Below are 144,179 nucleotides of genomic sequence, written 5' to 3'. Positions count from 1 at the left end.
AAAAGCTGTTCATTTCCCAGCTGGGTTTTTGTTTTTTGTTTTTTTTTTTTTCCTTTTGGTGAAGTCTTTTTTCTCATTTGTGTTCATAGTTCCCCCTCTTGTGGCTCATGAGAAAATCACAAGTGCTCGGTGCCTTCCAGTGGATTTCACAACTGGTGAACAGTCGTGCCTGGCAGTTGTGGTAAAGGCAGGGGGGGTCAAGCCCAGGGAGGGAGGCCAGCCTGCACAGCAGCCACAGACATCACCTGCTCCTTAGCCAAGCGTCACATGAGGAGAAGGACCCGGCTCCTCTCTCACATCATTAGAGGAGGAAGAACTCCAGCAATAAGCACCAGTTCCTCTCGGGGATGCCCCCAAAAGGCGTTGGGGAGGGGGCGTGGACTCATCTGGAGACAGGCCAGTCGCAAGAAAAATGATCCCAGCAAATCCAAAGGAGAACTGAACCCCTCACTGTTCCTAGCACCCTGTTCCAAGCCATCCCCGTGCTTTTCTTGCACAGCGACCTACACCAAATGCTCGTCCTTCTAGAACTGGATAGATGGCCTCCCTTTCGTGATGATTTTACCAGCCTCTCCCCAGCCCCTTACCTCAGTGGAAGTGTTTTCTTCCCCCCCCCCCCCCACTGCATCTTATCTCAGACTCAAAAGTGGCACTGAGCAGGTCTGCTTCTATTGCAATCGTGTGTGTCCTTGTCATACCCCCCTGCCTCCCTGACCCCCAACAAAACAGCAAAGAGGAAAGGGAAGAGGCTGGGTTTTATTAATCTCCAAAGACCGAGCCTCCAGCCCAGGGCCTGCAGCAAAGGAGGTGCTTAAGAAACATCTGATAAATGTTCTTGGTCATGCACTTGGATGTCTCTGTTCCATGATAGAGGGGCCGGGTGAGGCTGAGTCTGAGGGTACACTAGTCCCAAAGTGCATGCATTCTTTTCCAGGAGGACTTCCCAGATAAAGATAGTTGTAGCTATCTATGTCCCCATCTCAAATGGACGGCCCACCTGCATTTAGAAAGTATTTAAATGATCTCTGCAACTTATTTTTGAATGATTCAGAGGAAAAGGATGGAAGAGAGGAGGGAAGGAAGAGAGGAGAGGAAGGAGGAAGAAGAAGAGAGGAAGACAGAGAAGAAGAGAAGGAGGGGGTGGAAGAGGCAGGGGAGGGGAGGGGAGGGGAGGCGGGGAAGGAGAAGGTTGCAAGTACCGTAGTTGGTGAATCTAGTTGTAGGATATACGGATAGCCATTGTATCATTCTTTCCCCTTTTCTGTAGTCTTGCAATATTTCAAAACATAAATTGGGGGAAAATGCAAAAAACAGAATTTAAAACTCATTGGCAACTTTGAAAATAAAGTAAATGGCAGGGTAAGAAATAAAATCAGAGTAAGACATAAAACAAAAAAATATTGTCAGCTTAGGAGCCATGAAGGGGCTTTCAGGGTTACAACCCTCGGGAAATGTTAGGAAATATACTGCTAGTACCTTCTCTAGGGAGGAAGTTTGTATCTCTCATCAGATTCTCAAGGGATTTGTAACATCCGCTGCACCTCAAAAATGTTAAAATAATAAGCTAAAGGGAACCCAGAGAGTCACTATTACCTGACACAGGAGAAACAGTTGAGCTGCAGGATGACCGAAGTCATCAAATTTCAGAGACAAGAAATGCCTCAGAGATCATGCAGACCAGACCTCTACGTCCAGATGGGGAAACTAAGTCCAAAGAAAGGTCAGTGAGCTTGACTCCAACAAATTTAGCACGTTTCACTGGCTCGTAAGTGACAACTGGGCTCACAATGCTGTCCTTAGGCCACAGGAAATTTTTTCTCCCCCAGAAAAGCCATCCTGAAAAACCTTGCCAGACAATGGCCATGTGTCGGCCCTCCTGGATAAGGACGTGCATCTTTGTTCTGAGCCGGATGACAGCACTCTTACAGAGCTGGCTGCAAAGGATGCTTTGTCGAGGGGGTTGCGGGCGTGTCAGTGAGATCAGGGACACTCTCAGCTGCAGGGTAGAAGTGGGCCACTAACTAAGATTGATGGATGGTTCGAGCCCTGGCAGGCCGAACACAATGCGGGGCCGGCCAAGTGGAGGAAAAAATTAGTTTGCAAGATTAGGACGTATTAACACAAGTCAGACAACTGTCATGTCACAGCTCTTCGCCGTAATGCTGATTGGCAGGCAAGCATTTCTGATTCCGATGGCCACGGACGCAGGGCGTCTGCAATCTGTCTCGCATGACATCCAACGGCTGGCAAATCCCCCCTGCTGGAGAAGTCAGCTTTTCTTAGAAAACTGCGTCCCCCTGGGTCTTGTTTGGCATGCCCCCAGGCCAAAGGTGCATGGCAAGGTGGGAGAAGGCAGGGAGGACGCAGCGGCTGTCAAGAATTTCAGCTGCAGTGGAAGGTAGGCTTCCTGAGCTCAAAGCAACAAGGACCTCTGGATGGCGCACGGGCCCGGAACCAGGATGGGGATGGCAGGAGTTGTAAGAGACACCATGATCCCTGACAAGGAATGTTCCACTTCACTGGGGAGCCCAGACCTACTCCTGTGGTCAAGTTCCACAACGATGTGAAGCAGGCCAGGGATGACAAGGCCACCCCGGGCCAACCCCCATCCAGCTGATTCTAATGAATGCCCGCTGATCTCTGCCCACTCCCTCTTCTCTGGAAATAACAAGAGGTCAGCGGTTCAGCGTATCAATTTTCATTACCCTTCAAACCTGAAGAATTTGGAAATAGTCATGACTGACTTACACCTGTCTTGAAAGGCACCTTTCTTTATGCGTTGCATTGTCTAGAATTTTTAATGCGGGCCTTCAAAGTTGACTTTATCAAATATTGAATGAAGACAAAAGAAGCTTTGTAAAAGTATGTATATTAGTCTACATAGGCGGGGCTATATGCAGTGACAAACTACCCTAAAAAGTGGGGTGACTTCACATCACAAATGTAGATTCCTTGCCTCGACCAAATCTGCTGCTGATCCAGACACCTCCTCAGGTAAGTTTCTTAGAAGAACAAAACTCAGCAGTCCGGGCGACTTTGATCTTGGGGCTTCTCCATCCCAAGATGAGGTCATGGAAGGGGGTGAGTAAGCTGGAGGTCACACACTGACTTGTTCATGCTTTGATTCAGAAATATCACACACACGCACACACACACACACACACACACACACACAGAGCAGTGGCCCACAGCCCATTGAACTCTTTATCCATTAATTAGACTGTTGGATGGACAGTTAGGTTGCCTTCAGTTTGGGATTTTATAGAGGGTGCTGCTGTATACATTCTTACATGTCTCCAGGTGGGCTTGGGCAAAAATTTAACGTTATCTAAGATGGGATGTCTGAAGATGTGAGTAGAAACGATAAGCATAGAAGTTGGCAATTAGCGTGAATCTAAACAAACTTTAAGTAAAACAATATAATAATGTCTTACAGGTTAAACAAAACAAGCAAGGATCAATACCCCCCAAACAATAACAATTTTCTGGCAAGGATATTTGAAGACAAAATCATGGACATACTGGATACAGTATCATTGTCTCCAAGGAGTGATGGATGGTTAATTGGGATATTTTATCATAAGCATTGCAGAGCCAAATGAATGGCTGAAGTTAAAATATCCCTGTAATGTTTGGGAGGATGATAAGTATATGTTTAATCTTTGACTTTGACATGTTAACTATTCATAACACATTTCCGAGTTAATCATTAAAAGAAGAGAAATAAGTAAAGATTTTAAAAAATAACACAGGGAAAGAACATTCAATTCCAAAAAAAAAAGGGGGGCAGGAAGAAAGAAAAAAAGAAGAGTAAGACACATAGAAAGCACACAAAATAATATGGTAGAATAAATAGTAACAATAATAGAAAGGGACTGGGTCTATCTAAAGACAAATAAGTCATAGTGATTTTTTTTAAATCAGCTTCTTTGACAAGGAGGTGCCCCCAACTCATGCACAAAGTCCCCACACAAGGCCCTCTGGGGCTGAGGGGTGACCCCACATGGAATATATACCCTTAGGCTGTGGGTTCAAGGCTCCGGGGACAGAGTTCGTATTAATGTTATATTGAGTTCTTGAAATAAATTGTGACCTTTCCGTGTTTGTTCCTGGACAGAAATAGTTTCAGCACCATTGGATTTCCTTTTGCTTTAAATGTTAGCCCCAACTCAGCTCTCAGGCCGTCTGTTTGGATGTGATTTATAAAGTTTCCTCATAGATGTAGTAAAGAAAAACCAGGCCCCAAAGAAGTAACGTCGATGTTTAAAGGGAAGTTGGAGATAAGCCAATGTGCTGTTCGACATGCTCTAGTCTATGAGAAAGGGAAGAATCTCGTATTGATCCAAGCCCTGCAGCCTGAGCACCTGCAACAGTGGTTTGTCACCATCTGAGATATGACAACTGTAGGCACACAGGACAAAACCCTCCTGGATATAGAAAAACAGCTAGACCATCTGATAAAAAGACTTTCATCTCATGAAAAGTATTCATATACATGTCTTCAGTGAAGGATTTTAGAATAACGAAAAAGCTAGCACTCTGAAAATGCAGAAGATCATCCCCCTTGAAGAAGAACTCAAGGTTAATTAATTTTACAAAAGAACCATAATGATTCTCAAGATTTCGTGCATACAGGTAATCCACAATTTGGCCCTGGGGAATCTGAGGATAATCTGGCCCAAGGATGTAGTATCAGATAACTCCAGGGCACCATTTACCTATGCTGCAATTGAATGGTGCCCCGGGGAATTGTACAACGCAGTGGCCCTAAGCTGACCAATCTAATTCTATTTGAAGAGTTGAGAAGAAAGAGGAGAGTGAACTTGTTCAGGTGGTACCTGCAATGCAAAACTTCCTTGGTGAAAAGTGAACTGTCGGGGCCCTGGGTGGCTCAAATGGTTAAGTGTCCAACTCTTGATTTTGGCTCAGGTCATGATCTCATAATTTGTGGGATGGAGCCCCACATCATGTTCTACTCTAAGAGCAAGGAGCCTGTTTGAGATTCTCTCTCTCCCTCTCTCTCTCTCTGCCCTCCCCCCACTCTCAAAATAAATAAATTTTTAAAAAAGAAAAGTGAACTCTCCTGGACTAGAACCTGTCACAGAATCAAGTTGGAGATTGGCTTATAAAGCCAATCTGACCTGTAATGTAGACAAGTTGGCAATATTGAGAAGTTGTTTGTGTGTGTGTGTGTGTGTGTGTGTGTGTGTGTTTATTCCTGGAAAACCACAAATCTTAGCAATGTGGGCAAGACTGTGACTCCCATAGAGCTGAACAATGAAGATGTCGTGCAGGATGCTTTTCAAAAAATGATTTGTTTCATCCATTGCAAATCACCTCCTTTCCACAGCAGGGTCTTCCTCACCACTGCTATTGAAGAAACTTCCACGAGAGTCTTTGGAAAAAAAAGAAGCAAAATCCAAAAGTTACCAGGAATTGCAATCAGCTATAGATGGAGAAAAGAAGCACCATATCACAGCTGAGGAAGGAACAATGACGTCCTGAAATGGAGAAGCTGATATCATTACACTGTGGGTGCCTAAAGATGGCTAGGAAGCCTTGGCCATTTTATTACAGGTTAGAAAAACAGACATTAGTTCCTGAATGGAGGCTCAGAACACGTAGAAAAAACCAAAAAGTCTCATAACTGTGGTTAATTGAATATTTAATAGGCTACTTTAATGTATAATAGGCAACGATTTAATCAGAATACCCATTCCAAAAGGATAACTGAGTATTCTAAATGTTTTGAGCACCTGGAGGGGAAAAAGTATTCCTGTATTGATATAATAATAACTGCTAATGAAATAGCTATACCTCTGAAGACAAAATTGTTGACATACTGAGTACAGTATCATTGTTCCACAAGCAGTGACTGATGGTTAATTGGGATATTTTATCACAAGGAATTCAGATTCAAATGAATGGAAAAATGTAAAAATTGCAGATTATCCTGTATTTCTCTACGAATAACAGATGGTACATTTCTGTGCCAATTAGAAGTTAGCAATGTAGGTATTTAGGGTAATTCTTATTTTCAAATGGCATTTTTTCAAGGAACTAAAACTGTAAGAAAAACTCCACCGTGCATAGGCTAACTGTATAGTCATATAAAAGTTCAGTTTTCATAACCACTGTTCAGAAGGGTTAGGTCGAGTTTACAGGGCTGTTCTAAAAATGCTGTGCCTGCAATATCAAATAGGCAGAGCCCGAGTAATCAGGAAACCTGCCCAATCTTGCTGTGAATGACAAATAGCTTGGTGCTTCAAGTACCCAATTTCTTTGCAACATTCTTTCTTCTGGATGGCTGAAAACATACTCCTTATAAGTTGATATCTCAAATCATTTGTTTCAAAATATTACCTGATATTTTAAAGATTACCATTTCTGTCACCTTGCTTTTCAGATTCTTGTATCCAATTGTTTCTGACATGGAAAAAATTAATAATCCTTCACTAAACAAGGACCCTACTTTTTTTTTAAATTTTCTTAATGTTTACTTATTATTGAGAGACAGAGGGAGACAGAGCATGAACATGGGCAGGACAGAGAGAAGAGGAGACACCAGAATCTGAAGCAGGCTCCAGGCTCCGGGCTGTCAGCACAGAGCCCGACGGGGTCTTGAATTCACAAACTGCGAGATCATGACCTGAGCCGAAGTCGGACGCGTAACCAACTGAGCCACCCAGGCGCCCCCGAGGACCCTATCTACTTAAGGGGAGCAGTCGGAATGCATTCCATGTCAACTATATTTTTATGATGTACTTAAAGATGACATAAATGCAAGAATGGATTTTCTGAACACACAAAGTCCTTTATAGTCAATGAATATCTGAATGTCATTATTGATGGGGAGGGAAATTCTGCTTTTGGTCAAGATATACTAACAGGCTCTAGACTTGATGTCCACTTGAAACAATTAAACAATTGAACAAAATATATAAACCAGCTGTTTTCAGACACTTGACCTCAATCAACGCAGTACAATAAATTCTCTGAGAGAGGAGAAACAAAAAGAGTGAGACCTTGGATTGTTCCGTGATCCTACCTGATAAGAGTTTCTAGTCCACAGGCAGGGAGGTGGCATGCAAGCAGAGCCTAGTAGTCTCCATAAATTGAGAAGTTGGAATTTGAGTACAAGGCAGCTAGAGTTCAGGGAAGATTGTCAGAGAGGAGGAGGAGGGAGAGAGAGAGAGAGAGAGGAGAGAGGAGAGAGGAGAGAGGAGAGAGAGGAGAGAGAGAAGAAAGAAAGAAAGAAAGAAAGAAAGAAAGAAAGAAAGAAAGAAAGAAAAGACATCTGTAGATAAGCAGGTCTCCCTTGAGTTTTGGGTTGGCTTGTGATCAATGTGGACATGTGAGAAAACTATCAAAGTCTAGGGGAAGAATCATTCAAAGGAATTAAACAATTTCCAGTACACACACAAAGCCAGGAATATTCTGTGTTCCCACCATCTAGAATGGAAAAATCTCATAATTAAATTACAAAATAACAGGTATCTATATCTGAGTGTGGAGTACTCACAGGAGCATTGCCTTAGTAGGGGCAAGAATTTATCCCCAAACTAGCGGCTACTCTTTCTCCCTAACAAAGATTATAAGCAAGCCTTGAAAGACCAAACTATTTCCAAATAACTCACTGTATTCTAGCACAAAGTTCAAGAATATTTATAGGAGTGCAAAAATATCTAGTACCCCCCAAAATAAAATTCCCAATGACTGGGATGCATTCGATCAATCATCAGGCATACGAAAAAAGATGAAACTAGGGCCCATAAAAAGAAAAAGCAATCAATAGAAACAGATCTAACAATGGCACAGATGATAGAAGTAGGAGAGAAGCTTATTAAAATAGTTACTATAAACATATTCTGTATGTTCAAGAAGCATGCTAAGTTAAGCAGTTAAAGGAAAGATGGAGCATGTTATAACATAGAAGATATAAAAAAGAGCCAAACTGAACAGATAGAGATAAAAACTACCAAGTCTGAGATGAGGAATATATTGGATGAAATTAACAGCAAGCTAGACATTGACATTGCAGTAGAAAACATTAGTGAACTCGAAGACATAGCAATCAAATAGAAACAATCCACAATGAAACACAGATTTTTTTTTTAACTAGAAGAAAATGTACAGGCCATGAGTGAGCTGTGGGAAAATTTCAAGCAGCCCAATATGCATGTAACTGAAGTCCTTGAAAGAAAGGAGAGGGAGTAGAACAGGAAATGTATTTGAAGAAATGATGGGCCAAACTTTTCCAAAGTTGATGAGAATAATAAACAGATCCAAGAAGCTGAAAGAACCCAAATCCTAATAATCATGAAAAAATTATATTAAGTCATATCATAGAATCTAATTGCTTACAGTAAATGATAAAAACAAAATCTTAAAAAACAGATAAAAGATGCATTATATGAAGAGGAACAAAGAGAAGGATGACAAACAATGCAAGCTAGAAGATGGTAGAGAAAAAACAGGGAAAAAACAAACAAAATCAAAAAAGTCTTGTTTTTCTTAGCCTGTCAATTAAGAATTATATATCTTGCAAGAAATACTTTCTCAGACATAACAAAACTTAAAAAAAAATCAGTATTGGCAGATTTTTGCTACAAGATATCTTAAAGGAAGTTCTTCAGGCAGAAGAAAAATGATAGTAGATAGAAATCTGAATTTACACACCAAAAAAAAAAAAAAATGGAAACTATAGAAAATGGCATCTATTTTCTACTTAATTAACAAAGACTTTGATGTAGCATAAAGCCCATCATCTCTGAGGGTCACCCCTCCCCCACTCTTGGACCCAAACATGAAATATTTTTTTTCTAAACTTGCTTGAAAAATGATATGAAGTGGTTGGGAAAGTGGATTGAATGTTACAAGTGGGACTTCTGGAATGTATGTGGAAAGATATAGCATTCTTCTGGGGCATTTTTCCAATTCATAATGACCATTGTTCAAACTGCCCAGTTGCTATGTGCACTAGAACATCCCATGGCTCACTAATCTTGTCAACTGTAACAGAGAACTCTTCTTTTTTTTATTATGTTTATTTTTGAGAGGCAGAGACAGACAGCGCATGAGTGGGGGAGGGGCAGAGAGAGTGGGGGACACAGAATCCAAAGCAGACTCCAGGCTCTGAGCTGTCAGCCCAGAGCCCGACGCGGGGCTCGAATCCACGAACCTCAAGATCATGACCTGAGTCAAAGTCGGACACTCAACCGACTGAGCCACCCAGGCGACCCAACAGAGTACTCTTTTACTAATAGATGTACATATTGAGATTACGTATCATCGAACATGGGATTTCATATAGTTCTGCAATAGCAACCAGGGTATATGGGGGAGAATACTGACTGGCCTTTCTTCTGGCCCCTAGTTCCTCCCATTTAAAAAATGGTCTATTGCCCTTCTTAGCTTACTCCCTGGAAAATTTAGTGATCCACTCCTCACAGATGATGGACAGAACCAGGAAGGTTCAACTTAATTAAATACATGTAACAATAAGTGATCTGAAAATTGTTAACAGACCCCTATAAAGGCCAGTGCAGTTCCCAAGACATCTGTAAAAGTTCCTATTCTAATGTGTGTCTATGACGTTCGAATCTTGAATAATGTATAAAGTGGCTCTTTAAAATCACATCGTGTCATCCATTGTTTGAATTTCATCCCTGACCAAGCAAAGATGAACACAAGTGTGACACATCCTTTAGATTTGTAATTTAAAATGTGGGTCAAGAGCTGATCTGTGGGATGCAGGATGCCTCCACTACTTCTGAAGAAACATCTGGAGTATATGAATCCACAGCTGCCTTTGTCTATTTCAGTGCTTCCTTGATAACTGTTATATACATTCCTTCTTTGGCACACTCCCCATGAATGAACGGGCATCTCTTATTGAAGCTGGATGCAACTCTAAACTTTCCTTCTAAAGCATATGTGCCCAAAATAGAGGATAGGAAGGGCTTCAACTGATTCCAATGGGGCCTTTAAACAATATGCTCCTTTTATCTGGGTCCTATTCAGTCTTCTCTTGGTGTAGTCTTATTTGTGAAGAAATGCTTACTACCCCTTTTTGTGGTACTGAGCCTACTGTATTCCAAAATTCCATATCATTGGTATAAAAACTGTGAAGTCTCATTCTTCTACTCTTTTTGGAAAAAAAAAATTCCAAGAAATTACCTAGACACATTATATGGATCTCCTCCTGGTCCTGGTACTTTGGATATCTCATAAAACATCTTACTTTGATGTGAGCCTTGATGATATCTCTTTGATGAACAGTTGGTAAGGTGCCGCTTTTGGCCTCAGTTCGGTGTGATATGTGTTTCTCTCTTCTTTTAATAGTGGGCTTGTGCCTGGAAATGCTCGTATACAGCCTTAATAACATCAGATTGAGCCTTAAAGAATATCAGATGATGTTTCATTGAAGAATAGTGGTCTTGCTATCTCTTTTATTCCTTCTATTAGTATTGGAGCATCTCATCCCATCACTGATGGTATACAGATGTACAACTCTCTTTTTCTGTAACTCAAAGGACCTTTCCTTATATTTACCATGAGATCGTGGATTGGACTCCACCTTTTCATAGGCAAACAACTTTATAACCTATACAACAAATTGCTCTGTTCTTGGTCTCATTCTAGAAAGGCCTTTATTTTAAACTATTTTATTCCCTTCTCCAAAAACACAAATAACCCACCTCTAAGAGTAAAACTAACTCCTGGGCAGATTCTTACATTTTCTCTACATCTAGGAAGCATTTGAAACTTCATCCCTATATTCTGGAAGAACATTTCCCTGTTCCTGGAAATCATGTCAGAACTGCAAATATCAAGTTTATTTGTCTGTGGTCTTAGAGCGAATGGACTTTGTTCCTGAGTACCTGCAGGAATTACTAGCCTGAGAGAACCACAAACCTATTGGAAAATTTTATGACAAAAGCTATGCACTTCGAAGTTTTAGATAAATTTTATTATGATGATTGGGGGAAAAAAAAACTATTGCCAAAATATAAGGATAAAAAAAGATTAAAAGTTAAAGGGAGGGGCGCCTGGGTGGCTCAGTTGGTTGAGCGTCCAACTGCGGCTCAGGTCATGATCTCGCGGTTCGTGAGTTTGAGCCCCGCGTCGGGCTCTGTGCTGACAGTTCAGAGCCTGGAGCCTGCTTTGGATTCTGTGTCCCCTCTCTCTCTGCCCCTCCCCTGTTCTCACTCTGTCTCTCTCTCTCAAAAATAAAATAAACATTGAAAAAAAAAGTTAAAGGGGAAAAAAAAAGAATAAATCCCTGAAAAATACCATACTAAAGGAATAATAAGGGTTTTTAGAAATAAAATAGAAAATAACATAAAATTGAAAAAATACATGAAACCATGAATTAGTTTTTTGAATATACTAATAAAATTTACAGGCTTCTGGAAAACTTGGTTACTATAAAAAATAAAAGCTCAAAAATGCTAGTAATGGAGAATGAGATGTAATTCAGATTCAGTAGAATTTTAAAAGATAAGGAGATACTCTGAAATTCATATGCCAATAAAAGAGACATGAATTATAAAATCCACCAAAAACTGACTATGGAAAAAATGTATCAAAATGGACTATAGAAAAAGAAAACGTGAATAGTCCAATAACCCTTAAATAAATGGAATTGAAATTAAAAAAAAAATCTTCCCACAAAGAATATTAAATGGTCTAGTTGATTAATTTTACTGATTACCCAAAATATCCCTATCTTAAAAAATTATTCTAGAAGGAAATGTATATAACTTTTATTAAGAGGACAGCATAACTGATTTCAAAACCTAACACAGATAAAACAAGAAAGAAATCAGTTGATGACAAAGAGACCCTGCAAGGATTTGCCTAAAGGACATCCTTTACAGTAAATCTGTTTGCATTCAGAGAACATATATAAAGACTTTAGCATACATTCATTCCACCCCACTTACACATTACTGTCATCAGATATTTTAGTGTAACCTTAGTTTTCTTGATTCTCAAAACCTTCTGTTATTTTATCCGGTGTTCACTAAGATTTACCCACATACTTGTTACTTTCTTTACTTCTCATTTTTTCACTCCCAGATTCTCCTTCCAGGATTACGTTTCTTCCACTTAAAATATATTCTTTAGGTTTCCCTTTAGTGAACTCTTTTTGATGACAAATTCTTTTAGTTATTTTCTTTTTATCTAAGAGTGCCATTCTGCCTTTATTCTTGAAAAAGGTTTCCAAACAAATAGTTATTTTCTCTCAATACATGGTAGGCGGAATAACACCGCCTCCAGAAATGTCCACGTCCTAATACCAGGAACTAGTGAATAGGTTACGTTACATGGCAAGAGGGAGTTTGCAAACGTAATTAAGGTTATTGATCTTAAAAAAGGGAGGGCGGGAGAGAGTATCTTGGAGTATCCAGGTAGTCCAATCTAACCACAAGAGCCTTTACAAGCAGAGAAAGTCAGAGATAATGCAGTAGAAGAGGGAGAGAGATGTAGCAAAGAGGAAGACGGAAAGATTTGTGCATGGAAAGAATTGGAGACTGTTGCTGGCTCTGGAATCTAGAGACCCAGGTTCAAGGAGCAGAGGCAGGTCTTCAGGATCTGAGGGCATCCCCCAGCTGATTGTCAGCAGAGAAACAGAACCCCACTCCTACAACTGCAAGGGACTGGATTGTTCCAACCACCACAGTGCACTTAGAAGTGGATGGATTCTTCCCGGTAAGAAGCCACCTGGCTGACAGTTTGGTTTTAGCCTTGTAAAACTCAGGGCAGAGAAATTGGCTGTCAGCCTACACCTCTGACCCACAGAATCGGGAGAGCGTACATTTATGTTATTCTAAGCTGCTAAAATGTGTGGTAATTTGTTGTGACAGCAGCAGTAGAAAACCAATACATTGATAGCAAGCAGCATTCCACTGATGCCTTTCATTTTTGCTATTGAAAAACAAGCTCTTGGGCTAATGATTTTTTAAGCCATCTCCCCCCCAACCCCCCCCCCACCCTTAGGTCTTGTCTTTGTCTTTGATATTCTGTGGTTTTATTTTTATATGTCTACATGTGAATTTCTTTTAATTTGTCCTGCTGGGAAATCGATCGTTTCTGAGTGAGAAAGTGATGACTTTCGTCAGTGTTGGAAAATTTTGAGCCCTGACATTTTTCAAATACAATCACTGCCCCCTCCTTTCCTTCCTCCTTTTCTGGAATTCCAATTTAGCATATGTTGTACCTATTGACTCTATTTCATTTTTCTTAACCTCTCTTTCACATTGTCCGTCAGGGACTTCTATGGACACTTTTTTTTTGGACATATCTTCCAATTCATCAGTTCGCTATGTAGCAGCTTCTAATGTGCTTTTAAAATCATCTATTGAGAGGCGACTGGCTGGCTCAGTCAGTAGAGCATGTGACTCTTGATCTTGGGATCCTGAGTTCAAGCCCCCCATTGCCTGTGACGCCTACTTAAAAAAAAAAAAAAATCATCTATGGCATTCTCATTTCAATTACTTTATTTTTTAACTTATTTTTAGGAGTTTTGTTGTTTCTTTTTTTAAATTTATTTATTTATTTTTGAGAGAGAGAGAAAGAGAGCGAACACGAGTGGGGGAGGGGGAGGGGGAGAGGGACGGGGGGGGGGGGGGGGGGGAGAGAATCCCCAGCAGGCTGTGTGCTTTCGGTGCGAAGCCCCACACAGGGCTCGATCCAACAAACCCTGAGATCATGACCTGAGTTGAAAACAATCAGTTGAAGACGCTTAACTGATTGAGCCATCCAGGCAGCCCAAAGTTTTATTGTTTCTATTTTAAATCCATTTGGTTACTTATAATAGCCTTGCTCTTTTCAAATATTGTGAATCCTCTTTTCATTTCTCTGAAAAAAAATTCTTATTTATATACTGTATTTGAAAAATCAAACATCTATATTAATGTAGGTCTGGCTCTTTTTGTTGTTGTTTTGGCCCTTTCTCAAAGGGTTTTATTTCCTTTTGTTCCACATGGGTTTTGTTTTTGTTTTGTTTTGTTGACTGTGTTCATACATCTTAGAACTTTATCTGTGGAAATGCTCTGAGGCCTTTGAAATTGTTTCTTCCACAGAGAATTTTACTTTTCTCTGAGTAAAGAGCCGCTTTGATCAAAATCCTTGACCTGGAGACTTTTTTTTTTTTTTTTTTTAATCCCCCAAATAGTGTGAATCCAGACTACAAGTTCGCGTGAGCGCCATCTTGTGGCGCACATTTTCCTGTATTGGGGCCAAAGACCAAGACAGGCGGTTTTCCTTCCAGCCTTCTGGGTTGCAAGTTTGGATTTATTTCGAGCCCATCCTTGTACCGCAGGTGTAATTCTTTAGAGCCCTAACTTTGCGCTGGCAGGCTTCTCTTCAGACCCTCCGCTTCGGGCACGTTCTGGACTTGGTTTTAATTCAGCAGTGCCATGCAAGGTTCTGAAAACCATAGCTCCTTTTCATCCGGTTTAGCAAATGCCCTCCTGGTAAAAGGCTTCCTCTTGGGTTTCTCCTTTCACTTGGTTTATAGCTTCTTATTCTCTTGCCAGCTCATTAGAGCCTTTAATAAGATGTTGTCTATAATTTATGCACTGTTTTCAGCTGTTTTCAGTGAGGGCCAATCAGGGTACCCCGTATCTGGCACACTGCTGGAAATGGAAGTTCCAAGCGCTCTTGCCCTTTTACAGGATTAATTTTCCAAGGGGAGCACAAGCTACCACCTGCCTTTTCCCCTCTCTCTCTTGGGGTATCTTGTAAGATAATAGGACCCAGCAAGATGGGAGTCTTGGCCCACACTCCAAAAATTAGGAGAGGCTTCTCTGCTTCAAGCTGCTGGTCCTGCCCGTCCCCTCCACTGAGCCCCAGTCCCACTGTTCCCTTTGTGCCTGACATTCCTACTGTGCCTCCCTGCAGCTCTGAATCTTCCCCCACCCCTCTGTTCCTCTGACCCCAGTCAGCCCAGCCTGAGTCTCATACTTGGCACACAAGTGGGTTCCTGACTGCACTTGGTCTATCATTGACTGTTTCTTTTCTGGGATCTCCTGCTAACTTCCCCGTCTCTCCCAATATTCCTCAGGACAAACATTGCCAACTTCTGTACCCTAACTTGTGCTAGAACCAAGTGCTGAGAACAGTAGGTTCCAGAATGCAGCATGTGGTAAGAAAGGAAGAAGCACAAACTTTGAGACCAAAAATATCAAAGTTTGTATCCCAGATCTTACCCCCTTAACTGAATTGCCACTTACATGCTCTAAGTCTCCATTTCCTCCTTTGTAAATACATCTTTGTCGGATTATTCTAAGTACCAGAGATGATGGGTATAAAGAATTGAATGCTGAGGCACCTGGGTTGGCTTAGTCAGTTAAGCATCTGACTATTGGTTTTGGCTTCGGGCATGATCTCATGGTTTTGTGAGTTCGAGCCCTATATCCAGCTCTGTGCTGACAGTGCGGAGTCAGCCTGGGATTTTCTCTCTCTCCCTCCCTCTCTCTGCCCCTCCTCCCCCCTCAAAATAAATAAACTTAAAAAAAAAGAATCTAATGCAAAATAGGTGGTTAATCAGGTACCAAATGGCTGGAAGAATACAAACAAAGTTTTCTGTGGTTGGGACTATGTCACTCTATACCTTGAAGACTGGACTTTGAGAAATTGCACAAAGAATGAAAATCTGCTGCTAGATGTTGGCTCTGGTATAGGAAAGTGGAATGGCCTCCGTGAGGCCAAAATGGAACGTGGACTAAAGCAGTGTGTACAAAGGGCTGACAATAAACTCAAAACTCAGAATGGGGCAGGAGAGAAGTTAGATGAGGTCTAGCAAACAATGTTACAGAAATTTCTTACATTACTCCTCCCTCCCCACTTGCAGGAATTACCAGTGATGATGAAAATAATAATAATAATAATAATAATAACTATGTTGCTGTTCTAAGCTCTTTCCTAAATTAACTCATTTATTTCTGACCACAATTCCATGATTCAGGTAATGCTATTGTTAGCATCTTACAGATGAAGGCATTAAAGCATGAAGGAATTAAGAAGCTTGTCCAGGATTAAACAAGGAACAGAGCAGCCTGGCTCCAGAATCCAAGCCCATAGCCACTTTGGTATAAGAAGCGTATGCTATCCCGTTCGTATCAGAATTCCCGCCAACAGAGCATCACAGGAAGCCACTATTAATTGTCAGAATTAATACATGAAACAGTATCTAATTTCCATCTTTGGCCCAGAGATTCCTGGCTTATAGTTTTGCTCTGGTGAAGTGCATTGATGGAAGCAATAGACCCCCGATGTCTTTAGGCCTTATATTATTTGTAGCTTTTTTTAAATATATTTACATTAACTAATAGTCATTAGTTATAACAGTTCTAATAATAACTAACTATATTAGTTATAATCATAATAGTAACTAACATTAACTCATAGTAAAGGATAAGAGGCACTCCTGGAGAACTTTGGCCTCACCTCAGTCATGGGACCTACCCCACCCTGTCACCCATATGAGTTTATGTCTCTGGTTCTCATACTGGATGTGCACTTCTCAAAGGCTCATAGCGACAGTTCCCTGTTCTTCAGGGGGTTTTTTTCTTTTGTTTGTTTTTGTCCCTGGGCCTCTCACAGGTTCTATCCCATCCATATAACACAAAATCATTTTATTTAATTTTTTTTAATTTTTTTTAACGTTTATTTATTTTTTGAGACAGAGAGAGACAGAGCATGAACAGGGGAGGAGCAGAGAGAGAGGGAGACATAGAATCCGAAACAGGCTCCAGGCTCCGACCTGTCAGCACAGAGCCCGACGCGGGGCTCGAACTCATGGACCGTGAGATCATGACCTGAGCCGAAGTCGGACGCCCAACCGACCAAGCCACCCAGGCGCCCCAACACAAAATCATTTTAAATGCGTCATTTTAAAAAGCAATAATAGCTAGCATTTTGTTCTTTACCTTCAATGTGCTGAGCTCCATACTAGATGCAACCCATATTTTTTTTTCTAACTCTTACAACAACCCCGTGTGCTGGCATTATTCTCATTTTATGGATATGGTGCCGGGATATGAAATAATAGTCCTAGATTAAATAGTAAGTGACTCGGCAAGGATTTATACCTAGATCTAGATGGCCCATATACCTGCATTCTGTCCTATGACATCAAGAAGAGGTGCTAGATAAACATTTATGAAATGAATAAATTTGGTCACCTGCTTCATTATACACATGCTTCTCAGCTGCGTTCTATGGTTGCCTTTTAAAGAACCTGGTCAAGACTGCAGTGGATGGAGTGACCCAGGTCACTCTGCATCCTGGGAGGGAAGACTGGGTTAGAAACTTGTCTCTGGCATCTAAGATTAGAGACTGAGAAGGACTCAGGGCCTTGGGAGTGTGAGCCAGGCCTCCCCCAGTCCCCAGTCAGGCTGGGCTGGGAAGAATCCTCTCCACCGCCCCATGCCTATTGGATTCATGCTGGCCTTGACCGTGAAACCAAAGCTCCACCTCTGCTGTTACCACTTTTTGCCTACTGATCACTATGCCATTTTCACCATCTGATTCTCTCCCACACTGGAGCACAGAAAAGGGATTTCAGTCTGAATGCTGGAAATACATACGTTTTCAATTGCTTAGGTACACAAAAGAGACCCAAGTAGAACTTGGTAAATTTTTGCATCCAGCGATTATAATCGAGTATAGACAATGTTATCGAAGGGAGAGAGCATGGGTTTTTGAGTCAGACAAAACTGGGTTCCTATCCTGGATTTCCTGCTTGCTAGTCATGAAACGGGTGGCAAACTATTGAACTTCTTTGAGACAAAGTGTCCCATCTGTAGAATGGGCATAATAGTACCTGTTAAAAATAAAACCCAAAGATGCGTGTAAAGTGTCAAGCATTTTCATAAATCTTATTTCTTTTCCTTCATCTTGTCTCCTAAACAGAAAGAATCTGAGAACTGACATTCATTCAAAAATATAAAAATAGGAGTCAAATTTGCTTGAAAATCTAATTTTAACTCAAATCATACAACTCTTAGATTGGGAGACTATGGGGTGGAAGAGATAAAAATTTAGTTACTTGTGTCTTGATCAATATTTCTTTTCAGGAGGAAAAAAAAGTAATTTCAATATTATCTACAGAAGTAGGTTTTAACATTCATACCACAAGGGACTTCTTTTCATTAATTTTCAAAGATAATCCCACTTTTAGATAAAAATCTCCCTGTCAAACCACAGTTATCAAGTAATAATTCACTTTCTTGTCTTTGTTAAGCAACAACAAAATCAAATGACTACTAGAGCTTTTAATTGGCATGTATCCCACATGACCCAAGCGAAGGTGCTGGGTGTTAGTTCTTTGAATTGCCTCTTCTTGGTTCTTGGACCTCTGTTTATACCTTTACTGACTCCCACAAGGATCCATAAAAACCAGTGGGATTGGAATTTGATTCGGGAGAGATGTTCAGGCAGTGAACTTCCATCTACAGATCAGGGGACCAAAATTGGACAAGATTTCCTTTCCTGTTACACAGAGCAATTGCTGGGTCTGGTCCTCGAAACAAAAAGGACTCTGTTTTGTATGGTTACCACATGGCCCCTTCGTCTCTCGTTGGAATTTGACAAGCAAATTGGCATTTGTGTTGCTGAGACTGTCGTAGAATAGTGATTGTTAATTATACCCTAGATGTCCTGCCTCATTCTGTCATGGATGCATTATGCTAAATGTGTACAGTGAGCAAAAGATCTTAAATTTGATTTCAAGTTGCATATCCAGAATGCTACCAGATCCGCCCCAGGGCAGAGAGCTCTGAAATCAGCCTGTGAGGAGCTGTGTTCCAGAATTCCTGGTTCTACCTTAGACAGGGAAGTATTCAAAAGGTCCAGCAGGTGTCAGTAAGAATTCTTTGATTGTCTCCAAGTCGAGTATGAACACAGCAAATTACCTCACCCCCTGCCCTGAAGAGCTGTCTCCAGACGGGGCATTGTGTGAGCTGTAACTACTTCAGAGACAGTATTTTCCATAAGGATCTACTCCTCTAATTGGTAAAATTCTGACCTTTCATCTCAACCCCAAAGCAGGATGAATGAAGCAGTCTCAGTTATAAAAAGCCTTCAAGGGACGAGCATGTGAATAGGTGGTTGCTTCTAAAAATAAATCTAATCTGTGTCAGCTCTGGTTTCCCCTGTGTTGCCCGCCTGGATTGCTTCTCAGCAACTTCAATCTCTTACCCTGCGGGCTTAATCCCGCTAAAGTCGGGACCAGGCACTAAGTTTACTGCGGCTTTAGAATCAGCAACCAGGGACAACATGCCATGATTGCTGTAAGTACGCTGATACACTCCTCTAAACATCTTTTTGATTAGTTTTGGGATACTTCGCGTATTAAGAAAAGTATAGAGGGGCGCCCGGGTGGCTCAGTCGGTTAAGTGTCCGACTTCAGCTCAGGTCATGATCTCGTGGTCCGTGAGTTCGAGTCCCTAGTCGGGCTCTGTGCTGACAGCTCAGAGCCTGGAGCCTGTTTCATATTCTCTCTCCCTCTCTCTGTGCCCCTCCCCTGTTCACACACTCTCTCTCTCTGTCTCCCTCAAAATAAATAAACATTAAAAAAAAAGTGTACAGAATAATAAACAAGCACCCACCTGTTCACTACCCAGATTTAACAATTAGTAAGATTTTACCATAAATACTGCAGGTCTCTTATTTTATTATGAATGAACTAAAGGTCTCATATATTCCTCCTCAACCCCATTCCCTTCCCTTCCTTCCCAGGACAAGCATTATCTCACAGTTCATGTGTATTCTTCCCACCTATATCGATTGCCGGGGGGGAGGAGGGGTGCCATTATAAAATGCCACAGATTGGTTAGCCTAAATGACAAAAAGTTATTGCCTCCCATTTCTGGAGTCTCGACATCAGAGACCAAGATGTCGACAGAGCCACGCTCCCTCTGAAGGCACAAGGGAAGGATTTGTTCCAGGCCTCACTTCTAGCTTCTGATAGTGTAACTCCAGGCTCATGTGGTGTTTGCCCCAGGTGCCTGTCTCTGTGCCCAAATTTCTAAGATCACCAGTCATAATAAATAAGGGGCCCACCCTACTCCAGTATGACCTCATCCTAACCAATTACGTCTACAATGACTCCATTTCCAAATAAGGTCATGTTGCAATACTAGGGTTAGGATTTCAACATATGAATTTGGAGGTGGGGGGGCAAAATTTAACTCATAACATTATCCATGAATTAATATTTAAACTATAATTTTTTCCACATTTATAGTATTTTGTGTACATCAACGTTTATATAAATGACATCGTAGGTATCTTGTGTAACTTGTTTTAATCCAACAGTATGTTTTTAAGATGCATCAACATGGCAAATTTGAGGTACTTTGTTTCTAGTACTTCCCTGTATGAATGTACCACTATCCTCTCTATACTAACATGTAAAATATCTACAAGGCTCCGGGCGCCTGGGTGGCTCAGTGAGTTGGGAGTCTGACTTTTGAATTAGGCTCAGGCCATGATCTCACAGTCATAGGATCAAGCCTCACATGGGGCTCCACGCTGACCTGAAGCCTGCTTGGGATTGTCTCCCTCTCTCTTTGCCCCTCCACTGCTTGAGCTTTCTTTCTCAAAATAAATAAATAATCATTTAAAAATATATATCTACAAGGTTCAAAATGTCATCTGATTAGTAAGTAATAACAGATACATGAGTCTTGGGCTTGAACTACATGAGCTCTCTGGTTCAAGTCCTTGCCAAGATTACGTGGATCTTGAATTGCATTTTGTGATCCTGCAATTTCACGATGTCAGGCCTGAGGAGTTTCCATCGTTTGGGAAGTTTCCGGCAGCAGGAGGAGAGCCAAATAACTGTTGGGGAATATCACTAAGCAACAAAGGAGAGAGGGAAGATATTTTAATTGATGAATAAGTATTTAAGGTCTGAGTTTGGTTTGAGAGAGTCCTGGGGTGACAGCTGGGGGTCCCCAGCCCACAGGACATGCCTGTAGGAGGAAGGCAGAGAGACTGAAGATGAGCTCTGTGTCCCAGGTCCTGACTCTTCTGAACCAGTCTTTGGGGCAGGAGATTGACCCCACCACCCTTTGATCAACAGTTATGGTGAGCATCCAACCCTACAAAAGGGAGTTAAATAGTAATGTGAAATCTGCAGAAAAGCTCCCAAGTCTCTTACAAGTGAGCAGTCCTGAGCCTCACCTACTTCTCTGGGGTCTCCCTTGCCAAGGGTTTTAACCATGACTCACTTGAGATTCAGCAAAGTGAAGGAAGCCTTGATCCTAAAGGTAGAAGATACAGCACAGCTGAGGGGCGTGTGTGTGGCCAACCATGGGCAGGAGAGGGAGGCCAACCAGCACGTGGACGTACTCCACAAGGCCATCAAACTCAGGTGCCAGGAGATAGACAAGGACATGGCCATCCTGGTCAAGTTCTTAGAGTAAGTGCAAATGTCCACTGGTCATTTGACGGAGAGCTGCCAGCATGGGTGGAGTCATAGGAACCTTCCTGAGGAGCAATTTCAGAGAAAGAGATGTTGACTGCCTTCACCCAGGACCATTTTCTTCCTGTTTGGTGACATATCATCTGACATTTGGGAGCACCTTCTGCTTTTGTGTACCTCCACCTTTATCACTGTCTGAAGGACCCAGATAAGAGAGCTCCATGTCACTCCCAAATACTGGATCCCTTGAGTAAAATGCTGGAAAATCAGATCGGACTTGTCTTCTGGAGGTGAGTAATGAGGTTGGATGCGAAAGACCTCCACTTTCCTTGCCTGCTATATGGGCCTTTAAAATGTCTTGTTCAAAACTAGAAATTCTCTCTAAAGACCTCCATGAGGAAAGTGCCAACCAGGTACAAGGCAATGAATGACCCCAGATGAGTCAAATGAACCACCCTTGGTCATAACCAACCATCTAAATGGAACTCCCCAGATGAACTTTTAACTTTAGAAGTACTTTAAACGTATAGGTAAGTTATTGCTACATTTTAATATGTTTGCAGGCTCAAGAACAAATTTTTCAAAGACCATTGAAAATTAGCCTCCCCCTCCCCGACCTTGCACCTCAAGGGACTAGTCGATTTAGCAGAAAGCACAGCACAGCTGGGGGGCAGCGGGGGCAGCCAAGATGGAGCTGAAAAACAGCCCTGAAAGCTTTTCCTCTCCCGGCCTTCCGTGAGGGCGGAAGCCAGAGGAGTCTCACTCACAAGTAGTCACTCCTACATCCCCGCTGTCAAAGTGGTCACCATGGCCTGCACCAAAATGAGAGATGACTGAAAGGTTGACGGTGGGACACAGCTGCAGTGGGGCTGATTCAGTCTCAGAGTGGGGAAGAGAGTGGCCATGGACTTTAAAGAAAACACCATGTAAATGACAAGAGTCATTTTTTATGTGATCCAAAATTTGAAAATATGCAAATAGCCCTTTATGGATTTTTCTATGGATTTCTATTTGGAATCCATGGTTTCTTTTGAGTGTCTTAAGTCTGAAACAATCTCCCTCCCTCTCTCTCTCTCTCTCTCTCTTTCACACACACACACACACACACACACACACACACACACACACACCTCTCTAATTTCTGCTTTCATCAGTCATGTATAGCCTCAAATGCTATAGAGAAATTACATATAAAAATCACAGGGAAGGAGACTGTAAGACTGCAGACATAAATAGGATCTCTACAAAGGGACCATCAGAAATCTCTAACAAAAAGGAATTTTAAAACAATTGTTTTCAAAGGTTGTCATTGCTTTTAAAATGGAATTGATAACACAGAGTGTCTACTTTGATTTGTCTTTGATGCTTTATTCTGAAACTAGATGAAGGAGTAGCTGTTTTAGAGGTGTTGGTGGTATTGATCAGGAACTGCCCAGGATTTCTATTTTGATTAAGTTATATTTCACTGTCTCATTCCTATTCTCTTTCTCCCTGAAATAATCTTCATATCTATTATTGTAATTTTAACAAATGAATAACTAAGCTCATGCATCTGTGCTTAACAATTATGTAATTAAAAATGAAAACTGTTTTTTTCAAGTAAAGAGAAAGTTCAGAATTTGCCAAAACATTGTATTTATATTTTTAAAATCAAGCTGGTGTTTGAGCTTACGTGTATGTGGATGCAATAAAACACACGTGCCCCAAAGTGGAATGATCATGGCTTGGGTGCCAGATAGTCTTTGCTTAGATCTTCTCTTCTGTAACCAGTTACATGGCATTGGGCAAGATGTAAAGTCTCTCTGAACCTCAGTCCTTATTCATAAAAAGGGATTAATAAAGGCTATTTAACACGGTTGTCTTAGAAATGCAGTGAAGTCGTGTATGTTACAGTGCCTGGCACAGAGCAGGTTCTCCAACAAAGGATAGTAGTTGTTATTTCGTGGACCCAAGTCCCAGCTCTTCCATTAATTTGCTCTGTAATTCTAGACCAGTCTTTTTACTCCTAAGTGTAGGATGTAGAGATGGGACTAGATTAGTCCCTACATCCTTTGCAGGATTAAAGTCTGTTTCTAACACACTATGGGTTTATACATGAGGCACTATCAAGAGGGACCAGGTAATCCGAATACATGCAAAGGTGGGATCTGGGACTTCAACTGTGGCCACATTTCTTAAACATCTGTCACTAGGCTTTATTCTAAGCCCTTTCCAGGTCTTAACACGTTTAATTCTGACAATTCTGTGATTAAGATGCTATCCTTCTCCCCTCTTACAGATGAGGACACTGAGGAACAGAGAGGTTATGTGCCTTGTCCAAAGTCACACAGTGAGGAAGCAGTAGAACCAGGATTCAAACTGAGATAGGTTGCGGAGCTCGTATTTGTTTTACACGGTGTGCTTTGCAGCTTTTCTAAGGGCTTTGGCTTATTGACAACCAAAATCACAAGTAATCCCAGCACTTACTCATTTTTACTTTCCTTTCCTGAGCCTGAGGCAGACCCTTATGGTATGTTCACTGGAGGATTATGGTTCTATGAAAGTCCGGAACTGTATCTACCTTCTCGTAGGTGCCTCGTGCTGACTGCCTGCTTTCCTCCTAATAAATGTCTGAAGTCAGACAGGTGTGGTTTCAGTCCCCACATCTGTATTAATTATTCGATTTTGGCAACATTACTTAACCTCTCCAAGCCTCATTTCCACATCTGTAATTGCAAATGCGAATATTAATACCAATAACTAACGCGCGAATGTGAGAATTGGGAGGGTTAATACACGTCATGTACTGCCTGCAGAAAGCACTCACTAAATCGGATCAGCACCAGCTCTGACCTTGGGGCAGACTTCAGGTGGAGCCACTGAGCTATGAAGAAAGTCTCCTTCCCCCCCACCCCCCTTGTTCTGAGTCTCAGAGTGGGATTCCCCGCCCCAGAGGCCCAGAAGCTGTCACAGATGCAGCCAAACACACAGTCTGTGCTGCAGGCTGCTGGAGAATCCAGGGGCTTTGAGGGTCTTATCAGCTGAGACTGCGTCCCGCCCTCCTGCCTCCACCCTTTACAGCCTAGAGAGGAAGGTCATGGAGCTCTCCTCCATCACCGGGTTCTAACTGTAAATTCCATCCACAGCCTGATGCCACCCTTTCATTCCGCTTGCAAACGTTCTTTTTCAAAAGTTCTGTCTGTCTGAATAACCTGATTTAAAAACAGACAACAAAAAAACAGACCCTCCCAGCCTTTGGCCTGAGTTTTCTACTTTGTGTCGAGCTTCTTTTTCTTCCTCCTCCTCTTTCGCTTATTAATAAAGTTTCCCTTCTGTGCAACAGCATGCATTTGTGGGTGTTACAAAAGATATTGTTAGAGGTACGGGAATTATTCCGAAGTTGAATATAGCCAGAGGAAAGACATGACTGAGCTGCAGTTCCCCCAAGGCAGAGCGCTCTCGCCCAGAATCTTACGTGGAAGCTTCCATTGTGCCATGAGTCCCAGCGCCTTTGAATAGGCTCTTGGTTCCCTCAGTCTTAGGTCTTCTTCCTATCCTTTATTATTCTTCTTTCTTCTTCTTCTTCTTCTTCTTCTTCTTCTTCTTCTTCTTCTTCTTCTTCTTCTTCTTCTTCTTCTCCATTCTTCCTATCCTTTATTATTAAGACTTCATTTGTTTCGCTTAAGGTTCACAGCAAAATGGAGGGGAAGGTACAGAGATTTCCCACATACACCATGTCCCCACACATAAGCAGCCTCCCCATTGTCAATATCCTCCACCAGAGTGGCACATTTGATAAGGCTACACTGACGCACCATCATCACCCAAGGTCCACAGTTTCCATTGGAGTTCACTCTTGGTGTTTTTCATTCCATGGGTTTGAACAAATGTATAATAACATGTATCCACCATATGGTATCATACAGAGTATCTTCACTGCCCCCCAAATCCCCTGCACTCTGCCTGTTCACCATCCTCACCCCAACTCCTGACAACTAGTGATCTTTTTACTGTCTCCATGGTTTTGTTTTTGCCAGAATGTCATATAATTGGGATCATACAATAGATAACCTTTTCAGATTGGCCTCTTTCACTTAGTAATATGCATTTAAAGTTCCTCCTGGTCTTTTCATGGGTTTATAGCTCATTTCTTTTTAGTGCTGAATAGCATCAATGGTCTGGATACACTAATTTATTGATCACCTTACCTACTGAAGGCCATGTTACTTCCAAGTTTTGGTAATTATGGGTAAAGCTGCTACAATCATCCATGTGCAAGTTTTTGTGTGGTCATGGTCTTAACTCCTTTGAGTAAACACTAAGGTGCATGAATGCTGGATTGTATGGTAAGAGTATGTTTAGTTTTGTAAGAAACCGCCACACTGCCTCGTGAGGTGACTGGTACCATTTGCATTCCCATCAGCAATGAACAAAAGTTCCTGCTCTCCACATCCTCGCCAGAATTGGTGTCAGTGTTCCAGATGTGGGCCATTCTGATAGGCGTGTAGTAGTATCTCACTGTCGTAATTTGAATTTCCTTATGACATGATATGGAGCATCTTTTAATTTGCTTACTTGTCATCTACACACCTTTTTGCTGAGGCATCTGTTCAGGTCTTCGGCTCATTTTCTAATAAGGCTGTTTATTTTGTTATTGTCAAATTCTAAGAGTTCTTTGTGCATTTTGGAGAACGGGCCTTTACCAAATGTGTCTTTCACAGAATTCTCTCCCAGTCTTGGCTTGTCTTCTCATTCTCTTGGCATTGTCTGTCGCAGAAGTTTTTGATTTCAATGAAGTCCAGCTTATCCATCATTTCTCTCGTGGATCATGACTTTGATGTTGTAACTAAAAAGCCATCATCATCACACCCAAAGCCATCTCAATTTTCTCCTATATTGTCTTCTAAGAGTTTTATACTTTTGTGTTTTACATTTAGCTGTGTGATCCATTTGGAATTCATTTTTGTGAAGGATATAATCTGTGTCTAGATTTCTTTGTTTCTTTTTGCATGTGGGTGTCCGGTTATTCCAGGACCATCTGTTGAAAAGAGTATCTTTGTTCCACTTTATTGTCTTTGCTCCTTCGTCAAAGATCAATTGACTATATTGGGGGGGGGGTGTATTTCTAGGCTTTTATTCTGTCCGCATCATCTATTTGTCTATTCTTGTACCAATACCACACTGTCTTGATTGCAGTAGCTTTGCAGAAAGCTTTGAAGTCAGGTAGTGTCAGTCTTCCAATTTTGTTCTTCTTCAGTATCGTGTGTTTACCTTTCGTCACTTGTTGATACTTGTACTAATTGTGCGAAAGCCATGGTAGGCAAAATTGTACCTTAGTACGATCAAGGTAGCACCAGGCCATTCTTATACTCATCGTATTCATTACTGCCTCCACTTTCAACTACCAATTTCAACTACCAATTTCACTTAGAAATATCCCTGATGAGGTAGTAAAAAATGGTGAACAGTTAAATACTGACCCTTTAGGAGGTGTCTTCTTTTCATGGTCTGAGTGCTGGCATGAGAATTTCACTTAAGGCACTTCCGCTGCGGGCTGAACTAGGATGGGTGTCAGTTTCAAGAAAAAAGCACTTGTGTGATTGTTTGAATTGCAAAGGGAACTCATTACTTCCCATGGAAGACTATTTTCACTTGAGAAAATAATTGACAGAAAAACTATGGTTACCGAGACTGAAGTATTTGGCAGACATCGTCACAAAAACAAACAAAGTGAGCTTGTTTCCTCAAGGGAAACAACTGACAGTATTTGTTGCCAATGATAAAATTTGAGCTTTCAAGCCGATGAAGACATCAGGAATGATATTAATCAAATTCGTTATCATATGATGAAAGGTGTCAACATTTGGATAATTTGCATAACTCAGTGAGATATATCAAAAATCTTGTTCCTGGGGCATCTGAGTGGCTCAGTTGGTTGAGCAACCGACTTTGGCTCAGGTCATGATCTCACGGTTTGTGAGTTCGAGCCCCACATCGGGCTGTGTGCTGACAATCAGAGCCTGGAGCCCGCTTTGGATTCTGTGTCTCCGTCTCTCTCTGCTCCTCCCCTGCTCAGAGACGCTCTGTCTCTCTGTCTCTCAAAAATAAGTGAACATTAAAAAAAAAATGTTTGTAATCGTATTCCTTCTTTTTCCTGAAAGTTGAAGCTTGGTATCAGCACTCAGAAGACCTTGGTCTGACTCCAGGGCCTGCCATTTACTTGCTACTTCAGCTCCATGGTCAACTGTGAAAAATGAGTTTCCTCTGTTTTCTCATCTGTAAGATGGGTATAATACCTACCTCATAGAGTTGCATAATGACTGAATAAATCATATATAGCAATAACTATTAATGTATACTGATAAGGATATATAAAATGATATAAAAAGTGCTTGGCACATGGTAAATATTGTACAAGTGTTTTCTATTACTATGATTATCACCATTTTCTTCATCATCATTTTAGGTAGAAAGCCCCTGACATCACCGTTCTCTAAGAGCATAAGATTTCAGACCAAAGGCTCTGGTAATAGATATTTCTGGGTTCAGATGCTGGCACCACTTACTAGTTAGTGATCTTGGACAGTAATTTAATAATATAGTGACGTCTTACGTGATTCTTATCAGAAATAAGTGAGATAATACATGTGAAATGCTTAGCTCAGGACATGATACATTAGGTTAACTCGTTTAGAATAGTAATATGAGTTCAAGAAATGTTTCTTGAATTGTATAAAATCATATCACAATACGATGATATTAAGCCTCTCAGAAGGATTTACAGATACTTTCAAGCAATGAGATGGATAAACCAGTTCTTAAAAACAAAAACAAAAAGCTCTGAATTATAACATCATCTAATTTCTGTGGTACGAATACTCCCACCATTACCAATTTCGAGCTACCAAAATGAGACCACTGAATGCAGAACTGGGGGCAAATTCTCACAATTGTCGCTTGCAAGCTGGTATGAGCAAGATGTAGCACACCACTACTTTAAAGTATACTTTTGAAAAGGTATCATTTACTAACACCTCCTCTGAGGATCCTACTCACCAGGAAGTTACACAAGAGCAAAAAAGCCTAAGGAAACTGAGTTTCTGGGGACTTTGGAAATCTCTTTGACTTCTCACTAAACCCCTTAGAATTTGACCCATTCGTGCGCTTATGAAAACAATACGACTCTCTATGGAGTTTTAATAGTTGGAAAAGATTTTGTGACATGAAACCGTAGGAATTAAGAACTTAAGTCTAAGATGTAATTTAATCTGAAAACACAAGACACATTTCGTATGATTTCATTTAGTATAGAATAAAGCTTTCCTTCTAGTGTGTTCTGTCCAACTATGAAATTTATTTAAAATCTTTTAGAAAGGAGCAAGCCAACTTAAAAAGAAAAAAAGCCAAAAGACTGCTGGGCAGTTAGCATACCCTGGTTCCAAAGTGGAGGAAAAGTGAGGCAAGGTTACATAGTGAAAATAGAGAAAGCAAGATGAAGGGAAATCGCCCATGACAGTCTGCCATATTAGTCACTATGCATTTCAACATCTGCAACTGAAAAGTCACAGAAGTCAAAAATAAAAACAAAAAAGACTCCTAGGACCACAGACTGCCTGATGTTACTAGAGTATTTAGCCCTTGTCCATTTCATGTAAAAAATAAATTAAGTATAAATAAAGAGGTGAGGGAGCTGACGGGTACTCAGGTTGATCGCAGGAATGTACTCAGAGGGGGCATGAGAAGGGGGCCAAATGGCTTTCCTCTCCCACCCTTCCTACACAAAGCTCTCCTCCATGTTGCTGCAGAGTAAGAAAGAGTCCACAAGCCGGGGCTGGACCAGTTGCTGGAAGTCGGAGTCCTGGAGGCCTTCCGGGCAAACTCCAGCCAGTCTACGCAGAGCAGCCTAGAGAGAAACAGAAGAAATGACGCAGGTCAGACCAGGCTCTGCTCAGGTGCATGTATTTCCTTCAACGGTCCTGGGAAGTACAAGTAGCTCATTTATTAGTCAATTTGAGCTAATCATCACCTTGGTCACCTGACACCTTAGTCATATAGTCCTTTTGGTTACCTGGTCACTACAGTAACCTTATCACTTGGTCATCCAGTGTCATTGGCATGTTGGTCATTATGGTGGATGTCATCTGAAAGCCTTCATGATCTTAATAATGGTCTTGCCACTTTGGTTTTTCAATCACCTTAGGAATCTGGTTATTCCAAAGATCTGCCATTTAAAAAACCTGCTCAACTTACTGACATATTGAAGCTCAAGATTTGTTCATGCTAGAGACCATATCTACCAGAAGCAGCAGTGGAATAACAGCCTTGCTTCCAGGTCCCGAGAGTAGCCTGAGAATAGCAAGGACTATTTATTTAGCCATAAATTCAGCAAAGTTCCGACAAAGCATCATGGGATGGGGAAGTGGGAGAAGAGAGAGGAAGGAAGGTCATAAAGCTGAAGGAGAAGGAGAGTCTGCCACCAAGATGGAGATGAGTAGGAGGAGTGGGGACAGAATGTACACCACGGCCCAGGCCCCCATACGCTGGGCATTTCACTCCTCCCTGAGCAAACTATCCTGTTTTATGCCCGTGTGACCTTGCTCAGCTCAAAGTCCCTCTCCACCCTTCCACTCTTTTCTAGCCAGCAGGTGCATTGATCCTGTGAGGTATGGCCCACCATCACCTCTTCTGTGAAACCTTCCCAGAGTCCTTGAAACAGAGACAGCCCCTCCTTCCTCTGTGCACCCATAGCCCCTGGGCTGACCTCAACCTTCTCACCCATGGCTGCAACTGGCTTGTAGGTGTTTGTCTCCCACACTAGACTCTGAGGTCCTCAAAGATAGAGACTCTTTTATTTTTCTCTGTATCTATAGCAGGTAGAACAAGGTTTGGTACAGGGCTCAATAAATACTTGTTAAAAAAAAAATGAAGGGGCGCCTGGGTGGTTCAGTCGGTTGAACATCCGACTTAGGCTCAGGTCATGATCCCACAGTTCGTAAGTTCGAGCCCTGCGTCGGGCTCTGTGCTGACAGCTCGAAGCCTGGATCCTGCTTCAGATCTGTGTCTCCCTCTCTCTCTGCCCCTAACACACTCACATTCTGTCTCTGTCTCTCTCAAAAGTAAATAAACATTAAAAAAATTAAAAACAAAACAAAATAAGTGCTTTAAAAAACGAATTCTAGGGGCGCCTGGGTGGCTCAGTCGGTTGAGCGTCCGACTTCGCTCAGGTCACGATCTCACGGTCCGTGAGTTCGAGCCCCGCATCAGGCTCTGTGCTGACAGCTCAGAGCCTGGAGCCTGCTTCCGATTCTGTGTCTCCCTCTCTCTCTGGCCCTCCCCCCATTCATGCTCTGTCTCTCTCTGTCTCAAAAATAAATAAATGTTAAAAAAAATTTAAAAAAAAAAAAAAAAAAAAAAAAAAAAAAAAAACAAATTCTATCACTAGAGCAACCTGAAGCTGTAAGTGTAGCCTGTGTACCTAGCTAGACCTCTTTACCGGTCAGCTGAGGCAGTGTGTACTAAGTGTTCAATGCATATTAATACCTTCCCTCTTCTTATACCTGTACACAACAAGGCGAGAGTGTAAGTTGGGAAACAAAGAGAGGAGAATACCTGGAATGGCAGAAGAGAATGAATGAATGAATGGATGAATGAATGAATGAATGAATAAATAAATGGAATAGCAAGGGAGTATCTACACATAGTATTTCATTTAATCCCTACAGGATACTACTACAAGGTAAGTATCATGATCTTCAGCTTGGAAATAAGGAGACAAAGGCTCAGTGAGGGAAAGGGGCCTTCCCAAGACTGCACGGCAGTCCCACTCCAGGACCCTCATACCCATACACACAGGCAGGATGCTACAAGCCCAGGACACTGGCTTATTACGTTGAGTCCAAGGCAGGCAGAGAGCTCGTTACCTATACCTATTGCTGAGAAACCACCAAGCTAGTGAAAAGAGAGGAAGGCTTAGGTTGGCTGTTGGACAAACAGGTGCTGCCAGGTCTAAGCTGGATCAAGAAAAAGGGACATGTGTCTCTATGCAAGTGAGAAGGGTCTGAAACCTAGTGACAAGAAGTAGACTACAGGAGTCTCTCACTAGTGTGTCCTGCCTCTCCTGGGGTGTGATTGCCCCTAACGACTAAAGAGGCTGAGGGGTGCTTGGGTGGCTCAGTCAGTTAAGCATCCGACTCTTTATTTCAGCTCACGTCATGATCTCACACTTTGTGGGTTTGAGCCCGGCATTGGTTCCAGGCTAACAGCGCAAAGCCTGCTTAGGATTCTCTCTCTACCCCTCCCCCACCCCTGCACACACTCTGTCGCTCTCTCTCTCAAAATAAATAAATAAACTTAAAAAAAAAAAAATAAAGAGGCTGAACTCCATAGCACTTTCTGATTCCTCTTGGCTCCAATTAGGAGAAATCACTCCATTAGTATAAAAAAGGCACAAAGATGGAAACAGAAATCTTCAGGAGAGGAGGCTACGAGGCCATTGATGTATTTTACATCATCAGGGGTAAAAATAAAGCAAGAGACAGGAAAGGACAAAGAAAGATGAAATGGGGAGAAAACAGACTCATAAGGAGAGAGAATGAGGTACAAGAAGAAAATAGAGAAAGAGAGACAACATAGAAGTGGAACAAGAAGGAATAGTTAGAGAGACAGGGGCACCTGGGTGGCTCAGTTGGTTAAGCATCCAACTTCAGCTCAGGTCATGATCTCACAGTTCGTGAGTTCAAGCCCCACATCGGGCTCTGTGCTGATAGCTCAGAGCCTGGAGCCTGCGTCAGATTCTGTGTCTCCCTCTCTCTCTGCCCCTCCCCACTCATGCTCTGTCTCTCTGTCTTAAAAATAAAACATTTAAAAAAATTTTTAAAAATAAATAAATAAAATAAAACAGAGAGACAGAGATGAACTTGTAAAGAAAAGAGATCAAGCATGAGAGGGAGATGGAGAGAGACAGAAATGGTGACAAAGAAAAAGAGAGAGAGCCCAGGGGGTGGGGGATAATAGGATGGAGGTAGGAGCAGGGGAGGAGCCGGCAAGGGAGGCAGAGGAGGGAGTTGGTGGAGAGGACTAAGGGGATAAAAGAAGGCGGGAAAAGGAAAGAAGGAGAGATAGAAAAGAAACCTGAGAAAGGAGGCAACATCTAGAGGAGAGAAAAGCAAAAAATAACATGAGAGAGAAGAGGGAAAATGGGAGAAGGGGGGGGGGGAGAGGAAAAGAAGGGGTGAACTAGAAATAGACCTGAGAAAACATAAAGGCAAATAAACACCCTCATCTTCCCAGGGTTCCCAGGAAGACTGCAGGACAAGAACCCAAACCAACCCTGAGCACCCCCTCCTCAGTGTCCCGGGGCTCAAAGGACCCTTCAGCCTTCTGAAGCCTTTCTTTGCATCTCTGCTTCCCTCAGAGGGTTAACAGCCAGTCATCCCAGGATCTCATTCCCAGACAGTCTGAAAACACCCAAGCATTAAACAAGCCCAGCAGCCCACTGACAGCCGTCTCATTAAGGAAAAATCAATTCTGTTTGCGAAAGGCAATCTGCACTGCCACTTTCCCAGATGTGGGACACGATAATTGAAATGTCCTCCTTCCACCTGAAGAGAGACTTTGAAGCTGAGAAGAAGGCCTTGGGGAGGGCAGGAGAGGTAGCCTCCAACTCCATCTGCCAGGCCAGGCTTCTGGCGGCCCCCATCTCAGCAGCCAGGGGACCACACTCCAATGTGGAGCCCCTTCTGGGAGCCAAACCAAGAACACCCTCCAATTCTGGGGCCCAAGGGTGGGCAGACAAGACTACCAGTCCCTCAGGCAGGCAAAAAACAGTGAACAAACCCAATGTCCTATGGAGATACTAAGACCTGGAAAAGGGCCCCATCCCTAGGAAGGTTCCAGACTAGAGGGAGAGAAATACAAATACCTGCCATGAGCCAAGGTGGCAAGACCAGGGCCATTAGACATGGGGGAGAAACATGACTGAAAACAAGATGGTCTGGCCAAGAAGTCAAGACCTTCAGCATTAGACAGGCCTGTATTTGAATTCCAAGAGCCTCCCCTTAGAACACCAGGTACACTGGATAACATAACCTTCTTCCTACTGAAGAAAAAAAAATCTAAGCCAGCAGGTCCAGGTGCATCCTGTCTTTGAGCCATAGATGCCTCCCAGGACACTCCATAGAGGAGAGGGATTTTGGTCCGAGATTGAGGAGGCTGCTGGCAAAGCTATAGAAAGGGCATCTGCTTAGGATGAGGGCCAAGGCACAGTGTCATAGTGGCTCACAGCACTCTGGTCTAGACAAGCTGGACAGGGCCTGTAGGCCCCCAGGGGTATGCTGGAGCCAGACAGTAGGCCATAGATAATGGAGAACCATGGAAGGGCTGATCGTGTTAGTGTCTTGATTGTAATATTAGGATTAGCCCAGCAACCACAAGGAGGGTGGATTAGGGAGGGAGGGGCTCTCTTCAGCATCCAATGACCCATCCTCGGTGAGAAATGTCATCCTTTTTCCACTGGAAAGTCCTTCAAGTGATTGATGATGGTAGCCAAGCCCTTCTGTGTATTTCACTTCAAACTAATAATAAAAATGGAAAAGGAATTGTGACAAGCCCACATATATGAATGGAGCTTTCTGGTTTCCCACCATTGCCTCAGGGCCTTGTAGTGCTGGGCACCTGTGGGCTTCCCGGGTTGTGGAGATAATGGTAGTTGGGGCCAATGATTGGGTTTGCCCGGCATTAACTCTCTCCACTTGACGCACTAAGCCAGACAGAATTCAGAAGGCCTGTGAACTTGGAGGAAAAAATTACATCATTACGCTTATTAACTTCCAACTGAAACTCAGCCTCTCCTTCAGTTGTGAATGCAGCAACCAACCACAAAGTCTCAGCAATTCCTATGACTTGTGGACCAATAAAAATCACAGATCCTTTCATATCCCCGTACACTTGTTGGAGGTACCTTCAAATATCATTTATGCTCCTTGCTAGTCAAGGTTACAATACTCATTAGACCCACTGCTATCTCTTATTTAATGTGTTAATTAAAAGTATGTATATTAATATACCATATATATAAAGACCCTAATAATTATTTTAATAGAATTGGTTTCCTTCTTAATTCTATATATTTTGGGTTATGCATTTGAAACATTATTCTTAGAAGGGAAACAGAAGCTTTACCAGATTGCCCAAGGCACAAAAAAGTTAAGGGTGTTCTGCATGTATCAGAATCAAAGCCCCATGAGAGCAGAGATGTTTGTCTTCTTTTTTCCCCCCACAGCCATATCTCCGTGGCTTAGAAGTGTGCATGGCACATAGAACCACTTGGTAAATATTTATTGACTAAGATTTATAACCACTTAGTGACCCACCCAATGTCACACAGCTCATTAATGGCAAAACCAAGATGGATGTGTCTGGCTGTAATGCCCTGCTGTCTCTATGACAATATGATGCTCCCAGAAATGAGAAGAGCTCAGTCTAAAAAATGATGGGGTGAGGAGGGGGTTTTACTGTGAAACAGCTTGAAGGGTCTTCAGATCCATCGCTTCCCCCTTGCATTCTCTGAGGACCAACCAAGAATCTGGCACTCCCTTCTGAAAGTCAAATGGCCTGTTTATACAATGGCTTCCCTGTTCCCTTTGGCTTCCAGCTGGAAGCTGCTCTGCTTTGGGATTCAGTGGAGCCCCAGAAGGGAGGAATATAGAGACTAGGCATGAATTCCCATCTGGTATGGTTTATTCTTTCATGGTGGACCCAAACAGCAAGGAGAAGTTGGGTGGGGACCTCCCAAGATGCCCTTTTTGGGTTCAGGTTGAAGATCCTGGTGAATCACACTTTCTGTTCTGTCCTACCACCTCCAGTCCTACTCCACAAAAGACAGGGGAGCTAGAAAGCTGGAAGAGTGCCAGCAAAGGGGCTCTGTCCAAGAGGAAGGAAGGCTTTCCTCACAATGCCCCTTTGGGAACAGGCAGGAAACATCCATCCCCTAGTTCCCATTCCAGTTCACACCATGGCATTACCAACACCACCTAGCCTTCTGCCCACCAGCCACTCTGGTATTGATCTGCTGTTAAGACTCCTCAAAAACTCTAAGGTTTATGATTACTAAAAGTATGAGTGGGGGGGTTCCCCAACTCCCCATCTTTCACATATATGACCTCATATAATTTTCTTACCAGTTTTATGAATGAAGTGAAACACCTTTATCGCCATTTTAAAGAGGAAAGTTGGGCACAGAGAAGTCTCATGGCTTACTTAAGCCAACCAAGGCATCACCAGTTCTCCTGGCCCTTGGTCTGCAATCCCAAAGCCCAGGGAGGGAGCGGAGGAATACTGAGAACTCACCAGGCAAGCCACAAGCACAGCATCGCTGCTGTTCCTCTCAGAGGGCGATCTGCAGAGCTCGATGAGCCGGGACATACCTGTGTGAGACGCATGAGAATGTCATGCCCAGGATGGGGACAGGCCTGGCCAGACCTGACCCAGAGGTGCCCCCCTCCCTCACACAGCCCTCTGCACGGGGCGCTATAGAGGCAGGTAGCTCCAGGACCCCACCAGCTCACCAACTGGCTGGGGAAAGGGGGCTGAACCCACCTGGAGGAGCTTGTAGTGGAAACTTTCTGTCCCCTTGAATGTGAATAGTCCCTGGTCAGGGACAGCCACAGACCCTGAGCTTAGTCAAAGTGCAACAGAACATAACTTCCTGTGTAAGTAATTCTGATTTTTCCAGAACTATATTTAATGTTTCCATTGTTATCAGTGGGACTTCCCAATGCCATTTTTTCCCCGATTGCCTATTTCAGTCAGAAAATACAATGCGGCTTAAATTACAGAAAACTACAGATTGGGGAGGTTAATGGTCCCTAGTCCTTTACAGAGGAAAGGTAAAAAATCAGACTTTGTTTTTCAATGTAAATTGCTTTTGATGTAAATTGACAAACTCTGAAAAACAAAAACAAAATGAAAAGCTAACTCAGAAGATATTAATAAAAAGTGTACAGATACATTCTGCAGGTTTATCTTCCACAAATGCTATTTCTGAGCTTTTATTACATGTGTGATGCTGCACTAAATGCCCAATAAATGCACGATCCCCTAATAGTCTCCCAATAGTTTCATGAACTAGGTACTAATATAATTCACTCTGAGGCCCAGAGAGAAGTGAAGTCTCTTTTCCAGGGTCCCACAGTTAGTAGTCGGGGGGCTGGTATCAGAACTCAGGTAACCTGATTATTCCCTCACTCTTTCACTTCTGGTGCAGCTGTATCTGAGATTGGTCCAGAGATGATGAGTCCTCCGTGGGACGTGACCCAAACCTGGGCTGGATAAGTCTTTCTGGAGCCAGAACCCAGGGCCACCTCTTGCCGTTCGCCAGGTATATCTACATGATAGGTGACAATGCCATGGCTAATCTCATGCCTCTGCCTGGAGCACCCTTTCTCAACCATCACATTGGAATAATGCCTCAACCTACAGCTGAAGACTCACCTTGCTAAAATATTCTTCAACCCACCCAGATAAATGTGAGCTACCTCCGCTGGGGGCCAAACGTGCCACGGACATGCTTTGAACACTGCTTTATGGCATTCAAGTGCATATTTTTCTTTCCGTATCTGCCACCCCACCAGGTTGTAAGCCCCTGTGGTCAGGTCAATGCGATATACCTAGCGCTCGGAACAGAGTCTGGCACAGAGTGGGCACTCTGAGAATATGAGTTGGGTAAATGTGACTAACTGAAGGAACACATGGCTTAAAAGTAAATAAATCAAGTAATGAGTGAGTTAATGAATGAACCAAAGGATGAATTAATGAGTGAACAGACTAATCGAAGGGTAAGTCAACAAATGAGGAGTGAATAACTGAATAAGCGAATGAATGAGAAAAGGAATGAGAGTAAAAGAATAGGGTCCTTGGCAGGCAGTCTGCATGTGAATTGCTTTTTTATCCACTGTTAGCCTCTCTAGGCCCCTCTCCTCTCTAGCTTCAGCCCCACTTACAAGCTAGATGAGGGGCTGCACCCTGGGCCCCCATCACAGCGTTTTCTGGCACCCAGAGAGCGAGGCTCACCTCAGCCCCACCTTTGCTCTGAGTCATCTGTCGTCACCATGAAATCAGGAGTGCTCCCATCCCCAAGACCACCTCCCCACCACAGCACTTACAGCTCAGCCGCACGGCCTCCCGGGCCACAGCTGGGTCTCGGCTGAGACGGGCCAGTGTCACAGCAGCCTTCTGCTGGACTCGCTCACAAGCCGCCACCTCGGCAGGGGTTCCAGACCTTGGCTTCTCGGACAGCATGCCCATGATAAGCTGGACCCCTGGGCAGGAGAAAATGAACAGTTGGTACCTGCCCCAGCAAGGAGCCTCTCCCCCCGCGCCCCGTCCCGGGGCCAGCTGCATGGATGGCTGCAAAAGCTTGAGACTTAGGGGGTCTCAACCACAGAAAGGAAGCTGGACAAGGCCACATCTTTTACTCCTTCTGCCCTGGAGATATCTCTGATTCCATGTACTAAGTCACTATACTTAGAAGGGACATCAGGAGGACATCCCTTTTGATTTTTCAAATGCTATTTTCTGAGCTTTTATTACATGTGTGATGCTGCACTAAATGCCCAATAAATGCACGATCCCCTAATAGTCTCCCAATAGTCTCATGAACTAGGTACTAATATAATTCACTCTGAGGCCCAGAGAGAAGTGAAGTCTCTTTTCCAGGGTCCCACAGTTAGTAGTCGGGGGGCTGGTATCAGAACTCAGGTAACCTGATTATTCCCTCACTCTTTCGCTTCTGAGGCAGCTGTATATGAGATTGGTCCAGAGATGACAAGTCCTCTGTGGGACGTGACCCAAACCTGGGCTGGATAAGCAATAGATCCAGCCCCGAAGGAGGGTAGGTAGACTGAGAGCTTTAGCCCTGAACTTGGGTAGCTGAGAAGCCTTACCACTCCCTCCTGAAACCAGATCTATCTGCTGATCGTCCCACAAACCCAAATCCACATTCACTCCCATCTCCATGCCTTTGTCACCTAATTCTTCTGCATGGCAGGTCCTTTTCCCTCACATGCTCCATCTAAAGAATTCCCATCCTGCAGGCTGTAGTAAAAGTCCATCTTCTACGGGACATCCTAACTGCCCCAGGTCACACCCCCTTCCCTGCACCCAGAGGCACGGGCCAGCTTAGAACTCAAACCAGACGTGGCCCACAGATGTAGTTTTGCTTTCTTTTGTTGCTCCATACAGTGTCTAAATTTTTTTTAATTTCGCTCTTATGAAAATTGGAAGGTTTCCATAAAAATCCAGATTGTCAGTTTCTAAAAAAAATCCCCTCCTGACCTGACATTGGGTCCACATTTCTTCATGACAACAATTTGCTGAAACTTATTATACGCTTGCTACTTTAAATAGGATTGGTCCAGTCCCTGCTGAGCCTATATCATCCATTTATGTTACTTGTCTGGGTCCACAGGCATCTAAGTTTGTGACCTCTGCCTTAGACTGTGGAGCCAGAGGGTTTTTGGAGATCTGGCACTACCTGTCCTTCCCCTCCATTTCACAGAAGAGCACCTGAGGTCTGGAGAGAGAAAGTAATTTCCCAAGTTCACACAGAAGTTGGTTGCAGTCTAGGACCTCAGCCACATGCCCCTCTGAATCTTACTTGAACCAGATGTAATTTCTAACTCCCTTGGATCTCAATGCACAGGGGCTATAAGTTACTTAGGTATGGCCCTGAGATTATTCAGTCCTGAGGAGGGGCCATTTCTCTTCCTGGTGAGATTTGTAAGTGACCCATTTCTCCTTCCTATAGGCTCAAGGGACCCAGAAGGCCTACCTTTTGCCTCTATTACCTCTGCCAACACACACTCTAACCTTAGGGCAAGGTACTTCTCTTCCAAACCCTCTCCCAGACCACTGAACAGAACATAGTCTTCAGGCTCCCTATGCCCACAATGTTCCTAAGACAAGGTCATGATTGTGAATGTCCTGAGGTATGTATGTTATGGCCTGTGGGCACATGAACAGGAGATACCAAGGTGACAACTTTGGGAAGAGCCACAAGCTTAGGAAATTTTACTAACTCCTGGTTAAGGTTCCCATAAAGAAGCCATTTTCCCACCCTGCACTTTGCACCTGGAACCTGACAAAGAATCAAAGAGTTTCTCACACTAGCAGGTAAGCTCCAGGGGGTAAAGATTTGTGCCCGTTTCCTGCATGGAAATATCTAAAGTATCTAAGAATAGTGCTTTGCTCAAATCTTTGTTGAATAAATATCAAATGAATGAATGTGAAGGTATTCTTGAATATGAAGGTATTCATTTCATATTCATAAAATCCAAGTTTCCTTTAAATGTATACTTTGTAAGTCTTATCTAGAAAAAGATAGGATGCTATCAAATTGGGGCTGCCTAGGAAAATCCGGACTGTGTTTCCTAAGTTCTGGCGAGGCTCAATGCCAGAACAGTTGCCTAAGAGTTGGGGGTTACAACTTCAGAGACCAGCCCCCCCAACACCATGCTCCCTCCCCAACATCCTCTCCAGCTCAGCCCCAGGCCCTGAGGGAGAAGCCAAAAGAGGGATACTAATGTCAGTGGATTGACAGGTAAGAGCTTGGGCTGCCCTGGCCTGCCTCCCAGCATAAGGAGGACAGCAGCCACAGTGCCTGACTTGCCAGGATGGCCTCCTTTGTGCAGCCCCCATGACCAACACTCACGCAGAGTTCAGGGCGGGACAGAGACAAAATCACCAGGCTTCAGGCCAACGCATGCGAGAGTCTCATGCATCCTGGTAAGAGGACTGCCTTTCAAAGCCCAGTCCTCACAACAGTGCTTGCCCGGTCCAGCCCACAGGATCTCACTCAGCTCCAGGGGGCCCTGGCTGCATCACCAACACTGCTGATCCCTCCAGTTATGCCCCACTTTGTACTGCCTCTCCCTCAAATGCTCTTCAGCTGAGCCCCCTGAGACTGATCTGCACCAAAAGAGCAGATGCACTCAGCACAGTCCCCATTATGTGCCAGATACTCTTCTGACAAACTTTATATTAATCCTCACGTTATCCTATGAGGTAGGTACACTCCCATTCTGCAGATGGAAATGCAGAGGTCATATAGCTAGTAAATTACGGGGCCAGGATTCAAACCCGGTGTGTTTCCAGTTTTCACGGTCTCAGCCACTATGCCATCCCTCTGCCGCATTATTTTATTGTCGATTTCACACTTTTTCATGTTATCACTTTTGCCGAGTTGGGCTCTCCTCCCAGGACAAAGCCAAGGATTTATCTCTGTGTTCATTTGCTCGGAACAATGTAGGAGGTCTCTAACTGTTGTCTCAATGAGCCAGTCAGTAGCCCTTTGTAAACCATAAAACCCTCTATAGTGGCCACATATTCCAATCCCAACCCCACAGGCCTCTGGACACCCACTACTGCTGACCACTTGACCTTGAGGAGGCTCTGAGTGCAGCAGGAACAGGCCGGGAATGATACCCCTCAGCCTCTCAGCCTCAGCTGGCTCGGTGAAGTTTTTCATTATTAGCTCAAGCACATAAAATTAACACAAAATGATGTCTTTCAATTAGTCATAGGGGGATGGGGGATGGGGAACGTGTGTGTTTGTTAAAACAGCGGGGCAACCTGGGAGAAGGGGGTTTAACAAGAGCAGAAACAGCTGGCCCCGGGCTCTCAGCTCACTCGTCCTCATTAGCGTCTCTGGTTTCCAACCGGTTGCTAATTGCTCCCTTATTTCCCAGTCACAGGAAGCCCTCGCCACTCTTTGCTCCCAGCTGCAAGGCAGCAGACCCATCCTCCAGCAGAGCCTGTGCAGGTCTGCTTCCTGGCCAAGGAAACCTGGCCCACCTCACCTGGACTTCGTGGCCCCCTAGGCACAAGGTGGGAGCAGGGGAGTAGGTGGGGTAGTGACGCTCTCCGGTGAGGGGTCCGGGGATCAGGCTTGCCCTGACCTACTCCCCCACCCACACCCTCCTCAGGCACATCAGCTCTCTAAGTGAGGCCAAATCCAATGTGATAGGAATGACTTAAAGTCCAAACTTGAACTTAAGGAGGCTCTCTGCATCCTCTGGCAAGAATCGATTTTTACTTTTTGGATCATAACGAAATAGTTGTCTTCCCTTCATCACCTAGTTAAATTAGCAACCGCTAACCCCTCACCTTGGGTCTACTTTACCCCCTTCCCTGCTGCTGTATTGCCTGCATGCCACTATCATCATCCGCCGTTCTCTATCTTCTCGTTCATTGTCTGTCTCCCACTAGAATTAAAGCCCATCAAAAGCAAAGAAACATTACATGTTGGCCCAGCTGTACACACACACACACACACACACACACACACACGCACGCACTCATGTAATTGTGGAGACACACAGGCACACATGTACACACACACAAGCCTTCACACAAACACAGAGGCACGTGGTCCTTTACAGCCACATAATCCGTGCCACGCTCACACTGCCAGAAAGACATACCGTTCTCCTGAATGATGTCAGAGGCACACTGCTCCAGGACAGACATGTTTGCCAAGATGGTCACAATCTGGAAAAGAGAGTTGAGAACCTGAGGAAAGGGGCACACCTGCGCCAAGTGGTGCTGTCTACAGACAGCTGAGCCGGGAGCTACAAAGCTTTCCTTTACCCGTGAGTCTTTACCATCCATGTGGCCCATACTCCCGTGGTATTTTCATCCATCCTCATGGGCTCCTGCCTCCCAGATGTATTTCCCCAGTGCTTGGTTCCCACTCATCAGCATGGGGCCCTGGGATGCCCCCACCAAGGGCCCTAGGACCCCGCTGGAGATAACCATGTCACCTGAGTAAAGATGGGGATCCCATCACCTTTCCTCAGGGTACCTCTAGCCCCAGATCCTGAAATGCAGACAGAACTGCCAGGCTCGTGGCCAGCCGCTCCCCTGAATTGGGTTTCGCTCATCCTGGCTTCTTGCCCTGACAGTGAACCCCACCTACTTTCAATCTGAAATCAGTGGACATAAAGGTGAAATTAGAGAACCTGAGTAAGATCAAAGGGCAGCATTACACCCCAAGTGTCAGGTATTGTATGGAATCTGGTAAGAAAGTTCTTGCTCAGCTGACTTTACAAGTCTGTCCTCCGTAAGCTTCCCCTGTCGGTCATTCTTGAAGGGTTCTGACTGTAGTAAGGAGATGCTGTCACCAGGTGCAGACAGTGAGCCTTGGTTACACCCGCATGGGCTGGGCAGCCAATAACCCACCCCACCCTGATTCCTGGGCATAGTCAGTGTTGTAGAGAGAAGTCACTGCATAAAACTGGATTAAGGGATGGACCATCAAGGGACCACTTACAGACCTCAAACTGTAAGGTGCCAAAACACCATTGGAAAATGTGTTTTAACTATTAATTCAGATACCACCCAAGACATGGCTCCTGATGTAAATGGCAAAATGAAATGCACCCACTTCCACAGAAGCAGAGAGCACTCTCGAGTGGTAATTAAAACAAATAATAAAATAAAATGGAAAACACTTCTCACTGGTGCAGTCCTCTCTCCCTCTCAAAAGGGTTCTTCAAAGCTTGTGGCATATTGTAACTGGAGGCTGTGTCCCCATCTCTGAGGCAGCAGCTGACAGTCTGCTGAGGACAGTTCAGGCAGCTTAAATTCTGGAACTGGATAATGCATAATAATGTGATGTTTACCAACAGAAAGTATTATCTAGATTTTCATTGGTGCAATATTGGCATATTCTTCTGCATAATCAATGCATGTAACAAATCTCTCCTTTTAAACAGAAAGGAAAAAGTCTGCTGTATTCATAGAATATCTATCTATCCCCATTCCCACTAAACACATGTTGAAAAGGGACGCGTGTTCTTAGGGTGCTGAGGCAGATCCCTGTGTGTCAGGCCCTGGTGGCTCAGACCTGCTCAGGGGCTTGGCTGGGGAGGCACTCCTGGGATGGGCTGCCAGGGAAGGGACAGGAGACTACCCCAGAAGCTTTATCTCAAAGGCAACTCTGCCCCAGCAGCTGCTTTATGAAGGGAGTGAAAGAGGGCTAGTCCTTAGATGCTCTTTTTCCTCCCCTTTTATGATTGTGTGTGTGTGTGTGTGTTGGGGGGGGGGGCTAAGAGGAAGGAGTTAGAAGGAAAATGTGGGTTGAAGATGCAGTTAAAAAAATGGCAGGTTCCCCAAGAAGCATAAAGTCTTACGAGGAAGGAGACATGAGGCCAAGTCCGTGTCAGATTGCAATTCACCTGGCTTCGCAGTTGCAGGGGACACAACCTCTGTTCCCACCACAAAGAGTCACTACATGCCAACCGTTCACCAGCCAGAGAGATGAATAAACATGCTTCCTGGACATACAGATCCAAAGGGGAAGGGAGGAAGCAAGGAAGGAAGGGCAAAATAAAAAAGGAAAAGGAAACCTTTGTCTGCAGCATCACATTCATTACATGGCAATTATTAACTGTGTCACAGGCATGGGTAGGTCTTTGTGTCAGACTAATTTAGATCCCGTTAATGAAAATTACTTCCTCTTTGCAGAGCCCGTACCCCATGTGGCTTTCTGAGGTTCAGATGAAGTATTCAATTAAGCACAATTTGAATAAATGCCAATTATTCCCTGCTTTGAGTTCCCCTCCTGAATCATCCTTGTATGCGCCATGATGTAGAGAGGAAGGGGGATCGACATTTCTCCTTGAAGTCAAGTCCAGGTATGGGATTTTAGGGACAACTGGTTTACAAGGATACATGATAACAACGCTGTCGGGGGGAAAAGAATGCAAGAGGCAGGCAGTTTTCCCCTGGCCCAGGCTAATTCAATCCTGTCTGATGATTTTCGATTAACTCCTATTCCTCCTGAGCGAAAGGACACTATTCCTCTGCAGTTATTTGGTGAATACAGAGGATCTAGGCCTCAAGCCCTAGGTGAGAGGCAGTGCAACATAGTGGGTAAGCATATGGATCCGCTTCGTTCCAAATACTGGCTCTGTCATTTATTTTCCATACGATCTTGGCCTATTAGTTAACCTTTCTTGATTGATGGAGGTATATTCGTTTTCTATTGCTGTTATAACAAATTACCAGATTTAGTCGCTTAAAATGACACAATTTTACCGTGTAGTTCTGGAGGTCAGAAGCCCGAAATGGGTCTCATGGAGCTAAAACCAAGGTGCCTACAGGGCCGCATTCCTCCTGGAGGCTCTCAGGCAGAATCTACATCCTTGCCTTTTCCAGCTTCTAGATGCTACTCCCATTACTTGGCTCTCACTACATCACTCTGACCTCTGCCTCCTCAGCCATAGCTCATTTTCTGGCTCTGATCCTCCTGCCTCATTCTATAAGAACCCTTGTGGTTACATTAAGTTACCCACATCAATAATCCAATAAGTTACCCACACCAATAAACCAATAATATTCCTATATCAAGATCCTTAACTCAATCATACCTGCAAAATCTCTTAGGCCATGTAAGGTAGAATATTCACAGGTTTGGGGGATTAGGATGTGGACAGCTTTGCAAGGGGGGGGGGTCATTATTTGGCTTACAACAGGAGATAAATATATGAGATAATTCATAAGAATGTTAATTTTTTTAATGTTTATTTACTTCTGAGAGAGAGAGAGCATGAGCGGGAGAGGGGCAGAGAGAGAGGGAGACACAGAATCCAAAGCAAGATCCAGGCTCTGAGCTGTCAGTACAGAGCCTAATATGAGGCTCGAACCCATGAACCATGAGATCATGACCTGAGCCGAAGTCACATGTTCACCCGACTGAGCCACCCAGGTACCCCTAGATAAGTCATAAGAATGTTAGGAGCATTAAATGACTTAATGTTTTGTCAAACACCCAGAACATTTGTTAAATAAAATGAGTATAACTTCCCTCTGGGAAACAGAGCCTGAAAATATCCAGACCTTGAAAGATTATGTCAAGGAGTAGCAACCAATGCAATACCCACTATTGCCAAATGTGCTGTTAATAGGAGATCATTCCTGAAGGGAGGCAGATCTCAGAGCAGAAGGAGTCCCTCCCAGCAGGAAGCCAAATAAAACCCCTGTGCTCATTACCTTTGTGGTATTTTGAAATCATTTTTCCTTTGGCCTCGCAGAGACTGACCACCTTAGGAAAATTGAGATGAATAGCAAATTGGCCAGAATAGCAGGGGACCACCCATGTCATGGATTCAAGAAGAAATGCCCCATGTGGTAAGAAGGAAGTTGGCAAAGCCTTTTTATATCAACACACACACAGAGAAAAAGGTTTACTCTGTTCTGGCCCTCGGCAGGTGCTCCTGGAACCCTTGTTTGAAACTGATCCCAAGGCATGGGCCAGGCTTCTCACATCCTCAGCAATGTCTGCCTGTGATCACACTCTGACTCTATCTCCGTCCCTTTTATCTTCTATATCGTAAACTAACATTTTCTCTACTATACACAATGGGGGCCATACGTTATAAAAATCAAGTCAGGATTATCCCGGATAGAAGCAGGTGCACTCATGTGATAGAACTTTCAACACAGAAAATCTAAGATGCATTTAATGGAAACTTATGGTTGCTTTTATGCTGTGCAGTAATTAGGACAAAAAGGCCAACATTTCATATGACTGTAATTAGCATTACTCTTTAATTGCTGGATGGAATATTCAGATTTCTGCCATCACCGTGTTAACTCTCTAAAAGCTATAGCAACAACGTCAACGGCAGCCAAGACCAGCCAGCAAAATCCCTTTCGGCCTCTAGGGGGAGCCCAGCGCTTCTCCCTGTCCTGCCATTTTCACTCCCTACCGTGTTGTCTACCAAAGAGCAGAAAGAGTCAAGACAGGGACATAAGTTGAAGAATGAAGGGTTCTGAGAGAGGAAGGATGTGGTCTTTTTGCCCAGGGAGGCACACAGTCCAAGGGAAGGTGCAGCCCTCTGCTTCTCTTCTCTCTACTGAGCCTCTTGCCTCACCTGATAGGCGTGGTCAGGGGCCTGGGCGAATGAGAGCTGAGCAAGCATGGAGACCAGGACGGTGCCTGCCTAGTCCTAGAACAAGCGCAGCGCTCCCAATCCCAGGCACTGGGATCTTCCAGGCCTGGGCTGCCCCCCTCACTCCAAAAGAGGCAAGACAGAAGGGCTGGGATTTGGGCTCAGGAGAGAGAGCCACCAAGGCCATAAAACTGCCTTAGATGTAGGTCTTAAGCTGTTGGTGAATTAGGCCAGAGGACTGTCCCTGGGGATTGCATCGAGGTGGGGTGTATGCCTGACAGGATCAGAGAACATGTAAATGCCCGACCAGATGCTCTGTGCTTAGTGTTCCCTAGGCACTGCAGGAGGGGCCTCTGGGACAGATCAGGACTGGGTGCTGTGAACCTGGTTTCCTCCCAGCCTCTCCAGACAGCTATATATTCATATGTATCCAGACACAAATAAACGTATCCTTTAAGTGGCTTACAGTCTTTATCAACACTTCCCCCCGCCCCCACGCACACACACGCACACAACTTGCATATACCCACACACAGACTGGAACAACACATGCATTGACTCGCACCACACTACACTCACTCCCACCACATTACCTACATTTTCGGCTCTATTCTCCTTCCCTGAAGCTGGCATTCCCTGTCTCAGATCCATCCCAGTTCCTGGTTCTGTCACATACCCCAGGCCCATTCATCACTGAGTATCTACTTTGGTTCTAACTACTTTATGAGCATTATGCCATCTAATCATCATAATGACATGAAGAGGGAGGAAACAGATTATCCCCATTACACAAATGAGGAAACTTGTGGCTCAGAGAGGTTAAGGGATTTGTCTAAGGTCACACAGCTGGGAAAAGGCAGAGCCAGGATTTGAACTCAGGTCTGAATGAACCCAAAGCCTGTGCCGTTTCTAATATGTCCTATGTGTCACATAGATATATAAAAGGCTTTTATAAACCATGGAGGGCTTTTGCAATGTGAGTCAAAATGGTAATCCCTAGTAACTGGCATTTCTGGTAATGGACTCCTGATGACGATATTCACAGGGTGTTTTCAGAAATACTACAAAATCTGAACATTCTAAAACACCAAGCAGGCAACATGTTTTCAGGGGAAAACATGAACCCTCCACCAGGGTTTACCAGAACCCTCCACCTCTATGAAAGCAATTAATTGTTGAAGGCCATAAAAAGTCATGCTCAGTGAAAGCTTCTGTGGTGGCCTAGACAAGATAACTGGGTCCCTGTCACCCTAAGTGTCACTACCTTAAGGGCAGGGCAGAGATGAGGCAGCCCCTTTCTCACTACCCCAGGTCGTGGCGGTAGCTGGATTCCTTGGGCAGCATGCCCCCTAAAAATTACTTGCTGAGAATGAAAACTTAGGCCACACAGATGTCTGGTGAGGCAGGGGGTTCTGGATGCCACATCCAGCTCCCCTAGATTAGCAGAGGGGGGTGAAAGAACACAGATCCAAGGTTGCCCTCCCTGCTGTCCACACCCCAATGGTGGGTGCAAGACAGGTATGGCCATCAAGGCTCTTGTTAGACAAATTAAGGGTATTCAGCTTGCTGGGGTGACAGAGGGGTTCTCACTGAGATGTTCATGCGGAGGTGGACAAAATATAGATCCAAGACCCAGAGGCTCTGCAGAGCACTGGCGTCATTGGCAGATGCATTACCGGAAGCCTCACAGGCATTTAATTTCCTAAGTGTTTCAGGGGGCGGTGAGCACTTCAGAGCCTAATTCATCTTCGTTGTCTTCATTACAGAGAACTCTCTGATCGCTTTAATCCTCCCCCTGCCACAGGAAAGAGCCATTTGTTTCTTTAATGGCTGCGCTTTCACTAGCTAAGTGGTTGCTCTGAGTCACGACAGAAGGTGGGCAGAAGGTGAAGCTGTCCTGAGGATGGAGGGGGGGGCAGGGGGAAGACTGGATGTGTCTAGCCCGGACCGGGGTGGGGGGAGGTGAGGGAGAGGTAGGATCAGGGAGAGGGAGTATGGCAGTGAAACTCTGGACTCCAGATTCAAAAAGAACTGCCATCTGTATGGAGCTTGTTCATGCTCTCTCCCCACCCCGAGCCCCCTCCTTCCAAGGGATCAACGAGGTTCCAGGAGAGGGGGCCAGTCACTGCTCATGATAAAAAAAAGGGTCTCTGCACATAGAGCTACAGGATGTCTGAGCTGGAAGAGACCATGCCCATTTTACAGATAAGGAAACTCCAGTCTGGAGGCTCCCCACTCAGGGCTGTGTGCCACACATTCAAAGGCCAGTAATAACAACATTGATGCTGGCTTCCATTTATTTAAGTTTCTAAGTGCTGGGAACTCTACCAGGAGTTTGCATTCGTTAGTTTAATTTAATCAAATAAATTAAGCAAATGATTGATAACTAATTAAATAACCAATCATTTAAAATTAATTAATTAAATTAACAATTAAAGTTAAATTAGTTTAATTTAATTCTTATTTCAACTTAGTGAAGTATACAGCGTTCAACCCCATTCACAGATGAGACAAGCGAGGCTCAGAGTGAATTGCCCAAAGGATTATTACAGGATTATAATATAGCAGAGAGGCTTCTATTCTTTTCCCTCAGGGGAATAAACTATATAAAATAACTAGAAAGGAATAAATATCATTAGAAAAGTCAACGTTGCATTGTGAGGCGTAGCCTGCAGGGAAAGGAGGCAATTCTAGAGAGGCATCAGGGCGGGCTTTCCAGAAGTTTCTGGGATAGAAGTTGGAACAGGAAGCAGTGGCAGCTTTGGCTAGGAGAAACAGAGATTGGATCTAAGAGACAGGGAAGATCTCGGTTAGAGGCCGGAGGATCCTCTAACTTAGAGCTCAGCACCTAGTGGAATTTACAGAGGCTTAACACCCACCTGATCCACCACCCCCACCCCTTAGTAGGGAAGAGGGAGGCTGAGTATGATAGAGGTGGGACAGGATAGAGTTCTATAATCTCAGAGCTCAAGGCTCTGAAGTCCCCTTATTCAATGTTTTCAAACACATGTAGCAATGAAACCCTTTTTCTCCAAATAAAACTCTATGTGGAGTTCAACTCTACAAAAACATTGAGACTGATAGAGGGGTTGAGGCTCTGAATCAAGGCTGTGCTCCCAGCCCTGTTTCTATGGAGGCAGAGAAGGGAAGAAACTCTCTGCAGGGTACAGTGACAGGCAGGCAGCAACAAGTCTGGGACACAGAATTTTAGAGGCGGTCCGGGGACCTTCCCATGGGTCTCTGCCTTCTGGGATGCACCGCTGTGGATGGAGACAGAGGAAGGCCCTGTGGCGGTCAGGATAGAAAAGCGAGGTACACGGTAGACTCATGAAGATGCTCCAAAGGCAACGAGGTATGTGGAGGACATTTTCCTTTACCTAGAACGTGACTAACAGGACTGTGTGCTGCCAGGCCTCATTGTCTCCCTCTTCCCCAGAATCTTCGCCCTGGCCTCCTAACCTCTGTCTTCATGGCTACAGGCCCCGTGCTTGATCCCCCCTGAGCTTCTCACCTGATCCCGGGTGTAAGGCGTATCCACTCTCTGCTTGTCGCTGCAAGCTTCCAGGAGGACACGGATGGCATTCAGCTGCAGAAGCATCTCGCAGGCCATCGTGTCAAAGAAGGTGATGTTGGCAAGGGCCGCAGAAGCCAGCAGGAAGACTTCCCCAGACGACGCCTCTTGGCACAGTTCTGCACGGTGAAGAGGGAGAAAGCAGCCTCACTGCCAAGCGCTTTCGTATCAGTCATCTCATTTGATTCCCGCAATTGCTCTGGGAGAACATCTGGGCAGGTGTTATGATACCCATTTTACAGATGAGGAAAATAATTACTGAAGAGGAAAATTTATCTCTCTATGTAAGTGGCAGAGCTGGGATTTGAATCCTGGTGTATGACCCGCACTTACTCCGTTACCCAGCAAGTATTTACCGAGTGAACACTACATGTCGGGCACTGTCTTGGGATGGCATGGTGAACAACACAGAGCAGGTCTTTGCCCCTGTTAAGTTTACATCCTAGTAGTGGGTGAGAGAAAATGAGCTTTTAAAAGAAAATAATAAAATTACTGCAAATTCTAATGTGAGGGAGAAAATAAATAAGTGCTAAGACAGAGAATAACCAGAGGCCCAGGGGGGTGCATAAGGAGAGTCTCCCTAAGAATGTGAGAACTGAGACTGTAAGGGGAAAATGGAGCAATCAGGAGAATACCTGTGGAAGAACATGTTCTAGGCCAAAGACACAGCAGCATGTACAAAGGCCCTGAGGCAGAAAAGAGCTCCTAGTCCGTCTGTGTCTCCAGCAATGTACATTAGACTGCTCCTGAATTTGTCTTAAGAAGATGAAGTTAAAACATAAGGACTTTACCCTTCCAGCTGCCATCAACAGAGCTTCAGGGTTTCCTCTGATCCCAGAATAAGGGTCACATGGCTGCGGAAAAGTCTTACACCAAGCCCCTGAATGTCAGGCTCTGTCTTTCTGATCCTAGTGGCCATAACCCAGACCTAACCAGAGTCCCCCACTTACCACCTGTAATGGTACCAATGAGTCTGATGGGTCTTTAAAGAGAGAATCTCCCCCAGACCCCATTACCCTCCACAATTTCACACATTCCCCCACGGGCTCCACTTGGCCCAGAATGGACTCCTGCCTCAGGAGGAGGTGTGAAAGGGCACAGTGGCACTAGTCACGCACCCTAGTGGATCTAACTTCTGACCCTCAGCTCCAACTTGACCATCGATCAAGGTGCTTCCTGGGTCTAGGTCCTCTCCTACTGATAACACCCTTATGAAAACACAGGAAGATAAACCACACATCAGGAAAGTACCCCCAGCGGAGAATGTTCAGGAAGAGTTGAGCTATGTTCAATCCTGATCCCTAATTCTGGCTTCCAAACAAAGAATCCGTACATCCAGATTCTAATATTGAAGCTGGCACCCCTTGGCCCTTTGAGTGAATGCAGTCCTGGCCCTACCTAAAAAGGGACAGAAAATAGTATTGGTTGTGCCCTGCCCTGTGCCATGACATTCTGAGCACCCTTATGGTAGAAAATTGCTGCCTCTGTTTGCAGATGTAGAAGCCGAGGCTCAAGAAAACTACTAGTAACAGCAAGACTCCCATTTATTGAGTTTACTCTGTGCAAGGCACTGCTGTATATTTCTGACTTCATGAAATCATTCCATCCTCACAACCACCCAATTTTCCATCACAATTTTATAGCTGAAGAACTGAGGGTTCCAATATTAAGCAATGTTCCCAAAATTGTGGAATTGAGATAACTGGCACGGCCTAGAATCAAGTACAGGTCTGCCTGATCCCAGTCCCCATTCCTTCTGTGTCCCAGGCTGCCTCTCATCCCTGGGCCTCTTTGACTTTTTCCTAGTGATGATCCTGCAGAGTTAGGCTTCAGCACTACCAGGAGGGCAATGTCTGCCCCTGGGTGGTGCTGTGCCCCTCAGCCAGGTGTGACCAATGAAGCAACTCAGAATCTCGATCTAAGCACCCAGAGCAGGGCCACAGATTCACGCAGGAATTAAGAATTCTACATATTCTCTTTTCCAATGACTGCCCCATGCTCTAATTTTGGGAAACCATTGGGGACAGCCAACCTCTTTCAGGCCACCTCACTATACTCAAAGTTTGGAGTGAGATGACAGGACTCACTGGCCCACTTTGCTGTAAAGATTTCTTCTAGATCCAAACACCCACACTAATTCTTATACAGTCACGGTTGCCGCCAACGCAGCAATTATTAACACAACCATCTAAGTGCCTTTTAATTTGGGTGCACATTTATTTAAACTACAGTCTGAGTCACCTGGGATGCGTAAGAAAGATTAAGTTGAGGATTCCAGTGACTCATTTATAAATGTTTCCAGGGAATAGCAAGAAATTGGAGGGCTATTTCCCACCAAAGAACAGAGCCCTGGCATCCTGCCCAGAAGATGTATCCTATCTGCTGACTCTCAGAGCAAACTCCACAATGCATCTTCATCAGGGTGAAATAAATAGGATCCTTTCCTTCAGGGAGAAACCCAACCTGAGCAAAAAGTCGGAATGGAGAAATGGCAGTAGTGATAGCTCGTTTAGACTATATAGGTTTTGGCATGTTTGTTTGTGGGTATTTTGGCAATCACTTATACATTGGGAGATTTTCTATAAAACTTAGGAATCTTGTCTTATCTTTAAAAATTGGCCTTTTCTACATGGCAACAATTGACAGGAGTTTATCAGTGACCTCCCCCCTCTTTCGTCAGTGCTCATGCTTTTCAATTCCATACAAGATTCAAATTTTCTTATTTTCTTCTTCCATCTGGCCCTCTTCAACTCATTTATGTTCCTGCTTGGGTTCGGAGGATAGCTGAGTAGGAGAGAATCCTGGCATAAGTGAATCCTAACACTGTTATGTTTCCTCAAGAAGGTTCCTCAACCTCCCTGGGCCTAGGTTTCTCCTACTATAGAGTGAGCATTTAACTTTAGGGTCTCTTGAGTTCCCTCCAGCCAAGACTTTCAACTATTGACTTCTGTGTTTTCTCAACTTTGAATAAATGTGGATATTGGCCAATTTATTTATCCCAGCCTGGCCTATCGGTGCCACTGCCCCAGTGACTAGAATCAGCCATAAAGTCAGCTTAGCTGATGACTCTTAGGTTCAAAATACTCTTAGATCTTAAAATTCTAGAGCTAGAAGACTCAAGAGAAATGGTTCCAACTCCATGTTTTATATATTAGGGGAAAAGTACTCATAGATCTTAAAATTCTAGAGCCAGAAAGACTCAAGAGAAATGGTTCCAACCCCATGTTTTATATATTAGGGAAATTGTGAGATGGTAGCATCTTACACAGGGCCCGCACGGGATTGCCGGACAAAAGCTACTTGTTGAGGGGATGAATGGAAAGACAAAAAAAATCCACACCCGAATATTCACTCCAAATCCAGTCTGTGCTGCCCCTAAATTTGTGCTATTCCAAATCTTTCCAGCCCTGGTGTGATGATTCCAAGAGTGAACCCTAAATCTTCTGATGAGATTAACTTTCATTCAGTTTCAATAAGATATGGACGCAGTTGCAGAGATAAGGATAGAAGTAGAAACACACATCCTTGCCAGCACCTACAAAAGAAAGGATGTGGATTGCCAAACAAGTTTCCTGAAGATTTGATCCAGACAAGTCCTGGTTTATGCTGTTTTGCAAAGGAAAACCGGAGGAAGAGAGTATTCTAGATCTCAGGCTATGATTCTCCAACCAGGAGGACATAAATCTGAATAGGGGAACCTACAAGTATCAGAGTTTTCACGACGTGGGATCGGGGTGGGGGACTGCAGGTGGTGGGCTGGGGTGTGCCAGTGCCTTCTGAGAAGATTTTTGCCTCGTCATTGCTGCCACATTCATTGGGTGCAATAGTCTGAGACTTTAACTTTAGTAACAAAGCCCATCAGAGTCTCTCTTGCCAAGGATCTGAACCCCAAAATTCAAGGTCCTATACTTCTCCATGGGGCTTGTCCTGGTCTCTGATCTGAAAGGCCAGTTCATCCCAATGTGACCTCAGATCAGGGAGCTTCTCAGAGGGCGGCATGCATTTTAACAGGAGACGTGACAACAGAGCTCTTTAAATCCTGATGCTGACACATTAACAGTGGGATTTCAGCTAGCGTGACATCAATTCAGGAGCTACGTGGGGTGCAGCGAGTGTGGGTGTTGGGGGGCAGGAAGGCCTCGTTGGCCTCTCCTGAAGACAACTGTGACAAGTCCCACTCACACATCAGGCCCCTCCCGCCCAGGGTGACTCACTGACAAGAGCTGTCACGATTTCTTCCATGCTCTCCAGAAAGCTGCCGAGGTGCTGAGTAAAGGGCAGGTGTGGGGAGGTGACCTGGGCAACCACAGCCGCAGCCTCAGCCCGTGTGGCCTCTGAGTGGCTGTCATCGGTCAGGATGTCGGCCAGGCAAAGAACGCCGTCCACCTGCAGGGGAAGAGAGGACACGTTCCCATGTCTCCTGGGAGAGTGCCACTGCTCATGACAGTAATGAGACAGACACAAACCCCTTTCAGGGTCCAGCGCTGGATTCCCAGAGCAAGCCAGGACTTTGTGTGGAGCCAGGGACAACCCAGCGGCAAGGCCCCCAGAATGACCCCAAGTCCGGCATCTGAAGGCCTATCCTTTGGCTCCAGCAGAGATCAGTGACCTCCCACGGGCTTCTTAGAGAGCAGACATCAAGCCAAGTGCCCAAGGGCTAAGCCCTGACCATCCACCACAGCAAAATACAGTAGAAAGACCAGTCACTTAGAACTCCCACATCCTCGAGCTCCAACCCCAGCCCCCTCTTACTTGCACTGTGTGACTTAGCGTTACTTGCTTAACCTCTCTGAGACTCTGTATTCTCCATCCACCAACAGGGTGTTGGGGGTTAAGGCGATGAAACAGGCAATGCGGATCCAGGAAAGATGCTTGTCAAATGTTGGCTCCCTCCCCCCTTCCTTGGGTCAGCACTAGGCTGAGATCAACGTCCTTCCCCCCCATCGTGTCCTCCACCACCCTCCCCTCCCACCCCCAAAAGAGGGCTGCTTCCCTGGAGGCTTGCTCTCTCTTCCCAACCAGAGAGGAACGAACCTGGCATGGTGGGATAGGGATGCCGGATAAAGACTTCAGCTTCCCAGTTCTGCCCCGATCAGACTTCATCTTGGCACAACGACAGCTTCTGCTTCTCAAGTGCTCACTACGTGCCAGCCAGCCCTCCAAGCGCAGTGCATGCACCATTTAGTCCTTGTAATAACTCTCTGAGGTCAGTATTATTAGTATCCCCATTGTAGACAGGAAGAAACTGAGGCACAGAAAGGTTCAGTGACTTGCCCCAGATCACAGACTTTCAAAGTAGTTGGTTGAGAATTTGAGCCCCAATTGTCTAGCCTCAAAGCTCATGGTTTTTATCAGGACATCATACTGCCTCCTGAGGAGTGGAACTCAGACCTCCACCTACTGACACCATCAAAGGTCAGTAGATGAGGCTTTCTGGAGAAAGGCTGGGTGAGTGGGTGGGTAGTAACTTATCAAGGTTGGCTCAGCAGGGCTCCTGCAGCCCCTTAGATGCCCCAGGACACCAGCCTGCCTGAGGACCCTGTCACCCGGCACCAAGACGTCCTTCCCCTGTTAGGAGTCGGGGGTAGGGATGAGACCAGGGAAGAACCAGGGAGAGGTGAAAGGGGGAGAAACCTGTGCTGATGCTCCCCTTGCCTGCCATAGGTCTGGGCCTCCTGTCCCTACACCCTCACTTACTGCCACTCAACTTAAGCGGGTCTCCAGAGGTCAGTGTTTCTTTTGACTAATTACCACCACTGAGTTCTGGGCCTCCCTTAAATGGCTCTTGGGAGCTGTAAGGTCCATTAGCTGTAAAAGCCTTTGGCAATCTCAGACTCAAAAGAGACAAATGTGGGAACAGGAGCTGGGGGAGCTGTCCGCAATAAAACTCACCTGTGTGTGCCTAATAAAAAAGAACAAACAGCAGCCCGGTGGCCACTGGCAGGACTGGAGTCATGCCAGGTATCTAATAGGCCTTAAGAGTGGGGCCTCAGTTAAGCCCAGGAAAGGAAAAGGGGCTGCTCTGGGCCTAGAAACAGGAAGCAGCCCTACTAACAACGTAAGAAACCACTTAGACCTGTCTGGCCTTTATCCCTTTTCCCCTTCCGGCACCATCCAAGGTTATAGCTACAGGTCTCAATGATCTGGTCTCCTCAGTCTGACTTTGGATACAAATGGAGTTGCATTCCCCAACCCCGTTGAGAATGCTGGTCAAACCCAAACTGGACCCAAACCTAGTCCCCAACACACGGGGAGATGGGCCAATCAGAACACACTAGAGAGGCCAAGGACTTAATAGTCTCCAAGGGCTTTGCCATCAAGGCCTAGACACCAGACCTGCTTCCCAACCCAGACTGCTCCTCAGGAAACCCGCTGGGTACGATCTTCCCGAGCACATACTGTGTGCCAAGCAGAAGTGAGCCAGGGCAGGGTGTTCCATGTAGTGGGGCAGGTGACTCATCCACAAATAACCATTTTATAATGTGATTTCCAATGAGGACGCCCTACGCAGAGGCCGCTGGAAGCCACCCTGACTTAATGTCCACACTCCAGCTGGGGGAGGTAGCCCTTGGAGCTCATGCCCAAATACATCTGCTGGCACCATAGCATTTATCACACAGTTTCTCCAAGTGGGGTCTGTGGACCAGCTGCACTAAATTCACTAAGGGTTTCTTCAATGCACATTCCTGCCCCCTCCCCCAGACCTATTCAGTAAGACTGACTCTAGGGAGGCCAGAATCTGCTTTTTAATAAAACACACAGATGACTTTATGCACCAACAATTTGGAGCAGCACCACTGTGATGTGATTCTCTCTCCCTTGTCTTTCCATCTCCCCTGTTCCCCTGGACGCTCTGTAAGCCTGGGTACCACAGTTTGTTCACTCATGGCTGCTCCGGGCCTCACACATAGTAGGCTTTGGGTTAAGTGGGAAATAAATGCAAGTGAGTAAAACTTGACTGAAGAAGACACACTTTAGATGAGTAAAGAAGAGTAATGGCATTGCAGATGGAGGAGATACTGTGAGCAAAGACCACTACCAGAATGAGCAGCTCCCGAGAAACAGTCAACTTGGAAACATGGATTCCACAGATTCCTGACCCCAGGAAAGTAACCCTGACCTAGCCTGATTCCTCTTCTGCCCTTCGGTTCCCAGAGAAGAGTATCTATGTCGTCCTATCTATGTAACTGTCCACTGTTCTGCTTTCCTTCTATTTTGTATGTTTCAGATCTCTTTTGGTATCTTGTTAATTAGGAAATATGTCGTCCCTTCAAAAGAGAATACATCTGTGTGTCGTGTGTGTGTATTAAAAATGTATGAGGTATAAAAAATAATGAAATGAACACTTATATATGTATATGCCTAATATCCAGAATTCTTTTTTTTTTTAGTTTTTTTTAAAGTTTTATTTATTTTTGAGAGAGACAGCATGAGTTGGGGAGAGGCAGAGAGACAGGGAGACACAGAATCGGAAGCGGGCTCCAGGCTCTGAGCTGTCTGCACAGAGCCCAAGCGGGGCTCGAACTCACAGACCGCCAGCTCATGACCTGAGCTGAAGTCAGACACTTAACTGACTGAGCCACCCAGGCGTCCCATCCAGAAATTCTAATATTAGGAATGAAATGGCACCAGAAAGCCCCCTGTATGCAGTTATTGATCTCATACCTCTGCTTTTCAGTGTTGGATGGGCCCCTATCCTGAATTTTGTGCTTAATTATTCCCTGATTTATTGCATGTATACATTTAGTTTTACAAGGCTTTGAACTTGACACAAATGGTATCACACTGCATATAGCAATTTGGTTTTTCCATAGTCAGCATTATGTTTGGGAAACTCCTCCCTGTTGGTGCATGTGGCTATTTTCACTGCCGTGTGGTATTTCATTGTATAAATTTATCGTAATTCATTTATGTATTTTCCTGTTGATGGTAGTTTGAGTCATTTCCCAGTTTTTGCTGTAATATACAGTGCCTCTATAAATATTCTCCCACGTGTCTTCTGGTGCATCCATACCAGATTCTCCAGGGGTCTCACATGAGGAGTGGAATTATTAACTCATAGGATTTGCATATCTTTAATTTCACTGGTGTTGCCAAGTTGTTTTGCAGAACAGCTATAGCAATTTATAGTCCTACCAGCAATGTATAAACTCACTTTTAAGTCCATATTCTTGTCAACATTTGGTACTGTCAGATTCTGTTTCTGCCAGTTTGGTGGGTATATAGAATTTTTATTTTAATATGCATGTTTTCACTTTCTATAATGAAGCTAAGATTCTTTTCATGTTTTCATTTTACTTTGATTAGGTTTGGTTTGATTTTGGGTTTTGCCATTTGGATTTTCTCTCTTAATCACCTGTTTATGTGTTTTGCTCATTTTTCCATTTGGTCGATTGTCACATAGGTCAACTTCCTGGGCTTTTGGCTCTGATGCTAATGACCTGCCACTTAGTCTGTTGTCAGCAAGATGCCACTAGCCCAAGTTGATTTCCGTGTGCATCATTATCTCAGCAGCCCCAACCCAATCAGTTCATCACAGTGGGAGGCCCTTAAGGGGACGACTCCACTGGGCTTCAGGCTTCCCAGCACCTGAACCAATTCCTGTAGCATCTGAACATGCACACACTCTGGAATTACACCTCCCTGGGTCTGAATCCCGCTTCTGCACATTACTAGCTGCACAACTTTTGTACTTTCTCTGAGCCTTTCTCTATAAGTGGGAGTAAAAATACCACTCTCAGAGGATATTGGAAGTTAACGGAGATAATGCATGTACCACACCTGCCACATGGGGGTACCATCATCCCACCCCATCCCCATCTGATGGTTGTAGCCATCTCTAGATCTGGGACCCTGAGTCCTATTCACCTTTCTGTAGGCTCCTCTGAAACTGAGACACCACTGGGTACCTCAGCCCTTTGGGTTGAGGCCCACGGGTTTCCCCACTCATCTAGACACCTCAGCTCATGCAGCCCAGAACTAGGATTTTTAAAGGGGAGTGACTCCTATTTCAATACCTGACCAGCACCAATAAGAGGAATAACTATAATCCCTTGAAAGAGAACAGAGGGAAAAGTAGTACAATTCTGCATCTCTTTAAAGCTCATCAGACATTAACGGTGCACCTACCTTATGATGGGCTGAACTAGGCACTGGTTCAAAGATGAATCAGGAAGAAACAAGAGATGGAAAAACAAAGACAGACACATAGAGAAGTTAAGGGAGAGAGGGAGAGAGATTACATGCTTAAAAAGGATTTGGGGACTTGTCTGGTACAGAGACCAGCCTCCCAGTCTCTCTATGATTTGGCCTTTACAACACCTCTCCCCGCTGGGAACTCTCTCCTGCCTGGGACTCCATGATACTCCATTTGGGGGGCTCATCTCCTCCCAGCTAAATACCACTTATTTAGTCTCTCCTCCTTTGCATCCACCTAAGGTAGCTTACCCCCGGTTTCCCTTCCAGCCCCCTTTGTGCCATCTCAGTCAATAGTACCCAAGGCAAGTAGCCTCAGTGACTGACTCACTACGATGACCCCTAAACCTGGCTTTCCAGCCCTGATCTTCTTTCCTGATATCCACACCTACATTTCCAACCTGCTACTGGATCCCTTGATGTTTAACTCCAAGGCTAATTTGACTAAATATTCCATAGGCCCCTCAAACCCGTTCACCTAAAGCTCGAGTGGTCATCTTCCATGTCTTCCCTCCCCACTTCCTTCTCAGACCCAGGTGAGAAGTCACCTCTCCTGTGAACACGCACTTGCCTCCCCCAGACAGAGTGTCTCTGTCCTCCAAGCTGCCACACCACTCTGGTCTGACCACAACTAGAGCACTTATTGCGTCAGGTTGTCCTCATAGGTTTATATGTCCACTCTACACCAGATTTGAGCTGCTTTAGGCAGCTCCTGTATTCAATCTTCTCTGGTCCCCAGCACCCAGCTGAGGCCCAACATATGGCAGTTAATACAGTAGGCTGAATTATGGGGAGACAGAGACCTGGGGATGGAAAGAGATCACCAAGGCCATGAAGCACATCAATGCCTGGGCCAGGACTCCCATCCCGGTCTCCCCACTCTTTGCCCTGGGCCCCTCTGGGCAGCCTTTGGGAATGGCAGTGAGGAAAGAAGCTGATGAGAGGATCAGGTTGATGGGGGCTGCTTAGCTTAGCTCCTACGATGGGCCCAGGAGTGTCCCAGACTGAGGCCAGCTTCCTGAAATACTGGTCCCATTTCTGGAAAGTCTCCATTCTCAAACTACCCACTTCCCATCCCCAGACATAAACTTAATGATTCCAGGAGAACAATCTAATCAAAGCATTTTCATATCCCTAAAGAAATTGCGGGTGGAAGCACTTCTATGTAATTAGCTTTTACATGGAATGGGATGGGTCTGGGCCCAAGGCCAAGCTTTCCTCGTGGGAGATCATACAAGTGGTGATGAGGATGGTCTGGCCTGGTCATCACCTGGGCAGCAGGGCTGATGGACCTGCGATCTGGACACAGAGGGAACTGATGAATGCTGAGATTCTCCCTGAAGTGAGGGTGAAGGAGCATGAGACCAATGCAGTTGAAGAGCCCAAAATACACAGTAAACATCACATCAGGTTTATGAGCAATGTTTTCCTATTGATTATTGGAAAAGTATCACTGGTGACTTTTACGCAAATATCTAAGGGACACTGGCTAGTACGTAATATATACTGGTGCTGGCTGCTATTTTCCAGTTCCTTTCTGCATGTTTAGGTTTTAGGGAAAGGCAGAAGAGTTGGTCACTGGGTTGTAACAGTTAAACAGAATCACACAAATGCAGTGGTAACTCAGCCACAGGGGAGGGAGCATGACCTAAAGACCCCAAAATTTCCTCCTTTGCCTTTCTATCCACTCAGACACTTACAGTCTGCAGGGGAAAAAAAAAAGACAAGTGGGAACCAAAGAGCAGCTGTAATCCTGTTCATGGGACCAGGCAGGATAGATCTGTTTGCCCAGGATATAGCCAGAGGGAAAATTCAATCATAGAGAAGGAAGCAAGGGTCATACCTAAGGAAGCAAAGAGAAGTGTGGGGCAAGGGACAGGGCAAAGCATTAGGTGGAATAAATGAATCCATCGGTCAGAAGCAAAATCTGAATACAGGATGTAAACCAGATCAGGGCAAGGTCCAGCACAGAATCTGTGAACAAGGTAAGAGGTTAAAGGCTCGCTTTATAACATGAGGTATTTGTTTTAAGGAGTGCTGGTAGAGCTGACAGCTCAGTAGAAAGCTACAGAAAGTATCCTCCAGAAGGATAATATCATTCTCCTCCCAAACTAACATATCCCAGACACCACTCAACCTCCTTTGCTATTTCAAACAAGAGTCTTTGATTAAAAACTAAGTGTCAAAGTGGATAAAACAAATATGAATATGTAATAGAGAATGGGACAATGGATGAAAGGGATTATATAACCAGTCTGGCAAGCAAGTCAGTGAGGTAGAGAGAGGTGAGTTATTGAGGTGGAGAAAAATCAGGGACTATACAGAGAAAGACAGATACCATATGTTTTCACCCTTATGTGGATCCTGAGAAACTTAACAGAAACCCATGGGGGAGGGGAAGGAAAAAAAAAAGAGGTTAGAGTGGGAGAGAGCCAAAGCATAAGAGACTCTTAAAAACTGAGAACAAACTGAGGTTTGATGGGGGGTGGGAGGGAAGGGAGGGTGGGTGATGGGTATTGAGGAGGACACCTTTTGGGATGAGCACTGGGTGTTGTATGGAAACCAATTTGACAATAAATTTCATATATTGAAGAAAAAAAAATTTAAAAATCAGGGACTAAATCACTTTATTTTATTGACCAAAAAAAAAAAAAAAAATCACCTGTCAAGCAGATGATTTTCTTTAAAGCAGATTGTCAAACAAATGCTCTGAAGGCATTTGGGGGTAGAAGCAGTGGAGTTTGTGAGAAACTACCAAAAGGTCAGTGAGAACAAGTTCACTTCCCTTTGGGTTAGGGTGAGCAGGCCTGTGCTGATGTGAAAAAAAAAAAAAAAAAAGTCAAGTTTTCAGTAAAGCACGACCCGGCACAGCTGGGTTGGGAACAGTACCAAAAGTGCTTCGAGATTAGTGGTTCTTAGCCTGGTTCTCAGAGGATTAGAATCATCTAGGAAAGTTTTAAAATACTCATGCCTGTGCTTTACCACCAGAAAATCTGATTTAATTAATCTGGGGTAGAGTCTTGGTATCAATATTTTTAAAGACTCCTCAGTGCCAATGGGAATCCCTAGTTGAGCATCACTGTTCCAGAAGTAACTGTGATACAGTAGAAGCTGCACAATCTTAGGAGAAAGTCTGGCTTCACAATTCAGCTATACTACTTGCTGACTTGGTGAAATGAGCAGGTTACTCACTTTCTCTAAGCCTGTTATCTAATCCTTAAAAGTATAATGATATATCACAGTTAACAATGAAATCATGAAACATTGAAAGAATTCCCCCAAATGACTAACAAGACAGATATCCATTATCAACACTCCTGTTTCACATTTTACAATGGCTGTAGCCAATACAATAAGACAAGAAAAATAAATAAAAAAGTAAAATCAGAAAAGAGAAAGCAGAAGTGTCATAATTTATGGATCACATAAATTGTACACAATCCAAATCTGTATAAAATCCAAAAGAATCTACACACCAGTATATTCAAAATTGCATCTTCTATGTATCAGCAACAATTAGAAAATAATAATTTTTAAATAACACTTAATCAACATAAAAACATACCCAGAAATAACTCTAAAAAATGTGCAAGACATTGACACTGAAAACTCAAATTATTGCTGAAAGAAATTAAAAGCAATCTGCATAAATAGAGGTATACTACATTTATTGACTGGAACACCCTATACTGTTTAAGATGTCAATTATCCCAAAATTTATTTATAAATTAAAAATTTTTTTTTCAACGTTTATTTATTTTTGGGACAGAGAGAGACAGAGCATGAACGGGGGAGGGGCAGAGAGAGAGGGAGACACAGAATCGGAAACAGGCTCCAGGCTCTGAGCCATCAGCCCAGAGCCCGACGCGGGGCTCGAACCCACGGACCGCGAGATCGTGACCTGGCTGAAGTCGGACGCTTAACCGACTGCGCCACCCAGGCGCCCCTGTAAATTTAAAGAAATCTCAATCAAAACCTTAGCAGGTGTGTCTATGGAAATTAACAAGTACATTCTAAAATATACATACAATGGCAAAGAGCTTAGAATTACCAAGATAATCTTAAAGAAAAACAAATTTGGAGGATACTACCAAAAACAAATTTTATTGTAGACAACAGTGACTTAGTACCATATTGGCACCAGAATGGACAAAAAGACTAATGGAACAGAAAAAAACTCCAGAAACAGACTCATGCGTATGTCATCACTTTACTTACAACAATGGCATCACTTTAATTAAATGGTGAAAAGATGGTCTTTTTGATAAATGCTGTTGGCTTAATTGGATATCATATGGAAAACACTGAACTTTGAATGTCATTAAAAAAATTAATGTGAAATAGATCATAGACCTAAATATGGAATATAAAACAATAAAGATCCTGGTAGAAAATATAGCGTATCTTCATGATTTGGGGGAAAACAAACATATGTTAAACGAACACAAGAAGCATCAACTACAAAAGAACAGATCAATAAACTAGACTTTACCTAAGCTAAGCATTTCTATTCATCAGAAGACACCATTAAGAAAATGAAAAAGCAAACCACAGGCTGAGAATAGATATTCGCAATACATATACTTGACAAAGGATTCATATGCACAATATATTTTTCCAAGTTTAGAATTTAATAACAAAAAGACAAAGAAGTCATTTTTTTAATGGGCAAAAGTCTCAGACAGATATTTCACAGAAAGAGATAACCAAATGGTCACTTAGGATATGGAAAAATGCTCAAAATCATTGCTTATTGGGAGACTGAAATTAAAATCATCATGAGAGATCACTCTATGCCTGAGCAGATCACAATCAGGGCACTTCATGTCCAGCTATCACAGTGTTGCAAAGGACTTCATACTTCTGAAGCAACCCAAAGAGAATGAAACACTCCTTGGGAAACTGTGTCGTTCCTTATCTGTGCCAGTGTTTCCCCATCTCCTCTCCCTCCCTCATGCTTCTCTAAGTCTCTTCCTCTTTCTCATCCCCCTTCTCTCTCCCTGTGTCTCTTTGTCTCTGAGTGGGACTAGAGGCCCTATTGCTTGCTGGCAGGGACCGAGGACACTGGTCCTGGTTCTGTGCTTTGGGAGACCTGTTGTCGGTGCTTGGGCTGTTCCCAGGAAGTGGGTCCTCCCTGGGCAAGTCTGCCCCAAACCCATACCTCTCTTGTCCCCTCAGCCTCCTCACTGTGTCCCCTCCCCTCCCCAGCAACTTCCTTTCCCCTGCTCACCTCCGGACTAGCACCTGTTCTGCTTCGGAAGCCAGAGGGCAAGCAGTGCTGGTGACGTCGTCTCCATCTCTGCACCTGGTCCAGTGCCCTGAGGAACCCTGGCTTCTCTGTAGTGCAACTTCCCTTCTCCCCAGCGTTAGCATCATGTTGACCTCGGACTTCTTATTTAATGGCTGCTCTCACCAGATCGCTTGTGGTGCAGCCTAGGCGATGCACTTTGACCAACATTTTACCTTGCCCGGTTTGCTGTTCCTCACCCCACCACAGACATGCACATGACCACAGGCTTCCACAGGGGACAGAGGTACCCAGCTCCCCTCTGACATCTCCTAGAGAAACAGCGCCCCCTCGACACACACCCAACCCCAGGAAAGAGGCACCAGAATTCCTAGTCCAGCCGGCTCAGCACTTCTGACTTCTGTTCACCACAGTTGTCTTCCAGAATTACTTCACGGGTCCCACAGTACCAACAGAACACACACTTCCCGCCACTAAATGAGAAGACTGAGGTTCCTAGAGATTAGAAAACTTCCTTCTGGGTCCCCAGCAAACCAGTGGCCAAGGAAGGGCTGGCCCCAGGTTATCCCCACTAACCCCCAACCTCGGGACAAGGTCTGCTTGGGGACGTAAGAACTTGGGCTCAGAGCCATAGGAGAGGGAGGGGATGGGAAGCTGGGACAAATTATTAGGGACAGATGGTATAAAGAGTATCTTGGGGCATTCTGTCCTTACTGAAGAGACGCTTACAATGTCTGCACTCCCTGCTCCCACCCCACACCTGGGTGCAAAACTGCTCACAGAGGCCGTTCCAGGCTGTAGCTGAGTGAAGTCACATGACCTGCATTCTGGCCTCAGCCCTGCTGCCAACAGTGGGAATGTGGGGTTGCACATCACTGGGTGGTAACAGTAACTGGGCCTCCACACTGTCTTCTGTAACGAGGGGGAATGCACCAGAACTCTTCCAACAGTACTGATCCAGTCATGCAGCAAGCACTGTTCACCTAGGTATGCAAGCCGCTTCCCTGAGGAGGATGGGTGACACGGTGTCTGTTGGTAGGAAGCTTAGACAGAGCTCCGAGGCCAGGCAACATGGAACATGCTCCAGGAGCAGCACCGGGTACAGCGTGAGCACCAAGAGGGAGGAGAGGTCAGGAAGGCCATTCAGAGAAGGGCACTTGAGCAATTTCAGCAAGTGCAGGTGAGATGCCCTCCGAAGCCGCCCGAGCCCAGGCAGGTGCTCCGGGGCAAGGAAGGCCTGAAGACATTTGGAAGAGGACTCTGGCGGGAAAGGGGAAAAACTCACATTCGTGGCACATGGACTTATTTCATCCTCACAGCCCGCAAGGCATGGATTAACACTCTACTTTACATAAGGTGAGACCAGGGCTCAGAGGGGATGCAAGGTGAACACACACTAAATGCTGAAACCGGGCGTGGAAGCCAGGCCTGCTTACCAAGGGGACAATGTGCTGGAGGCAGCTTGCTCACAGGGCACCTCCGTGCCAGGCCGAGGGGCTTGGGGTCCAGTGAGAACTGGGGGGCTTGGGAAGGGTTCTGGAAGTCAGAGACATGTTAGATTACAGATGTATCCATATCCTCCTGCTAGAGGAAGCTAGGTTGATAGGAAGAAGCTCCTGTTGCCTTGAATTTGCAAATCTCTCTCCCCACTCCCATTCCCTACTCTCCTCCCCCCCACCCCCTGCCACACACACACACACACACACACACACACACACACACATACAAGACACATTGTGCCTGATCAGTGGTTCCCAGCCCTGAGCCCACCAGCCTTGTCAGCTCCAGAAGAGAGCCTGGGGCAGTCACAGGGTGCCACTGCTGCTCTTATCCACCAGGGGCCGCTGCTGCATAGCGCATGGGGACCTAGAGTCGGTGTCAGAGAGCAGTTGGCTCTGTGAAGCACTTAGCTCACTCAGGCTGCCAGGTGTGTCCACGCCTTCTCCAAACTCAGGTTGTGCTTGCGCATGGGGTGAAGTTCCCCAAGCCAGCAGGGCCTTCCTTCAGCCTGAACAATACCGGCCTGTAATCCCAGCGTGAACTCCTGAGGTGGGGTGGGGGGCTTGCAGGGAGGTGGGACAGTGTGCCTAGTTTTGTTCTGGTCTCTTCACATCCTGGCCTCCTACAAGTCCCCTCACCCCTGCTCCCGAGGCAGAGGGACGAGCTTGGGGGACTCAAAACTCAGGGAAGCAGATGAACCACACTCTTTCTAGACAGCCCCCTTGCAGGGATGGGGAAGGTGACCGTGGCAGTCCCGACTCCTGTCTGTCACAGCACAGACAGCAGACCTGGAACCCTGGGGTTCTCTGCACTGTCCCAACCCACTCCCAACTCAGTCAAAGACCCGGGGGTATGAGGGGTGGGGGAAGCTGATAAGCCTGGGTGGGTTGAGCCCCAGGTGGAGGGGCATCTGGGATCTCCATTCAGAAGTGTTCTCTTCCACCCCCCTCTCCAGCAGCTACTCGTAGGTAAAGAAGGGGCTGCAAGTTAAACTAAGCAAAGATTTCTTGCCCCACTCTCCCTACCCAACCTCACTGACACATTTATTAGAACTGACTCCATCCAGATAGGGTAGCTGCCTTGCCCTGGGGTCCACACACTTCACCCTTTTCAGCTAATGAGAGTGTGGAGGGGAGGCTGTAGCAAACGGAACCCATAGCTGGGACCAAAAGAATGGGGTTCTCAGTCCAGGCTCTGCCTCTCCACTGTCTCTATGCCTTTCAGCCTCAACGTTCCCCTCTGTACATTGGGCATAACCATCTCTCCCTGCCTTCCTTACATAGTGATTTTGAGATTCAAATAGGCAAAAGAAAAGAAAAACTGCTAACTTTTTTGGGCTAATATCACCTATTTATGACCACCTGCAACCCTGCGAGGAAAAAGCAGTGGAGAGAAAGTCCTTTGAAACAGCAGCAGGAGTGGCAAAACCTCTTCATCAGTCCCTTTGCACCCGCTCCCTCCTGCCAAGGGTCTCTGGGATTTCAGTAGCTGAATCCAGCACCCCCTGATTCCAGCCCAGACCTTCAGATGTCACGGCACCTCAATCCCGAGAAGCTGGCCCAGGAAACAGTGGAGGGGGAGGGAGCTCCATGGGGACAGACAGGAATTTTTCCCATTCCTCTGATGATTTTCTCCTTGGACTTGATATTGGGCCCTCATCCCTTCCCCCCTGCTCATCTTTAATTTCTCTCCATCTTTAATTTCTCCATCGATTTTCATTAAACTCTCCCTTTGGCTCCAGCACAGGGTGAACTTCTTATTTGAAAAAATACAACGAGGAAGGGGATGGGAATAAAAAGAAGCTCTTTTGAAAGCAAGATTGTGTCTGGTCTTAAGGCTGGAGGAAGCAATTACTAGAACTTTCTCAGAGGTTATCTGAGGCCATCTTAGCATTGGGCTTTGAGTGCCCCCCCTCACACCACTTATGGCCCTGGACCCATAGGTCCCTGCCCTTCAGATTCCCAGTCTCTCTCTAGTCCCCAGCCCCCTCCAACCCCATCCTGTCCCCCTGGCCCTGTCCAACCCCAGCGCCTGCACCAACAATGCCCTGGCCATCCCCCTAACCACTCAGAACATCTGCCGGGACTGTTGTCAAATCCTCGGAACTCAGCCTCTTTGGGAGCAGGGTTTCTACAGATCAATCTGAAATGGTGGAGACAAATGGGCAGGGAAGCAAACACAGGCTGAGAGCTCCCTTGTGCAGGCGCCCCACTGAGCACCGCGCCCACGTTGTTGTATTGCACCATTGTATCCACATTGTTGTGCTGCATCATGGCAGCTCCATGAAGGAGGAGGTGTCCCCATGTTATAAAGAGGAAAGCAAGGTTGCTCCCCAGCCCCCTATCTGGCTCCCCAAGCCCTACGGTCCTCCCCCTTGGTAAGCCAGTCCACCTTCCCTGTTCAGTCCTGCAGGAAGGCTGCCTTGACCAGTCCAGGCAGGCTCGGTCATTTGGCCACCCAGCCTGAGGAGGGTCCCTCTGCTCTTATTGGGGTGTGTATGGCTCTAGGGCCTTCACTCCCTCCTGGGCCCTTGTTTTCTTCCTCCAGTCTTCTCCAACGTGGGGTTCAGAGAACACTGTCTCTCCTTCTGGGCCCCAGAGGTCACTGAACATAGAGCTCCTGAAAGACACCCAGCCCCACCACCGACTGGCCAGCTGTGGAGTCTCTCTGCCTTTACTGAGGCCACTTTCCCTTGGCCTCCCTGGGAGCTCCTCCTTGGCCCTCTGAGCCCAGCTCTATGGCCTCCTTGCGGCTGCCTTCACCAGCATCCCATGCAGTGATTGTGCCATCAGCCTGTGGCCTCTGACAGCCATGGGACAGCCCTTTCCACTGTCTAAACTTCTGGGCTTCTCCCCAGCCACCCTGGGAGATGCTGGGTGTGCGGTGGCCAGGATGAACCAGACCTCTGAAAAAAGGATAGATTCTTGAAAGACCCTTCAGATACCTCTGGAGCAGCCTTTACTGTATCTCTGATATTTCACCCCTCCAGCCCTGTTGGAATGAGCCCTGCCCAAGCCAACACCCACGGCCTGGCTCCCTGGAAGCCATTCCCCTGCAGTCCCCACTTCAGAAGGGCCAGCTCTTCTCAAGGCAGCACAGTGTAAAGTACATGCTTTAAAACCAGCCAGACTTGGTTCTAAAGCTCTACGTTTATGAGCAGAGGGGACAAAGTTCCTGAATCTCAGGTTCCCCATCGGTAAAATGGAAAGGACGTGCGGACTTGAGCTCTGGCCCCACCAAGCTTCTCCATACTGTGCACCGGGTGGCGTCTTTGACCACGTCAACCCCTCCTCCTGCCATGTCAGTACCCCCCTGTCCACCGGACTGTAATCTTCCTCAGGCCACTGATTTTCTAAACCCCAGTGATCAGCCTTGCACCTGCCATAATCGTAATAGCTACCATTTGTCAGTGTCTATCTATCCTCCTCTGACAGTGCTAGGAGGTAGAATTCATCATGCCCATTTAACTGAGGAGACTGTACCTCCGGAAAGGTGAGTAAATTCCTCAGGGAAATGTAGCACAAGCTCATAGGTGGAGAAGGCTGGGTTCCAAACCAGGAGAGCCTGACTATCAAAGGCCGTGGTTTCCCCACTGCCCTGGGCTGCTTCTCGGTGGATGTGCCATGAGGGAGTGGATGAGTAGCATGATTGGTGGGCGATGGACTGAGTGAATGAATGAGTGAATGGATGACCGGATGGCGGAAGGAATGAGGAAGCGGATGCCGAAGTGACTCCACAGAGTGAATAAATGAATCCACGATTGAATCTAGGACCACACAAGATCCCCAAGCCAGGCAGAGCTCAGGCATCACGCGGCAGAGTGCCTGGTGCCCTGGCTAGACCCACACTTCTGACAGTGAGGTCTGTGCATGATTTAATGGACCCCTTCAGGGTTGGAGGGAATTGGGGGTGGGGTGGGGGGGAAAGCCACATGACAAAGATGAATTTCACCAAATCCAGCACATTTCTCACTGCCAATTAATTAGGTGGCCTCAGTGAGGAGCTCAGGCCAGTAAATCAGCCGAAGGCTGAAACTTTGACATTATCTGGCTAGTGCATGAATTGGGCCTTGTGAGTGGGTAGCTGGCAACAGCCCCGGGCACCACACCCCCCATCCCGTCTTTGCCTCACTGGTCATGCTGGGGTTTCTACAGTCCAGCCTGTCTCTAGGCTTCTCCCCCTTCCCCCCTAGACACTAACAACAGCCGGCCTCACTGGAGCCTCTGAGGCCAGCGCTCAGCAGCCCAAATCACACAGGGCAGGTGTCGGCAGGACCTGGGGGAGGGGGCGTGGCAGGGGTGAGAGAGGCCCTGGCCCTTCCTGGGTCTAGAACTTCTCGTAATTTTGGAAGCAGCATGATAGGAGGAAAAGAAGGTGGAAATCGGGCTCAACATGTCAGATTTGAGTCCTGGGTCTGCATAATGGTTCACAGCGCAGGCTGGCTCTGGCTGGGCAGAACTGCCATTACAATTACAAGGCTGCTAGACCAATGTTTAGCTGTGTGCTCTTGGGCAAGGTGCTTCACTTCTCCAAGTCTCCCATCCTTCTAGCAACAGGGAGGATAATCACAGCACCAGAGGAGTAACCATCATCCAACACAATGGAAGGGGGGGGGGGAGGTGAGCAAAGTGCCCACCCAAAGCAAGTATGTATGTTAGTTATTGTCACAATGTGCTCATTACCTGTTAGGACCAGGGTCAATGAACGTTTTCTGCCGAGGGCCAGATAGTCAATGTTTTTGGCTTTGTGGGGCTGTATGGTCTCTTGCAATTACTCAATTCTGCTGCTGTGGCACAAAAGTAGACAGTCAACAGCTACGCGAGCGAGCATGCCAGTTCCATTAAAATTTCATGGGTCAAAAACTGTAAATGTGAATTTCGCATAATTTTCATGTGGCACAAAATGTTATTCTTCTGATTTCTTTTTTAACTATTTAAAAACAGAAGAAAAAAAAAACCATTCTGAGCTCATGGCTGTCTCAAAACAGGCCACGGGCTGAATTTGACCCACGGGCCACGACTTGCCACCCCCTTGCACTAGAATGGCAGCTCCATGAGGACAAGGGGGGGTTGTCTGTTCTGTTCACTGCTAAACTCCCAGCACCTAAAACAGTGCCTGGCAAAGAGCAGTAGATAAATATCTGCTAAAAGAATGAATTATAAGCCATGTATTTCTGTGCGACAGGTCATTTCTGCTCTCCAGGTCTCCGCTTCCTCATCTGTGCAAAGGGGACGCTTGCACACGCAGGCAAGCATCAAATGTAATTAGGAGGCCTGTGGAGCCACCAGGCAAGCTCAACGGCGGTACAGTGTAGGCGCTGTTCTGACCACCAGGGGGCTCTTCTCAGGCCGACCTCATCCCCCCTCTGCCTGGCAAAGAGGTGTTTCAGGAATGTCTGTGTATAGAAAGTAAGTTGCCAGGGAAGAGGGGAGTGCCCAGTTAGGACTACCTTCTCCTGTGCCAGTTGGGGGTGGGGGCTGCTTAGCACATTGGCCAGGAGCAGCGAGGTGACCTTGATTTAGCTGCGGGGGCTTTTAGGCACTCTGAGAGTATCTAAGTGAACCAGGGAAGAGGTGAGGTTGGCTGGGCATTAGACTCAGGCAGACGGGGTCCAAATTCTGGCTCTAGAATGTACTTTGTGACCTTAGACAAGTTACTTAAACTGTCTGAGGCTCAGTTTCCTTGCCTTTAAGATGGAGACATAAAGAGAGCTCACCTCACAGGGTTCTAGTGAGTTAAAAAGGGATGTGTGTTGGGGGCTAGATCAGCACAGGCCAGGGCAGCCCCTGCAAAGATGCATTCGTGCCTTCTAGCTTTGGAGCAGCAGCAGGAAGGTGGAAGGAAAAATATCCTCCAGACTTCCCAGCTGCACAGGTTTTTAGCTCTAAACAAACAAAAAAAAAGCCCTGCTGGTTTTCTTCCCTGGATTAAAAATTTCCTGCTGCTCTGCAAACTCTCTGAAGCCAAGAAATCCACGGCTTTTGGAGGACTGGTGATTTAAGACCCTTCTATTTTTTCCCTCCTGTTCTTCCCAGTAACCAGCAGGAAAAGAAGATGAAAAACAAAACCAGTCTGGCCATGTTTCCACTACCCAAGGAAGAAGATTTTGTGGGAGAAGAGAAGATTATTCAGCACGGAAAGCTGGAGGTGCCCAATGCATTTACTTCCTGGAGCCCGCCTGTTTGGTCACTGCCCCCTTTCCCGTTCCGCTATTTAAGCACACATATACAAAGGCTTCCACCCCTGCAGGAAGGGGTGCTCTGCCCAGGGGGGTGGTGCTAGCTCTTCCACCATCTTGCTTTATGACCTCAGATGAATTACTTCCCCATTTTGATCCACAGCCTTCTCATCTGTAAAATGAGCCAAGTCCCCATCTATCCTCCACCCTCAGCTAAAAGCATCTCTGAGTCCATGATCCTACAACACTGTCCCATAACCTGAGTAGATTTGGAAAGAGGCAGGTGGAAAGTGAGACGACCCTCTGACTAGGAGTCCAGACCAAAGTGAAGACGCTGGGGGTGGGGGGTAGGTTTTCTGGGAGCTGGGACCAGACTGTGGGACAGAGGTACAGAGGAAGGGGAGCATTTTGCTTGCCCCATCCCAATACAGACCAGACTCAAGGTACCCCCCATCTCAGCCCTACAACCTGGAGAGAGTGGGGAAGGGGGTGGTAGCTAGAATTAGTCACATCGCCCTAGGTTGGCCAGGGGCTGAGGCACCTAGGTCTACCAGATCACTACCTTCCCTCTGGCCCCACTCATCCCGTGCCATGTTGACCCAACATACACTTGGACTTCGGCTTCAGTTTCCCTTACCTAATCCCTCTGTCTTGGTTGAGCCCCACTTGCTTGCCCGGGCCAATGTCTGTCCTTCTCTTGCCCACTCTGTTCCCCAGGCAGCAGGATCCTCCTCCTTCACTGGGGCCATGAGTGAAAGACCAACAGCCCTGAACTTTGACACCACTCCACACCCTACCTGCCTGCCTCCTGCTGTGTTCTGCTCACTGGACCATTGGCCTCTCTACCCAGGAAGTGCTGAGTGCCCCTCTGGGCCCTGCCCTTCCTGGCCAAATTCCTCAATCCCTTTCCTTTCATCAACTTCCATAGTCAAAATCCCAGCAGCCTCACTAGAGCAATACCTGGGAAAAATATGTTCTTAGAGGAAGAAGCCCAGGTGGTCACCACATCTGTCAGGCCCCGCCCACTACCCACCTGACTCAGAGACCTTGAGCCCCACCCAGCCAGCCAGCTGTTCTCTTACCTTCTCCAGCTGGTGGACACCCTCTTCCACACAGCAGATGGAGGCCAGCGTGCGGAGCGCCTGGGGGTACAAGCACCGGAAACTATCCTGCCGGCAGACTTTGAAGAGGGCTACGACACCACCCTCCTGCCAAGAAAAAGAAAATGTCACTTCACCTCCCTGTGTCACCTTTCCTGGGGTTGACTCAAGAATAATTGTCATCCCTCACTCAGCTGATATGCTTTTGGGTCTTTATGGCAGCAGAATATGCCAACCCCAAACACATCACTTTGCCGTAAAGATTATTTTGAGCTGAAGGCAACTGAGAAGAAGCAGATATCAGAGGTCTCTGCCCTCCTCCTATTTGCCAGAAGGAGGACATAAATTTACAGAGATATCCCCCTTTCCCTTTCTATTAGGAAGGACAAAAGTTAATCACCAGAGATATCTTTAGACCCTTACAGCCTGGAGATGCCATCAGGGGAATCCTCATAACAAACTTTACCTACCATCCTTCATCTATCACCAGTTTTCCATAGATTTGCCTTCCTACAACTTGCCACTCTTAGAGACTCAAAGTGCTCTTCAGGTTGCCTGTTATCTGTTTTTTTAGTTCTCTAAAAATGTATTGTTCTCTTGCTAAGAGGCTGTATAAGTTCAAGTTCTAACCAAGCCTCTGAGTCACTCATCTTTGAGTGTTCCCATGTGTAATCGTGATGCATATGCTAATAAACTTTTGCTTGTTTTTCTCCTGTTAAGAGAAAATTGTCAGCCCGATTTATAGGGCACCAGCCAGAGAACCTAAGAAGATGATAGAAAAAAAAGAATTCTTCCTCACCTAAACTACATACATACATACACACACACACACACACACACACACACACACACACACACTTCCATGCTCAAATGCATACTGCAATGAAATGCCACCTCCAAAAGTAATGTCACCCTTGATGGTCCAAACTGGAAATAGGACTGTCCAAATGCTTCTGGGGCTGTGGTGCCAGGGGCTAGGGCAGACATATTTGTGAGGGCCAGCCTCAACACCATTCAACAGTTTCCACATACCTGGCAACTCCCTCTCAGCAGCCTGTCACAGAACAAGCCTGGAGTCCTCAGAAATAGGTTCTAGAAGCGAGTCTGAGGCAAGTGAAGGGAACTGAAGCCTAGTGCCCTGTGCAGGCTCTCCCTCTGCCAGAAAACACCATTACTTCTCAGATCCTTCCAACCACCATGGCAGGCACTCAAAAAAGGACTTTTATTTATATCAATACTAGAATTTATACTCATTTTGTGAGGGAAAAAAAAGCAAGCCAGATGGGTGAAATCATTCACCCAAATCTACATCATCCATGTTTTCCCTTCTTTACTCTAGTTTGCAAGGAAAAAAAAAACACAAAAAAAACCTTCAGCAACAAACACCCTAGCTTAGTGTGAGCGCGTACTTGTTTTGTGACAGCTGGGCATGGAAACACCTTTAACTTGTGGAACTTCACCGCAGTCTGGGAGGAATTCTGGGAAGAATCCAGGGGTAAGGTGAGGCACTCATCCTAACTGGCCATATTTATTCTATAGAAATCACTGGAACCACCATGGCTCTTAGATCCCAAAGCAGATTCACCAGGCGCCCAGCAAACCTGTGGCAACACCACCGTGGATGTCCAGAGCAGGAGAAGTTGGACACCCTACATTTGGCTTTGCCCTGTTTCCTCCATCGTCCCCTTCCCCAAGGCCTGCAAGGGTGCCTGGGGATGGCAGCAGTAAAGAACTTGTGAAGATTGATCTGAACTTGGCCCTGAGGGCACTCGCCTTTAACCTCACCACCCCTGGCTCTAACTAAACCCGTTACACTCTGTTCTCCAAACTGAAAAAAATGTAAGAACCTGAGTCCAGCAAAATATCATCCACTGTCAGATTTCTGAGAACTCTTTCAATAAAAAATGTACCGAGCACCAGGCACTGTTTCATGTTCTGGGGGCGCAGATAATGAATGAGCAACTAGAAGAAGCCACAGCGATGACTTCTAGGGCCCAGCACAGACTCGCTGCAACAAGTCCTCCCAAATCTGTCCTTCCCAGCGTCCCACCAAGATCAGCCTGGCAGCCTTCTTCATTCTAAGAGTTTTGCTGCTTATCACTGCAGGCACCAAGATGAGTTCGTAAATTCTGACATTTTACAATCAGCTGAGAGCGTTCTTTAACTTCCGTATTCCTACTTCCTGTTGGGGTGGTTCATTTGGTGGGAAACGGGCATATCATATATGGCTGATAAATTCATCCACGCAGCCAAAAACTATTCATGGTGCAGTATATGTCAGACGCTGGGCTAAGCACTGAGCAAGACTGCCTTGGTCCATATTGAACTCAGGCTCTGGCAGCCAAGGAGTCATGGGGGCTGTGGAAGGGTCAAAGAGAATCACTCTGATGTTAAACACACATCACTCCTCTGATGAAGATACAATCTATTGTGCAGCAAGACACTTACCCCCTCTGACTTCCTGCTTCACCATCCTTTATCCCTGTCTTCCTACTTTCTCATGGTCTCTGGGACATCTGATGAGGGTTCCACATAAAGACCTTACTCAGAGTCACTAAGTAATATCAAATTAGTGTTTAAGGTAAGAAGAAACAGAAGTCCTAAGTTCTCCCCAGCCAGCCCGGCTGGTTATTATTGACCTCCCTCCAGATATAAGTTATTTATACACATATATGTGCTTATGTATGTAGGTACATTTATATATGTGTGTTCACATATGTATGTTTATATTTTTATGCGTGTGTTTATATTTAATCATATATAGTATAAAATATTTATATGTATGATGATAGAGATGGTAAGTGACAGATAGATACATTGATAGATACGATAGATAGATGGACAGGTAGGTAGGTATTTACATCTGGAGCAGACAACAAAGAAATGGCACCAAAGAATGCCAGACTGAGAGCCAGGATCAATGTGGCAGCCTTCCTTTGGCTGAGGAGGCACTGAACTCAGCATAACTATATTTAAGCCTCAGTACCCATTTGCATTGGGTTCTCATTACACGGTTTGCCAAGCCTGTGGAAAATAGCTTTCTTTGCATTTTTAGCTACTGGGAAATCTCAAGGGAAGAAATGCTGAATCCAGACTGAGGGGATTCTGGTTCAAATCCTGACTTTGCTGCGGGTTAACTTCGGCACAAAACAGGGTCACGGCAGCTACACAACCAAGCTGTTGGGGGAACAACTGAGTTCATGTATGTGAGAGGGCCTCACCCAGGTGAGGGTCAGTCTATGGAAAGCTTCCTGGTTAGAAGAATGTCTCAAACCTTCATAAAAGGTATCCCAAGGGTTGGAATACATGGAAGGGAGAGGACGAAGGAGGCTCCAGAGGAAGGTACATGGAATAGTTGTGTGGACCACCCTGAAAACCCCTCAAGGACCCAAGAACAGCACTCGTCTTAGAGTAGAGCTGGGAATCGCCTGAGCTAGCAGAATTGCACTGTTGGCTAGAGCTTGTTTAATTTTATAGAAAGCTATGGGATCAAAGCCAATGCGTATAATGGTATCTATTATTCAGACAGACTTGGGATAAGCTGTCATAAAGCTGAGGAGGCTACTTGTGGGATGTAGGCTAGTGATGGGGGAAATAATAGAAGAGCAGGATAATTGTGACATAGCACAAGGGAGTTTGCTCTGCTCTGCGCTCAAGAAGGGATGGGGCTTACTACTACCATCACAGGGAGGGCTGGGCTTGTTCTTTGGTCTTCAAAGGAACCCAAGAGGCTGAGAAGGCAGACCTCAGACAGATGAAGGGCCCAAAGACAGACCACACTGGGCCCTGAGGAGGTAGGTGGGGCAGGCCACTTCGAGGCCCAGATTTGCTCCAAATTTGTCACAGTGTTGGGCACACTACCTGAGCATCAACAGTGAGGATGCTGTGTAGAGTGCACCAGGGGCTCCCAGCTCCTGTGTCACTGTCAGGACTAGAAACTCAGACATGGTGACTCCACTGGAGGAACCAGTCTCACCCTCTTCCGGGCTGGGAAGATGGGAGTCATCACTGAATCTTCTCTTTGCTTCAGCCTTCTGTCTACTCTCTCCCAAGGACTCGAGACACAAGAAGATTGAGATGAAGATTCTGGAGGCAGAACATCTAGTTAAAATCCCAGATCTGCACTTAATGTGCATGACCTCGGACAAGTTATTTACCTTCTCTCTGATCCTCTGTTCCCTCATCTCAAAAATGGGAATTATAATTACACATCATCAGATCACTGAGAGGATCAGATGGGATAATGAATGAAAAGCTTAGCACAATGCTTGGAGAGAAGGAAGGATGCAGAAAATAACAAAGGTTGTAGAAGGCAGAGAGAAGGGCAGAGGAAGGAACAGGAGAAGAAGGAGAAAGAGGAGGAGGGTTGCTAAGAGGCAGTTCAGAATAGTAAGCAAGAGCATAGCCTTTGCTGCCAAGCAGGCAGTTTCAAATTCCAGTTCCCTCACTTACTAGCTGTGTGACTTTTAAAGCTCCCTAGCGATTCTAACATGCATCAGGATTGAGAACTTCTAAGTCACTCTTTGGCCCAAGAATCTAAAGGGCCAGGATGAAACCAGAAGTCACCACTGTGGGCTTTGGGACCATGAGCTCTGAAGTAAATAAACCTGGGCTCTAATTCTGACTCCACTCTTGATCAGTTGTGTGAACTTGAGTAAGTCCCTTAAACCATTTACTCAATTATGGATGAGAACAACTTGATACCAACTTCCTAGGATGGTTTTGTGATTTAAAGCAAATAATGTCTGAACGGCATTAAGCACAGTGGATGGCAAGACAGCAACGCTCAAATGTTACCTGTTGCGGTTATATGCGACTTACTGCTCCCCTAAGCAGGGTTGACAAGCATTTACCCTCCTCTTCCAGATTTCTTTTTTTTTCTTTTTTTTTTTCAATATATGAAGTTTATTGTCAAATTGTTTTCCATACTCCTCTTCCAGATTTCTTTAAGGGCTTAGGTGAGTGAGTCTGAGAGTGGCCATGCCTCATGACTACCTGTAGCGCTCGTTAAAATGTGGATTCTCAGGTCTCATCCCAGGACTTCAGTAAATTTAAGTGGGGGCAAAAGGATCTGTGTTTTCCAAAATCCCCTGAGGGATTGTGAGACAGAGGCAAGACTGGGGACCACTGAACCACAGCATCTTCCTATGGCTGGCATCATACATCTCCTGAAAGACATAACTTTGTGTCCAATTAGATCACTAGTTCTATCTCCATGGCAATGTCATTTCTCAAGTTAAAAAAAAAAATGAGCAAAAACGAAATAGAAGACGCTGGTGAGAGCCTAGGATCATCAATTGCCTGTATTTACCCTAAGTGTCTGCACACCAAGCGTAAGGGCAAATTACCCACGAAGCTGCTGAATTAGAACTCCCATTGTAATTGATGAAAACCACCGTTACCCTCAATTTTGTCTTCTCATGTGGTACTGCAGTGGCTGCAGGTATTTGGGGGATTCATCAAGAACCTGAGTTGGGGGATATGTTTTGTTTGGGTTTGGTGAGATATGTAGAGATGAGAAGGGAGGGTTGATACACCTAACGGATACCACATTAAGAGGAGTATAGGGATGAGACCCTGGGGGCACTGCTTTCTTCTCAAGAGACAGCTGAAATCAGAGGGTCTAACCACTATTAAAGATGGAGACACCAAGGCCTTAAGAGGGGACGTGACTCTTTCAAGATCATACAGCCAACAACTTCTGGAGCCAGCTATTCCCACCAAACTAGCTCCCTCCCACTCTCCCCAAGCCTGTCACTTTGGCCTCTAACCGTGAAGCTCACCTTGGCGATGATGCGGCACAAGGGAGCCCCCTCCTGGGTCAGGCTGAACAGGTTCCCTGTGGTGGATTCTGTGGTGTAGATATTGTCTGAGGCATTGATTTTTCTCACCAGTGCCTAGGAAAAGATAGCAAAGTCTGATGGTTACTCACTTCATCTATCCTCCACTAATCTTCCTTAATGGAATACCAATGGATCCATGCTCTTAAAAGCCCCCTAGAAATTATAATCCTGCCCCATTCACAGTCCCAGTATGGGGGTGGTGAGGTTCTAGCTTTGGGAAAGACATGAGCCTGTATGAGGTCTGAACTACATTTCAGAAATAGGGGATAATTTCAAACCCCTGGGGCATCGACAACAAATGTGCCCCGTTCCAATCGACAGAAAATCAGCTCTCAGTACTGATGGTCTCAGCAAGTACTGCTTTGTTGTTCTCCTGGCTTCGAATGAAGACAGAAACCAGCAGTTAAATTCAACCCTAAAGTTGAAAACCAAGGGGTTGCTACTGCTATGGCCAAAGAATTGGTTTGTTTGGGATGACTGATAGCCAACGGGTGGGTATCCAGCTGGGTAATGGGTTCAGGGGTTGAGTCAAGAGAAGTAGCCTCCAACAAAACAAAACAAAACAAAACAAAACAAAACAAAACAAAAAAGAGAGAAGTAGTCTACAGTAGCTTACTCCTTGGGAGGACATTTGCATTGTATAGCCAGGCCAAAATAGCAATACTGGGATTCCTGTCTAAGAGTGGGTAGCTCGGGAATGTCACCCCGCTCCAAGCTGAGGGAACTAAGGTTTGTGGTAAGAAGGCTAAAAGTGACTGGACCTAGGACCCAGGGAGGACCAGGAAGAAAAGCAAATGGAAAATTCATCAACAAATGACACATAAAGATTAGTTTAGCTTATTTCTGGGAAAAAGCTTTTTCACGTATCTTGAAACTACTTCATAATCAGCCATTTGCTTTGAAGCATATGATTCATTGATTATAAATGATTCCTACCTGCTAATTAATTCTAGTTGCTGGAGTTTCTCCTGGGAGATGTGGAGACAGTGATTCGGAATACTTGCCCTGGGGGTGCTTCATGCAAGAAAGTCACACCTCCAGAGCTGGGGGCTCTGAGCAGTTGCTGTGTTACTTTAAAATATCAAAATGGATTTGTTTTTTAATTAAACCCACCGTTACGGGAAAAAAAAAAACACTTAAAAGGAAATAGACTTGAGTTCTAGTGCCAGATTGCCTTTTTTAACACATTATGTTGATGAGGAAGTGTGCCTGAGGTTGAAAGCAGGGACTCTAGAGTCAAACTGCCCTGGGTGCAAATCCTGGTTCTGCCATGGTGTCCGGGTGCCCCAGAGCAAGGAATTCAGCCCTTCTGTGATTCAGTTTTCATCTGTGTAAAACAGGGTGGAATTTACAGCGTCTATCTCTTAAGGTGGCTATACCCATTTATTAAGGTAGCCAATATACAGGGGCTCCTGGGTGGCTCAGTCGGTTGAGTGTCGGACTTCAGCTCAGGTCAGGATCTCACAGTTCATGAGTTCAAGCCCAGCATTAGGCTCTGTGCTGACGGCTCAGAGCCTGGAGACTGCTTCAGATTCTATATCTCCCTCTCTCTCTGCCCCTCCCCTGTTCATGTTCTGTCTCTGTCTCTGTCTCTCAAAAATAAATAAACATTAAAAAAAAATTTTTTTTAATAAAAGAAAAGGTAGCCAATATATAAATAAAGGACTTCTAAAGGTACTCGGCACATGGAAGCAAAATAAAGTTGTCAGCGGTTACCATTTTGTGATCTTGGGCAATAGAGAAAAAAAAAAAACCTTAGGCCTCAGTTTCCCCATTTGTAAAATGATTATAATTAAGTGTGTTTAAGGCTCAAGGTAAATGACTCTCTTTTTCTCTTTATTCAAACTCATAAAATACTTCACACATACAATAAACTAATTCTCTACAGAGAGCAGTCTAAGATTAAGTGCGTATTTAATCAAGCGACATTAAATGTAAAAATTATTCCCTAAGGTTTGATAGATGCCTCTTATAAGATATTCAACAAAAGGTAAAATTAATAACCAAGATTTGTTACTGCAAGTCTCTGTAATGAACGTCCTTCTTAGAATCCTCCCCCATCATACCGTAAGCACTTACGTAAGTCATATTAATGCTCATATGAAAACACCGATTTCATATACTGGGGGCTTGTACCTAAATCATAATTACTCAGTGTTCCTGATTAGTGTTTGCACTTCAAGCAAATTAGCATGACGTTAAACAATTCAACCCAATGTCTTTTGCAATCATCTGCTAACACTAGACCATTTACGCCTGAGAATAATTTCTTGCTAATGTCTCTACGCACGTATACCGTAATTATGCCTCAGATTATCTCAGTGAATCAGCTCTCTGACAATGAAAAGTTGTAATCATCCTTTTCATGAAGATAAATTTGGAAAAATTTGAGATCAAAGGCCCCACTGAAATCGTCACAGTATGTCAGAGCTGAAGGACCCTCAGCAAGTCTTGTCCAACCCTCACTTCACTTGAGGAAACAGAGACATAAGAAATCTGACCAAGGTCAAGCATGTGATATGTGGTGGAGTTAGTTGGACCTGAAATCCTGTGAATCTGACTTCCTGTTTTCCAAGTTCAGTGAATCCATCTCCTTCAAAGTCGGCAGGACCTCACCTGGACCAGCAAAGATAGAAGTCTCAAGACAAGGAGAATATTTGGCCTCATTCGCAACTCTCACCAGATTGGAGAGTGGTTCTCCATCTGGGTCCCGTTAGCATCTGCAGCTCTCCACCCTGGGGGAGCCAGAGCTGCTGCTGCAGGGGGCAGAGCTGACTGAGAGCCCCAGCTGCTGTCCCTCTGGATCCAGCCTTGTGTCCTTGTTGAGGCCATACCTCCCTGAGCTACTCCCAGCTGTGACAGAGCAGAGCAGGGGCACTACTGCAGCCCGTGGCCATTAGAGGGGACTCCTTTGGCCTGAAAGTTCCACGTCTCTTCCTATTCGAGTCTTCCTTCCACCTTTTATTTCTGTGTTCAGACCTGCAACATGGTTTTCCATGCCTGCCCCACTTCCTCCCTTTCATCCTTCACAGGCATCTATCGTATCCTATCTTGGTGTCAGCTTTAAACTAACACAGTCTCTAAAATCAAGATTTTTTTCAGGCAATCAAGGAGAAACTGAAGACGTGTCAAAAGTATGCTTCACCCTGTATCATAAGAAGAGTGGCAGAAAAGAGACAAAATAATGGAGCAAAGATTGATGAGACTGAATGACAGAAATAGTTTTTTAAAGACAGACTAGGCAGAGAAGAAAAAAAAAAACACCACACACACACACACACACACACACACACACACACACACACATACAAAACCCCTGAATCTTGAAGACCAGGAAAAAGGGATAAAGAAGGGTTAAGGAAATGTACACAATCTAGCTTCTCTAAATAAGGAATTCAAAAAGGAAAAAGTATTTTTGTTTCTGCAGACCCGTGAAATTGATCAGGAGAGATAAACTCTCATACATCAGCCTGGAATAAGTTCCTCAGAGGGAGCCAGGGAAATACAGTGAAGCCTCTGTGTAAAGCTTCAGATAGAGAATCCATAGTTGGACATAGTTAGGGCAGCCCAGCCATGCAAAGAAATGACATAAATGTGGGCTGATGTGACAGGGTGTGGCAGATTAAACATGGCCACAAATTCTTTGCTACTCCTCCCATAGAGACGTGAGCTCCAATTCTCTCCTGCCACCACCACCTTTTAAATCTGGGCTGGCCTCAATGACTTGCTTGACAAATAAAAGCCAGCACTTGGTGGAAGTAATATTTCAGGACGTCCAAGGCTAGGTCATGGGAAACCTTGAAGCTACCACCCAGGATTCTTGTAACATTCTTTTCAGAGTCCTGAGTTACCATGCAAGAAGTTTTGTAACTCTGAGACTGTCATGCTGGAGAAACCATGTGTAGGATCCCTGATCAATAATCTCAGTAGACACCAGCTTTCCAGCCATCCCCTCCAAGGCACTCTACATGTCATGAAGCTTTCTAAGACTCTCCAAACCATCTGCCAGCTGAATAACACGAAATGGCCTCTGTTGATGCCATATGGAACAGAAGAATCACTCATCCAGGCTCTGCCCACATTCTTGGCCCTTCAGATTATAAGATATAATAAAAATGGTTATTATTTGGGTTGTTATACTTGTTATACACTAACAGAGTTCTGGAAAACAGGAAAGGACTACAGAGAACAGCATGAAATATCTAAAGGATTGCTAGATAAATTTCTAGGTGAAAGGTTTTGAAAATGCAAATCTGGCATTGCCTATGTCCTAAAAGAATGTATTGGAGAAATGCATGAATCAGGCCCCTGAGGAAAGGCACAGAAAGACCAGACATACTAAAGAGGAGATAGACAAAGCTCTAACTGAATACAGGCTTGGATTAGCTATTGTTCTGATAGGAAAATATCTCCTAGGTAGGAATATACATTGTGGGGAGGCAAATGTGGATAAGATCTTTTAGAATTGGAGGTTTGGGGCAAATATAGACCTTAATTGATTTAATTTCTCTCAATAAGGGAAATGCCAAATCTAGAAGAGTTTTCTTGAAAAACAAAAGAATGGGCCAGAAAGCAAAGAAAGGCAAAGTGATAAAGTTGCTCAAACCCAGCAACTAGTGCTCATGCTAGGAGTTAGATAAGGAAAGATACCAACATGGGAAGCAGGGTAAACAGTCAGAAATTCAGCTGAGTCTCCCTGAAAGGAGTAGGAGATAAATGAAAGGAAAGAGAATACTGGAGGCATAGTTCATTAATGCAAAAAAAGATGTAGCAGAAAGAAATGCTACTCGAGGTCAACCTACTCAAAAGGTATGGAAAGACTGTGTTCTGAGGAGCACACGTCACAGGGACTGGTCCTCTTGAAGCCTATAAGGATCCAGTCTTCAGGAGCATCCTTAGAAGACAGGGGTCTTACGACCTAAGCAATTCTCCATCAAGAGGCAGGGACAACAGCCAACATGATATAGAACTAGAGTGTCTGTGCATTTTAGGGCAGTCTTTATTTTCTTATTTATCCTTAAAGGAATTTTGAAAAATCTATGACCCCTCACACATTTTCAATTTGACAGGGACAATTTTTCATCATAAGTTTCAAGAACAAAGTTGGAAAGGGTGTAATTTCCAGCAGATTGTAGATAATGACATAAAATAAAAGCATTGCATCTTTTAGACATATTCAACGAAACTTAAATACAATGTAACTTGATACCAACATCATCATCCACTTAAAAATGTACGAATAATCTCTTCCTTCAACATTGTGAACATTTCACATCTTTTCTTTTCATCCTTAAATGTATGTTCCCATTCCAACCCCCCCCCCTCAGAATTTCATCTTCTTGTAACACTTGTGAGTTTCAAAGTGTTTTATTGATTACCCTTGTCATATTTATCACTGAAATTTGAAAAGTCATTTTAATGGGGCACCTGTGTGGCTCATTCGGTTAAGCGTCCGACTTCGGCTCAGGTCATGATCTCACAGTTGGTGGGTTCGAGCCCCATGTTGGGCTCTGTGCTGACAGCTCAGAGCCTGGAGCCTGATTCAGATTCTGTGTCTCCCTCTCTGTCTGCCCCTCCCGTGCTGACGCTCTGTCTCTCTAAATAAATAAATAAATAAATAAATAAACAAACAAACAAACAAACAAACATTGAAATGTCATTTTACTTCCTGTGACTATAAGGTCCTAAGTGTTTAAAAATACTCTCTTCTGGGTTGAGTTACTGTTACAATTAGTATCAGTACAATTGGTCAACACAACATAGATTATTAATTTTGATAACTATACATAATAAAGATGAACATTTTATTATAAACATAGGTTTTAATGAGATAAATGAGGCTTTGTATCCTTTTTAGGCTTTCTCATTAACTCATGTAGACATTATTGAATATTGACCTAATGCATGTTTTTATTTAATTTATTTTGTGTGGTTTATTTAAGATTATTTATTTATTTTGAGAGAGAGAGAGTGAGGGTGAGCAGGGGAAGGGCAGAGAGAGGGGGGAGAGAATCCCAAGCAGGGTCCTCGCTGTCAGCATGGAGCCCAGGGCTTTCAGAGTTCAAACTCATGAACCGTGAGACAATGACCTGAGCCGAATTCAAGAGCCAGACGCTTAACTAAGACACCCAGGTGCTCCAATGCATATTTTTAGATGTAAACCTGAAAAATTTTGTTCCATAAATCCATAGAGACAAATGGGAGGAGTTTTTATAGCCATGCTGCTTGACCTTTTGAGTACACTCTGAATTGTGCAATCACATGGTGATCCATCATCAAACACTATCTTTTTAAATTTTTTTAATGTTTATTTCTTTTTGAGAGAGACAGAGACAGAATGCAAGTGGGTGAGGAACAGAGAGAGAGGGAGACACAGAATCCGAAGCAGGCTCCAGGCTCCGAGCTGTCAGCCCTGAGCCCAACATGGGGCTCAAACCCACAAATCGATGAGATCATGACCGGAGCTGAAGTCGGACACTCAACCAACTGAGCCACCCAGGTGCCCCATCAGACACTATTTTTAATGATCTTCCAGCTGATAAATCCTCTCAATTGGTAGAAGAAAAGAAATGGAAACCACTTGACTTGCAAAAGCAATTGCTACCCAATCATTAGAGTCGCCCATTCACTATCTCAATTTCTGGGAAGAATTCCAAAAGTACTTTCTCAAGACTTATCAAATAATTATTAATTATACCCATTGCTCTTTTACTTGGAATACCTTCGGTTATCCAAATTATGCAGACGGGATTAGGAAAATCAAAATATTATTAATTTCTTTGCCAATACAATTTTTAATAAAATATTTGTGTGTGCTTCAAATATGTTTTATCAAAACCTTGAATCTACAGCTTTTGCTTGTTGAATTTATGGAAAACACCCACCCTAAAACCTAATTGGCAAAGACAGTTCTTTCAGCCAAGCCAATCACTCAAGACAACTTTTCTCAATACAGAACTGACTTCATTTTTATTTTTTATTTAAAAACAAAAATTTTAACGTTTATTCATTTTTTGAGAGACAGAGCGTGAGTGGAGGAGGGCAAGAGAGAGAGGGAGACACAGAATCTCAAGCAAGCTCCAGGCTCTGAAATGACAGCATAGAGCCCAATGCGGAGCTCGAACCCCCGGACCGTGAGATCATGACCTGAACTGAAGTCGGACGCCCAACCGACTGAGCCACTCAGGTGCCTCCTAACTTCATTTTTGATTACGAAATGCTTTGATATGTGTTTCAAGAAATGCCCCAAAATGCACTGACAAATAATTATACAAATCACTCTCTAAGGGAAAATGTTAAAACTGTCAATATTAAAATAATGGAGAGCTAAAATAAAATTTGATTTATTAGTATATGTTTACTAAACTTTTAATAATGCAAAGTAACAGGCAGATAACATTGCAAATTTATTATAAATCTAGGAATGTGTAAAAAGACATTGTATTCTTTCAGTAAATAGGTGGATATATGTATTGAAATTTGGTGTTCGTTGTAAGGAGTAATTCAAATTTGAGAATAAAAATATCAGAAATTATTTGATTATTTTTAGTAGCTCTCATGATCAGACTTCCCTACATATTTAAAGAAGGAAAAAGGTATTTACTGCTTAAATCTAATTAGTCCAGCTGCTAGCAATTAATTTTATATTTTGCTAACAAGAAGTAGAAATTAGTATAAATATTTCATAAAATGTGTTGACAAAATAGGCTTGAATTGCTTTCTTAAATAATGTACTCCAAATCTGAAAAAAAAAAAAAATCATGTAAAACTTGGATCTGTGGCTTTTATACAATACGTCTTGCAAAATGTTGTCATTCTCAAAAGTATTCCAGCTACATTTAAAAGAATCATTATCGGGGTGCCCAGGTGGTTCAACAGGTGAAGCATCTGACTTCGACTCAGGTCATGATCTCACAGTTCGGGAGTTCAAGGTCCACGTCAGGCTCTGTGCTGGCAGCTCAGAGCCTGGACCATGCTTTGGATTCCGTATCTCCCTCTCTCCTCCCCTCCCCAACTCGTGCTCTGTCTCTCTCTCTCAAACATGAATAAACATTAAAAAAAAAAAAAAAGAATCATTATCATTAACCTTTAGAATCTTCGGGTCTTCAAAGATGTTTTTCTCTGCGATGAATGACATAACCTAGGTTTGAGTGTGAGATATAGTTGAAGGAAATTGCTTGCATTTAAATATGTGCCCCCAAAGCCATTTTGAGTGTTTGATTTGTCTTACCAGTTCTCTCTTTACTTTGTCAAAGGAAAATGTCCCTCAAGAGCCATGCACAATTTGGAAGTAAATAGAGATGGAAGAAATATGATAAATTTAAATCTTTCAAAACCACCCCTCCAACACACACATATAAGCACACACTGGTACACACATACGCACACACACTCACACACACACTACCATTCTACTATATATCCCCACAGTGGGGACACACAATTTCTGGGGTGTCAGGGTGGCCTAGTTGGTTAAGCATCTGACTCTTGGTTTTGGCTCAGGTCATGATTTCGCTGTTTGTGGGACTGAGCCCCACATCGGGCTGTGCACTGACAGTGCGGAGCCTGCTTAGGATTCTCTCTCTTTCCCGCTCTCTGCCCCACCTTTGCTCTCTCTCTCTCTTCTCAAAATAAATATATGAACTTTAAAATAACACACACACACACACACACACACACACACACACACACAATTTCTAATGCCTTTCTCAACAGAAATATGTAAGAAAAATCACAGAAATAATTCACAGAGGCCTATGGGTCTGTGGTTCAGGGAGGAAGGTTTCTTCTTTGGTCTCCCCAATCCTCCAAAGTTTTACACAGCAGGGCAATGCACTATAAGATTTGGGATGGGGGTTGGGGGAATATGGCCTTCTTTTGGAAAGTAATAGAAGGGATGTTAGAAACTGTGTATTATTGAGAGGATAATTTTTAGGAAAGAAATAAAAATTGGAGATCTAGAAATTGAATCCGTTAAAAGTATATGTGTTTGCATTTCTCCTAGAAAATCTTTGGGAACCTGGAGAATACAGTGTCTTTAAAGTGGTTTGAAGACATGTAGCCAAAGTCACTTCAAGCAGCCCAAATCAATGTAGCCTGGGGTGGCAGAAACGGTGTTTAGGGGGGGCGGCTAGAAATTAAGAAATGTTGAAAATGCTGAATGGGAAAGTGTGCAAACCAAGAAAGTCGTTGGAAAAGGATTATAAATGCCTGACTTTGCAGGAAGAAGTAAATGTATCAAATGCCCTCCTATGAAAAAGGAGACATTTTTCTCCCATATGTGGTAAACATCATGCCACAGTTAACCTATGGTAGATGATTTCCCCCAGTGAATATATGATCACAAAGCCTTGTGGACCATGGACAACTGAATTAAACGGACATCCTACCCATGGATGCCGTCAAGATGGTGTCTGTTCCCCACCCTCTTCCATTCAACTGCAGATAAGTTAAGGCCTTCAGCAACCCTAAGACAGAGTCCCAGCATGAAATGTTGCCTGGAATTCCTGCCTAACGGATTGCAGATTGGCCTGTTTTCACTTTCTGTGAATGCAGGGGTAATGCTGTGATACTATTGTGTATCCAAGGTACTACCTCTTTCAAGTATGGTTGGGAAAGACCAGTACAAATTGAGAAGCCTAGAAGGAACCCCTCTCAAAGCTGGAGAGACAGCCTGGACTGTAGCTTCCCAAGGTAACATGACCACACGCACACTGGGATGAGACCCTTCTGACTAAGATGAGCAGAAGAAGAAAATTGAAGAGAATTCTATTAACCTACGTATATGGGACTTGGAATTTTTCCTACAGGAAAAGACTGGGGTTTTTTTTCTTTAATTTTATTTTCTCCCACAGAACTTAATAATGAAACAGACTATTTCTCTAAATTTTGTACATCTTTATTTTTCTCATCTGGAAAGTACAGATGATCTTTATGTTACTGTTTAGGTGCACTGCAGCCTCTGGTTATCTATATTGGACAACATATATGCGAGAAACTGAAGAGTAGGAAATAGAACAGGAAAGCAAATTTTGAGCTTTAGTTATAAAACTTCCTTAGAGATAATTTATTAAATGTAATATCATGAGTCATTTCCAAGCCTTCTGGGAGCAGAGTCTAAATGTCCCACTGTGATTCCAGAAGGATCTGCAAAGAGGTAGGGGTTGTTATTTGCAGAATGACTTCATGAAGGTGGGAAAGAACTTCCCTACTGGCAGCTGACCTCCTCCCCCAAGGGGCTCAGGCACACTCTTGCCTGACCACAGCCCCCAACAGATAAGGCCAATAGCACAGTAGGGCAAGAACTGTGACAGTACTTGGTCCCCACTCCTACTGTCCTCTGTGCAGGGATTTCAGTGACATGCCTCTGCTGGCTTCACTCCCTACCTCCCTGTCTCATCCTCCTGAGAGGGTAGGGATGAGTTCATGAGTTTGGAAGAAGGAACTGAGTATGCTAAGCTTAGCCCCTGTCTCTTTTCTCTTAGGGAGTATCCCTCAGGTCTGAGCTCTGTCACAAGGTAGGTGCTTGTCCTTCAGGTGAGGCCTGAGGTTGACCAGCTGTGCCTAGGACAGAGAGGGGAAATTTAGCTGTGAGATAAAGTTTTAACTAGTTTGCTTAGCCACAGAGCCAAAGCTACATTTCCCTAATCAGTTTTATTAGAATAAAGGTGCTATTTTAAACTAAAATCAAAAGTAATTGATGGAATGAAAAGATAAATGAATATAACATCTACCCACATGAAGCTGAGTCAAGGACTCAAAGGTACAGGTGAGAGTCAATTTATTCAATAGAGAGTCCCTTAGAAGTCATTTTAAAGTAAATCAATTTTTATAAGTTAAGTCTTCTCTTACCTCCCACATAGCTAATCCTTTATTCCCAGATAGATTAATCATCAATGTTCATTAATTTCCTATTGGTGCCTCCTGACATTTAAGCCTTAAATTTTTCCATACTCACCAAGTAGTTAAATTATCTTAACAAACAATTCGTTAGGTGACTGGGGGCGGGCTCTTTAGCAAAGCATGCTGTGAGCTCTTAAGGGAGAGCAAGTCTTTAGTGAATAAAGCAGTTGACTTAGTCAGAAGAGTGTCACCGATTACTCATGGGCTGTCTCATTTCACCCTCACAACAAGCCACTTAGAGGTGGGGAGATGAAGTAATTTGCCCAAGTTGTCATATCCAGTAAGTAGCACTGTCAGGATCTGAACCTTGATATGCCTCCAAACCCCCCACTCAGTCCACTATCCCACAACACCTACATTCATAGAAATCCATACTACCAAGATTGGAAGAAGTCTTGCAAACACTTGTCTACTGCTGATGTCCTCCAGGGCATGAGTTGTCTTGTCTCAGGGATGGGGAATTCCTAAGGTGGCCCCTTCCATTGCAGGGCAGAGTTATTATTCCCCAATTCCTTTTTACATAGAATGTCCTATAGATTTGGCCTGCTGGCCTAGGGTCCTTTTTCCTTTCAGGTCCCTAAAACACAGGACTGTGGAGGTAGTAGAGTGTCCATCCTTAGATTAAACATCCTCTCCTCCTCCAACTATTTCCCACATATCTTGACCTTCAGCCTGGCCCCCACCCTTTTAGAAGTCTCCTCGGAGCCCAATCACTGCCAGTGATACATCTGGGGTCTGGAATTGGACACAACATTCCAGGATGCAGGAGACCAGTGCAGAGTTGTGTGCTAGATTATCACTGCCCTCCTTGTAAGCATTGTTCTACCATGTATTATTTCTGTGTGTGGCAGGGGTAGGGGTGGGGGCCAGGAAGAGCACTGTTCCTCTGCTCGAGAGCCTCCACAGTACAAACAATGCTTTTACCAAATTGCACTTCCTGAAACGCCAGCATCCCAGAGTAAGTGAACAAGTGCTTTAAGAATAAAAAAGATTTGGGGTGCCTGGGTGGCTCAGTCGGTTAAGTGTCCGACTTTGGCTCAGGTCATGATCTCACGGTTCATGGGTTCAAACCCCGCATTGGGCTCTGTGCTGACAGCTTGGAGCCTGGAGCCTACTTCAGATTCTGTTTCCCTCTCTCCCTACCCCTCCCCTGCTTGTGCTGTCTCTCTCTGTGTCTCAAAAATAAATAAATGGAAAAAAAAATTTTTTTAAAGAATAAAAAGGATTTGTTGCGTCCACATAAGTTTGGAATATACAGCTTCATATCCATTCATTAATAAATCCTTATTGAGGGCATACTGTATAAGAGGTACTATTCTCGTCACTAGATGTATATCCATGAACAAAACAAACCCAAATCTCTGTCTATAGAAGCTACAGATCAGACAAGAAATACCATGAATGTGTGAGGACCTTTTAGAAGACTTCCTCAATCTAAGGACATAGGCTTAATTCCCTTTATGTCAAGACACCCCCAATATAGGATCCTGCTATAATTATTAACGTCCTAGGGAACCGTATTGGGTCACCAATTTGGGAAACACCCACTTATACCACTGAACACAAATCACCTTGCCTTCAGCCAGTGTATCTCCTTATGTCACTACCGTCCTGTATGGGAACATTCTAATGTAAAAAGAAGCTAAAGATCAGCCAAAAAATATTATAAGCACAGCAAGCCCAACCCATAGGAGGGCTCAGAGGACCCCACAGAGCATGTGAGGAGGAAAAGGGGCTTATCAGGAAGCTAACAAATATGCAGAGGAATGCAGGACAGATGAGGAGAGGGAAGCCAATGAGGGACCGAATTCTGAGAGAGGAGCTGTGGATTGGGCTCAGCTCGCAGGCAAAAAGCATCAGTAACCCAGGTAGTCAGACCTGGGGATGGGCAGGATTTAGCCATGGAAGCAGAAGGACCAGATTAGGAATTCCACTGCAAACAAGATCAGGATGAGGAAAAAACCAGAACGGACCCAGCACCCCCAGGAAATCAGCTACATAATACACAAGGTCCAGGTTCCTGACAGCCCAGGATTCTGACACCAGACCACAGAAAAGACACCCTCCCCCTTTGCCTCCTGGTAGAATGACTGCTTCCAAACCCACCTGGCTACCTTTTACACTCCAACATAACTCTTCAATTTTAGCCCTTTTCTTTAACCTTGGTACTGCCAGGCAAAAGGGCACAAAAGTAGCAAAAAAGGCATCATAGGCACCTGCAGCCCTGCTCAAAAATTCCTCCAGGCTCCCCTCCTCCCCACTACGACCTTCCATATCCTCGCTCATTGCTCCCTTGACGTTTTCACCCACTTTGGCCCCATGTTCCCATGTTCCACAGGGTCCCTCTGGAACTCGAGAACTCAGTTTGGAATGCCGGCCCCAGCTGGCACCACCATCTGCCCCTGTACGTGACGGTCAGCATCTGTACATCGACTTCAAGCGTCAGCCCCAGCACCCCATCTTTCCCCTCATCCCAGGCTCCTCGGACAGAGTGGCCTTTGCAGACTCTCCGGGTTGGGAGGGTCAGAATGCCTGGGGCCAGCTCCTCTGACCAGCAGGTGAGCCAGGTTGGAAGAACCTGTACCCTGTGCAAAATGAGCCAGACACACAGGAGAGAGAAAAAGGAAGCCTCTGGGCTCCGTAGAGAGGCTGAGTTTAGAGAGAAGCTGATATGGGAAGGGACTTGCTATTTGTGGAAGGCTTTTATTTGGTGGTGGGAAAAGAATGGCAAATATGTAACACAATATTTCTGTAACTATAAATAACATGTAAATACCTTTCATAATGAAAACCGTATGCAACTGCTTTTCTGGGAGACTTTTACAATAGGAAAAGGCAAGAGAGGGAAATAACATATATTTAACTCACACTATGTGCTAAGCTCTTTCCATATGTCATTTGCTTAATCCTCTCCTTTCACTTCTGACGGGGCTGGGGGGGTGCACTTTACATATGAAGGAAATGAGGACTTTTAGAGGTTCAGGAACTTGGCCAAGGTCTCACTGTGAACCACAGTTTGCAAGTAGATCTGTCTGATTCCAAAGCCCTCGTTTTTCTAGAATCAAGCAGGAGCCTGACTAAAGGTAGGGGCTGGACTATATGACCTTTCCAGATTCTCTTCTATTTCCAGGACGTCTGGAATTGGCTAATTCCCTGCAGGTGCCCTAAGTCTTTCAGGACAATATGCATCCATATTGTGTACTGTGGGCAATAACCACACAGGGAAGATTTAAGGTGGTAGGAACAATACTGAAAGGGCAGCTGGGAAATGCCAGCTTCTGCCACAGCCTTGCTGTGTGACCTTGGGTAAGTCTCTTCCCTCTCTGGGCACCAGTTTTCACATCTGGAACATGCAGATTTGGGCTAACTGGGGAAGCTTCAAGCTCTGACAGTCCTGTCTGCCAGGTGCTGGAGTTCACTTTGGTGGTCTGAGGAGGGTGTCCTCCAAGATAGGGCCCAGTGCCTCACCCCCCTCCACTCCCGCCCCTACAGGCTACATACACGAGTGCCCCTCCCCACAGCCCAGCTTGCACTGACCTGTACCTCCCGGGTCAGGGCCAGCTCCAGCAGCTGGCCAAAGTGCTGGCCCAGTGTGCTCAAGGTTTCACTCACACAGGCCTTCATCGACTTCAGGACGTGCTCATTCTCCACCTGGAGGCACCTGGGGAAAAGAAACCATGGAGTGGACCACTGGAAGGGGCAGGTATTCAGCTCAGAGCCACTGCAGAAGTCAGATCTGGGCCTGTCGCAGGCCTGGTGGTAATGTGAGTAACCTAGGAAGAACTCATCAGCTCCAGGGGAGCCAGAGATGGAATATTCAATAGCTTGCTTGTACTCTGGCCGCCTCATGTTCAGAGAAGGGCTGGCCAGAAATGGGACCTAACAGCCCATGTTCCTAGGAAGAAAGGCCATCAGAAAGTGATCAAATCCGTACCTCTGAGCTTCTACTTGAGAGAAGTGAGCCCAGTGCTCACTTTCAAAGTGTATGGCAATACCTGTGACCTTTAAAAAATGGCTATCTCGGGGCACCTCAGTGGCTCAGTTGGTTGAGCATCTGACTTTAGCTCAGGTCATGATCTCACAGCTCATGGGTTCAAGCCCCGCGCTGGGCTCTGTGCTGACAGCTCAGAGCCTGGAGGCTGCTTTGGATTCTGTGTCCCCCTCTCTTTCTGCCTCTCCCCCTACTCATGCTCTGTCTGCCTCTCTCTCTCAAAATAAATAAACATTAAAAAAAAATTTTAATGGCTGTCTAGGGGCACCTGGGTGTCTCAGTCAGTTGAGCCTCCTTCTCTTGGTTTCAGCACAAGTCATGATCCCAGGGTCATGGGATCGAGCCCCTTGTCCAGTTCCAAGTTGAGCATTGTACCTGCTTGGGATTCTCTTTTTCTCTCCCACCCTCTGCCCCACTCCCCCTCTTTCGTGCTTGCTCTCTCTCTCTTTCTCTCAAATTAAAAAACCAACCAAAAAAAAAAAAGTTAAAAATTTTCTCCCCAGGCAAGAAGAATATGGGGTGGATCAGGTTTAAATTTACCCCTGTGACCTGAGAATGTTCCACTGGAAGGGCAAAGACCCCCTGGGGGTGCTGGGGGATGCCAAGCCCTATGTTTCTCTTGCAGGGCATGGGGTTGGAAAAAGTAAGGGAGAGTGTTAACATACACCTGGGTGTGTATACATGTGAGGCTGAGTGTCTGTATGTGTCTGAGTGTAAATGTATATATGTTTATGTGTGTGAGATACAGAGAAAAGAGTGTGAGTGTATTTCTGTGAACGCACGAGTGTGTGTTTATATATCTGTGTATGGGCAGGTACGTGTCTGTGAAATCCTTGTCTGTGTGTATGTGAGTACAGGGTGTGAATGTTTGCTTTCACCTGGCCTTGACTTTGGGGGTAGAGTGGGGGCTTCCCAAAGCTATGCGAAACCTTTTCCTTTTTCTTTTTTACCAGCCCTCAATAATCCTCTTACTTTCTATGCCTGGGCCTCTCTCTTCTTTTACATTCTCCTTGGACCTTAAAATGGGCAGAAAATCCCAAGGGAGTCTTTCAAGGTTGTTGATAAGCGTCAGCAAAAGGAAACTCTCAGACCACCACCAGCCCTTCCCACTTTCACTCTCCCTCTGGAAGAAGATGCCAGCCCCTTCCTGTGCCTGAAGGCAGGCTGTCCAGTCTTACCCAGCTTCCAGATTTACCTCTCTGTGACCGCTGAGAGCTCTGAGCATTTCTCCATCAGCAGTTTCTCAATCTGTAGAAGAAATAGATCAAGTTTACTCAACCCAACAAGCATTGGTTGAAGATCAACAACTATATGGGGCCTTCTGGGGTATAAAGATGAAGAATCAAATCATCTGATTTTGCAAATAGATACATAAACTGTAACACAGTGTCATATGGATGACAAAAGACACCATCATCAGCTGTTTGAGAGCTCAAAATAGAAAACAAGCACTTAGTTAACGCTGGGGGGTCTAAGAAGCTTCAGAGAGGAAGGGACATTTGAGCTGGGCTTCAAAGGATGAATAGAAGTTTACTATCTGTAAAGTGGGACAAGGAAAAGGGTAAAGCACTAAAATGAGAAGTGAAAGCCAGAGGGGGATTTTCAATGGTTCACTATGGGCTTGGAAAAGATTCAACATCAGAGGCTTTGGAATCAGAAAAACCTAGACTGAATTCTTCTTACACCACTCACTGCATAACTCTGGGCAAAGTACTTAGGATTTCTGGGTTTGTTTCCTCATGTATAAAGTGAGGACAATAATACTAACTAATATTTTGCATCAACTATTTTAATGCATTAGTCCTCACAACACAACTATGAAAAAAAAATACTATTATTATACTCATCAGGGTGATGGAACTGGGGCACAGAGAAGGTAAGTAACTTGCAAAGGTCACACAGCAGGGCTGATATTTGAACCCAGACAGTCTGACATTCCAGTGGGTATACTGAACCACTGTATGGCTTCTCACAGTGGTTATGTCTGCTTCTCATGCAGTACAGGTTAAATGAGATGTGTGCAAAAACACCTAGCTCGATGCCTAGTGCATGGTAGGTACTCAGTAAAGGTCCTCACTCTCTTCCCTGATTTTTGGAAGGAGGAGGTGGCCCTGGAGCAGGAAAAGTTCAAAGTCCACACACTTCACACCCACCCTTCTAGAAGGTACCTCCCTTCCAAGTGCCCGCGCACGCCCAGCCCCGGGCAGCTGACCTGGCCCATCTCCTGCGAGGAGCTCCTGCTGACAGCGCTGTACTCGCTGACCATGGAGCGGGCATGGCAAGTCAGACGCACACTCATGCTGTGGACGCGTGCCCAGCGGTCCTGGGCCAGCTTCTGCCCGATCCTGCGCAGCTCAGTGCTGATGACCCAGCCCCTCTTGAGAAGCAGCTGCAGGGGGTCTCCGGGGCCAGGGCCGCCGGCCAGGATGAGGTCACTCTGTGCCTCTTCCTCCAGGCTGATGGGCTTCGCCTGCAGGACGCACATGCACTCACACTCGGTCATGAGCTTCAGGTCCTCCATCCAGCGCTGGACCGAGTCCACCTGCATCAGGTGCAGCCTGCAGCCGGGAACAGCACCACGATGGCTGTCAACACTCCACGATTTCCAAAGGTTTCCGTTTCAGGCCATCTGATGTTGACTAAACATCTACTCTATGCTCATCACTGTTTCTTGTGTTCACTTACCTTAGCCCTCTTATTTTCCATTATCTCCAATTTGCAGATAATAAGACTGAGGCACAGAAGTCTGGGGAGCAGATGACCGGACAAACAATAGGCAATGAAGTCTGGCACAGTAGCAGATGATATTTACAATAAGAAGAAAATGGAGGGGCGCCTGGGTGGCTCAGTCGGTTAAGCATCCGACTCCTGATTTCAGCTTAGGTCATTATCTCTCTGTTCGTGAGTTCACGACCCACGTCAGGCTCTGAAGAGCCTGCTTGGGATTCTCTTTCTCCCTCTATCTGCCCCTCCCCTGCTCTCTCTCTCTCTCTCTCTCTCAAAATAAATAAATAAACTTTTAAAAAAAGAAGAAGCAAATGGAAATAGCCTACATATCAAATATTGGTTATGTTGTTACGTAAGCTATCGTACAGCTACACGGCTATCTAGATGGTATGCACTTATTGGAAATAATGCTTTCAAATGGTGCTCCAAAACTAACATGATTACAAAGGGGATAGAGAAGCTGGACAAACATACGATCATTGTGTTCTAGAGATAGAGGATGGAAGCAACCTGACAGAAGAGCTTCTAAGAGGCAAGGAACGAACTAGTCACTCACTCACTGACGCATTCACTCCATAAACACTTAGCGGACAGCTATTATTTCTGTCCTTCTAGCAACCTTCCTCCTCCTTCTGTCAATAACAAAGGCAAGTTACACTGCTGCCTCCTGGTGAGACAGCCCAGGCTTCAGCTGTTCTTTCCTCCCAAACATAGGGGTTATGAGCTGCTGAATCACAGCACCTGGGACCAGCACGTGGCACAGAGGAAGTGTGTGGTGCTGGGCAGGGAAAAGCTCTGGACCCCTCCAGCGGGACACACTCACACCCCCTTCCTTCAGGCCTGGACCCGAAAGAGCCATGTAAGAGCTAGGAAGGGAGAAAAAGAGAATCAGTGCCACCAAATGCCTCTGGGCCGGGCCCTTCCCGGGAGGCCTGATTAAATCCCAGACTCACATTTTTGTCACCCCTTCCACTCCCATCTCACACGGAGGCATACTCTATTCTTGTTCTTTAAGATCTTTAAGAATTAGAAAGAAAGTGGGATTTCAGAAGCTGTGTTAATTAAAATCCTAGTTGATTTATCGCTTGGCTGGTAAGAGAAATGGAATGACAAAACTATTGATTTCTCTAGTATCTGCGTTATTTGTGCCTATGAGTGTCTGTGTTTGTGGATATGAACTCATTTGGGTGTCTGTCTATATTATCTGTATGCCAATGTCTGGGCGTCTGGCTTGGAACTTGTATATCTCTACCTGTGCATATAGTGAGCTGATTGTGCGTGCTTACAAGCCTTGCATCAGATAAACTCGATGACTAAGAACAGCTTGGATGGGGCTTGAGCGTGGGCTGCATTTCATGACTCAATTCCAAAGAAGAAAAGTATAGACAAAGTAACTTTGCGGTGGAGAACCCTGATACATCACCACCCTACTCAAGTGATCAAAACGCACCTCACTGCTGACCAGCCATGCTGACAGCATGTGCTTCTGATATGATGCGATGAGAAGGGCTTCTTCCCCCAAAACACATAACCTTAGTCTCATCATGGGAAAGGCATCATGGACCGACTGAGGGACATTCTACAAAATAGCTGACCAGTACTCCTCAAAACTGTCAGCATCATCAACAACAAGGAAACACTGAGAAACTGTCATAGAGTAGAGGAGACAAAGGAGACGTGATGATTAATTATAACAGGATATCCTGGATGGAATCCTGAAATAGAAAAGCACCTTCATGGAAAACTAGTGGAAGCCGTATAAAGTCTGGGGCTTAGTTAATAGTAACAGACCAATAATGGTTCTTCCACTGTGATAAATGTACCATGTTCGCTGAAGGTGTTAGCAATCAGGGGGACTGGGTGTGGGGTATACAGGAACAGTCTGTTCTATCTTTGCAACTTTCTGTAAATCCAAAACTATTTAAAAATTTTAAGTTTCTTTATAAAAAAAAATGATGCTTGGGGCGCCTGGGTGGCGCAGTCGGTTAAGCGTCCGACTTCAGCCAGGTCGCGATCTCGCGGTCCGTGAGTTCGAGCCCCGCGTCAGGCTCTGGGCTGATGGCTCAGAGCCTGGAGCCTGTTTCCGATTCTGTGTCTCCCTCTCTCTCTGCCCCTCCCCCGTTCATGCTCTGTCTCTCTCTGTCCCAAAAATAAATAAACGTTGAAAAAAAAAATTAAAAAAAAAAAAACGATGCTTGGGGAGAAATGTGGGCTCCAGCTGACAGGTCTGAGGGTTCCTTATTTCATTCCCCCCTGGAGGAACTGCACTTCTGTTGCTTCTTCCCCAACCAGAAGCACAGGCGGAGACCGGATGTCTCTCTGGCGTTGTGTCATGAGCCTCACGGAAAGGAGACCTAGAGAAGCCAAGCCCCAGTGGACACATGGAACCTGGCCAAGGAGCCAGGAGTGGAAAACTCCCTCAAAGAACCTGGAAGTGGAAGGAAATGGGGTCCCCAGTTGGGCTAGGGGATGAAAGCTGTTCTCGGGTGAAAGGAGCATGGCAAACCTGATGGGCTCTGTCTTCCAGTTGGTCCCATGATCTGCCCTGGAGCCCACCAACAGGTGCATCCCAGGCAGGCCTCCGGGGTCCGCATCATCCGTGCTTAGCTACCTCAGGGACATTCGCTCTGGCGGAGTCAGGCCTTCAGGTGGCCCATGATGATCCTGCTCCCTCCTTAGCTGCCTGAATAGGCTTTGAGCCAGAGCTTCCTTGGGTTGGAACAGACTGCTACATCAGAGTCTTGAGCATAAGAAAATGCCCAGGCCAGCAAGGCTTGCACATTAACATGTGGAGGGCATAAAGAGCTGGCTCGGATGCTTATAATCTGTGTGGCTGAAGGCAAGCAGCTGCTGATTTTTTTTCTTTTTCTTAATTTTTTTGAGATAACATATGTACATAAAGATGAACAAATCATATCGAGCTGCAGTTTGATGAATTTTCATAAGGTCAACACACTCGTGTATCCAGGAACCAGATGAGAAATATCACCAGCATCCCTGTAGTCTCCCTTGTGCCCCCTTCTGGTCACTCCCCAACCAGGATAACTGGTATCCTGATGTGTTTTTTTTTTTTTTAATAACATACATTAATCTTTTCATTACATTTCTTAACCTCTCTGAGCCTCAATCTCTTTATCTGTAAAAATATAATAGAACCTTCCATATAAGGTAGATGAGATAATTAAATCAAATGGTGAATGTGAAGGACTTAGGACATCACATGGCATAAAGAAATGTTCAAAAACGTTAGTTCTCTTTGCTTCCCTTCCCCCATGTAATGCTTGAACACCTACAGTAATTACTGTAAAAATGGCTAGAATTTATTGAGTACATTCCACATGTTGAGCACTATGCTAAGTGCTTTACATGAGTTGTTTAATTTACTCTTCAAGACAAGTGTCTGAGCAAGTATTATTATTGTCCCCATTTTACAGATGAGGAAACGGAGATGCAAGGAAGTAAAATCACTCAGGGAAAAAGTAGTAGCTCTGACACTGAAACGTTATCTCTATCACTCCAGAGTCTACACTTAACTCCTTTGTTTTACTGCTTCCCACTCTGGCCACCCATCAAAACAAAACCAAAACCCAAACCCACACACAAGAAGAAGGAGAAGGAGAAGGAGAAGGAGGAGGAGGAGGAGGAGGAGGAGGAGGAGGAGGAGGAGGAGAAGGAGAAAGAAGGAGAAGGAGAAAGAAGGAGAAGGAGAAAGAAGGAGAAGGAGAAGGAGAAGGAGAAGGAGAAGGAGAAGGAGAAGGAGAAGGAGAAGGAGGAGGAGGAGGAGGAGGAGAAGGAGAAGGAGAAAGAAGGAGAAGGAGAAACAAGGAGAAGGAGAAGGAGAAGGAGGAGGAGGAGAAGAAGAAGAAGAAGAAGAAGACGACGACGACGATGACGATGACGACAGAGAGGAGCAGAGAGCAAAAGGAGACAGCCTTCACACTGGGACCCAGGAAGGGCAATTTTCCCAAGCAAGGACTTCTGGGGCTGGTTATAAGCAACAGGAAGATGAAAGGGAGCTGTGAGCCACTGACTCTGCCTAAAGCTCTGTGGTAGAGGGTGGACCAGGATCCTGGGACCCAGAGCTGCGATTGCTGCTTTCAGGCCAAACCCACTCCAGCCTGCCCCACTGCAGAAGCCGCCTTCCAGGGTGACAGACACAGAGATGAGGACAGACAGGGGCGCCTTTGGGGAAAGAAGAATCTGGTTTTCTTTAAGAATGGGCTTAAAATAACTTCCATTTCTAGAGATTGTTTAAACAGGTACCTCCTCTTTCTCCCCCAAGGAGCAAACAAACATACTGAGAAGAATAAACTGAGAAGATTAGTAAGCCCATGGATCCCTGCCTCCTCTTAACCCCATCCAGTGACTGGGCCTCAGGTCCCATCAAGCAGGCCCCTTAGGTCCAGGGCCAAGTCCAACAGGGCTGGGAGGACATCAAGAGGTTTGGACCCCCTAGCAGGTGGAAGGGAAAGTGGGCTGGCTGCTCAAGAGAAGTATATGCCTCCCACCCAGCCTGACTTTACCCAGTATGCTTTGCACCCAAGCTGCCCAAGTTATAACTAAACCACTGGGATGATAATACAATTGTGTTTGGAAAAAAAAAATATATATATATATGTATACACACACACACACACACACACACACACACACTTACGTACATACATACATAGCAGCTCAGAAGGCAGAGGAAAAGGGAAGGTAAAAAAAAACCACTAGTAATAATAATTAGTATTTATTGGGCCCTTAGAGTACCCCAAGGGTTGTGCAATTATCATGCATTATTTTATTCTCACAATAACTTGATTAAGTGTACTTTTTCCTTGTCTCCACTTTACAGATGAAAATACAGAGGTGCAGAAGACTTACATGACTTAAGAGAGCCAGAGCTCCCCGCAGGCAACCCGATTCCAAAGCCTATCTCCCTACTGGCCACACTCTACAGTTCCTCCACCAGTCCCTGTCTCCCACCAACTTTGAGATGTCCTCAAAGGCAGGTACTGACTTAGCTCAGGATCACCAGCACTCAGCACAAGGCCTGACACATAGTATGAATCAATAAATATTTACCAATCAAGTAAACCAGAAACTGACTGGGAAACATGGATTGTAAGCCTTGCCACACCAGCTGGGAATATTTCCTGAACTTATTGGGGTGTTATAAGATGGGCATGAGTGCTCTGGCCTGGAACATAAGAACCCCCTGAACTCACCCAGTCCTCTATTCTGGATTACATTTCGGGCGATGTGGATTCTATCTTTGGCTGGTACGTCAGGCAAAGCATAGGTGAGTTCCCCGTAATGAGGTACAGTTTAAGACTTGGGTTAGTACATTCCACAAAAGACACCATGATAAAAATTTTTGTTTTAAATAGAAATACTTGAGGGTGCCTGGGTGGCTCTGCTGGTTAAGTGTCTGAATTTTGATTTTTGCTCAGGTCATGATCTCACGGTCTGTGAGATCAAGCCCCGTACTGTCAGCATGAAGTCTGCTTGGGATTCTCTCTCTCTGTCCTCCCCCTGGTGTCTCCCTCTCTCTCTCTGTCTCTCTCTCTCTCTCTCTCTCTCTCTCTCTCTCTCAAAATAGAGAACTAAACTAAAATAAATTGAAATAAAAAGAAATACTTGAAGCAGGTGTCAGTAGAAGCAGAGAAATCTTCTGCACAAGTCATTTTACAAGCATTACAATATTCCACTGAGCAGTGCTCTAGTTGCATAAAGCTTGGACCCTTAGTAACCACAGTCCCAGTTCTCAGAACTTGCAGGCAAATGGTAAGGTGTGGATATATACACTCAAGCTCTGGGGGAGTGGCTAAAGGGAGATCCTAGCTCTTTCGGGAAGTGCCTGTCCCCATATGACACCAGTAACAAACAAAATATTCTCACCCAGTTCAATAAGGCTTAAAACAGTAAGTAGTACCTCTCAGACAATCCCTGCTCCACCAGATTCATTGAAACACTACTGATGTTGACCATGTGCCAGGCTTTGTGCCGGTGAACCCTGCCCTTAGGACACTCACACCATCTAAGAGGAGAGACAAACATAAATAAACATAACCCACCCACATTCTCATCCCAACACCATGTGCCAAACATCCCCACTGCTCATCTCCTATACACTTGACCCTTGAACAACCCAGATTTGGACTGCACAGGTCCATTTAAATGTGGATTTTTTTTTTTTTACAACACAGTACTGTAAATGTATTTTCTCTTCCTCATAATTTTCCTAGTAACATTTTCTTTTCCCTAGTTTATTGTAAGAATATAGCATATGATATATATAATGTACAAATTATGTTAGTCAGCTTCATGTTATCAGGAAGATTTTCAGTCAATTAAACTGTTAACAAGTTTTGGAGGGGTCAAATTTATATGCAGATTTTCAACTGTGGGGGGGTCGATGCCCCTTACCCCTGCATTGTTCAAAAGTCAACTGTAGATTCTCCCCCAAATCTATCATCTTTTCTTCTGTTAGCACCGTTACACAGAGTGTTACTCTGGCTGTCAGGTCCTGCCAGGCCCACCCAGCGTGGCTACCTTTCCTTCCGGGTGCCATCATGCTGACTCCATCAGACAACTCAGGCTGGTCACAGCCACCACTCAGTCTCTTCCTGCTGCATCTTCTAGATACCATCGTGCCACCATCAGAGCCAGGCATGCCACTGGGTCTCCTAAGCATCATGTAGCTTCTGTTGGGTATCACTGTTCCCATGACAGCATGAACTCTGGACCCGGACTGCCTGGATTAAATCCCAGAGAGTCACTTGCTACCCGCATAACTTTGGGCAAGTCACATAACCTCTCTGGGCTTCAGTTTCCTCAATGGTGGAAAGGAAATGGTAACAGCACCGCGCCCCCAGGCTTTCTGTGATTATGAAGTGAAGTGGATGGGTACACGTACATATACATGCATACGTGCAAATATATGTGTGTACGCGCGCTGAGAATAATGTCTGACAGGAAGTATCACATGTGTTAGTTCTTATTAGAGCAGTTTCAGTTAAAGCAGCTGTATCTTCAGAACTTAATTACTTAAAAGTAGAGAAATAAAGAAAATTCTGGTAAGATGGCAGTAGTGACAGCAGTTTTTAATTTTTTTTAACGTCTATTTATTTTTGAGAGGACAGAGAATGAGTGAGGGAGGGGCAGAGAGAGAGGAAGACACAAAATCTGAAGCAGACCCGGGGCTCAAACCCACGAACCTTTGAGATCATGACCTGAGCCAAAGTCGGACGCTGAACCGACTGAGCCACCCAGGCGCCCCGTGACAGCAGTTTTTAGATCTCTCTAAATCCCCACGTGAAAAATTGACAGAACAACAAAGATAACAAAACCAAAGCCCTTTGGATAAACACTAGATGATAAAAATATCCCCGCAAACCTCAAAATATCAGCAGCCGGGGACCAAACACTAACAGCCACAAGACCTTCTCAGTATCATCTGTACAAGAGGAAAAAGGAGGACCCAATAAGATAGCGTTTGATGAATATGAGAGACCAGAGCCCGCAGGATATTTATTGGAAAGCACAGCATGCCAATTCCAGAAGAGTGGCTGAAACCTGAAGGGGATTTCCCTCTCCAGTAGCAAGTGCATGCAAGGCGCCTACTAGGAACTCTCAAAACCAGCCCAACAGGAATCTCTTCTACAACGAAGAAGTGCCATGTGAAGAAGAAACTTCTGGGGGCAAAATCAAAACTGTGCAGGACAAAGGCCTCAGAGACAAAGGCGAGAGATGTTTATTCAGATCCGTGTAGGAGGTGGAAGGAGAGCCAGGAACTCTGGGAAAAGCAGAGAACCCTACTTTGAACCTGACACAGAAACAGAAGAGGATGGAGGTCGATGGATTTAGAACAGCTTTCCTGAACCCCGCCTCCCTCGCAAAGTGCATGCCAACTAATTTCACATAAAAATGAGCAACGCAGGGGCGCCTGCGTGGTGCAGTCGGTTAAGCGTCCGACTTCAGCCAGGTCACGATCTCGCGGTCCGTGAGTTCGAGCCCCGCGTCAGGCTCTGGGCTGATGGCTCGGAGCCTGGAGCCTGTTTCCGATTCTGTGTCTCCCTCTCTCTCTGCCCCTCCCCCGTTCATGCTCTGTCTCTCTCTGTCCCAAAAATAAATAAACGTTGAAAAAAAAAATTAAAAAAAAAAATGAGCAACGCAAAAATTATTCAGGTCTCACCCCATGCATGGTTATTTTCAAAAGAGAAGAAATAACAAAATAATATCCCTACAATGAGAAAATTCCAGGAAAATGTACTCACAAAACAGAAGTAAACTAAAATGTATACACGATTTCAAAATAAGCTTAACATTTTAAAAAATGATATAAGATGTGAAAGAGAAGCATGAAACCTCAGCTATCTTAACTAAGAAAAGAATTAGAAACAAAAAGAAAATGTCATTTTAGAAACAAAGACTACACAAGACGAAAACATGAGATAATACCTTACGAAAATCAAATGCAAAAAAGAAACAAAAATGTTTTAAATTAAAAGAAAATGAAGACGGGGTGCCTGGGTGGCTCAGTCAGTTAAGGGTCTGACTTCAGCTCAGCTCATGATCTCACAGTCTGTGAGTTCGAGCCCCACATCGGGCTCTGTGCTGACAGCTCGGAGCCTGGAGCCTGCTTCAGATTCTGTGTCTCCCTCTCTCTCTCTCTGCCCCTCCCCGACTCATACTCTGTCTCTGTCTCAAAAATGAATAAACAGTAAAAAAATTTTTAAAAAAAGAATTGAATTCAAATTTACTGCATAAATAAATAAAAGTTTAAAAAAAAAAGAAAATGAAGACAGAAATTAAAAGGATTTGTGAGGATGTGACAAATATTAAAGATACGCAAATAAGACCCAATATATATACAATAAGAGTTCCCAGGGAAGGAACCCAAAACATGGCAACAAAATACATGTGAAAGGCTATAAGTTAGGAAAACATTCCTGGGGAAAAGACATTGTTTGAACTACATATTGAAAGGCCATATTCCATACGTAAAAAGAAATATACAACACCTATTCTACTAAGATTATTGGACTTTTAAAAAGAAAGAAAGGAAATGCTTTGTGCATCTAGAAATAAGTGCATGTTACTTGAAAGGGACAGGAAATTATGTTATCATCAGATTTTTGTGTGTGAGAGCAATGCTTTATACTAGAAAATAAGTAGAAGGACATACTTAAAATACGCAGAAAAATAAAGTGTGAGCCGAAGGCCTTCCATTCTGCAAAATTACTTTCGAGTATGAGAGGAGAAGGAAGTGACACCAGTGCGATGCTGGAGGACAATCATTCCACATGGTCCTTGATCCCGGATGCTGATTCACACCAATGATGAATAAGAGGGACAGGCAAAGCTGAGCCCCAGACTTTTCACTTGTGCCACAGAGTGGAGGGGAGAAACAAGTTCAGAAGACAGTTCAATTTGAGGCACGTTGAGTTTAGTGAGCCCATTTATCCTTTGGTGTCCAGTCCCTTTCTCTGGGCTGTCCTCCTGTAGCACTTCATTCCAGAAACATCCAGGTGCTTCCAGGATCCATGCAGGATATGTGGCCCACATACTCACACAAATCCCACCATGAATGTTCACTCACTAGACATCTCCTTAGTGTCCACTAGGTACAGGAACTGTTCTCGCTGCTTGGGACACATGGGTGAGCAACACAAACAAACATGTCTGCCTCTCCCTCTAGAGCAGGGGGAACAAATATAGTAATAACAAATATAATAAATGAAAATGTTTGTGGTGTGTTAAAAGCAGATCACTTCTATCGGAGTTAGAATAAGTATGGATGAAGGGTGCCTGAGTGACTCAGTCGGTTAAGCGTCCAACTTTGGCTCAGGTCACGATCTCACAGTTTGTGGGTTCAAGCCCCGCAGCAGGTTCTGTGCTGACAGCTCAGAACCCCTGCTTCGGATTCTGTGTCTCCCTCTCTCTCTATCTCTCTCAAAAATAATAAAACATTTTAAAAAATTAAAAAAAGAAAAGAATAAGTATGGATGAGATTGTCATGTGGGAGGCAGGGAGGTTACTGCCATTTTAAACAAGTGGTCAGGCTCACTGAGAAAGTAAGACATGAGCGAAAACCTCAAGACGGTGACAGAACGAAGCTGTCTGAAGTATGGGTACTGAGCAATCCAGGCACAGGGCCCAGGCAGTGCAAAGGCCCTCCTTGGGAGTATGCCTGGTTTGTCTGAGAAACAGCAGGGAGATGAACGTGGTTAGAGCAAAAGAAAGATTAGTAGGACATGAGCTCAGAGGAGAGACTCAGGCTAGATCATGCAAGGCCTTGGAAGCCACTGTGAGCACCCCAGGTTTCTTTCACTCTGGGCGAAGAGGAGAATTCTTCCTGAACATTGAAGGAATCTTGTCACCGCATGTCAGCTGGGGCCACCAAACCCCTACGCCTCTCTCCAACCCAACCTGGAAGGCTCTCTAAGGTCTTAATAAAAACAACACATAAATTCATTTAGAGTTAACCTAACCTCTGCCTTGCAGTGATTTGTAAACTGTTTACTAAACAGTTAATTTAAGCATAACTATTTATGCAACAGGCTATAAATAATTTACAGTGTGGTTAGGGTATTAACTTCCTCACTAAGGCCCTGGTGAAGCCCCAGCCATTTGGGACTAGAGGAAATGTTGCTTCTCTGATCTTGTCCAAATCTCCCAATGGTTTCGTCGTCCTGCTTCCGTTCCGGCCTGAATCCCACACTGAGGTGTTTTGCTTTCTGCGCGTCGGCACTCTGCAACCCTCCATCCCCAACTACTCACAGAAGGGGAGGCTCACAGAAGTCCTATTCCTAACTTGCAGCCGATCCATCCGGGCAACGTGAGAACCAGGAAGGAGGCTTTCTCTCCCTGCAGGGGACTCTGCAGAATGCCCTCTGCACCCACCTATTATGCTGGGCCTGCTCTCTTCCCCTGTATGATCTCTTGTGTTCTCTGCCATTTCTGCACGGACCTTCTGCTCCAGGCTGTAGCAATGGAAAGAGTTTTCAGATTGTTTTCCAGAAATCCCCACTTTCATTGTTCATCCTTATCCACTTTGATATATTGTGGTCCACAGCATTTTCTGTTCATTAAACTGTCCAGTATAACATGGTAAGAGAGTTGATTCTACATTTCAGATATTTCCAAAAGTATGGGTTAGGGGAAATGGTGTCCACCAATATACCCCAAAGCTAATAACTAGGAAAAATTTGTGAAGGGGGCATAGATAATGCTACTGTAGTCACTTTGGCCCATCCATTTCTCCAGGTTGTGGCCTTCCATCAATCTCTTGGAGGGTTTTAAGGCAGGGAAGAGATCTGACCACTCTAAAACGATCAACTAAAAAAAAAAAAATCTAGCATACTTCAAGCATGCTATAAAGAAAACTTTATTGAGTACCTTGTGTGAGCCGAGCACATATCAAGTGCTTGCACGTACAATCTTGGTCTTGTATTCACAGAAACACTATTTCGTATCCCCATTTCACAGAGGAGGAAAAACTGAGGCTCACATTAATTCCTACAGCTTGTCAATGGCAGAACCTTGACTTCCCTCCAGGTCTGCTAACTCCAAAGCCTGTGCTGTCACCTATTCCCAGTCTTTCCAGGACCCCAGTGGGGTGCATTGTTCTTTCTGTTTCAGAAAGTCAAGGAACTTGAATTTGGCTCCAGGTAACTGTTTCCAATCCAATAAGCCAATATGTTCATTTGACAGCTGCCCACTCCTGATGAGTCAGAGCCCATCTTGTTAACTCTGTCAAATGCAGGCATTTTAGATGTCTCCTGAGGGATGGGGGGGGGGGGTTGCTAAATTAACAGTCCCTGGCCTTTCGTTAACTAAGGAATGACTCATTTCTTAACCTCTTAAAAGGATACACGTGTGTATAAGCATGGCCAGTGTACGTAGGAGAGCCAGTAGGACGGTACTAACACCAAGAACACCTCATGAGACGCCATCACCCATGTTCTAATAGCCTTGCACCTTTGCACATGGCATTTGCCCTCCCGGAGCCACAGTTCCCTGACCTGCTTTCCCCCTCAGTCCTAACCACTGTCCCAGCCACACTTAGTTCTTTCACTCCCTCTGCTGTGACTTCTCCGGCCTCCCAGCCTTTGCACATGCTGGCCCCTTTCTCCCCATCTCCTCTTCACCTTGCTGATGGTCCACATCCTTAAAATCTCTCTGTCTCTGCTGAAGTAGGCTTCTCTGACTCCTAGATGCGCTTGTGCCCCCCGTGTCTGTTGTACCCCGTCTTTCCCCCCATTGTGATGCAGGTCTCAACTGTTTCCCTGCTGGACTATTAATATCTGCTTCATTCACCAGACTATAAGGGCAGGGCTCGCGTCCATCATGTGCTCCCTCCATGTCACCCCGAGCAGTGGACCGGATACGCTGAGGACGGGATGCTCGGCGTATGTGTGTGGCACTGAACGAAGCAGGAAATGGGAATAACATTAACTGGTACCACCGTCCTGCCTCACTGGCTTGTGAGAGCCGAGATGAAACCGGTAGTCATTATCGCCAACCTTTACCGAGGCTGGGCTTCGTGTCATCTCTCATGTGGATGGCTTCAGGTGCATTATCTTATTTATTTCTCATAATGCCCCTAGGAGGAGGGGGTTCTTACTGTCTTATTTTTACAGTTGAAGAAACGAAAGCTTGGAGAGGGAAAGTGAACTATGTGACATCGCCCTGCTTGTAAGTGGCAGAGCCGCGCTCTGGCCCAGCCCATCACACGCCAGACCCCACATGCTTAAGTGCTACACTAGACTCTAGGAAAGGCCATGCCCTGTCCAAACGGCACGCTTAGCACTGTCAGGTAATAATTATGCATGCATTCTCACGCAGAAGAACTCAGCTTTAGTCTGCCCTCAGCCTTCATGGCTATCACACAGGACCTGATGCGTAGACTGAAAAGGGTTGAGCTTTGTCTTTCCCATTCTGTTCGCTTCCTCTAAGGAGAGTCTTTTCATCTGCCAAAGTGGAACGTTTAGGAGAATTCACAGATGGAATGTGTCAGGTGCCATCCGGGTACCTCTGATAGTGCTTGGAAGTGCCGGTGACGGTAGAAAAGCACCACTAGAGGGTTTCCAAGAGCCGGTCTACACTACGGGCAAGCCTCCATAGACTCAACGGCCTCCAGTCCCCACCACTAGGGCTCCTCTCCTCCACCACACCCTTGCTCCCACACCCAAGCCTCGGGCTCTGACCAAGGTTCTCTATCCCCAGTTGTGGGCAGACTGAGAACCAAAGATCCTTCACCTCAGGCTGCACTGACGGGGCTGCCCTCCTAAAGCGCCCCTAGAGGTAGAGGCCAGAAGTTGCCTGTCCCATCAAGTTCCACAGCCAGCGCATGATGGGGCCAGGCCTGGAGCCGTGATGTCCCAGCATTTTCTGTGTACCTGCTCACCAGCCTGTTCTAGGAACTGAGGACAAAGCCAACCAAGAGAAAATTCCAGCACTCACGGAGCTCAGCTAAGACCCCGAACAGGCAAGAAAGCACCAGGAAACCTCGTAGTCATTTCAACAGTAGCCAACGTGCAACGAGCCAGGCAGTGCTGTAAGCCCTCTCCATGTATTATCTCTTTTAATCCTCCCCACTAACTGGAGAGAGAAAATTATTATTGCCTCCTTTCACAGACAGGCAGACTTCTGTGAGGAGAGTCATATGGTAGGAACTGGGTGAGCCATTACTCAGACCAAGTCTCTAGGGTCTAGAGTCTCTGCTCTTATCAACTAAATAGCACATTGCCATCACGAAGCCATCAAGAAGCTGTGAGCAGGACAGCCGAGGACCACAGGAGACAGAGGGCCTGACTTGGCCTGGGAATATGTACACAAAGGAAATGACATTTGCCCTGGTTCTTAGAGAAGAGGAGCAGGCCAGGATGACAAGGGCAAAAAGACTGTTGGAAAAGCCTAGAGGCATAAAAATAGAGATAGAAACAAGGAGTTTCACTGGATTCAAGCATGGGGGGGGGGGGGTGAGGGAGTGGCCGGGAAGGGAAGGGTCAGGTGATCAAAGACCCTAACTTGATTCAGAATTTGGGTTTAATCCTAAAGACAATGTGGAGCCACTGAAAACATTGTAGAGCAGGACAGTGACATAACTGTGCAGAGAGTCAGTAGAAAACTGGACCAGAGCAAAGTGAACTACTAGACAGAAGGCTGACCTACCAGGAGACAGTAGGCATAAAACAGCAAGAAGATAGAAGCCTGAACTTGGCAGTGATGCCGGAGAGAAAGAAGTGGGAGGTCTGGGAGGGAGATGAGAGGATGTGAGGGTGAAGTGAAGGAGGGAAGGCAATGCGGGCTCCTGGGTGGCAGGAGGCCTGGGCGACTGGTGCTTCCCTGGCTGAGATAGAAAACCCATCGAGCGAAGAGCTAGTTCTCATTTTGTTTGGTTTTAGGAGAGGATGACAAGTGGGGTACACAAGGTCACAGGAGATGTGGGGGGGCAGGCCCTGCAGAGAGGTCCATCAAAGAGGCCCTACGCTTTGCCAGGGAGGAGACGAGGCCCGGTGAACCCGGCCCCCGCCACAAGCCGGTCCACTCCCAGCCGCGGCCACTGTGCCGCCACATAATGAGCTCCTCTTCTCAATTTTAGAGTCTAGGGACTGCAGCTCATTAAGGTTTGGCCTGTGTTAGAGTCGAGCATCCCGTAATTGCAGAGCTTGCCTGACTCCCTGTCATTAGCTCTCTGGTTCCCTGGGCTCCACCTCCCCTCTTGGATTTGCTGATTGACCCCAACATAGAACGGCTGGCTAAACAGGGCAGCTCTCGTTGCGTGGTGGGGACTGCCTGCTGTCCCCGAATCTTGCAGCTCCCAGGGTTCAACCGTCCTCAGCCATGAACTCTGAGCTGCCATTCCCCTGTGCATGAAATCTTTCCTTTGCAAGTACAGACGACTGATCTGATTACTCACACAGAGGAAAGGAATTGAAAATTAAGGTCAAAGCAGATGGACTGGCAATGAGTCACATTCCCTTCATGGTGGAAAACCACCACAGTCAGGACACGTTAGGGGCTCTGGCCAAGGAGCCTGAGGGGCCAGGGACCAAGACTAGGGTTGGATTTTCTCGGTCTCCATTGTGAACTGGAATCTGAGCCTGATGCTGTCAAGACTGTCCCCACGCCTGGGGCAGGGAGGGCATCCCACACAGTGAATGGGGCTCCCGGTGCCCGCCCAGTTCTCATCAGAGCCTCTGAGAGAAACAGATGCCTACTCCCTGAGTAACCCTCTTACTCTCCGATGGCAGCTTTCCTGGACATCTGGAAGAAGGTGACCAAGACCTAAAATCTGGGCTTTCTGCAGTCTGGCAGATTCCAGACACAGAGCCAGATGTAACCACAATCATCTCTACATACCAGGGTACTGGTAGGATGATTCTTTTTTTTAAGCTGGAATTATCCAGGGTGGAGGCGGGAACAGGGGAAGGGAACAGCATAGTCTTGTACCAAGAAATTGCCGGGGTGAAAACAATGAGACCCCTAAAATATTCATTCTAAAGTCAGAGGGAATGAACTACCCACACAGCAAGCAGGGAGGTTTATTGACAACAGAGCACCTTCAATGTACCAAGCACTCCCTCCTTCAGCCCTTAACAGCACTCCGGTGGCTGGAGATTACCATCCCCATTTTATGGATGTAGACACAGGCTTCGAATCATCACATTTGTCTAACACCTCACACTAATAGTGATAATAAATCTAACATTGATCAAGTGTTTATTACATCCTGGGCACTGTGCTAAGGGCCTGATTCCATCTTAATTGTTCACTTAACCTTCAAAATAATCCCATGAGGTCCACATAACTGAAATTTGGGAGGTTAAGTGACTTGGTCAAGGTTACACAGTGCACAAGTAGAAATAAGAATCTAGGCAATCTGAGACCAGAGCCTTGCTCTTAACAATTATGCTATGGTCTTTGAGGTCTTTAGCAAATGAGCTGAGATTCAAACCCTAAAATGCACAGCCAGGGCCCTCTCTGCTATGGTTAGACTGCCCTTACGTGACATATCGATACCTTTTTAAAGCTTATAATCATTTAAACACTGTGGCGTGTCTGATCGTTTTTCAGACCCTTGTCACATTTCTTTCTGGGAGAAAATTGGGTGTGTATTGTTTAAATTCAGGACAGAACCCCTGGCCCAGTGGCCCCTTCATCACATATGTCTGACAGGTTTGCACCAGAAATACTACCAGAGCTGAGAAGCCAGGGAGACATGCACACAGGGTGAGGAGTGACCCTCTCAGGACTTCAGGCCACAAAGGGGTCCTCTCCCACCCCTCCTTGCCCTGCGCTTCTGCTTTGGTCTCTTAGATTGCCCCCTTCATTCATCAAAGCCCATCACTGGGGAAAGGTAACTGTGCCTGACCCTTCAGATGCCAAAGGGAACAATTTTTCTCAGCTCAGCAGACCCACACCATGGCCCCCAGCTGCTGGTACCAGTTCCTCATCCCCAGCTAATCCTACAGGCCTGGCATCCAGCGTTCCCCCAAACCCCAGGGGTTGATAGTTTACGGAGATCTATGCCTACACTGTGGTTGGCTCATTTCAATCTCTTTTCAGTTAGAATGGAACTTTATTCTTTCAAAGTCTGGATATTTGGATTTCCCTGCCCTACTCTATTCTACCTGCTATGTGGAGAGTTCTGTGCAAAAGAACACTTTACCATATGCCAAGAATACTTGGTAGTGGCCTCCAAACTTTACTGTGTACCTTAATGTGCCAGGAACTTGGCTGGGTGCTGGGATTACAGAGGGGTTGGTTAGAGGAGAATCTCCAAGAGGGCAGGACCTTCTCTTGCACACTGACACATTCTCTGCCCCCAGCACCATGCCTGGCACTTCAAAGGCACCAATAAGCATTTACTGAATGAGTAAATGAATGGCCATAAAGAAGCAATTATGGCTCATTGGGCTCCACATGGCATTTTGAGGTCAGCAGAAAGAATCATGGGAGCAGAGAGAAGGGAGGCTTAGTCCAAGCTATGATATCTGACAAAGCTCCCCAGGCCAACACTGGACGGGTGCCTTCGAGTGCCCCAGGAGAGGAATCAGAGTTGGAAGATGCTAGGGTTTCTGACAGAAGAAACAGCATGCACAAAGCAGTGGAGGCATGGAGCCACATGCTGGGAAAATCGCAAGTTCTAAGTGTAATCTGGAGAAGTGGAGGTGGAATCAAAAACACGGAATTCAAATTATTCAAATGTTGGAGTTCTGAGATTCATGGATTTATCTGTATTACATCCCACCAAAGCAGGGCACCCTATTCCCCCTATAGAACATTTCTCCTGGATATACCAAGGGCTTCCATAAAATCCAAGTGGGGCACACCCTTAGATGCTGAAAGGGGTTCCTAAGCTAGGGCGCCTTGCAGTGTCCATCCCGGCTTCAAAGCAAACACTAGACCTCTTGTGCATTTCATAGGAAGGAATGAGAAGACCTTGCCTTGGTCAGTGGGACTGCTTTCCCAGTCCTAGGCTCTAACGTGTGATATTTTTGTCCAGCAAAGGGAACAGACTCTCCAAAACTCATTCACAAACTCCTAGAATATTAGAGCTGGAAGGGTCCTTGGGGAAACTTTTGCCTACCTCTTCATCCTCATATGAAGAAACTAAAGTTCAGAGAGGGAGAAAGATTGTCCAAGGACACACAGCAGGTTAGTATACATCCAGGACTGGGAGGGAGGGAGAGAGGGAGAGAGGGAGGGAGGGAGGGAGGGAAGAAAGGACGGAAGGAAGGAAGGAAGGAAGGAAGGAAGGAAGGAAGGAAGGAAGAAAGGAAAGAAGGAAAAAAGGAAAGAGGAAGGGAGGGGATAAAGGACAAGAGAGCAGCCTCTGGTTTCGAGTCCATGTTCCTCACTGCACTGGGTTCTCCCATAAGAGATTTAATGATGAAACTGTGGACTTTTTTTTCCAGTGAACATAAAACCAAAGACTAAAGTTACTTGTCTTTAGAAGAAAAAAAAAAATGTCTCTCCAGCTCTCTGATTCCATCAAACAATTAAATCTTTGGCTTGAACTCAGAAAGAGGATTTAAATTAATCAAGATAAAACTAGCTTACTCTTTCCCTCCAAGCAGCAACTTTCTACCAAAAAGAATGAAGAGTTTGCTGAAGACTGGAGTGCCTTGGGGAAAGGAACAAAATCCAAGCTATTGAATTAATTTCTCATAGTCACCTGAGGCTCCTCAGCGATTCGTCATTCACTCATCAAACATTAAACATTTATTCATTCAACAACCACTCATTGAGCTCCTACTGTGTACACTCTAATCACAGGAGCACAAATATGAGTCAGAAATTAATTTGGCCCTTGGGACATTCATCATTGAGAAAGGTAATGGCATTTACATAAATCATCACCCCACAACCCAGGGCCTGGGTTGTGTAAATTCTCAGTCCAAAGTAAATCTCATTTGAATGAGTGCATGAATGAAGTTGGGGTCTACTACTGATCACTGCCACATGAGAATTCCCCTGGAGCTCGGACACAGCTCTTCTAGAAACAGCATAAGGAACAGCTCAGAAAAGGCAGGACTCCACAAATGGGTGGGTAGGGGCCTGAAGAGTCTTTTGACAGCTCCGTTCCCTTCTCTGGGCCTCCGTTTCCCCATCTTATGAGGATGACAGATGAGCTCTAGGTAACTCCCAGCAGTAACATTCGATGGTTCTATGATCCCAGGTCCCGGCACTGTATGGGAATTTAAACCCAATCTCTCGCCCTAAAAATAACTATTGAATCACTGTCCCTCTGCCTTCTCAAGGTCACGCCTGTGTTCCTGTGGATTTCTCTTGGGAGACGAGAGAAGTGAGGGAATTCGATTCTAACTGTGATTGGCCTTCCTTTCTATTTAAACAACAGAAAAATATCCAATTATCCCATTGACAATTACAGTCTGCACATTTCACCGCAGGCACAGAAAACAGGCCAGCAGCAGAAAAGCAGCCACAGACCAGGGGTGCACATATGTAAGCCATTATCTGCTTGGAGACAGGCTGGCCTGTGGTGGCCTCCAGCTGGACACCCCTTGCCAACAGGCCAGGGGCTATCGGGGAGGCTGCCTGCCATTAGCTGTAGCCACACCCATACTGGCTCATCTCAGACTCCAGGCTGAAAGGAAACCAGGTGAGAACATGCCCAGTCTGGTCACCAACATGTCCTTAAGCACCCAAGCGTCGTACAAGGAACCTGATCTTCACTCAGTACATACGTGTAGAAAAATTTTGTTGAAAGCTAATGAGTAAACAACTACCTGGATGAATGAGTGCATGGCTTGTTCATGTGAAGCCCCCAAGAACACGGTGGAAAAGACAGACTGGATAGAGTATTGGCCAGCACTCAGGCCCAAGCACCATCTGGGAACATCTATCCAAGCTCCGTTCCTTAAAGCTGACCCAGGGCAAGTACCTTAACCTCCGCAAGCCTTAGTTTCCTCATGGGGCAGATGTATGTGCTGCTCAGGTTCCCCTTTAAGGAAGGACGTGTTGTCCCCAGCTCCTGGGAGTATCACTAGCTAACAGCCTCCAGCTGCCAGGCCTTCAGACTGTCTCAGAGCCACCTCACCTAAGGTCATACCCTGGCCCACAGCTGCCCACTCAAAAGACATATCAAGTGGGATTTGAAGACCCTGGCCACCCTGTACAATGAACAAAACTGTGATTCCCAGGCTCCCTGTGAGGGTAGCTGAAGTCACTCAAGTCTTCTTCCTCCACCTGGTCCTGCTTCTGTCTTCTCCCTTCCCTGAGTGCTGGTCCCAAAGGCACTCCCTAATAGCCACTCTCAACTCTCAACTCTGTCCCAAAGGCTGCTTCCCAGAGAACCCAACCTGTGGCCCATCACTTGCAATATAGAGATAATAATCAGCACACATGTGTGCCGTCTGGTGGGTACGTTCGGCGGGAGCCAAGGTCACACGGCTGGTAGGAAGTGGAGCTGGGACTCAAGCCCAAGTCTGATACCAAGGCCTATATGTTTCCAACCACTTAGACCCACATTCAAGTTTCCAAGAGGAGGGTTTCGTTCTCTGGCTTGTTTATTTTATTATTTTTAAATATGAAAGCTTTCCAGGAGATGTAGTTGGAGTTGAGAACCCTGACATTCCCTCTCCTATTGTCCATGCTGACTTGGCATGGGATCCCAGCCCCTGACCTGGAGCCCACACCTAGATAAGCCTTTTTTTTTTTTTAATGCTATTTACTCATAAGGGTCTCAAATACCAAAGGCCTAACCCCTATGATTCACCCAAGCTGCTGGATGATCTCACGCATCTTGTCGGTATTTGTTTATTTTGCACATTGAAGTGAACAATGAATGGCACTTCAGAGTGAAGTTCAGTTTCAATGAAACACGACAGAGAGAAGTCAATTATCCAGCATTAATTATTTGTCTGGGGACAATAACCATGGTGTTATTCCCCACTAAAGAGGCCTCTATAGCTTGGAACAAGAGGAAAGAAGAGGTAGCTGCTATTATCTGTCCACAATGCAGCATCAGATTGGATAAATTAACCCCTCTGATATCCTGTAAAGACACATAAGCCTTCTTCACGAACATGGCCCCTGCACACAATTAATAGGCTGGTAGGGCCCAGGGATTGTGTTCCCCTAATATTCCGGCAATGCCAGGCTATGAATACATTAAAGGAAATACCACCTTCTCTCTGCAGCCCACCCTGCCCTATCAGAACTTTAGGGCTGAAGACATTCTAAGCAAACCCCTTCTCAGGTTGTAGCTTTGTGGCCAGCCAGAACTCTTGGGGTCATGTTAGTCCGGGGCTCTCCTCCCAAGATATGTGTGTAGAACATCAGTTAGAAACCCTAGCCCGCCTCCAAAAAGAAGAGTAATGTAACTTCTAAATCATTTTCATGTAATTTAATTTCCTTTTATCCTTAAAGCTTCTGAGGCAATTGGAGGTGTGACGGAGAGAGACAGTGGTCCCCAGAGGCTGAAAGGGTGTCAGGGTCTGATCTACCTTTGCCCCACATTCTCTAGACCAGGGACCTAGTCTTTATCTGAAGAGGTTCTAGCAGTTCCTGTGTGCAGGCAGGATACATTAGACATATTATCTTAAATTCTCATTACAACTCAATGATGTAAGTATAAACATGCCCACTTCATAGACGAAGAAAGCTGAACCCTGAGGTTATAACTAATATGCAGCAGAACCAAGATAAGTTGAGGCAGTCCTGACTCCCACACAATCCTAAACTGCCCTGTGACAGCAGCTTCCCCAGCCCCAGCACAGGCTCTCCGGTCTGACTGTCCCAGGACCCAGGAGGCTCTGAGGAGGTGTCCCAAAGCCCTATTGTGTTAGACGAGGTTATCAAAAGGACGTGGCCATCGGCTCACCCGTGCACTGGACCCCAGCCATCCGAGGCTCCTCACCCCCTCCCCTGTCCTTGGAATGTGCATTCCACTTGCCTTCCCCCTCCTAGAGGCTGCCCTTGGGACACAACCTTGAGATAGTGATGTGGTGATGAGACTGTCTGGGTAGTATACTCAACTGAACCCACTTAAGGCCTCCATATACACTTTTAAGATTTTGCAGCAGGTGCGGAATCTACACATCTTGCGGTGGCTGAAGACAAGCCTCATATATAAGTTCCCTTGCCTATGTAACCTGCTGCCCACCAATCTGGGTGTCCCGCCTCCTTCTTTGGTCTCTCTCTGCCCTTTGATTACAGAGGCTGGTTTCAGATTACACCTGGGAAGCTCCCCAGGTTCTTACCAACCAACATATCGCCAGAGCTGTTTCTGCCCACCTGGCTCACGGGTACCGAGCTACTGCCTGGTGTGGACAGCAGCCAGAAAGACTATGAACACTTCATCTAGAATAGCTCCACTTTCTCCCGGCTTAAAATATTAAGCTGCTGGGAGTGTCTGTTGATAATTTCGGATTTTCTCACTGAGGTCATTTGCCAAGAGGGGTCAGGGAAAGGATTTCTAGAAGACTTGCCTGAGATCACCCTCATGAAGAGCCACAGCAGACCTCTGACATGGAGTAGGCACTCAATAAACAACAGGCCCCCTATGCAGCTTTCCCTGAGTGAGACACTTTGTACATAGCAACTCATTCAATTCACACGTTAACCCTATGAAATAGGTACTATTTTTACCCATTTTATACGTGAGGGAACTGGGGGTCTGACAGGATTCGAGAACTTGCACAAGGCCACACAGCTAGTGAGAGGAAGAACCTGGCTTTGAAAGCAAGCAGTCATGAATTCAAAGGCCATCAGCCGCTCCAACATACACGTATCCCAACAGGTTTGCACCTCACGATCCCTGAGCTCTGCCTAAGACACACTGTGTGGAAAGATATTTGGGCCCCCATGTGATCCCTTATTCTCCATGTTAGCCTGCACAGAAAAGTCCTAACTACATCTCTAACAGTGTTTTCCATTCTAAGTAGCATGCACGAGATACATGTCACACCCGTATACTCCCTTATAATGATGGCCTCAAAGGGGTTAACCCAGTACCAGTAGACTTTTAGCAAATACTCATTATTTTTTTCTGATTTTAAAAGCAACACACATGGGGCGCCTGGGTGGCTCAGTCGGTTAAGCGGCGACTTTGGCTCAGGTCATGATCTCACAGTCCGTGAGTTCGAGCCCTGCGTCGGGCTCTGTGCTGACAACTCAGAGCCTGGAGCCTGTTTCAGATTCTGTGTCTCCTTCTCTCTGACCCTCCCCCGTTCATGCTCTGCCTCTCTCTGTCTCAAAAAAAAATAAACGTTAAAATTTTTTTTTTAAAAAAAGCAACACACAGTAAGAAAAATACTCAAAAACCAAATAACGTGGAAATGAACAATGTGTGGGGTGCCTGGGTAGCTCAGTCGGTTAAGCATTCAACTCTTCATTTTGGCTCAGGTCATGACCTCAGGGTGCGTGGGATCAAGCTCTGCATCAGGCTCCACACTCAGCTCAGAGCTTGCTTGGGATTCTCTGTCTCCCTCTCTCTTTGCCCCTGCTCTGCTCTTGCTCTCTCCCTCTCAAAATAAAATAAATAAACTTAAAAAAAAAAAAAAGAAATGAATAATGTGATAAATTGAAACCCTCCATAATTCAGCTGGGGGGGTGAAGGACAGAATAAAGGTAAGATGTCAGTGATACATGTAATATGTAAAACAAAACATACAAAACAAACCAACAATGACTTAACAGTCTTGTAAGGGCTACTTGGATTCTGTTGCCTCAAAATGACCCCATCAAAAGATCTCAGAAAAAAATTTAAAAAGCAAGGCAGAAACCCTTGAGCCCTCAGTTGCACACTTCCTCTGTAGACCAAACCTGCATTACTGACCAAACAGCCCAGTTTGCCTGGGGCTGAGGTGTTTCCAAAGTCACAAAAGTTTCAGGGCCCAAATCAGGACAGTCGTGGGGCATCTGGGACAGTTGTTCACCATAGATTCACTGGCCTGGTACTTTCCCCTTCAGTTCTGGTGCTGGCCCCCAAAACCAGCCAGGTCTCCACAGCTCCTAACTGTGTGAAGTCACCTCTGGGGCTCTGTCTCTCTTTCTTCTCACTGCATCGTCTGCCCTTCACCCTCTGCTCAGTGTGTTCCTCCATCCTCCTCCCCACTGCTCTCCCCTGCCCAGCTCAGGGCGACAAATATTTCTGGAGGATCTGCTCTGTGCTCAGTTCTCTCCCTGGTGCCCTCGAAGAAGTAGAAGACACCTAAGGGTAGACTGTCCCTTTCAAGAAGCTCAGAGAGAGTCTTCCATAACCCCGAAGGCCCCAAATGGCTCCAGCCTCCTTGCCCAGGTGGGATCAGGAACCCCCTCCAGGGTCTCCTATCTTAGCAGAATACCCCATTCAATTATGTTTCATTGTCTGCCTGCATCTTAAGGAGACCTCCCCTTGGGGGACTGGACATGCCTGATTCCTTCATGTCTCAGGGCCCACTTGCATCAGTATTTGCTGAGTGAACATAGCATCCCCAATGCTTTGTCTTAAGCTTCCACCCCAGGACAGTGCATGGAGAGGTGGAGCCACCTGCAGCCTCAAGATCCTGGAGCTGGGCCTCAGCCATTGGCCAGATAGAGCAGGCCTGGCCCTAAGAGACACCTATGGGACTTACCGCTGACCCGGCAGAGGGATGGAGTCCAGGTGGCGGCCTCCAGGCAACGCCATCATGTTGATCCCAATCTGCAGCAAAGCCTGCCCGCAGTGGTCGTGACCCTGGAAAAAGAGAGGGCAGGATGGGGTCAACAGATGTCCTTAGAGAGAAGGCGCAATCACTTTTACTCTCAGATCCAGGCCACAAGGAGCCAAGGCAGCCATGGAGGGAAGGCCCCCTAACCCTCCTCTCCTTTTTGAACCGGTTTACACTCCACTGCCCTCACACAAGTAGTGCAGGACTTAGTCTAATGTCCCAAGCTCACCATGAATCCCTACAATCTTTTATCTCCCAATATCAAAACATTTGCCTGACCCATCTTGCTTTGTACCAAACACAGGGACACACAGACCAGCAAATACTGCATGGGACATACTCATACTCTGAAAGTATCTATGGTTTATCTGAAATTCACATTTAACTGGGCAGCCTGTATTATTTGCTAAATCTGGAAAGTCTACATGCTAATTCTCTATAACCATCACAGCACTGGGTTATTCATGTCAATTATGCATGGGAAATGTGACACTGTAGTGGGCATAGTGGTTGCTTCCCAAAATCCATTCCACTTCAGATGATATAATTTCACTCGAACTGCTAGTAACTGGTTCAGAAATAGGCATGGGACTCAATTCAGACCAATGAGCCATGATAGGATTGCTTCTACAAAAAGTTTTCTTTCTCCTAACTGCGAACCACAGGAGACAGTATCTCTCCCATTGGACCTGAACAAGGAAATACGTCACATCATTGCTGCTAGAGACCAGCTTGCAATCAAGAGAAGACCTAGCTGGGAGAATAAAGCTGGCACACAGAGAATAATAAATCTGGGTCCCTGGTCACTAAGCCACTGAATCAACGAACCCTGGAGTCTGGCCGACCCCTAGGCCTTCCTGTTATGTCAGATGATAAAGTCCTTGTTGTTTAAAGTGAAAATTTTGTTAGTGGACAGCCAAAAGCAGTCTGATAAAGATAAACCAGATTCCAGGGGCCTCCGTCCCAGCACTGAGGGCCCACCTGGCTTGTTTGTGCCTCGAAAGTTGCACCAAGACAATGGTGCCCTTCCTCCATCCAATCAGCTGCCCACCTGTTTGACTCCTCCTGTTACCTTGTCCCTTCCTTGTTCTTCCTCTCTGCCACCTCCTTCTCCAAGCTGGTGAGGAAGTTCTCCCTGAGGAAAATGGAGATTCTTTCACCGTTGCCTGGGTAAAGCAACAGAAGAAGGGTTGGCCATCACCCAGCATGCCCTGCGCTTGAGGACAGCAGATTTCAAGACTTTCAGGGAAAACGCAAGTATGAGCTTGTGGGAAGATAACAGCTGAGAAGAGGGAGATAAGTCCAGAAAAATTAAACTCTTACTCCATGATTACAAATGACCCTTATGAGAAAAGAGCGGAGGAGGACTTTAATTAATAGTGATCACGCTGGACATAAAGTACCCTTTATGATGCTTGGAATAAAGAATAGGTCAGTTGATCTGAAAAGTATGGGAGACAGGAGCTCAGAATAAACTAGGGAATTGTGTAATTCCAGAGACTCATGGCCACTGCCTGTCTCCCAGTCTGTGGGTCCCACCACAGTATGAACCCCTCAAGGGCAGGGACCCTTTGTGCTCCTAGCACTGAGCCAAGAGCCGGGCATGCAGAAAGCACTCTATGGGTCTGTTGAAAAGATGAGTGGAACACATTTTTAGTACCTTTCTGCTGAGCCCTAATTCTTTACCTGTAACTGAGAGCAATAATATCTATTGTACAGGGCTATTACAGCAATGACAAGACATAAAGAATATGGAAGTGTCAGGCCAGGGTGAGAGCTCGATAAATAGTAGCCTTTGTTATTCTTATGCCCAGAGAGTCCATTGTATACCTGCCCTGTGGTCAGCTAGGTTGAGGGAGATGCAGCAAATGAGACAAAGCATATAAAGCTTTGATAGTGCCCATCAACATCAGGAGTATCACCACTGTTATTTCTAGCATTATTATCATTACTGAAAAAGTATATTTTTGAAACCCAGTGAGTCAGCAGGCACAAAAGGATGGCACAAAAGAAAAAAACAACAAAAGGAGGTAACTGTTCCCTTTCCAATTTGTTTGAACTCAAAAGGGAAATACCAGCTTTTCAGAGTGAATGCTATGACGTCATCAGATAGCAGTGAGCAAGCAGGTATTATTTTACCTCCATCTCCGTCACAAAGAAGAAAGGGGTACAGAGTAAGAACAGTCAAGAAGGAATTTGAGCTTATGGTAGGTGAGGACACGGAGACGGTAAGGAAGCTGCAAGGCCCTTTTGAAGTGTGAAGCAGTTAGGGTTCTGTGAGGAGATGAAGCATGCCCTTGGTATTGGAGGACCTTTGGATCTGATCAAGTCATATCTGATGGACCTAGAAAAAGGGAGCGCGGTCATGAACAGAAGGATGCAAGAGAATGATGTGAATTTCTAAGAGGTAGATTCTAGAAACATAGCTTGGTGACCATGAAATTCTAGAACAGATGCCTAACTGCTGATCTGTGAGCCCTTTGGGCAGAAGCCAGCTAGAGCACAGTAGGAACAAGTCATGTCCAAACCATCTGCTTCCGTTTCGTTAGGGACCACTGGGCTCCTAGCGGAGGGGAACACAACAATAAACCTGATATATCTTGATTTCGCTTAAATGCCCTGATGAGACGTCCTTGCTCAACCATTTCACCCATAGCCTCCCAGAGTTGTGTCAGTGGAGCCTTCCAGCAAACAAAACCTTGGTTCTTGTGATTGCATGTTTTCCCCGAGGCTAGAGAAGCCTCTTGGGGACATTTGGGAAGCATCTGTATCAAGGACCTATTCACAGACTATATTATTTATGCCTGCCTCTTTCCCCCAGTAGGACAAGACTCCTTGATGCCTGAAACCAAATCTTGCTCAATGTGGGACTGATCCCAGGACCCTAGATAATGACCTGCATGGTTGAAGCCAGGATTATGAATCAGATTGGCTCTCAGGAGAGCCATGGCTCATATTCAGTGCGGATGAGGCACAGGTAAGAGAGAATATCTGGAAAGTGAGATAGGAAGGACCAAGAGTTTAACCCAGCTGATGTTTATAAAATGTCTCCACCAATAATAAGAGCTAATATTTACTGAGTGTGTACCATGAGCCAAGCACTGTTCTAAATGCCTCATATGGTATTAACTCATTGAATACCATCACCATCCCCCTGCTACTGATGACACAGAAATTCAGTGGAGGCATATGCGTTGCTCAAGATCACAATGCTGGTAGGTGACAGAGGACTAGGATCGAGGTTTTAGGATTTAGAGGGGAGGTGCTAGAGCAGGTGGAGATGATGACGGTAACAAACGAGTGGCCCATGTCCGGCATTTGCTAACAGGAAGCCCGACTCCATTCCATGGTGGCAACTACACCCAGACCCAAGACCTCACAGCCAGCCAGCCCTCTTCCCTGTCACCAGTGCCTCCCGCTGCTCCCATCCCCCGGAAGGACTGTGAGTGTCCTCCAGCTTCGCCTAGTGCCGGCTCTCAGTAACGCAGCCGGAGGTCCCTGCAGAACAACGGTCCCTGCAGAAATGAAGCAGATTGCAAAAACTGCAGTCAAAGGGTACAAAGAAGACAGGCACGGACAATGGGGACATCTCTTCTGTTCCTCATTTCTTGGTTCCTTTTGCGAGAATCGTGTGGACAGTTGTGGGCCCCAAAGGGATCAGGAGATGAGGAAACCACAGTCCCAGCTAAAGCCTAAAGTGTCACTAGCTTTACAGAGAGGCCTATTTCAAGCATGCAGCCCTCAGGAAAGCCCCCAAAGGCTGCTTTCCCGGCAGCCGCCTCCCCTACTGCCCTGCGCTGGACTCATCCTACTGAGCAGAGAGATTCCGATTACACACCTCCAAAGCTACATAGCATGTCAGGGAGTGGATTCAAAGTAGCCCCTTTGCCCCACACTGTCTGTCCTCAATGTCATTGCAAAAAGAACTTGAATTTTGGGGTTTGACAGACCTGGATTCAAATCCTGACTCTGTACCAGATTGGTACCTGACCTTGCGAAAATCATGAACACCCATGAATGTGGTTCCCTCCATTATACCTGCCTCCTAGGAGCTTCATAAAGATTAAATGAGATCACTTGCAAAAGCCCCTAATAGATTAAAAATAAAATAAAATAAAATAAAATAAAATAAAATAAAATAAAATAAAATAAAATAAAATAAAATAAAATAAAATAAAATAAAATAAAATAAAATAAAATAAAATAAAATAAAATAAAAATCATGTGCTTGACATATGGTAGCTTCAAGAAGAAGTGTTCCTCCCCATGGAAGGAGTTATTGAGAAATGTATCTCAGGGCAGAGATGCTGTCTTGCCCATGAGAGGGGTAGAAAAGACACATGCAGAAGTTAGCAAGAAAGAGGAAACTCCATTACCTCCAGCCCCAACCCTTAACCCCACCCAAAGCCCTTCCTAACTCATTGGAAATCTCATCCTGGAGCTTTGCAGCCTTTGTTCTGAAGGCTCTTGGCTATGCCTTCCCATCCCAGGAGAGGCTAGTTTACAAGAAGGACTTGAAGCCTTAAGTGTCTCTGATTTAATTCCATGCCCAATGAGACAACGGCTCATTTAGACAGCTCATTTCTGCTCCTACATCCCATTAGAGGCAGCCCTAGCTCACCTCCATTTGGCTAACAAGCCAGCTTGGGCTCAGAAGGAAATGGAGGCGATTTACAGCAAATTATTCAATTAGAACAATGACTGGGGCGGCTTCTGCCATTGTCTAATGGGCCAATCCCAATACAGCTCGAGGCTGGGCTGAGATTATTTAATCTGCAGAATCCATTAGGGCTGTCAACAGGGGCAGGACAGTAAATATTGTGGAAAGCAGTTAAACTCCAATGCAGCGCTAGGTACTGGGAGGAGGCAGCTGGGGGTGGGGCGGGGGAGGGGTGGCTGGGAGAGGAATGAGACGTGGGGATTCAGTCATGTCCTTCATTATGTGATCCTCTGCCCCCTCATTTTTCTCCTTCCTAGAATTTATCATAATTGTAACTAAACAATTAACTGAAATTAGTAGCTTAATGTTTTCCCCCCTGAGGATCCCAGAGTCAGGGACTAGAGGTCTGTCCTGCCCACTGCCATATCCCCCACACCGCTCCTGACTCTGTACCTGGTGCACAATTATCAGATCCACTAACACGTCCTGACTACCTGGATGGGTTCTTACTGAAGGAGCCCTGGCAGGTGCCTATTCTGCTGCACTGTGATGAGTATTCATTGAGAGGGTGATGGGAGGGCCTTTTCCAACCATGCAGGCTACAGGGAGAGGGCTCTGCATCCTTACACCCACTGACACAAAGCCACCTGTCCCCTCCTGAGTTTCTGTGGCCCTCACTGTCTGATCACACCTGGCTAGGCAGGCTCCCTCCCCACCCCCAGCTGTGACCCGGCAGGTTCTCCCAGACAGAGAGACAGGGACAATGGACAGTTGCATCACAACTGCAAAAACTGCTAAAGTGGGTGCTAAGGGAGGTCCAGAGGGCTTCCCAGCGGTACTAGGTGAGAACAGGTGGGGAAAAGGGGTCAAGGCCTGACTTCAAAGCTGACACTTGCAAGAGGAGTGTGAAAACACAGGAGAAAGGAAGGTGTGGAAGGAAGGGTGGGCAGACAGAGGGAAGAACACGGGGAGATTAAGGAACTGCAAGTGCTTCTAGAAGGCTGAAGTGAGCACCCCGGGCTGGTGATGGAGTTTAGAGGAAACGATCCCAGTAGCGTGGGAATACAGAAAAAGGAGTGGCCACTTTCAGCTGGGAAAGTAGGCCACACTTCTTAGAGGAGATGACATCTGAAGTGGGTCCTGAATGCAGGGTGGGATTTTGCCAGGTGAAATGGGACAAGGACATTCAGTGCCAAGAGAGCAGTGTGAACAGTGGCATAAAGACCAGGAAATGAAGCAAGTATTCAGGGACCCAGATCTCTCGCAGGATGCTGGAGGGAAGGTGCTTCCGTGGTCCTGCATACGAAAGGAACAGATTCTTTGGCCTCTTTCCTGTGGGTGGTAGGGAGCCACTGATGGTTTGAGCAGGGGAGTAAAATGATCAGAGTGAAATTTCAGCTCCCATGGTGACCAGTAAGTGGATGGACTCCAGGGAGTGGGGCCAGTAGCAGCGGTCCATTTAAGAGACAGGTACAACTCCCAAGGGGACCACCAAAGCCTGGGTTGGAGGCATGGAGACCTGGGGTAAAAAGGAGGGCGGCTGCAATGAGCTTTGGGAGGTAACAGCAATGAGCTTCCCTCCTCACCCCAACTCGAGGCACTGTTGATCTGTGGGAGCATGGCAGCAGTCCTCGAGATATTTCAGTATTGCTAGCTGGGGTGGCCAGCATGCTGCAGCAATCAGATACTCTAAGAACCCTCATTCCCAGGGGAGATGCAAGAAACTAAGCAAGCTGTCACCTAGCCCTACTGAATAGACTGAGCCTCATGAAATATAGACAGCTCCGGCTCTCTGGAGGAAGCCTGGGTGGCCCCTCACAGCTGTCAGGCAGCAGAGGCAAGCAGGTGGGCAGAACAGACCTCAGGGCTCACAGGAGCTGGGCTTGCCCCTCAGGCCCTGAAGACCCTGGCCAGGCAGCCGGGAAGGACTATGCATCAGACCTCAGCCCTGCTCCTCAATTCCAGAGCCAAAACAGTTTCAACAAAGCACAAACAAGGCCCCAAGCCTCCCCTTGATTAACTGGATACATCTACCTTCTAGGCTTTACCTAAAAGGTAACAAGAATCCCACCTGCGCAAATATGTCCGGGGCAAGACTAGAGCCCTCCAGCCACAATCTGGGCAGCCTTCCTGGAGGAGCTCACATCATACTGTTAGAGTATTAGAATTAGTAGGAGGCCTTAGAGATTATTCCCTTGTAATAATAACTATAATGATACTAATAATAAGTAGGAGGAGAAGAGGGAGAAGAGGGTGCTATTTGTCAGGCACTGTTGTAAATGCTTTACAGTTATTCATCCTCAGAATAATCTTTTTTTTTAATTTTTTTAATTTTTTTTAAATTTTTTTTTTCAACGTTTATTTATTTTTCGGACAGAGAGAGACAGAGCATGAACGGGGGAGGGGCAGAGAGAGAGGGAGACACAGAATCTGAAACAGGCTCCAGGCTCTGAGCCATCAGCCCAGAGCCCGACGCGGGGCTCGAACTCCCGGACCGCGAGATCGTGACCTGGCTGAAGTCGGATGCTTAACCGACTGCGCCACCCAGGCGCCCCCATCCTCAGAATAATCTTATGAACAGCTCGTGTTAGCCCCATTTTTCAGATGATAAAACTGAATCACAGAGAGATTAACATGGGCAGATGGAAAGACATGTTCAGAGAGGGGAAGAGATCTGCCTGAGGTCACACAGCAAACTGAGCTATATCTGGAACTTGCATTTGGGTTTTCTCACTCCCAGAAACTTCCCCATGAGAAATCCAAACAAGGCTTTGTATGGTTAGAGCCCAGAGAGACCCCACTCAGGCTCAGTGTGATTTTCCCTGGGAAATCAATGGCTCTGGCAGTTGCCCAACTATAAATCTAGGATAATTACTCATGCTCTTTCTCCTTTGCTGTAGCTATCAAGCACAGGGGAATGACCAGTGGATAGGAAACTGCAGGGAATCCTAGTCTAATTCAGCTCAGCCTTGGAATAAGACAGGCAGGTTGATGCAGAGATGTCCACGAGTCCTCAGAGGTCTGAGAGAAAGGAGCCAGCCTCCCTGCTGAGGTCCAGGTGCCCCAGTCCCTGATCAATATGATTGCCCATCCTCTAAAGGGCTCCAGCTTGTCAAAGCCAACTGCCAGGCAGCCTCTCTCAAATGATCATGTGTAATTGTCCCAGGGGGAAGCCCAAAATTCCTGGAACCAGGAAAGCCATGGCTGCTCCATCTTGTATCTCAGGGTGGACCCTTCCTGATTCTAGGGCTATGACACCCCAGCTGCCCATAAGAGGAGCACCCAGGCCTGAACCACACAAGGAAACTGCAGTTACTGCCTTCTGGGAGCTGGCCCTGAGCTGCTGATCATCTAATAGGCGAAAGTGAGATACGGGTACCCCAGACGTCCAAGACCTTAGGCAGAGTGTAGCCCCCGAGAGAAGCTATGCCAGGCCTTTGGGCCACCCCCATCCAGAACCCCTGTTGCTTAAGAACACAGATTCGGAGTCAGTGCCTAGCTGTGTGACCTTGGGCATTAAGTGTCCTTATCTGTGAAGTGGGGTACATAATAAAGATAATGGGAGTAATGGTTCCTTCCTCATGGCACTGCTATGCGGATCAGTGAGATCACAGATGTGAAGTACCTGGCACACAGGGGTGCTCAGAATCAGACTGGTTCTGTTTCTCTTCTGGTGAGGACAAGGAGCCAGCAGCAGGGGGGCAGCCAGATGGAGGCCAGTCTACAGCCTCCTGAACTATATCCAGCTGGTCAACTGCTTTTTACTCTTTCACTTTTTAATTATCCCCTCTTACTTTCTAACTTTTACTGATGTGAATGTTAGCCAACTGCTCAAATGTTCCTTAGCTCCGATTTGCAAAAGCGAGAGCCCTCTCTCACTGGGCCCAGATCCCAGGGTGCTAAAATTAACAATCAGTATACTTTAAGCTAATGACTTACTGGTCGTGACTGCCACGAACAGACATAACTCTCAGATAAAAGCCATTAGAGAAAATTGAATAGCTCCAGCGTGGTGAAAATTTGGATACATCCTGTTTCATAAATCACGCTCAGGGGTTACACTGGGCGAACTATTTCCCTCTCTGAGTCACGATGAGGCCCCAGGTTGAAGGGGTCTATATACCCTTGGGAAAGAAGACATAGGAGGGAGAAGCATACGATCTGGGGCATAGAGTGAGTCAAACGTGAAAAAACAGCCAATTTACAGAATGCTGTATTATCAAGGCTCATCTCTGCCTGGTACGCTGCATATCACAGCAGCGTTGAAACGGTGCACTGCATGGTGTCTACTTCAGAGTAGGAGTTCAACAAATATTGGTCATTACCCAACAGGGGATTCCATGGTTCTCCAAAAACATCTTGCTCTTCCATAATGCTATGCATTGCTCATGGCATCCCAGCACGTCCAGATCAAAATCTCCTCCACTCTCTTTTTCTATCTCCAGGTCATACCAAGGTTTCGGGACGCAGCTCTAATCCCACCTCATCTGGGAGGCCATCTCCAACCACTCTAACCTATGTGATTTCTCCCTCCAAAGAGTTACCTAGGACTCAATAAAGCTGCGAGGTCTTGAACAGTTTTAAGTTATAATGGTAGGGATGCTTTCTCCATGGCCCTCTCTCTTCCCCTGTCTGCCCGTTAAGTGACGCCAGAGCAACTGGAAAGCCACACCAACACGGTGAGGCCAAAAGATGGAAGAAGATGAGTCCTGAGCATGGTTTAGAGCAGAGCCACCCAACTCACATCAGTCTGAGGGATAAACAAGAAATAAACATAATGTGTTTGGGGGGTTGTTTATTATAGCAAACAATCTGAATTAACCTAACTATGAAAACTAAGTCAAGTGCTATATTTAAGGCATCCAGAAGAGTGCTAGACACAGAAGTCTCTCCGTAAATATAAGTCCCTTTTCCTATCTTCCTTGGTCTTGTAGGAGATGGTAGAATACTGTGTTTGTCTAACAGTTAGCCTCTGGACATTGGCTCCAGCTCAGGCACAATATGGCTAGAGTCTAGAAGTTGATGAGGTGACAGTAGGATGGAATAAATATCTACAAACATTTAAAGTCCTATCAATTCTGAGACTACGATTCTGTTTCTCAGTCACTGCCTTGTCACTCACATGTATCCATTCACAATAATAGCTACATTTTACTATACTCAGGTGGTTCTAAGGTGCATTTTTTTTCATATTTTAGCATCTGAAATTGGGATGCATGTTTCAGTCAATGGCATCTTTGCACTGTGTTACAGTTTAACTGAAAGCATATTTTCTTTCTTATGAAGCAACAGGGCATCTTACAATCTATGGCATTTTAAACTCAATGAAATATAATATTGGGCACTTAATTGTGTGCCAAGCACTCTTCCAAGTGCTTCATACAAATAAATTCATTTATTTCTCAAAAAAAAAAAAAATCCAAACTAATCAGTACTGCTATTATCCCCATTTTAAAGATGGGGAAATGAAGACCCAGAGAGATTCTAAAATTTGCCAAGGTACACAGCTAGTAAGTTGAGTGGCAATCAAGACAACATTCTCTTTAAGGAACTCCATACTATGCCACTATTTTTCAGCACCTGGTTTTTAGTTGACAACTGTGTCCCCTTCTTTTTTTTTTAATTTTTTTTTTCAACGTTTATTTATTTTTGGGACAGAGAGAGACAGAGCATGAATGGGGGAGGGGCAGAGAGAGAGGGAGACACAGAATCAGAAACAGGCTCCAGGCTCTGAGCCATCAGCCCAGAGCCTGACGCGGGGCTCGAACTCACGCACCGCGAGATCGTGACCTGGCTGAAGTCGGACGCTTAACCGACTGCGCCACCCAGGCGCCCCTGTGTCCCCTTCTTATAGACAACGCTCACACAGAAATTTTGTGTTTGGCAATATGATGGACCACATATTCTAAAATAGTTTTCCATGAGAAGAATTTGAAAGGATTGACAAAGATGCGTGATGTTTTTTAAATGCATCACTGAACTGGCAAAAATATAAGAAAGCTGGAGAGGCCAGGAGGAAAGCAAAAGCAGGAACCAGGGAAAAGAAGCAAGAACTGAAGGGAGTTTTTGCCCTAAGAAGATCTGCTACTGTATTCCTTAAGCTCTGTTTCACATGTGTATTGGGTAGGGAAAACTTGGCACAAAGCCTAGGGACGAGGGAAAGGATCAAATAGAGTCCAAAAGACCAGAAGCTCAACGTTAAGGGTAAATGAGAAATAATCTTCTATACAGAAGATGCAAGAAAAGTTGTATCCCAATTTCACCACTGAGTAAAGGAAAGTAAAATCTCTCCCAAGAATTAACGATCTTCATATAGGTTTGTGACCTGAGTTCACACTATCCATTGTGGGGGTGGGGGGTGGTGGTGAAGGGACTCAATTAGAGAACTTAGCTTCAAGAAATAAAAGAGTCATGGAAATATTTTTCAAGGAACAAAGGCTATAAAATATAACCAAGCAGGTTTGAGAAAGAACCAGATTTGAGATGGAACTTCTATAAATTAAAAATATAACAATTAAAATGAAAAAACTCATTAGAGATCTTAATCACAGCTCAAGGATGAATTAGTGTAAAAGACAGAACAAAAGAATTGATCTGAAATGCATCCCAGAAAGACAAAGGGAGACAAAACATGACAGAAGTAAAGCCAAGGAGTGAAAAGTCTACCAAGGATTTAATCAGATTTCCAAAGGGAGAGAAGAAAAAGAACAGGGGGAAAAGTAATATTCAAAGAAATAGTGGCTGAAATTTTTCTATGAAAGTTTGAAAGACAAAACAACTTTCAAACCCAGGAATGCCAATGAATTTTAAGCAGAAAAAATACAAAACATACACAAACCATAGAAAACTCATAAGACTGGGCTGCCCAGATGGCTCAGTCAGTTGAGCGTCTGACTTCGGCTCAGGTCATAATCTCACGGTTCATGGGTTTGAGCCCTGTGTCAGGTTTTGTGCTGACGGCTCGGACCCTGGAGCCTGCTTGGGATTCTGTATCCCCCTCTCTGCCCCTCTCCCGCTCATGCTCTGTCTCTCTCTAAAATAAACATTAAAAAAATTTTTTTAAAGAAAACTCATAAGACTAAAGAACACCAAAGACAGAGAAGATTTTGAAAGTTTCCAAAGGGGAAAGAAAAAAAGAGAGAGAGAGAGGAATTAGATCAATAGGTGACCACTTAAGAGCAATGATGAAAGTCAGCTGACAATGAGAAAATATCTGATTACAGAGAATAATGGTCCTAAAATTCTATACACCGAGAAACCCTCTTTCAAGACTAAGGGTGAACTAAAGACATTTTCAAGCAGGTAAAAATCCCACAAAGGAAATTCTCTTTAACGTTTATGTATACATTTTGAGAGAAAGAGAGAGGGAATGAGCAGGGGAGGGGCAGAGAGAGATGGAGAGAGACAATCAATCCCAAGCAGGCTCTGCGCTGTCAGTGCAGAGCCTGATGTGAGGCTCAAACTCATGAACCATGAGATCATGACCTGAGCCGAAATCAAGAGTTGGATGCTTAACCAACTGAGAAACCCAGGCACCCCACAAAGGAAATTCTAAAGGATTGATTTCAGGCAGGAAAAATGTAATGCCTGATGGAAAATTTGAGATACAAGAAAGAATGGTGAGCAAACTTACTTGTAACTATTTCAGGAAATCCAAACAAATCTTGACTATAAGAAACAATTATACCTCATTTATGGGGTAAGAGAAAACAAGATAAATCTAAAATATTGCATGCGAATTCAAAAGGGGATGACTAAAGTAAGTCAAAGTATTCTGAGTTTCTTTTATTTGAGGAGGAGGAAAATAGGGATGTAAATTAACTTCAGCCTTATTAGGTTATGATTAATGCTGTAATATCTAGAGTTACCTTATTAGGTTATAATAAATTCTATAATATCTATGTATAACTAAAAGAATATATGTAAAGATAAAAATAAATATTACCATTCAAATAAGTTAAGAGGGGAAAAAATAAATGAGTAATAAAAAAAGCAATAAAAAAGAAGAAAAAAAGAAGTTTGGGGGGCAAGCATTAATAAATAATAGTAAACACAGTAAGGAGGGATGAATTAAATCAGCCAATTGTGAGCAAAGATTATAAAGTGTGCATTACACACACACACACACACACACACACACACACAAAGAGAAAGAGAAAGAGAGAGAAGTACAGAAAAAAGAGAGAAAGTGTGCTATGTTCTGTTTATAATATACCTAAAACAAAGAGACCCAAAACAGCTTAAGTTAAAGGCTCCAAAAGATATACCACAGAAATATTTACCTAAAGAATTCTGGTGCTAATGTATTCATATAATACAAGACAAACTTCAAGACAATAACTATGATAGAAATGAAGAGATTTGCTACATAAAAATAAAAAGATTAGCCCATCAAGTAGATATAATAGTGAGGATATACATAATAACAACAACAATCTTAAAATATACAAAATAAAAACTGAAAAATTTCAAGGAAAAATGAACAAATCCAGAATCACAGGTGGAGATTACAACACAATTTTGTCATTAATTGATAGCTGAAGCAGAAAAATTATTAGTAACAGTATAGGATATTTGAATGACACAGATTAGATTTAGTGTTTATAAACAACACTGCATTTAAGTTATCAGGAATACACATTCTTTTCAAGGATTTATGAATCGTTCTTTTTCTTTTTTTTTAAATGACCAGTGACTGCTAGATCATAAGCAAGCCTCCACAAATTTCAAATGAGTGGTATCCTATAGATTGCAATCTCTACCCCAATACATATACCCCCATATATTTAGATATTTTAAACATACAAATTAGAGGCCAAAGAAGAAACTATAACAGAAATTAGAAAACAAACCCAAATGATTATGAAAATGCATATACAAAAATAATGTAGTATACAGGTAAGTAAAATTAAAAGCAAAAATCGAAGCATTAAATTAGAAAACAAGAAAATATAAAAATTAGATTTTTAACTTCTAACAGTATAAGAAATTTTAGACAAGAGGAGAATAATTCCAAAGAAATTAGCAGAAGAAAAATAGTTAATATAGGAACTAACATTAAGCAAAACACAACAAAGACACAAAACAAAATGTACACACAAATAAAAGGATCAACAGAGTTAAAGTTAGTTTTTGAAAATACAAATAAAATAGACAAACCTTTGGAAAGATCAGTGGGGAGCGGGGGGAGAGAGATCAGAAAAAAAAATAAAAGAAACACAAATAATCAATATTAGCAATAAAAGGGAGTTTATTACTACAGATGCAGCAGAGATAAAAGAATGTTATGGATAATATTATATGGACAAGAATATTCTGCAATATCACTGAAATCATAAACAAGTTAAATAAATAAGTTACTTGCTCTAGACAAATTTATAGAAAAATACAATTAGCCAAAATTGACTCAGGAAGAAATAGATCTATAACTACCAAATAAATTAATCAGTACTTTAAAAGCTTTCCATAATGAAAACACCAGGCACAGAAAAGTTCACAGATGAGTTTCTATCATTAAAAAAAAAAAAAAAAAAAAAAAAAAGACAAACTCAAACTCTTCCAGAGAACAAGAAAAAAGAAAGCACACTTCAATTCACTTTAGGAAGCTGACATAATTTTGATACTGAAACTCAGCAAATCACAAGAAAGGAAATTCATGGGCCAATTTCATGTAAGAACATAGATGAAAATATACTAAACAAAATATTAGCAAGAAGTCCAGCTGTATATGAAAAGGATAATATACTACGGCCAAGTTGGGTTTAGCCCCAAAATTCATGGCTGTTTTAACATTAGAAAATAGATGAAGGAAACTCACTACATTAATAGGGTAAAAAAGGAAAACCTTATGGTCATCTCAGTAGACGAATAAAACCAACTTTGTAAAATTCTACAGCCATTTATAATAAAATCTTTTAGTAAAGAAATAGACCCTCCCTAAATAGATTAAAGGGCATCTGCCCAGAAAAAAGTATCTACCATATTTAATCACGACGTGTTGAAAGCATTTCCTATGAAACCAAAAACAAAATAAAAATGCCCAGCTCCCACTAACTTCTATTCATTATTGTACTACAGATCTCAGCTAGTGTAGAAAGAAAGAGAATTTGTAAGAATGGAAAGAACCCAAACTGTCATCATTTGCAGCTGATACGATGGGCTGCCACATCAGCCAGTGCACACAGCCAGGGGAGTGAGTGGGGGCTGTATCAGGCCTCTGCTGTGCCCTCCTGTCACACACCTTACACACGACTGGATCCACCAGTCACGTCTGGGGAGACATGGCTTTCCCTAATTGTTCCTAAAATGCAGCATGAGCTGGTAAGTCACTCTCGTTGTCAATATAGAAAACTCCAAAGTACCCACTAATGAACTATTTTAACTCATAAAATGGCTTAGAAAGTTGGACAGAAACGAACACACAAAAGTCAAGTAGAGTCCTAGCCACTGGCACAAACATCAAGTGAAATTTAGAAGAAAAGCATTAACAAGAGCAACAAAAATATTTAAGGTATATAAAAATGAATCTTAACATGTACAAGTTCCTTAATGAAAAAAAAACAAAAATTATGAAAAGATATTAAATAGGCCCAAAATAAATGAAAATTTATTGCATATAGATAGACATAGATACGAAAATGTAAATTTACCATAAGCTGATATATAGATACAGTGTAATCCCAACCAAGTCCTCACAGGATTTTTTTCCCCTAGAACTTCATGAGTTAAATCTGAACTGTATAACCAAGATTATTCCTGAAAAAGAAAAATAAATTAAGGGACTTTTCCTGCCAGATAACAAGACTTATTTTCAAGTAGTATACACCATGTGATACTGACCCCGGATAAACTTAGAGAATCAAGTAGCAAGCCCCAAAATAGACCAAAGCAACCGTAGAAATGTGATTAATGACAGTGGAGGGGGAAACAGAGGGAGTCAGAGAGCACACAGCACATCCCAAATCACAAGCAGAAAGTGAATGAGGGTATGTGTGTTGGGGGCTGAGGGGTGATTGCTCCTGCCTGGTCTATGAGGGGTGAGCTCCTTCTTGCCCACACACTCCTTTCCCTGAAGCTCCTGCTTGTCCCAGAGCAAAAATCTAGTCGGTTTGAGCCAGAGAGAACCAGGCAAAAGCGTTGCTCTAAAAGTCCCCTTCTGCAGACCAAAAAGAACAGCCATCTCCAGGAAAAGCCAATGAAAAAGCTTCTGAAAATGAGAAAGGAAAGGTTAATTAATGACCTGGTATATGAATGTTTTAATGTGTTGTTGAATTCAGTTAGAATGATCAAGTGGGATTTATCCCTGGGATGCAAGGAAGGTTCAACATACAGAAATCAATAAACATTTTACACCACATTAATAAAATGAAGGATAAAAAATTATATGATCCCCTCAACAGATACAGAAAAGGCATTTGACAAAATTCAGTGTCTTTTTGTGAAAGAAAAAAAAGTGTTCAATGAATTGAGTACCAAAAAACCATACCCCAACATAATAAAAAACAGATTTAACAAACTCATAGTTAACATCATAGTCAATGATGAAAGATTAAAATCTCTTCCTCTAAGGTCAAAAACAGTACAATGGTGCCCACTTTCAACACTCCCATTCAACATAGTACTGAAAGTCCTAGCCAGAGCAATTATTTAAGAAAAGGAAATAAAAGGAATCCAAATCAGAAAGGAAGAAGTAAAACTGGCTTTGTTTGCAGATGACATGATGTTATATATTTTTTAAAAACCCTAAAGAATCCACCAAAAAAAAAAAAAAACTGTTAGAACTAATAAATGAATTCAGTATAGTTTCAGGATTCAAAATCGACATACAAAAAAACAGTTACATGTCTATACACTAATAACAGACTATCTAAAGAAGAAATAAAGAAAAAAATCTCATTTATAATAGCGTCAAAAAGAATGAAATACTTAGGAATAAATTTAACCAGGGAGGTGAAAAATACATACACTGACAACTATAAGACATTGATGAAAGGGCGCCTGGGTGTCTCAGTCAGTGGAGTACCCAACTCGATTTCAGTTCAGGTCATGATCCCAGGGTTGTGGGATCGAGCCCCACATCAGGTTCCATGCTGATCATGGAGTCTCCTTAAGACTCTCTGTCTCTCTCCCTCTGCCCCTCTCCTCTACTCGCTCTCTCTCTCTCTCAAAAAAAAAAAAAAAAAGACATTGATTAAAGAAATTGAAGAAGACACAAATAAATGGAATCCAAAGACATACCATATTCACAGCTGAGAATAATTAATATTGTTAAAGTGTCCATATCACACAAAGCCATCTACAGACACAATCTAATTCTTATCAAAATTCTAATGGCGGGTTTTTTTTTTTTCACAAAAGAGAAAACTATCCTAAAATTCAAAGGGCACCACAAAAGACTCTAAATAACCAAAGCAATCTTAAGAACAAGGCTGGAGACATCACACTTTCTGATTTCAAACTATATTATAAAGCTATACGAATCAAAACTGTATGGGACAAGTATAAAAACAGACACACAGACCAGTGGAAAAAAAACTGAGAGCCTAGAAATAATCACCCATATGTATAGTTAACTAATATTTCACAGGGAGATAAGAACACTCAATAAGGAAAAGAGAATCTCTTCAATAACTAGTCACATTCAAAAGAATGAAATTGGACCCCTATCTTACACCACTCACAAAAATTAACTCAAAATAAATTAAAGACTTAATTGTCAGACCCAAAACTGTAAAACCCCTAGAGGTCAATAGCAGGGACGATGGGGAGGGGTGGGGGGAGGTGCAGCAAGGCTCTTCCTTCTCCCTAACTCCCTTGATCCTTTTCTTCTTCCTTCTGCTTTCTCTTCCCACCAGGTCTCGTCCACTTCCCCTAATGGCATCCCCAATCCTACATAAAGGCATGACTTCCCAGCACCCCACGGAAAATATGGTGCAGCCCCAGAAAGTAACTCCCCATCACCACTTCTAAAAAAAAACTGATTTGAAGGCATCTCCAAGTTTGAGCAAACAAAAATGTCAGGATTTCAAGCATCCCTGGTTTTGCACTACTAAGTGTCAAGATGAAAAAAAACTGGAAACTTATTGGAACCTTATTCGAAGTCACAATGGAAAGGTTTGTAGTGACAGCACCACCTGCTCCAAACCATTCTAAGATTGCTTTGTATGGGACTCCCCTGGATCCAGCCACTGACTTTGAGTTTCGAAGTGAGCTGCACAAAGACAGAGGAAAACTCTGCTGCACTTCTTACATCGTGGTTCTGAATCATGTTTGCAAGTCCACCATTAGTGACCACCTTAAGTCAAAGACTCATACCAAGAGGAAGGCAGAATTTGAAGAGCAGAAGGTGAGGAAGAAGCAGAGGCTCCTAACTGCATCCCTTCGGTGCAAAATTACTGTGCACACAGAGAAAGTGTTCTCTGGCACTTTATGAAAATGTGCCTAGAAGCCAACATCCCTCTTGAGAAGGCTGATCACCCAGCAATCTGTGCTTTCCTGTCTTGTCATGTGAAGAGTAGAGGCTCCAGGAGAGATGCAAACCATAAGAGACTCTTAAATATAGAGAACTGGGGCGCCTGGGTGGCGCAGTCGGTTAAGCGTCCGACTTCAGCCAGGTCACGATCTCGCGGTCTGTGAGTTCGAGCCCCGCATCGGGCTCTGGGCTGATGGCTCGGAGCCTGGAGCCTGTTTCCGATTCTGTGTCTCCCTCTCTCTCTGCCCCTCCCCCGTTCATGCTCTGTCTCTCTCTGTCCCAAAAATAAATAAAAAACATTGAAAAAAATTTAAAAAAAAATATAGAGAACAAACTGAGGGTTGCTTGGGGAGAGGGTAGTGGGGGGAGAAAGGAAAATGGGTGATGGGCATTGAGGAGGGCACTTGTTGGGATGAGCACTGGGTGTTGTATGTAAGCGATGAACCACGGGAATCTAACCCCAAAACCAAGAGCACACGGTATACACTGTATGTTAGCCAATTTGATAAAAAATTACATTAACAAAAAGAAGAAGAATGGAGGCTCCATACCTAAGTCAGACCAGCTGAGGAGAGTATATCTGCCTGATGGACAGAAGAACGAGAGCCAACTCGTCAATTCACAAGGTTGTTGACGAAGAGGTTACCACCATTGTGATCAAGATAAATGTGGAGCATTAAAGTTAACAAGAGCGAAAGAAAACACAAGCAACAGAAGTAAAAATAAACAAGTGGGACTACATCAAACTAAAAAGCTTCTGCACAGCAAAGAAACAGTCAACAAAATGGAAAGGTAACCTGTAGAATGGTTAAAAAAAATTAGCACACTATATATCTGATAAGGGGTTAATATATAAGGAGCTCATACAACTCAAGAGCAAAAAAATTTTTTTAATTTAAAAATCTGTTGTAAAATGTGCAAAAGGCTTGAATAGACACTTTTTTTCAAAGAAGACACACAAAGGACCAACATATACGTGAACGGTGTTCATCATCACTCATCACCAGGGAAATGCAAATCACAACCACAATGAGACATCACCTCACACCTGTCAGAATGGCCAGCATCAAAAAGACAAGAGAGAATAAGTAAGTGTTGGTGAGGACATCGAGAAAAGGGAGCCCTTATGCACTGTCAGTGGGAATGTAAATTGGTACAACCACTATGGAAAATAGTATGGAAGCTCCTCAAAAAATTAAAAATAGAACTATGAGGCACCTGGGTGGTTCAGTCAGTTAAGTGTCTGACTTTGGCTCAGGTCATGATCTCACAGTTCATGGGTTCAAGCCCCGCATCAGGCTCTGTGCTGATAGCTTGGAGCCTGGAGCCTGCTTCAGATTCTGTGTCTCCCTCTCTCTCTGCCCCTCCCCCATTCATGCTCTGTCTCTCTCTCTCTCTCTCTCTCTCTCTCTCTCTCTCTCTCTCTCTTCTTTCTCTCAAGAGTAAATAAACATTACCCTACAACCCAGCAAGAAGGAATACTGCACTCCTAGGTGTTTATCCAAGGGATACAAGTATGCTGTTTCGAAGGGACACATGCATCTGAATGTTTATAGCAGCACTATCAATAATACCCAAAGTATGGAAAGAGCCCAAATGTCCATCAAAAAGAATAAAATCTTGCCATTTGCAACTACATGGATGGAACTAGAGGGTAGTATGCTAAGCGAAATTAGTCAGAGAAAGACAAATATCATATGACTTCACTCATATGAGGATTTTAAGATACAAAACAGATGAACATAAGGGAAGGGAAGCAAAAATAATATAAAAACAGGAAGGGGGACAAAACATAAGAGACTCTAAAATATGAAGAACAAACTGAGAGTTACTGGAGGGGTTGTGGGAAGGGGGATGGGCTAAATGGGTAAGGGGCATTAAGGAATCTACTCTTGGAATCTTTGTTGCATTATATGACAACCAACTTGAATGTAAATTTTAAAAATTAATTAAAAAAATTAATTCAAAGTAAAACAAAAACAAAAATAAAAATTGTGTATTTGAAAAAAAGAATAAATAAACATTAAAAAATATATATCATATGATCCAGCAATCTTACTTCTTGGTATATAATCTGAAGGAAATGAAATCAGTATCTCAAAGAGCTATCTGTACCCCCACATTCCTTACACCATTATTTACAATAGCTGAGACATGGAAATAACACATTTTCTTTATATACGTGTGTACATATACATACATACATATGCAATGGGATATTATTCAACCATAAAAAAGGAAATCCTGCCTTTTGTAATAATACAGATGAACCTTGAGAGCATTATGCTAAGTGAAATAAGTCAGGCAGAGAAAGACAAATACTGTATGACCTCACTTATATGTAGCATCTAAAAATGCTGAATTCATAGAAACAGAGAGTAGAATGGTGGTTTCCTGAGGCTAGGGGTTGGGGGAAATGAAGAGATATTAGTCAAAAGTTACAAATTCCAGGTGGATAAGTTCTAGGGATCTAGCACACAACATGGAGGGTGACTATAGTTAACAATACTATATTGTTGGGGCACCTGGATAGCTCAGTCAGTTAAGCATCCAACTTGATTTTGGCTCAGATCAGGCTCTCACTTGACCGTGAGATCAAGCCCCGCATTGGGCTCTGCTCTGACAGCATGGAGCCTGCTTGGTTCCCTCTCTCCCCGTCTCTCTCTGCCCCTCCCCTGCTCGCATGCTCTCTCTCAAAATAAATAAATAAACATTTTTTAAAAATACTATATTGTATATTTGCAAGTTGCTAAGAGTTGATCTTCAGTATTTTCATCACAGTTACAAAAAACGTAACTGTCATCCATCAGGTGATGGATGTATTAACTCACCTTATGGTGGTAATAATTTCACAATAAATACGTTTATCAAATCTTTACATTGTATACCTTAAGCTTACACAATATGATATGTCAATTATATCTCAATAAATCTGGGGGGGATGGGTAGGAAGTTTGGCCAGATACCCAAGTTTGGCCAGATACCCACCACCCTGCTAACACAGTCTAGGACAGACAGCAGATCAGGATCCGGTATGAAAGCTGTAGAGGACCTGCTTTCTGCCCTGGCCAACCTATGAGGGGGCCAGCACAGCCCCTCAGCACAGTGCCTAGGGCTGCCCCGGCTGAGAACACTTCAACCTTACATGGCATGGGTATGTGGGGGGTTGATGCTCTTATCCTGATACTATTGCCATGTGCTAAAAACCACAGCCCCCGTGCCATACAGTCCTTAGGACCCCTTGCTAAATCCAAAAGGTGGCACAGAAAAAAACAGACCAGTGGCCAAGAAACCAACAGCCACCTCTTCTCTGCTTTGCCAGTAACTAAATTTGTGAACTTTGTCAGGTTACTAACCTGTCTGGACCTCTTTTCTCATAGGCAAACTGGAGATAATAATATGTCTCTGATAACCTGGCACAATTGTTGTAAAGACTGAAATAAAATAATGGAGTTGACACTGCTCTGGGTCTTTACATGAAATAATAAAAGTAAGAGGTATTTTGCTAGGCAATACTGTCTGTGGAAATAAGAATCTCTTAAAAGACCCAAAGGAATGAATGTATAACAGTGAAATTTTAGGCAAAGGGAAAAATGAGCCCTGGGCCAAGATAGAAATCTCAAAGTTGAGGCCTAACTAAAATTTCTGTTAACATAATGTAAGCAAGAAAACCTGGAGTATAAGGGTGCCTGGGTGGCTCAGTCAGTTAAGTGTCTGACTTCAGCTCAGGTCACTATCTTACACTCCGTGAGTTCAAGCCCCACGTCGGGCTCTGTGCTGACAGCTCAGAGCCTGGAGCCTGCTTCGGATTCTGTGACTCCTTCTCTCTCTGCCCCTCTGCCTCTCACTCTGTCTCTCTTTCAAAAATAAATAAACATTAAAAAAAATTTTTAGAAAACCTGGAGTATAATGGAAGGACCTTGGGAATGGTCTTTTCCAATCCTGCAGCTTATGCGAAGGGAAACTAAGGCCCTGGCGTGGTAAATAACTTATCCAAATCACAAAGTAAATTTATGGCTGAATCCAGACTAGAAGCCGAGTTCTTTCTTCCCTCCCTGTCATGATACTGGTCCATGAAGCTATGCTGGTCCATTCTGGTCCATGATGCTACCTTGGAGAGACAGTGTTATGACCTGACACCTGAAGAAAACCACTGCCTTCCCCAGGGTACTCACTATGGGATGCTGAATTTGGGGGCACTTGTTTTCCTGTGTCTACAAGTTCAGTTTGCTCACACTTATAACTCATCACTCTTCTCTGTGTGGAAATCCCTCTGCCGACTTCTCAGCACAAGACAAACAGAACGTGTTGACCAAGAGTTTAAGAACCAATTACCAGTCCAGTACTGACACAGACCACAGGGCCCGGGCTGCCAGGAATTGTGGCCCAAATCTCTGTGACTCTTCAGAAAACTGTCTCCAGTTCAGCCCTCCCCACCAGGATCCTGAATGTGGGGATGAAGGGGCATTAAAGGACAATCTCATATGTAATTCTGCCACTAAGGCACAGATTTCTTCATGCTGTGGGGAAGAGAACAGGATGTGCTCATAAAGAAGTGGTCTTCAGCTTGTTGGGACAACAGAGGAGCAATTACGTGGATCCAGTGAGGTCCCTGGGGGGGCCTACCCTCAGGCACTGGACTTAAGTCCCAAATATGCATTCTAGGTGTCTACGTGGGTGCTGCTCAGGACCCCCTATGAGATGCTTTCTATCTCCAGCTGGACAGGGACGTTGTCTCCTACAGTGGCCTTAGTTAGGCACAGGCCACCTCGGCCCATCCCACACCTGTGTCCTCACCCTTTCAGCAGTCATTTTCATGGCAGCTGCTCCCTTTACTCACTCACACCTATGGCCCCCAGGAAGCCTTTGCCAAGAGCTCTGAGTATAAGTGAGGTAGAAATGGCCATGGTCCAGGCCAGATGAGTATATGAGGGATCCAGAGCCAGGCTCTACTCCCATCTGCAGGCAGCTCTTCCTAAGCCCATGTGTGGCCCACTCTGAGACCAGTCTAACACCTTCTTTGGCCTGGGTCAAGAGGGGAGACAGTGTGGTCATGGGGTTGGGCAAAGCATCTGCTCTGTATCAGGCCCCAGCTAAATGATAGAGAATGATAGAGAAGTAAATGAATAAAACAATTTTCTTTTTCTTAGAATTTCCTCTTCCACCGAAAGAGATATATAAATGTGTAATTCAATCTAGTAATTCTTCCAACAGGAGTTCAAATAAGATGTTTGAACTTTCTCTTGCCGCATGTGTTCTACATGGTT

The 144,179-nt window shown here is 44.7% G+C and overlaps 2 protein-coding genes across 2 annotated transcripts; one reads left to right on the top strand and one right to left on the bottom strand.

Annotated features, from left to right (window-relative positions):
- Nucleotides 1–28,753: 28,753 nt before the first annotated feature.
- Nucleotides 28,754–122,926, bottom strand: INSC (INSC spindle orientation adaptor protein). The gene is made up of 14 exons (XM_032595076.1): nucleotides 122,921–122,926; nucleotides 120,707–120,807; nucleotides 97,283–97,492; nucleotides 96,112–96,484; nucleotides 95,095–95,147; nucleotides 93,446–93,569; nucleotides 78,947–79,060; nucleotides 73,146–73,271; nucleotides 54,157–54,328; nucleotides 49,883–50,061; nucleotides 41,899–41,965; nucleotides 37,582–37,737; nucleotides 35,768–35,844; nucleotides 28,754–29,324 (listed from the first exon to the last, which is right to left on the bottom strand). Exons 1-14 carry the CDS (start codon nucleotides 122,924–122,926, stop codon nucleotides 29,196–29,198), a joined length of 1,887 nt encoding a protein of 628 aa, XP_032450967.1. The 3' UTR covers nucleotides 28,754–29,195.
- A 15,565-nt stretch (nucleotides 122,927–138,491) lies between these two features.
- Nucleotides 138,492–139,546, top strand: LOC115526164 (CGG triplet repeat-binding protein 1-like). The gene is given in 3 exon segments (XM_030333648.1): nucleotides 138,492–138,850; nucleotides 138,853–138,947; nucleotides 139,442–139,546. Coding segments are annotated over 3 exon segments (549 nt in total). The 5' UTR covers nucleotides 138,492–138,501.
- Nucleotides 139,547–144,179: the final 4,633 nt, after the last annotated feature.

This window comes from Lynx canadensis, chromosome D1 (genome assembly GCF_007474595.2).
Source record: "Lynx canadensis isolate LIC74 chromosome D1, mLynCan4.pri.v2, whole genome shotgun sequence".
NCBI classification, from domain to species: domain Eukaryota; kingdom Metazoa; phylum Chordata; class Mammalia; order Carnivora; family Felidae; genus Lynx; species Lynx canadensis.
Note: the sequence above shows the minus strand (reverse complement) of the source record. Positions and strands in the feature narration are given on the sequence as shown.

Coding starts and splice junctions, on each gene's coding strand:
- INSC (XM_032595076.1), bottom strand. Junction 79,061..93,445: donor CCCTGACCCGGGAGGTACAG/GTCAGTGCAAGC, acceptor ATCTTTTCCTAG/GCACTGGTGAGAAAAATCAA. Junction 37,738..41,898: donor TGACATCATTCAGGAGAACG/GTATGTCTTTCT, acceptor TCTCCTGCCCAG/GGGTCCAGCTTATCATGGGC.